The 116,526-nt window shown below is 40.7% G+C and overlaps 1 protein-coding gene across 1 annotated transcript; it reads right to left on the bottom strand.

The window, feature by feature from the left end:
* Positions 1–225: 225 nt before the first annotated feature.
* Positions 226–115,314, bottom strand: LOC129709447 (ABC transporter B family member 1-like). Its single transcript, XM_055655851.1, has 20 exons — positions 115,022–115,314; positions 113,396–113,543; positions 110,011–110,291; positions 106,355–106,437; positions 101,508–101,613; positions 100,044–100,155; positions 96,941–97,115; positions 89,397–89,457; positions 88,773–88,908; positions 88,060–88,248; positions 83,511–83,545; positions 70,192–70,282; positions 65,089–65,256; positions 64,296–64,357; positions 62,630–62,756; positions 57,543–57,676; positions 42,551–42,604; positions 31,201–31,317; positions 15,941–16,063; positions 226–3,477 (listed from the first exon to the last, which is right to left on the bottom strand). Exons 2-20 carry the CDS (start codon positions 113,505–113,507, stop codon positions 3,235–3,237), a joined length of 2,409 nt encoding a protein of 802 aa, XP_055511826.1. The 5' UTR covers positions 113,508–113,543; positions 115,022–115,314; the 3' UTR covers positions 226–3,234.
* Positions 115,315–116,526: the final 1,212 nt, after the last annotated feature.

Genomic DNA, 116,526 nt, shown 5'->3' with positions numbered 1-116,526 from the left:
TGACATATCTCAGGCAAACAGTAGTCACCTATCCAGTCTACTCATCAGACCTGAAACAGCATCTATTCATGTTCTCCAGAGATGCAGCCCAACCTGCTGAGTTACTCCAGCACTATATTTTTCTTGCTGTTAACATTCAAGCAGTTTCTTTGTGACTGACACCCATGGTAGCAGGAAATACTATTTCACAGATTGGTTGCACAAGTATAGTGCTTGCCGAAGATATGGTGTGAACAACTTTATTCTTCCAAAATCTTCGACTGACATACTGCACATATTGTAGTTGGCACATCTCATGTGACATTTAATTTGTAACAGAATACAGCTAACATTTTATCCATTGCACTTTCATTAATAATGGTACTGTCACATTATCTTAATTCTGAAAAATAAACTTTGATATGAATCTCAGTAGTTAGAAATATGGCTCAAAGTGCATCATACAAATTAAATAGTACATGTTTGTGAATACAAATACACCAAAGAACTGTTGACATTTATGGTATACAAAGCTATACAGTTGACTTGGCTTTAGAACATATAAGAGATCATTCAGGCTCATAGCCAAACTTTAATAATTCCAGCTTAGTAATTATTCAGCCACTTGGGTTGTTGAATTCACAAAAAGTGGATTTCTTCCTTGCAGTTGAAAATAATTATGAACAATCCACTAAAATGACTCGTGAAACATCCTCTAATAATTATTAATGCTACAACATTGTGTGTAATAGGCACTGTAAGCGTAAATAAATTTAAAATCTGCATAATGCAACACAGTAAAATGTTTACAGATGCAATTTTCTTGGAAAACAAATATAATTACTGGGTTCAGTTTGCAAGTGTAAAAGATCATTCAGCCTGCTAAATATATTCAATAATGCACCATTCCTGAATCTAAAGAAAGATTTATTGTGATCTGCACAAGAATAGATTGGTTTGCAAGCAATATTTTTTTTTTCAATTTGGTGCAAAAAGCCTGTAATTTATCTGTCCCTGTTTGTAAGGTCAGATAAATATAGTGGATATTTACTTAAGCAGGGCCTGGAAGTTTAAATAGAGGCAAACCTGCTGTATGTTAAAACGTTACTGGTTTTTATTATCTAACGAAGGGAAGGGAGAAGCCAGAATGAAGAACCTGCAGGACATTAGGTAACATTTCTCAAAATGCATCCTTCTAGTTTAATAGTATCTATAAATCACAGCAGTTAGACAGGATAAATTTGGCAGTCTTGTAATTTGTTACTAAACACTAACATCTGTAATTCCCATGACAAATGATGTTCCTTCCTATCGTCCTTCGATGCTTTGGAGAAAGATGGTCGGCTTTACGAGGGCAGTTAAGATGGGGATTACTCGAGCCATGGTGTGGCAAAGAATGTACATTTTTTCTGAGCTTGATAAACTGTGATAATATCCACATTAAAAGAGCCAGAAGAGGGCTTGAAAATTCTCAGACGCTGTGGAACGATGAACCTTGCATCATATATGCCACGAATGTATGTAAAAAGTGATACACATATTTACACAATTTCACAACTTTTTTTCAAAATAGATACTATATCATCACCACAGTTCCATAAAATTCCTATACAACAATTGATTTCCCTTAAATGTTGCACATTGACATTGTTTACTTATTTTTAATCGTATTAATTTAGTGATACACTCCTTTATAATTCTTGTGCCAATAAATTAAAACTTGTAATGCATTGTCAAAGAACTATGCAGCTATTTTATAAACTCAATTTGAACAAATTCTGTTTGCTCCTCGTTACTGAAGATCAATTTCAAATACTAACATTTAAAACTTGCACCTGACCAACTTAATTAACAGCAAGTACAATTCTGTATTATTTTTATAAAGTGCACATCCAATAATTCTACTCAATAGTCACCACAAAACTTTTAAAATTCTCTTGATGTAAACATAAATTAAGACAAAATAAATTATCAGTCATGATGAGACATATAATATTATTACTGAGAAAGCCAGGGTATCTAATCAGCATATAATCAGAAGAAAACGTCACTAAAACGGAGTGCAATCTGGCTAAGGAGCAAAATTAGCAAAGAGATGACAAATAAATATGAACATTCATTCAGATATCATTTATTCTGCAATTCCTTTTTACTGGTTTAAAAGGGACAATTTAATAAAATAAAAAGCAGTTGCTGCTATGTTCTTTTTAAATATATATTTTTCTAAATAATTATCGTCTTTAACTAGCCCAAACAACTTTTAATTGAGAAACTAAAAGTACGAGTAAAAAACGACAAAGTTATGATGAAAATGTGGCTGAGTTGTGCGGATCAGTTTGATCATGGAATGTTTCATGCTTGTATTGTGACTTGGTTGGTGTGTAGTGATTGCCTATCTCATTTGAAACAATGTGGGGGAAACTGTGATGGGTAAGGGGTGGGAAGGGAGGGCAGTTGGGAGTAGGAAAGCAAATCTATCCTCTCAATTCAGTGAAGCCGACAGGAACTGTGCATGTTTCCCGACGAGACCCTCCACAATTAGGTTGTTGACATTAATGGTAAAAGTTTCCTGTGTGTGTTAGTTTAGCCACTGTGGATTGTTGCCCAAGTCGGGGAGTCGGATGAGGAGGTTGGAGAAATAAGTCAAAACAAATGGGCAGAAAAATAAAGTGTGTTTTAAGACTAGTATTACCTTCTAGCCTGTAAATGTCCTGCTAAACAACAAGATGCAATTAAAAAACGTTTAGTAGAAGTGCTCGCAAGTTCGGTGGAGTCAATGTCAAGCATCGCAACAACAGTAGCGTAACTATTGTTGCTTCCCTTACTCTTGTACTCAAAATAAATATAATCATAAATATAACGATAGGTTATTTACACATGGTTAACACTTCTAAATTATCGCTGACGAAAGAACAAAACATGCTTTACATGAGGCAGTTTGATGTGAATTTGAGTTCCACAAGATTTCTATCTTGTTCTCTTGCTGCAATGTACCAGTGGAATTAAGTACGAGTGTCACATATACAAGACCTTACTGGAATATGATCTCAATGGGACAGTCATTTGCTTTTCACTTAATTTGCAAATCCAACAGTCAAGAGCATGTAACGACAAGCTTCTGGACTTTTGTTTTAAGATAAAGAACTGTAAGATTATACTTTTACAGACAAATGAGCTCCAAATGTTCAATAGCATTTGACACATACAAATGGTGATCATCACATCAATGCTTATAATTGATTAATGTAAAACAACTTAACCATTTTGCTGTTTTTCCGTATTAATATCTGCATTGCTCCAATATTCTCTCTCACAGTTTGAGGCCTCTTCCACATGTGTTCCATTTGATGAATCATCTTCTTGGAAATAATCTCCTCCAAGCGACACTGTGTTTGCAGTCAATTGGTGTATAACCAATCTCTTGTAGATCCCTCCCTTTACTAAAAGACTTTGATGGGTGCCAGATTCCACTATCCTTCCTTTATCAATAACAATCACCTGAAATGAAAGATCATGGCGTTACAGCAAGTGTAAATAGTGCCAAATATAAAATATTATGCATTATATTTTCCTGATTTGCCACAGCACAGACTGGATCTGCTGCCTCTCAGTTTCAATATCATGGGATTAATCCTGATCCTCGGTGCTGTCCGTGTTCAGCTTGTATGCTCTCTCTGCGACAGGGGTGCAACTGAAGAGCTGCTGCCTCACAGCGTTGAAGACCCAGGTTCGATCCTGACCTTGGGCACTGTCTGTAGTTTGCATGCTCTCCCTGCTACTGCATGGGTTTCCTCCGGGTGCTCCGGTTTTCTCTCACATCCCACAAGATGAATCGTAAATTGCCCATCGTGTATGTAGGATGTGAAAGTGGGATGACATAGAACTAGTGTACAGGTGATCACGGTGAAACTAAACTCTGAACGCTGGATTTGCAGGGTGCTTCTGTTTCTTCCCACATCACAAAGAAAGGTGGACTGGTAGGCCAATTGGCCTCCATATTTTCCTAAGGGTGTGTGTGTGTGTGTGTGTGTGTGTGTGTGTGTGTGTGTGTGTGTGTGTGTGTGTGTGTGTGTGTGTGTGTGTGTGTGTGTGTGTGTGTGTGTGTGTGTGTGTGTGTGTGTGTGTGTGTGTGTGTGTGTGTGAGAATGGTGGAATCTGGAAGGAAATGGAAATGTGGGAATGCTGTATGAGTGCTGTAAATAGTGCACAGCAGTTGGTGGGGAGTCCGTGGGCCACACAATAAGACTATATCCTGAGCACAGTTTTATAATTCCTCCAAAACATTTGTCTATTAATCATAGCTATTCAGGAATATCAAGTCAGCTGCTACTTAGTCCCTCAAATCTGCCTCATCATTCAATGAGATCTTGGTTAATCTCAGCCCTAAATCATCATAGATCTTGGGCGCTGCTTCAAGAGACCGGGTGCGCAGATCGGACGCAGCTTGCAGTGGTGGAGGACAGCAACAACTTTGTTTGCCCAGGCCGACCCTGCAACACCGCCAGGACAACCGGCCTTCATGGCAAAGTTAAGAACTCTACATTAATAAACAACTTGGGACTTCAATCATGAAAAATGGTGCCAAGGCAGAGCGACTCTTGTATACTGTCTCAGTGTACTATACTACACACTTGTACCTAACTAAGATTGTGCTTGTGATTATGATTCTCAGGTTCCTATTAAATCTTTCCCTTCTCACCTTATATTATGTCCTCTGGTCCTTGATTCTCCTACCCTGGGTAAAAGACTCTGCATTCATCCCATCTATTCCCCTCATGATTTTATATGCCTCTGTAAGATCACCCCTCAGCTTCCTGCGCCCCAAGAAATATATTCCACTTTTTCGAAGAGGAGGAGGAAGGTTTATTTCCCAATTTAATAATCTCCACTTTGAAGCACTTTAAAATGAATTAAATGTCAAGGATCAACATAAGGAGCTAAATTGTTGAAAGTTGATTTATAATATGTCTTTGGGGAAAGAACCCCACTGACCTGGAAAAGAAGGCCAACCACCTTGTACACAGAGATCAAGAGATTATATGTGTAGGATGGAACTGCAGATGCTGGTTTACACCGAAGATAGACACAAAATGCTGGAGTAACTTAGTGGGGCAGGCAGCATCTCTGGAGAATAGGAACAGGCGCCGTTTTGGTCGAGGCCCTTCTTCGGACTGAGAGTCGGCGAGAGAGAAACTAGAGATATTTAAAGGTACTGAGAACAAATGAATGAAACGTATGAAAAGAACAAATCAAAGCCAGCAACGATGATCGAGGAAATGTGGAGCCCACAATGGTCCATTGTTGGCTGTGGAAAAGGAAATAATGAGTGGATACAAGCAGTGTAACTCAGCAGGGTGAACAGGGAAACTGATAGAACGACTAGGGTGGGGGAAGAGACAGAGAAAGGGAATGCAAATGTTACTCGAACTTAGAGAAATCAACATTCATACCGCTGGGTTGTAAGCTGCCCAAGCCAAATGCGAGGTGCTGTTCCTCCAATTTGCATTTGGCCTCACTCTGGCAGTGGAGACGACCCAGGACAGCAAGGTCATTACGGGAATGGGAAGGAGAGGTACAGTGTTTGGCAACCAGGAGATTGCGTATGCCAATGCCTAAGATTATATGTAGAAAAACAGGTTGCAGAATGAGAGACCGTGGCACAAAGATGTGAATCTTTGATATTCTGGATGGCAATATACTCCTGCTACACCTCTGCAAGAGATGTTCTTGCCCCAACACAAGTATTATTGAACAAGCATACCAGATCTCAATACCTGAACATTTCAGGTGTCAAGATTTTGAGGAGTTACAAACAGAACAAGTCTATCTTCTGAAAATTAAGACCGAAGATCCAGGATATAACGCTGACATAGTTGCAAAAGCAATTTGCAGAATCCTGAAAAATCTATACTATATTTAAATAAAAACAAAAACAAAATGGGAAAAAAACATGGAAACAGGCTCTTTGGCCCACTGAATTTGGGCCAACATACTGTATATAACCTCTTCACACTAGTTCTATGTTATCCCATTTTCTCATTCAGTCCCGACAGACTAGGGGCAATTTCCAGTGGCCAATTAATCCACAAACCCTGACGTCTTTGGGAGGAACCCCATGTGGTCACAGGAACAACGTGCAAACTCCACACAGACAGTACATCGAACCTGGGTCTTCGGCACTGGAGGCAGCAGCTCTAACAGCTGCCCACTCTGCTGCCCCTAATGTTCTCTTTACGAACACAAGAAAGAAGGACTGCATAGCCCCTTAAGCTTACTCTGCCATTTAATAAGATCACAATTGATATGATCCAACCTCAAATTCACCTTCTTTGTACATATTTAATCTCCACAGATCTCACAGATCTTTGGAGTAAAATATTCTGAAGGTACACAATCCTTTGACAGAAGAAATGCCCCGAATTTGAGATTAATTGGATTTCGTATCTTGAGGCTATTTCACGACGATGACTAATCCACAAGAGAAAATATTTTTTGGAGTGTTGATGTAAGAAACAGCAGATGCTGGAATAACTCAGCAGGTCCGTCAGCATCAATGGAGAACATGGATAGGTGGCGTTTCAGGTCGGCATGAACTCCGGTGTGAAGCCTATACAATGCTCTACTCACCAGTCAGAAGAAGGGTTCCAACCTGAAACATCATCTATCCATGTTCTCCAGAGATGCTGCCTGACCCACTAAGTTACTCCAAGGATAGACATAAAGTGCTGGTGTATTTCATGTTTCTCAGGATCTTTTCTATTTCAATACAAACTCATTCTGATAAGTATAGTCCCAATCTATTTAATCTCTCCTTTGTTTACTCACTTCATTGCTGGGATCGATCTCATAAACAGGCCCTTCCAGTAACCCACAGCTGTTAATAACCTCACCCCCAGCGGTCTAGATGAGAGGTGACAAAAATAACCCAACAGCCAGACACATATTATCAGCCAAAACACTTACCAACTGCCAAGGCTCAAAGGCCTGGAATTCCTTCCCTAAATCTTATAACGTCTTCAGCTCCCTTTCTTTCTTCTTTTAAAACCTTTCTCTGATTAAGCTTTTGGTGATCTGCTTTACTTCTTGAAGCGCTATCTTGTCAAGTGCTATATGATGATGCTCCTTTGTACGTTTTGCCAGAGAAATAAATCTAGTTTTGTTATTACTCAGGGTGATGGGAAAGGAATAGCAAAGCTAGTTGCGGTAAAGCAATTAGTAAAAGCAGCTATATCTGCAGTTTGAGACTTCAATAGGTTTTGATTTCTTTTTTGGAAAAAAATGAATAACTTTTAATTAATAATTGTACCTAAAAAAGGTTTTAATGAACTTGCAATAGCATATTACCCAATGGTCGCTTAAAGCAAGAAATAGAAGTTGGAAAGTTGCAGGATAGGTTTACAAGAAAAGATACACGGTTTGGAATAACTCAGCTGGTGAGGCAGCATATCTGGAAAATGTGGATAGTTAACATTTCACGTCGTGACCCTTTGACCCAAAATGTTGCCTATCCATGTTTTCCAGAGATGATGCCTCACCCACTGAGTTACTCCAGCACAGTTTCTCTTTTTTTGGTAAACCAGCATCTGCAGTTCCATGTCTCCAGGTTTACGAGAATGCAGCCAGGATTAGAGGCAATTAGCTATAAGGAGAAATTGGACAAACATGGTTCATTTTCTCTGGAGCATCGTAGGTTATGAGATCTGATAGAGATATATAAAATGATGAGAGGCATAGATAGGGTAGACGATCAGAACCTTTTTCGGAGGGTGGAAATGCCGAAAAACAGAGGGCAAAGCTCTAAAGTGAGGGTGGCAACGTTTAAAGGAGATGTGCGGGCTATTTGTTTTTAATTCAGAGAGTGGTCGGTGCCTGGAACCCACTGCCGGGGATGATGGTGGAGGCAGATATGAAAGTTGCATTCAATGGAGGGATATGGATCAGGTCCAGGCGGAGGAGATTTGACATTATGCTCAGTATGGACATTGTTGGCCATGTGGACCGTTCTTGCGCTGCCCTGTCATATGCGTATAACAGTGAAAATCACTCGTTTCTGCACACAGCGAAAGAGAAATTCTCTGACACGGCCTTTATTTGCAGTCTCTATGATAGAGCTCGACTGCAAGATATCTTGTATACAACTAGAGATCGCCAGGATAAGTGGCGTTTGTTGCCTGCATCTTCTAAAACAACTCTACATTAACAGCTGTTAATTTTTGGAATGCTTACAGCAGCAAATAACACTTTACAAAATGGTGTAGGACAGTTCGTGCCTTTTGTGAACAATAGTCGCTTAACGCCATTTTGTTCACTACAAACTATAAGGTGTCAGATAAGATTAAAAAAGCCCCACATAGTTGCAAGAATTTATAAAACATACTGCTAGCTTGGAGACTCGTGTTAAATGCCAGCATCTGCTTCTATTAAACATATTTCAAATATTACCAGCAAAATGTCTAACTTTCATACCTTTCCTTTTGCGCACACACACAACAGCCATCCTTTATCATTTGCAGCAGCAGCTAAAACATTTCTGTAGAATGTGCTATACCTTGTTTGAGCAAATATTAATAGTTTTGCGCAGTTTGCTCTTTCTATCAATCACCCCTCCCCTCAGTCAGGCAGCTTAGAATTCTAAGACAAGGAAGCTCAGATACTGACCCACAATGCAAAACTGTTACAGCCATCCAATGGGAACAATAATTTGGATGAGATACTTGAGAACCATTAAGTTTAAGTTTATAGCTTTAGATTTACCAATGTTGGCTAGAACCATAATAGATCTACTGTTATGAGAACCCAGCACTTTGAACAAAATCATTGGCCAGAATATTTTTTCCACTTAAATATCCTGGGGCTTTTTTTTTTGGTCCTGCCATTAAATTTTACTTTGAAAAATTAGCAATTCTAAACAAGTAGTTAGCAGATAGCATTACGTGTTAAGTTTGATATAAAAATATATATTTTGTAGCCATAGCTCGACTGAGTTCTTTTAGCACACACATGGTTTTAATATATCCAAGATTTGGAAGAAAAAGGATAGTCAAATTATAAATTGTTTGACAAATATCTAAACAGTATAATTACAGCATGCATGTCAAGAAAGAACCATAATTCCATAACCCATGGGCATCCTAAAGTTCTTTAAAATCATGAAGGATTTTTCAAGTGTTACTGTTGTTAATCACTGATAGGTAGCAGCAACATGTGTATTGATTTTAGCAAGGCCTTGCAATCAAATGAATGCTTTATGGTTATGCTGTTTAATCAATGATTGTTCACCAGGATGCCAGGCAACCCCCTTCTCTCCTTTCTCAGCAGCACTTGATTTTTTTCGATCAAATCAAGAATATGTTCTGTCCACCTTACCGATCACAAAGGACTTTAGTTTGATGTCTCTTCGAAAGACAGATGATATGTTTTCTTAATATTCACATAGGGCAGTTCGGAGCTTGTTCATTTCTTAAAGCAACATGAGTAAAGAGAACATGTATTCAGTGATGTCCCAAATCTGCTAAAATATTTATGTTGAAGCAATTTTGCAATCCTAACATATTCTGGAGAAAAGTTAATATTGTTTACATGTCTACAAATCCTTGCTAACTCCCTCTCATACAAAAAGGGCAAGTTATGTTTACCAGCATAAGTAGCTTGGCATCATTTCTGGGCAGCTTTACTTTGAGGAAGTTTAATTAGGAGTTCAATGGTGCAGCTGTGAAAGTATAGTAAAGCAGGAAAAAGTACAACAGTAATCATTTCCAGCATTGTGGGCAGTGCTTTTTCTATATTTGGCTGTACACTCATTTTATCTTGGATTATTTTAACTGAAAAAGAATAGGCACTATAGTGGTTTTGATTCCCACTAGATTATAAATTGTCAAAATGGCAAATATCATCTTAATTCACTTTGTATTTCACTTAATCGTTCCAACAAGATCCATAATATTTGTACTTAAATATCATAGAACAATCAGAAAACACAAGTACAGCAGATAGGGTGGCACAGTGGTAGAGCTGCTGCCTCACAGTGACCCAGGATCAATTCTGACCCCAGTTGCAGACTTTGCACGTTCTCCCTGTGACCCGCGTGGGTTTCCTCTGGTTGCGTCTATTTCCTCCCAACTCCGAGAGACATGTGGGTCTTTAAGTTTATTGGCCTTTGTTAATATCCCCTTGTGTACGGAGTGGATGAGAAAGTTGGATAACATTGAACTAGTATGAAGGAATGATTGATGGCCACCATGGGCTCAGTGAGGCAAAGGGCTTGCATTTATGCTGCCTGCATCTTTCAATCAAATCAAAAAAGCATTTGAGTTTTTTTGCTAGATTTTAAAAGTAACTTAACATTGTTTCTATAAGAGGTACTTTATCCAATTTTTTTTACAGCAAATGTACATTCAAACAAGAATTTCTACAAAATCAATAGTTTCTAAATTGATGTTGTTGCTCAAGAAACAGAATGACAACAATATTATTGAAGTTGCAGTAGATGTAGATATTTGCCATAAATCACAAATGCACTAGTTCTTAATTGGTCGTGAGGTTTGATTTAATTAATACATTTAACCGTTTTCTAATTTCCATGTTACTATCTACTTTGAGATTTCCAATTTGTCTCTAGCCTTTGGTGAAACATTGGGAGCTCATTAAAATGATTTTCATCTGAGCCTTCAACCAGCCTAACTTAGCTCTGATTTAAGAAATAATACTTTTACAATATTGTTAAAAGGTTATTTTAAGTCTTTTATCTATTAGTGCAGTTTGGATATCCTAAGGGGCAGAGCTGGCTTTTATCAACAACTCAGGGACCATCTTAGGGGAAAACCATTAGCACATCAAATTCCCCTGGCCAGAGGGGAGGCAAGTCTGAGATGGGGGGGGAGAAGTTAAATCACAGCAATTCCACAGCAAAGCTATTGCGACAGAGGCCATTTCCTTGCAGCCTTGCTTTGTTTTCTTGTCTATGAATTTCAGCAAATCAGACCTTAAAATGGGCAACTGCATTCTCTTAAAATTTGTAGTCCCGACTGAAGAAACACCTTGTCTATTTGCTTGAGCCTTTTAGCACATCCCCTTTTTATTGTTTTCCCCACTAATAGCACCTGGCAATTTTCACATAGTAAAAAAGAGCCAAGTGAGTTGGTTTCAACTTTATTTTTGGCAATGTTCCAGGTGTTAGTTACTGTGTGAAATAATGTTTCCCAATATCAGGCCTGCATGTGTCTTTTAAAATTCATTCCGAGGCATCACCAGCACGGCGCAAGGCTACTGATAACTATATTGGCACATCTGCAAGAGGTGGTGGTGAGCCACTTTCTTCAGCTTATGTAACGGAGTTGTGAAGACGTGCCTATGATAACCCTATGTCTGGAGTTAGTATTTTGATGCAAAGATTAAGAAACAAGTATTCCCGCATAATGAACCTGATGACACTCCTTCGATTTAGATGGATAAGGGCCAATTGAGACTTGCTTAGATGGGGCATCTTGGTTGGCATGGACGTGTTGGGCTGAAGAGCCTGGTTTCAAGCTGTAGTCCCATGCAACTGCTGCTTGGATTATTCAACAACCTGCGTTTATATGGTGCTTTCAAAGTAAAGCATCCCAGGCACTTGTTGTTCATGCTGACCAAGTTGGCACACTGGGCTAATTCTATTTGGTCCAGAGTCTAAACCCTTCCAATCCATATATCTGTCCAAATGTATTTTAAAACTTATAATTGTATCTGCTTTATTAGCTTCTTCCAGGGGCTCATTCCAGATACTGACCATCCTCTAAATGAGAAAGTTGCCCTTGAGGTCCCTCCGAGATCCAATATGTTGGCATAGAAATTCTGCACAATCTTGCACAAACCATCATGCCTTAATCATACAGCCCCTACTAACAGGAAGCTATGGAAGTTGTTCTAGTGTCTTCCGCTGAATTCTCCTGTCATTTTTAGAACTAAAGTTTCCAGCAATAAAATAGAAAAAAAAAAGCTACTGACATCTATATGGCTATGGTTGCCAACTTTCTCAATCCCAAATAAGGGACAAAAGGTCAAAATAAGGGACAAATTCCCGATGGCACACAATACAGAAGACCTTCGTCGAGTCACCACGGATGGGCTTAAAGGTCCTGTCCCACTTGGGCGACCTAATCCGCGACTTCTGGCAAGATTGCCCTTGACTCATACTCCCAGCTTGGTCGACACAAGGTCGTTGAAGGTCTTCGTAACTCTCCTTCATGCTCGAGAGGGGTCACCGCATACCTGTGGTGACTTCAGCTAGGCCGCGGCGTATTTTTCAATATGTTAAATAATGCCCGCGAGTAAAAAATGGTCGCCATGGAAAAAAATTGACCTTTTTTACTCGTAGGTTTAGTTGTAGTAGGACGGCATGTTAGCTGTAGGTAATCGAGGGTAGTCGAAGGTAGTCGTCATCATAGTCGAATGGAGGTCGAAGGGGATCGAAGGAGGTCGTCTTCACTCTCCACAATTCGGTGTCCAATTTTCCCGAAGTTAGTCGTAGCTAGTCGAAGCTGGTCTTCAACATAGTCGAAGGAGGTCTTCAGCATGTCATTTTTTTAAACTCTTCTAAACTCGCCAATTAGGTCGCCCAAGTGGGACAGCCCTTTAACACACATCTTTTTTGCTTTCCATTACTTGTTACAGCTGCAGTTTTTTCTTTTTTGCAGGTTTATCCATATTTGCACATGCCAAACCGACCGAACAAAACCAGACGTTACTGAAACTTTTTGTTTTGGCAGGAATTGGCAAAATATAGTGTACAACAGATCAGCATAAGGTGGCCTGTGATTGGATGACAGGTGAATCACTCGTGTGCCAACAGCACATGCAACATGCACGCACGCTGTTGTTTCAGATCTAGGATCTGCCTGTAAGCGTACCCTCTGGTGATTACAGAGTACAGATGCTCCTCGACTTACGATGCTTCGCCTTACGATATTTCAACTATACGGTGCAAAAGCGATACACATTCAGTAGAAACCGTACTGCGAATTATGAATTTTGACCTTTTCGACGAACCAGGCGTGCAACTGATGCACGGAAAGTGACAGGACATCAACAATGTGACAGGACGTCAACCGAGTCACCAAGTCCGGGGCAATTCATTGACGGACTCGGCCGTGGCTGGCTGAATGATGAATTGGCCCGGGTGCTGGACTGCGCACAAAGCCCAGCTGGCGAGTCAGCTGAGGAGTTTTGACCCGGGCGCCAGACTTTGCACCTCCATAAAACACCTCAGCTGGCCCGCCAGTGGGGCTTTTTGTTTGCTGCATGAAGAGTCCAGCACCCCATCCAACTCATGAACCGATGATTGACCATGAGAAGGTGGTGTCGGCGGTAAGCGAAGGTCGGACAGCTGGCCGGGGGCTGCCGACCGACGGGGCCACGAGCGAGGCGCTGCTGCTGCTGCACTCCATGGACGGGTGAGGCAGGGCAGGACAGGACGTGGTGCTCTGACCCGACAGTCCCCTCAACCCGAGTAGCAGGAGTCCCATATGGGACAAACCAATTTAACGCATATATACGGAATGTCCCGGCTAGTACGGGACAGTTGGCAACCATATCTATGGCCCACAACATGGAACAGAAATGAACAAAGTTCTCCCCTTCTTTTAATACTATACACAATGTGGGGATTGCCTTCAGTAGAACAGACAGCACAATTAGTGGCCATGGGGTTCAAGAACAGCTTCTTCCCAACAAGAACACAACTCAATGCTCGACTATGACCTGCCTTTGGTTGCATTAAGGACTTGGGGGATTGTTTGCACTGGTATTGGGGATATTAATATATAATTTTAAAAACCCAATAAATTATCAATGCGTATTGTGTTTACAGGCCTGTTGTGTAGCTACAAGAAATTATTTCATTGTTCCACTGTTGGTACATATGACAATTAAACTCCCTTGATTCTTGACTCTTGAGTGATCCTTAACACTCTTGACTCTTGTATGATCCTACAAAGTGAAATGTGAGATGCTCACACTCGCTTTGATCCATTACCCCTTATGGAGATGATATTTTAAGTCAGTCTCTGACAGAAGTGTCTAGGTCTCAGGACATGGCACTGGCATAGTTGAAGCCCTGGTTTCAATATACAGAACAGACGGTTGCTGTTAGACTGTTCCTGCAAGGACCCTAGAGGCTGAATAACATCCACCAAGGGCTCAAGAACTAGTCTCCGAAAATACAGTAGAGAGTTCACAAAGTGACATCCATGTATGCTTTTATGCAGTTAAACAAATCTAGGTTTATAAAAATATGCATAAAATTTTGAAACTTCCCTATAAAAGAATTGAGAATGCATACATTTACCATGGTTATAAAGTAAAGCGACCATATCCAAGTGAATTAACCAAGAGAATCCCTGTGGAGTGCATATGCTTTCTATCATCAGCGTCAGTTTGTTTAGTCTGTTTTAAGATCAATTTTGTTTATTAAAAAAGAACCATCTCTGCCAAGTTTGTTGCATTCTACAAAAAGTAAAATATTAACATAAAAATATGTAGACAGGTAGCGGGAAAACATCTCTGCTGCACCAGGGTAAAATCCAGTGATTCTTCTGTTGGTTTAAATAGAACATAGAACAGTACAGCTCAAAAACAGGCTCTTCGGCCCACAATACCAGTGCCGAACATGATGCCAAGACCAGCACTAATAATTTACTCTAACGATCTTCCTCATATTCCCAAAATAATGTGGGATTCTCAGTTTCATATAGCCAGCTTAACCTGACCTCCATCCTGAAGATAATATTCAATAAAACCCAAACGGTAGTGAAGCTTTAACAAGTAATGAAAGAGCAGAACTTGGGCAGTCAGGGGCAATATATGTGCCCATGAAACTAAATGCCTCAAATTGCATTTTAAAAAGAGTCACAGATAAAGTTCATAGATATGATGAATACACCAAAACATTTCATCATTAGGTCAAACAAAACAAAATGGAGGGGGGGGGGGGGGGGGGGGGGGGAGAAAGGAACAAAGAAAATTAATGGAAAGGAGACTCAAGAAAATGTAGATGCTGGGATGGGAGTGTTGTCTGTCTTTTCCCTCCACAGATGCTGCCTGACCCACTGAGTTACTCCAGCACTGCGTTTTGCTCAAGTTTAATGGAAGATCTGATAGAGATGTTAAAAAATGATTACTATCAAGTCAGCACCCAGAGTGATGAATATAAAATCACTGAAAAGCAGAGATCAGAATTATTATCTCCGTAAACTCGTTGAAAAACTTCTCCACTGCTCTTTTTCCATAATTGTATATTTTTTCCCGTTTCAGTAACATGAGAAACAAAATTCCCTTTTGGAAGTTATTTCAGATCTATTTCTATTGCCTCCAGCAAAATGCTTCTTATCATAAGCTGACCATAAAAGGCTTTTCATTAATGTTTTGAAAAATGATAAATAGTGGGTTTTTTTGTATAAAGAACACTTAACTAAACCAAATAATGCTGCAAGAGAAATCCACTTGTTTAGAAAGAGAGCAAGTACATAAATATTTGAGGTTAAAAGGGAACAGGAAATAATATTCAGGGAGATATCAAAATGGAGAGACAAGGAACTGCCGATGCTGGCATCTCTCGCAAAACACAAAGTGCTGGAGGAACTCAGCTAGTAAGGCAGCATCCGAGGAGGAAAAGGACAAACAATGTTTCCATCTGAAGAAGCATCCCAATCCAAAACATATCCTGTCCATTCATTCCATAGATGCTGCTCGACCCACTCAGTTCCTTCAGCATCATGTTTTTGGCAAAATAACTCAAAAAGCTTTCTCACACGTTATCCAGCTTCACACATAATACAGGTCACATTTAATTTCTCATGTGGAGCCTCAGTTCGCAGCTGTTCGGAGGAACTGACAATGAATAGCAGTTTGACATGACTCGAGGATTTGTAACAAAAAATGTTATTTGACATGCAATTCTTCCCAAGACCAATGTTTCTTCCCTACTAACCTTGGAGGCATTTCGTACAGTTGAAAGCCTGTGTGCAATTACCAAAACCGTTCTTTCTTGCATAACCCGATCAATGGCCTCTTGTACTAAGTGTTCACTTTCAGCATCCAGAGCACTTGTAGCCTGTTAATCCAGACAAAAAAAAACATAGGAGAGAACTGGTATGTTTCAGTAAAGCATTAGACATTCAATCAAATTACTTCAATATCCTCCACAGTACCATGGGATTTGCTAAGTGCATAAGATTATCAGGGTTAATGTAAACCAGAGTTAAATGGAGCATTTGTGTGTCTGACTTGTATTATATCCATTATCTAGAGCAACAGGAAACAACTGTTATTTTACCGAGGGCAATAAATAATAATCAGTCTATTGTGCAGCTTTTCTCTGTCCAATAAACATTATCAAGATCACCAACACAATGTGTTCCTTACAAAAGTCCACAGAATTATTTGTCACCACATGGTGTCATCTTCAATGTATTTAAATGCATCTTTTTAGGCTATTACACGAGTGTAATTCTCCCAGCACCAACTTGCTCCTCTTTAAACAAAAATAATAACCATTGTGGTAATTCTAAATTTGTAGTGCAACATCATTCTTTACTTTAGACACAAAAGGTTGGAGTAACTCAGATCAGGCAGCACCTCCCCAGCATCTGCAGCTCCTTCCTACACATCATTCTTTACTTGATCTAGGTAAAGGAATTTAGGATCAAACATCCATCTTTGCTTGAAGACGAGGAAGAGGGATTTGGTTGAGATGACAGTGGTTCAACTATATTTGGGTATTCCATCTCATGGCAGGTCAGAGAATACCAGTAATTTATGGTTGCACAGATGACCATTTGCCCACTGCATCCAAAGCGGTCACTGACAACGTGGCACAGAGGTAGAGTAGTTGCCTTACAGCACCATAGACCCGGGTGCGATCCTGACTACGGGTGCTGTCTGTACAGAATTTGTACGTTCTCAGTGATCGTGTGCGTTTTCTCCAGGTGCTCTGGTTTCCTCCCACATTGCAAAGACGTGCGGGTTTGTAGGTTAATTGGCTTCTGTAAATTGTCCCTAGTGTTTAGGGTAAAACCAGCGTGCGGGTGATTGTTGGTTGGCGTGGCCTGTTTCCGCATTACATCTCTAAAAAAATTTAAAAGATCCATGCACCTCATCCCAATTCTAAGCTTTGTAGCTTATGGTACATTGAGTGTTCATTCAAGTTCTTGTAAAATGCATTATGACTTCTGCTTCTGCGATCAGTTTGTTGAGTGAGACGAGTAAGCTCCGGACTTCCACCCCTCATTAATTGAAGATTGTTTCACTCAACACACCTGTAATTCTTCCATCAATTCCCTTGGATTTATGTTACCGACTCACTCTGTGCTGAAGGTACAGCCCTTACATAGTCATATATTATACTCTCTCTCATCCTCCTTATTCCAAAGAAAATAACCCCATCGCTGACAAAATATTGCAGCTAACATTTTCCCGCTCTGGCAAGATCAGCATAAAAATCTTCCGTAGTTATTCAGATGCTATTAGAGTCTTCTTGAAGTGGGATTGTAGCCAAATGCAGTAGACCAGCTGCAGTCCAACCAACCAATTCCACAGTTCTAACCAGATATCCTTGTTCTATGCCCCGGTCATTCAGGAAAGTCATCTCAAGCTTTTATTACCATATTATCTATCTGTTCTAGAGATCAGTGATGTATACTCCAAGAAATGTGTTTCCTTATTCTTCTCAGTATTCCACCATTTATTGTGTACTTTGTTTGTTCTTGCCAATTGCATTGCCTCATAGTTCTCTGGATTGAATTCCATTTCTTACTTTCCTCCCATCCAACTTGTCCACTCATATCTTTTTGAAGTCAAAGAGTTCCTCCCTCACCATCAATCATATCACCTGCAATAATAATGTCTTCCAGGCATAGTATGGATGAATAGGAACTGGAAGTATCAACTGCGAATACACTACAAGATAAAAGTGACCAATCCAAAGCATCCGGTGGGAAGTCACATACAACAAATTGCAAGTTGGAGGGGTGTCTCAAGTCAAGTCAAGTCAAGTTTATTCGTCCCATACACATACGAGATGTGCAGTGAAATGAAAAGTGGCAATGCTTGCGGACTTTGTGCAAAAAGACAAACAAACAAACAAACTACAGACAGAATGTAACAGAATCACATATTCTTTTTCATATTAACTATTGTGGGCGGTTGGAAAAAGGGAAAAAAACAGCAATTAAAAAAAAAAGCAGTTGAGCAGTACAGTAAAGTTAGTCCCTGGTGAGATAGGAGTTTACAGTCCTAATGGCCTCTGGGAAGAAACTCCTTCTGCAACTAAGCCGGAGTGTAATGCAAGCTGCTCATCCCAACAACAAATTACATTGGAAACTCAAAATTTATTCCTGATCCAGCAACAAGGAAATTCAGATCGATTAGAGTTGGGGATGGTATTAGTCGAGTTTCCATGTGATGCAATATGGGAGCAAATTTCACGTAAAATGTTGCCAATCCTCCACAAATCATCAAAATGAAGCAGGGTTTTTGGAGACTTGGGCAAATATTAATTGCCGTAAATAATATTCCATGATTCCAATATTCATATTTTAGAATGTTAACCTAGTGCCAATTTATTAATGGATTTGAAACTGGTTATATCACAAAAAACGATAGTTTTCTATTTAAAGTAGACAAAAAAGCTGCAGAAACTCAGCAGGTGAGGCAGCATCTGTGGAGCGAAGGAATAGGTGATGTTTCGGGTCAAGACCCTTCTTCAGACTGATGTCCGGGGGGGGGGGGGGGGGGGGGGGGGGGGGGGGGAGGGGAAGGAGGAGGGAGAACGCAAGGACTACCTGAAATTGGAGAAGTCAATGTTCATACCACTGGAGTGTAATACTACCCAAGCTAAATATGAGGTGCTTCTCCTCCAATTTGCAGTGGTACTCACTCTGACCATGGAGGAGGCCCAGGACAGAGAGGTTGGATTCGGAATGGGAGGGGGAGTTGAAGTGCTGAGCCACCAGGAGATCAGGTTGGTTATTGCAAACTACGTGGAGGAAATTCACTTCATCACTTAAGATTTTAAATAATTAGATTGTAAAGTTACATGCAATTACTAATTTCATTGTCATTTTTTTATCAATAAGGTTTTGTTTTTACTGTTTTAAAAAGTTATAAAGGTGAATATTAATAGATGCTCATTAAAAAAAAATTAAGAGCCCACGAGGCATGCAAATTGGACTAATTAGCAGAAAAAAGTGATGACCAGTTTTGAAGCCCCAGTTAATTTTATAAAAACCTGCTTGAAAACTAGGATTGTAAATGATTGAGAAAATGTACTCAACATTTTGCATTGATTTAGTTGTTCGAGCACATTGCACAATAAAATCAGAGCCAAACCAGGCAGAAACCCAAAGCCGTTATCTTTTCTCCCCAACAACCATAAAGATCAAAGCCCACAGTCTATAATTCACGATTAAACTTTAAGCAGAAGATTAAATTGTGCTCCATACCTATCTTATGAACCAATTTAAACATTGACCACCAAGAGTGTTTATCTTGTGATGGGGGAGGGGGAGGGAGCTTTATGCATGTAATTGCTCGTAATCCAGTGAAATGTTCAGGGAAAACCTTCATTTGAATGATGCAACTTATTTATTTTTGCAATCGATTTCATTGAAGAATGACTGCAGGATGAAGAGGACAAGACAACTTACTTTTTACTTCTGGAACATGAACTCGAATTAGTTCACTGATCCAAACATCCCAAGGAAAATTCAATTTGAAACTAATCACATAGACTAATCTCACACTAATCTTTCCAATAATTAGAACCAGGACACTGGAAAAATGTCCCTTATGGAAGAAGAGTGACAGGCAATCCTGAATAGTGATCTAAATTAATACCCATTTGCTTTCATCTCTTGTCTAGCTCAAGGATTCAGATTGGTCTTGTTCCATGGACATCCAGACTGAAGTCGGCATTCATTACACACCTGCAAATTTCCAACTCAGTATCAGCTCATCTGAAAACCGTATCCATCAAACTTGCAGTGCAATTATTGCAAGCACCAGGTTATTACCTTTACAATAATTACACAGACAGATGCAGTAAATCATATCCTTTGACTATTTATTTGTACTGCACATTTGATGTATGTTGTGCTAGAGTTGGAAATCCACAGTCTGAAGAAGGGACCCGACCCGAAACATCACCCATCATTTTTCTCCAGTGATAATGCCTGACCCGCTGTGTTACTCCAGTACTTTGGCTTCTATCTTTGGAAATCCACCGGTTCATATTGAGATCACTTAACCTAAACAGTTAGAAAACATAGAAAATAGGTGCAGGTGTAGGCCATTCGGTATGATCATGGCTGATCATCCAACTCAGTATCCTGTACCTGCCTTCTCTCCATACCCCCTTGATCCCTTTAGCCACAAGGGCCACATCTAACTCCCTCTTAAATATAGCCAATGAACTGGCCTCAACTACCTTCTGTGGCAGAGAACTCCAGAGATTCACCATTCTCTGTGTAAAAAATGTTTTTCCTCATCTCAGTCCTAAAAGATTTCCCCCTTATCCTTAAACTGTGACCCCTTGTTCTGGACTTCCCCAACATCGGGAACAATCTTCCTGCATCTAGCCTGTCCAACCCCTTAAGAATTTTGTACATTTCTATAAGATCCCCCCTCAATCTTCTAAATTTTAGCGAGTACAAACCGAGTCTATCCAGTCTTTCTTCATATGAAAGTCCTGACATCCCAGGAATCAGTCTGGTGAACCTTCTCTGTACTCCCTCTGAGTTAACCGAGTAATCATGCCAACAGGAGTACAGCAATCTGGAGATGAATGTGGTGATATGGATAGAAGCTGAAATACTTTTGAATGTAGTTGCTTTTGAATCAGCCCTTATAGAACGCAACTGAAGGGTAGAAAATGGAAAAGGGAGAGCAAAAAGGGAGAGCTCTCTGCCCAATTGGTTTAACACCACAGCAACAGGAGGTGCGAGTTTAACTGGCATCTGGTCAAACTAATAAATTCAATTTATATTTAATCTCAACAAAGCTTTAAATAGCTGCATCAATAACAGCCCTTATCAAATTTATTTGGTCCATCATGTGTAATTTTAGAATCTTCTAATAGAAGACGTGTGTAATATGATATTTCCATTTTAATTACAAAGAATAATTAGTGTACTAACATTGTCATCTTAGTTGATTCAGAAGTAATACCAGTTTTTATTATGTTCTCACCTAACAAAGATCTGTTCAATTACTTTAAAGGAAGAAAATCAATTGTAAAATCCCCATTTCACATAGAAATGCATAATTTGAATTGATTTTAAATGCTTTGCAATTGGAAAGTTTCCATATCCGCCTCAGTGCAATTACAGTTCTCCAGAGTTCACCTTATTAATCTTGGACTGTATTTAATAAAAGACGGAGCACAATGATTATTTCCAGCCATTTACGTTCTTATATTGCAGAGAGTGCTTTATCAGGGTTTTAGAATCCCTATGATCTCAAATTGTTGAATCAATTTGCAAATCATCCTCAGGGAAGAGCACGACAGCACCTTGGCTTTAATCATTCAAGTAACGTTAAAAATGTTCATTCTTGATCATTCAAAGATGAGAATAAGTTTATCATTAAAGCTTTAATGACCAAAAAGAAATCAAGAGGTTGTGGATGTAGCACAGTCCAACACATAAACCAGCCTTCTCCTCCCCATCCCCCCAAATCAACTCAAGTGACACCATGCTATGTTTGGGAAAGTAGCCAATATTATCAAGAATCACTCACACCCTGGTCATTCCCTTTTCTCTTCTCTTCTGTCAGGCAGAAGATACAAAAGTTTGAAACCACCAGATTGAAGAACAGCTTCTTCCCTGTTACCAGACATCTTGATCGGACCTCTCATACTCCAAGCTGAATATCCAATCTTCCAATAGACCTCCTTGCACTTTAAAAAAAATTGCATTCTGCAGTTGTAACATTATATTTTGCAGTTTATTTTCTCTTTTGAACTACCTGATGTACACATGCATAGTAAGGTTTACTTGAATAGAATGCAAAACAAGGTTTTCCACTGTATCTTGGTACACGTGACAATAAAACGCCAGTATCAATATTAACTAATATAACGTAGAAACAAGGAACTGCAGAAGCTGGTTTATACCAAAGATAGACACAAAGTGCTGGAGTAACTCAGCGGGTCAGGCAGCACCTCTGGAGAGAAAGCACGGGTGACGTTTTGGGTCAGGACTTCCCCAGAGATGCAGCCTGACCCGCCTAGTTACTCCAGAACTTCGTGCCTATCTTTGACCCAATATAATGACCCAGTAAGAATACAGAACATTTCAGCTTGCTAACACAAAGGTGGCTGCTATTGTGAAAAAACACTCATTCTACCTTCTTGCGGCTGATGTTTTGAAGGAATTGCTGATTCAAGGCAACTGGTTTTCTTTCAGTCATGGGAAACATTGATTACACCTGTAACAGCTATTGTGAATCTTCCTCATTGATTGGGAGCCTTCCCCTACATTTCTAGAGTACTTTGCACCATTCAAAAAAAATCTATAGCACAGGGTGATCCAGTTTTTATTACTATGATTCAAGGCTTTCAATATCATTCGCCACAAATGTTTAATATATTACTAACCATTTATTCCTCAAATCCACAGCCATTTATACCACTTATTCTGCAATACATTGCATGGAAATAATTAATGTTTCAGTGCCATTATTTTAGGTTAAAGTTATATACTTTTGTACACATTGTAATAGTAGCTAAAGCAAAAAAGATGCAAACACATAATACAAGGCCACAAATCGGAAGGATGGACCAAGTAGCTTAAAGTAAAATCAAGGTCAGCTTTATTTGATTTTGGATGAGTTCATGGCTTTCAAAAATGTCATGTGTTGTCTGATGGTGATGAAATAATATCTATAATACAAATGACTGCAGATTCATTAAATAATACATCCAAGGTTCCGTGGTGAACGAGATGATTTATTTCAAAATTGACTCAGTGGCAGGAGGAAGAGGTAATCGTGGATAATTGTTTTTCACGTTGGAGGTCTGTGACTAGTTATCCACTGATGGGATCAGTGCTGGGTCGTCTGTTGTTTGTCACATATTAATTATTTGGATGAGAATGCCGATCGCATCTTTGCAGACGTCACCAAAATTGGAAGCATCTTGGACAGCCAAGGTAGTCGGCTCACTTACAACAAGATATTAAACAAGTGGGAAAGCGGGTAAAGAAATGTCAGCTGGAATCTAACTTCGACAGGTTTAAGCATTTTCTGAGATGAAATGAAAGCAGGACATACACAGTGAAAGGCAGTGCCCTGGGTAGTGTTGCTGAACAGAGACACCAAGGGATACATGAACATAAGATAGCCACAAAGTGCTGGAGTAACTCAGCAGGTCAAGCAGCATCGCCAGGGGAAAAGGGTGGGCGACGTTTTGGGTCGAAACCCTTCTTCAGATGACAGTCTGAAGATACCTCTACATAGAAACGTACATATTTGCCTAAAAGTGGCAACAAAGGTGGATGGGATGGTGAAGGTGTATGACATGCATACCTCTTTGGTACGAGGCACTGAGTATATGTTAGAGTTGCACAAAGCGTTGGTCAGTCCACACTTGGAGAATCCTACGATAGGATAAAGATAAAGAGGGTGCAGAAAAGATTTGTGATGTTGTTCCCTGGATTGGCTGGGTTTGCTTACCTTGGAGCGAAGGAGGCTGGGAAGTAACATGATTAAAGTATAAGAGGTAGAGATAGGGGTGATAGCCAGCGTCCATTTCAGTGGTCAAGTTGCTTAAAAACTAGGTGGTATATGATTAAGGTGAAAGGGAGGAGGTTTAAAAGAGATTTGCAGAAAAGATCTTTCACACAGAGTAATTGGTATCTGGAATGAGCTGCCAGAGGCAGTGATAGAGGCAGGAACAGCAACACTTACAAGATACTTTTATGAACAAGATGCAGGGGTATATGGAATTAAATAGAGGCAGGTGGGATCAGTATAGATAGGTCTGGCAGTTGATGTGGGCTGTTTCAATGCTCGGACTCTAAATGCATTTGAGTTGAAACAAAAGCAGCACACTTAGATTTCACACAATGCATCATTTAATGCTTGAAGCATGTAATTACCCAAATAATTAGTGAGAAAGGCGCCATAAGTTAGGATCTGATTAACATTTTTAATTGCAGCATTGCAAAATTACCTATGATATAGGAGGGGGAAAAGGAATGCTCTGTCACTGGACCCAGCACCTGGCCCCGTTTCCAGATCTCGTTTTTAAATACCTGTTATTTAAAACACATTTTAAATTCTAATGGCAAAAAATTGAATGGAGGGATATTATATCTGATGTTGACCAGACCCTCCAACACTGTGATTCTTGTTGCTATCTTGCAAGTATATCTACCATGTGATAAGAACTACATATGATAACAGACTGAGACCCAGGGAACCTCAGATGGTGGTTTACTAAAAAAAAGACAAACTCAGGGGGTCAGGTAGCATTTTTGGCGAACATGGATTGGTGATGTTTCAGGTAGAGACAGACTGAGGTCTGCCCCAGAATTGCATTAAGGCTCTGCTGTACTGGTAATCATTACTGCACAAGGGTGGCACAGCGATAGTGTTGCTGCCTTTTAGAGACCCGGGTTCGATCTTTTCTATGCGTGCTGTCTGTACAGAGTTTGTACATTCTCCCCATGACCGTGTGGGTTTTCTCCAGGTGCTCTGGTTTCCTCCCAGAAATCAAAGACATGCATGTTTGTAGGTTAAGTGGCCCCAGCCAATTGCCCCTCATGCATAGGATGCAAAAATGGGATAACAGAGAACTAGTGTACGGTGATTGTTGGTCTGTACGGACTCGGTGGGCCAAAGGGCCTGCTTCATCACTTTATCTACAAACAAAGCTAAATTAAATATAACTATTGCTAAGTTTGTTTTACTTTTGTCCTCTACTTAAGTGAAATATATGAAAAGGATATATCCTGGGCTGTTACAATACATGTTCTCAGATGAACTATAGCAGATTACAGATCTGTTTAATTGAAAGTTTTTTTAAACTGATAAATTTAAAAGCAATATTGAATTTCCCAGGCTGCAGAAAAATCTTACAAATAATAATAATGTAGTTTTATGCACAAGGGTTACAAAGCCATTAGATAAGAAATCTGGTAACATTATGACAATAGAGGAGATTTATGAAGTGTTTTAATTCCTGAGAGGGAGTTTGGGGGTATACTCCTTTTAGAGTTTCTCATGAGAATATTTTCAAGATTTCACCGAAAATAAGCACTTCTGAGAATTGCAAGATTGAAAAAGGAGTTAAACAAAGGTCAATTCAATAGTTGCAGAGGTACCTGGTTAAAGACAGAATATGGTCACCACCAACAGTATCTTGACAAACCTGTATGTACTTTTATCAATTATTGTAGACACACTTGCACGAGAGCAGCAGGAATCACAGAGTGGAAAAGTGTCAGAGGATTTGGTCAACATTAAACGTAATGACCTTGCATTCTTTTGTTTGTCATTCGAGCTTTAAAACACATGTTTTAAATAATAACAGGTATTTAAAAGTGAGGTCTGTAAACGGGACAGATGCTTGGTCAAGCGGCAGTGCATTGCTTTTCCCCATCACAATACATCCTAGGAAATTTCACAATGCTGCATTTAAAAATACCACTAACAGCAGCTTGAGTTACACCTGCAAACATTTATTTTGTTAAATTAACACATTGTTTAATGCTTAATTTGGTTTAGAGATTCAGCATAGAAACAGGCCCTTCAGCCCACTGAGTCCACACCGACCTTCGATCACTCGTTCACACTAGTTCTATGTAATCCCACTTTCTCATCCACTCCCTACATGAGGGGCAATTTGCAGAGGCAAACTGACAAACCTACATGTCTTGAGGATGTGGGAGGAAACCGGATCACCCGGAGGAAACCCTGTGGGGCAGTGGCTCTACCAGCTGCGCCATTGTACTCTATTGTACATTTTTCTCGGTGGTATATTCGAAGGCTGTAAATAGTTGGAGCAGGTTAAAATCCTTTCATGTGTTATATTGAAGAGTTCATGAACCAAACAACTAGGCCAAAAATACGACAAAATTAGTAAATATGATTTGTAAGGTGGAGGGGTGGGGGCTTGAGGTGGTGGTGAGGAATTGAGTAATATGAAATCCGGAAATGTAAACGTTTGGTCAAACCTTTCCTTGAACTGGTGTGTACAATTACAATAAACCCATACAATGGAGATGGGATATGTTGGTCAATGTGGAGAAGTTGAGCCAAAGGGCCTGGTTCCACACTGTAAGACTCTATGACTCCATGACTCTGTCATCATCTACATCCTTTAAAAGCCAATGCATAACTAAGTTATTACAGCCCACTACCAGCTACTGCATCTAACTGGACACATCATAATAACTTCCGTGCATGACAGATTATAATGGATGCCATGGCAGTGAAGAAATCCAGAGGAATTTTATTTTGATTGACAGCTTTCTCTTGCAGAAGCTGCAGGGCTAGATACATTTGCAGTAATAGACTGCGTTTCCTGTTATGCATCTATCCTGATCAGGGGGAGCCTTGATTAATGCCATACTGTTGCCAGTTTCAGCAAATGGTTACATTAGAGCAGCATTATGGCAATATCTTGAACAAGAACTTAATACTTCCATTAGTTTTTAAGCCCCAATGCTGGGTAGTTATTAAATTCCTAAGACACTAAAGTGGAAATACAAATAAGAAAATCACACGTGGTTAAAAGTGCACAGTCAGATTTTAATAAAGGCCATTTTTATACTTTGGTTTCACCATGTAGAAATTACTGCAGTGCTTACACATAGCTCCCTCATTTCAGGGCACCATAATGTTTGGGACACAACAATGTCATGTAAATGAAAGTAGTCATGTTCAGTATTTTGTTGCATATCCTTTGCATGCAATGACTGCTTGATGTCTGCGATTCATGGACATCACCAGTTGCTGGGTGTCTTCTCTGGTGATGCTCTGCCAGGCCTGTATTGCAACCATCTTTAGCTTGTTTTCGGGGCTAGTCCCCTTCAGTTTTCTCTTCAGTATTTAAAAGGCATGCTCAATTGGGTTCAGATCGGGTGATTGACTTGGCCACTCAAGAATTTATCATGTTTTAGCTATGAAAAGCTCCTTTGTTGCTTTGGCAGTATGTTTGGGATCATTGTCTTGCTGTAGAATGAACCGCCGGCCAATGAGTTTTGAGGCATTTGTTTAAACTTGAGCAGATAGGATGTGTCTGCACACTTCATAATGCATTATGCTACTATCATCAACAGTTGTATCATCAATGAAGATAAGTGAGCCAGTACCTTCAGCAGCCATACATGCCCAGGCCATGACACCCCCACCACCGTGTTTCATGACACCCCCACCATACTTTGCTCTTGCCATCACTCTGATATGTTAATCTCCATCTCATCTGTCCACACAACCTTTTTACACAACTGTGGTTGCTCTTTTAAGTACTTCTTGGCAAACTGTAATCTGGCCATCCTATTTTTGCAGCAAACCAATGGTTTGCATCTTGCAGTGTAGCCTCTGTATTTCTGTTCAAGAAGTCTTCTGCAGACAGTGGTCATTGAGATTTGAGATTTCCACATCTGACTCCTGAAGAGTGTTTCTGATCTACCGGACAGGTGTTTGTGGATTATTCTTTATTATAGAGATAATTCTTCTGTCATCAGCAGTGGAGGTATTCCTTGGCCTGCCAGTCCCTTTGCGATTAATAAGCTCACCAATGCTCCCTTTCTTCGTAATAATGTTCCAAACTGTTGATTTTGGTAAGCCTAAGGTTTCACTGATGTCTCTAACAGTTGTATTCTTGTTTCATAGTCTCATAATGGCTTCTTTGACTTTCATTGGCACAACTTTGGCCCTCATGTTGATAAACAGCAATAAAAGTTTCCAAAGGTGATGGAAAGACTGGAGGAAAGACTAGGTGCTGAGAACTCTCATACCTGCATAAGGAGGCATTTAAACACACCTGAGCAATTACAAACATCTGCAAAGCCATGAGTCAAACATTATGGTGCCCTGAAATAGGGGGACTATGTATAAACACAACTGAAATGTCTACATGGTGAATCCAAAATGTATAAAAATGGCCTTAATTAAAATATGACAATGTGCCCATGTGATTGTTTCTATTACAAATCTCAAATTGTGGAGTACAGAGGCAAATAAATAAATGATGGGTCATTGGCCCAAACATTATGGAGGGCACTGTAGGTGGACCGCAAAGAAAATAGTCTTTTAGTTCATTAAATATTACTTTGACATGAATGCTTTTCTTGAGAGCAATTCCTCCCGATTTTAATTTTATTTTTCTGATCTATAGCTTGATATTCAGTCTCTTGATAACTGTATCTTTATAATTTGGAAAATAGTTAATTACAACTATTTTATCTGGGATAAGTAACACAACCATCTTCACAATATATAATCAGTGTTTAGAGGGATGTGGACCAAATATGAACAAATGGGACTAGTTTAGACAGGCATCTTGGTGGCATGGACGACTTGCGCTGAAAGGCCTGTTTCTGCACTGCATGACTATGCTGTTAAAAAGTTGTTTGTTGCCTCTTCTCCCATTGAACTTTAGTCAACCTTTTGCACAGGATATCATTATCGTATCTCTAAACTTCTTCTCAAGATCGTCCAGCCTGTTCCCCATTACATTCACTCTTGATAATCCCCCTCCTTCTACAAAAGCTTTGCATTCTGCAGCCTTATCTGCACTTTCAAACAATATCACAGAAAGCTTATAGAACAGGAAGAGGACATTCAGTTCAGCAAGTCGGGCAGCAGCGTGGCGCAGTGGTAGAGTTGCTGTCTTACAGAGCCAGAGACCCAGGTTTGATCCTGGCTACGGGTGCTTGTCTCTACTGAGTTTATATGTTCTCCCTGTGGCCTGCGTGGATTTTCTACCCGTTTCCTCCCACACTCCAATGACGTGCAGGTTTGTAGGTTAATTGGCTTGGTATAAATGTAAAAATTGTCCATAGTATAGGATAGTGTTAATCTGCAGGGATCGCTGGTTGGTTCAGATTCTGTAGGCTGAAGGGCCTGTTTACGACCTGTATCTCAAAACTAAAAGTCCATGCCTGCCCTATGCACGAGCAACCCTGTCGCTCGCACTCCCTGCCCTTTTGTCATTTCAAGTGCTTATCCAGTTCTCTTTGAAACAGCCTTGAAAAATCAGTACATTCCAGATCCTAAACAGACACAAGTTCATAAGCCATAGGAGCAGATGGCCATCATGCCCACAAGTCTCCTCCACCATTCAATCATGGCTGATCTATTTTGCCCCCTCAGACTCACTCTCCTTCTCGCCATAATGATTGACGCACTTACCAATCAAGATCCTGTCACTCAGCTTTAAAAATACCCACTGACTTGGCCTCCACAGCTGTCTGACAATGAATTCCACAAATTCAACACTTAATCTATCCACATTGCTATTGTCTCTGAACGTTGAAATCATTCTGCTAAATATTTTCTGCATCTTATCTATGATCTACACGTTTTTTTGCAAAGCCATGCCCAGAACTGGACTCAATACTCCAATTGTGGATGAACCAATATTCACAAAGATTCATCATTACATTCTTGCCTTTGTTCTCGATGTCTTTACTTGTAATCCCTATGATCGTATATTAGTTTTCCCAATTACTTACCTTCTATGAACCTGGCACTGGGCTATCCAGATCCTTTGTAATCACTCACTACTTAAATGATTTTCTATATTTTCCTGCCAAAATGGACAGCTGCACATTTTGCATCATGATACTCCATTTCTTAGATTGTTCTATAACCTGTTACTTAATCTGCTTGCAACCCTCCAAAACACATTTACAAGACCTTTATATAACTGCCATTTCTTGTAAGTCACCAAAAAGGAATTTACTGCTGATGCCCATGGAAGAGGACAACATGCTACTTGCTGACAATGGCAGCACTGATGGTTGTGCATTGATCAGGTTTGACCATCATTCAGAAGTAATCTTTTGATTAGGTCTACCAATATTCTATCCCAAATTGAACCCAAGTTAGGGTAACGTCTGATGCACCCCGGCCCTATTGTGGACTTGGTACTTTGTATCTGTAACTTGTACAATGTTGTGAACTATATTCTGAACTCTGTATCTTCTCCTTTGCTTGAGCTATTAGATAGATAGATAGATAGCCTTTTATTGTCATTCAGACTTAGTCTGAACGAAATTGCGGCAGTCATACATATAATACAATACAATAAAACAACAATAAACACACATTAACATCCACCACAGTGAGTCCACCCAGCATCTCCTCACTGTGATGGAGGCAAAAGTCTTAGGTCGCAGTCTCTTCCCTCCTATTCTACTCGGATTTGTCTTGATTGCATGTATAGTATTATCTGATCTGATTGGATAACATGCACAACAAAGTTTGACTATAATTCGGTACACATGACAATAATAAATTTAAACCAACACCTTCGATCATCTTCTTCCCCTCTGTTACTTGAAAGGTCCTTCCATAAGCTAGGGTACAGTCCTATTCACCTCTACCCAAATGCAGACATTGTCTCTGTAATTGTTGTGCTACAATGCCGTGTACTAGTTATGACTAGTGAGAATCTATACTACACTATGATATTATTCCTTACTCTACCGAGTGTACTTGAGTTTGGCTTGATTGTATCTATGCATAGCATTATCTGATCTGATTGGATAGCATGCAAAATTAAGTGTTTCACTGTACCTTGTTACATGTGACAATGAACCAGAAACACCAAAAATTACACAAAAGTAAAAATTCCAACAGAATCAAAATCAAAAAGCAGCATGCAACTAATGCCATGGATTACTTGCCTGCAGAAATTGAATGGAAACTAAAGTGCCTAAATGTGTGAGAACTGTTCCTGTCAAATTCCTGTAAAAATTGACACAAATTTGACTGTCAAGTTGACACAAAATGTGTCAGGGGAACAGTTACTGTCAAATTCCACAACACAGCAGCCAAAACAGAATTGCGCAGTGATATTGCACACTGTTGCACATTATAATGCGACTGATGCAAAAAAGTATTACTACTGTGTAACGTTTAAAATATTGGAAAACCGGTTGCCTTACGGTTGAAATTAAAAACATCAACAGTTAAATGACTAAATCCAAGATTTTTCTTCGCTTTGATTACAATACTAACCTCATCCAGTAGCAGCAGCACAGGATCCATGATAAGAGCCCTGGCAATAGCGATCCTCTGCTTCTGGCCTCCCGAGAGACGGATTCCTCGCTCTCCTACGATAGTGTCATAACCATTCTAGGGGGAAAACAGATCGAAAATGATTAGAACACAAAATGCTAGAGTAACTCATCGCTGTAGAACATGGATAGGTGACGTTTCGGATCAGGACCCTTCTTCAGACTGATTGGAGTGGGAAGGGAGCTGGAAGAGAGAGGGAGGTGGGGGAGCTGGAAGAGAGAATGGTGCGAGACAAAGTTCAGTTTAGAGATACAGCGCAGAAACAGGCCATTCAGTTCGCAATGATCAGCAGTCAGCCGTATACTAGGATTATCCTACACCAGGAACAACTTATAAAGCCAATTAACCGATAAACCTGCACATCTTTGGAATGTGGGAGGAAACTGGAGCACCTGGAGGAAACCCACATGGTCAAGGGGAGAACGTACACATGCCGTACAGACAGCACCCGTAGTCAGAATCGAAGCCGGGTCTCTGACGCTGAAAGGCAGCAACTCTAATGCTGCATCAGTGTGCCATCCCTGGGAAGTGATAGGTGGATACAAGCGAGGGGTTGGACAAAGGCCAGAGATGAAAAGACAAAGTGTGGTCGAAGAGATCCTGGAGAAGAGGGGCAAAATGTGACTGCCCCGCGCGGAATATAGGTGGAGGGGAAAGAGAGGACTCCTGCGCACAGGGAAACAGGGGGGGAGGAAATGGGAGGGGGTGTGCGAAAGAGGTGGTGCTTGGAGGATGCTTTAACAAAATTGCGGGACAATTCCATGTTCAAGCTGTTAGGCCTTTGACTCTGACAAGCATATCCAATTGAAGATTCTATCCTCAAATTTTATTTGGCCTTCCATCACAGCGATGTGAGGGATGTTTATGTAAATTATGTTGTGTCTTGGGTCTATTTGTTTGTAATGTATGGCTGCATGGAAAGAAACGGCATTTCGTTTCGGGACCTCAAGGGGCAGAAAATGACGACCTAAACTGTTGCCTATCCATATTCTGTAAATGCTAGAGGAACTCATCGCTGTAGAACATGGATAGGTGACGTTTCGGATCGGGACCCTTCTTCAGACTGATTGGAGTGGGAAGGGAGCTGGAAGAGAGAGGGAGGTGGGGGAGCTGGAAGAGAGAATGGTGCGAGACAAAGTTCATTTTACTCCTACAGCTGGAGAACAGGCCATTGGCTAGAGTTCGCAATGATCCAGCAGTCAGCCGTATCCCTAGGATTATCCTACATTATTAACGAACTTGGCAGTAAAGCCAATATTCCTCATTAAAACCTGCACATCCTTGGAATGTGGTGACAGTCAACTGGATAACCTTAAGGAAATTTGACATGAGAGTTTCAACAGAACTTTACTAGGACCATGCTGTACAGACAGCACCCGTAGGCAGAATCGAAGCCGGGTCTCTGACGCTGAAAGGCAGCAACTCTAATGCTGCATCAGTGTGCCATCCCTGGGACAGTGCAGGCAGGTGGATACAAGCGAGGGGTTGGACTGGGCCCCAGATGATTTACAAAGTGTGAGAAATGATCTGGGGAGGGAATTGAGGGGCAAAATGTGAAGTTTGCAGAGGACACTAATATGGGGGGAGTGTTAGGGGGAAGAGGAGAAATCCAGGTGCAAGGTGACTTGTATAGGCAGGGGTGCGTGGGCAAATGGGAGGGGCAGTATAAGGTGGATAAATGTGAGGTTTCCATTTTGGTTACACAAAACGGGAAAGCAGATTATTCAATGTTCGATTGGGAAAGGGGAGCCGTGAGAGTGGGTGTCAAGTATATCCAGTCATTGAAGATTCTATCCTGCAGGTGCTATTCAAGATTAGACACAAGCAAACTGCAGGTGCTAGTTTAGCAAAAATTTGAGTGTAAAGTGCAGGGAGGTAACTACTGCAGTTGCATATCTGGTGAGACCACACCTGCAGTATTGAGAACAGTTTTGGTCTCCAAGTCTGGGGGGGATCCTTCTTCAGGAAGAAAAATGGTTCCGACCTGAAACTTTGCCTATCCATATTCTCTAGAGATGCTGTCTGACCGACTGAGGTACTCCAGCACTTAATGAGTTTTTCCCCTATTTAAGAGAAGGATATATACATTTAAAATGGCTTATTTTGTGCTTTAAGTTGACCGAGTCTACTCCATTGTCCCACACAAAGGTATTCCTACTCCTTACTGGAGATCCTCCTATTGGCTAGAGCACAAGGCTGATCCAGTGAACCATCATCCCTTGAGCTGGATAGACACAATTATTAACAACCTTTGGCAGTATATTGTATTCCTCATTAAATTACCACACTCCTTCAGTTGGTGACAGTCAGCTGACATAACATTAATGAATTGGACTATGAGAGTTTCAACAGCAGCTTTACTAGGACCGACTGTCCCCCCCCCCTACATGTTTCTATGTTTCTATTGCCATGCTGCTTTTGTAGGCCTCAAGACATTGCTCCACTTGGCATATTTTATAGTTTAGATCAGGAAACTCGTAATGGAATCCAATTTGCTATTGGTTCTGCTAGATCATCCAGCCATGTCAACAACGTGATTGAAATTACTAGGCAGAACTTTCATTACTGCAATAAGGATGTTTTAATCCTACAAAAAAAATCCTGTGGTTACTTGGACATCAATTTACTTGGTTTTCTTTTTCAATTAGTTAGAGCATTGATCAAGTGGGCAATCTACTGAAATCAGATAGCACAGAAGATTGCAGAAGTCTTGGTTATTCAACAGTGAATGCAGATCTGAGACTGTACCACTCTTTCATGATAGGCAGCAACAACGTACATAATGAGACAGGCAAAGTGCAAACATGTGCCAGCGTCCTCTGTGATATAGGAAAAAACTGGCATTAAAGGGCTCCAACGTGTTTAGGAGTCAGAGGGCCAAGTTAGAGTCAAGCGTGTTTAAATATCATACGTCTGAAAATGGAACAATGAAATTCTTTCTCGGAGCAGCATAATAGATCTCTAAACACAGTACTCATAAATAACATATTAAAAAAGTTTAATAAAATAAATAAAACCTAATATCAGTGCAAAAAGGCTCTAGCGCAACAAAGACAGTTTGTAGTTCATAGCTTTCTTGGTGTTTGCAAAGTTCAGGATCTGCTGGGAAGAAGTCGATCGTGAACCTGGTGGTCACGGTTTTCAGGCTCCTGCATCTTCTTCCCAATGGCAGGAGTGAAATGAGAGCACTGCCTAGGTGGTGTGAATCCTTGATGATGCTGGCTGTCTTTTTGAGGTGGTATTTCCTCTAGATCCCATCGATGGTGGGGAGATCAGTAATTTAATTTAGTTTAGAGATACAGCACAGAAACAGGCCCTTCGGTCCACCAAGTCCTTGCCCACCACCATACACTAGCACTATGCTACATACTGGGGACAACTTAAGATCCTTTATTTTACCAAAGACAAGTAACCTACAAACCTGTACGTCTTTGGAGTGAGTGTAGGAGGAACCCGGAACACCATGGGACAACACATGCGTTCATGAGGAGAACGCATGATGGACTGTTTTGGCTATTGAATTAAATGTTCATCATGTTATTGGCACAGCAGACAACTGAGCCCCAGTGTTAAGTGTATGACAAGAGAAAAAGCATCATTTATACGAGGATGTGGGCAGGGAAGGGTGTGTAGAAAGCAGTAAGGCATGTGATTACTAAACAAGATAACAAAAGGGTCAGGTTTAAATCTGAAAAGGCATTACACATATATTTTAAAATATGGTGAGAAAAGCACAAACATTTTGCTACTATCATAATCAAACAGCATGGGTGAATGACAAAACAGATTGACTGAATAACTACAAAAATCCACCTATAGTGCCAAGGATAGGCATGATGGCAACGTTCATCACAGGTGGTTGCAGACTTTGCAGTGAAACCCTTATACCCCATTCTGAATTTAATATTAGAAAATCATTCTGACCAAGGAATATTGCCTCAAAAAAAAATGGATAGCATTCCCTAATGATTACAATAAACTTAGCTCAATTGGCAATGATTAATGTTCATAAGCTATCGGAGTAGAATTAGGCTATTTGACCCATCAAGTCCACTCCGCCATTCAATCGTGGCTGATCTATCTTTCATTCTCAACCCCCAACTTCTGCCTTCTCCTTGTAACCTTTGACCCCTTGCTATTCAAGAATCTGTCAATCTCGGCCTTAAAAATACCCAGTGTCTTGGCTCCACAGATTCACCATCCTTTGACTGAAGAAATTCCACCTCATCTCCTTTCTGAAGCCATGTCCTTTTATGCTGATATTGTTCGAATTACTAGTATTAATAAATCCCTGTTTTGTAGATTCCTATTGATGAAGACAACCATGGTTTACAACATTGATGTAATCACTTTAAGCATTTCCATTGCCTTGATTGGCTGCGTAGATGATTCACACAAATTAGGAAGGACTTAGATTCAATTCAAATCCAAGACGTTTCAACGTGGAAATTTATCCCAACCTTTATGCTGTGGATAATGTAATTGTGTTTGTTAAGACTGGTTTATTGGACTTTCAATTTGTTTTCATTAATGCCAAAAAATAACAGCAGCAAATACTCATGCATCATGATCAAATTGCAGAGTGAACCAACATGCGATTTGATGTTAGTAATTGAGATTTTACTTTACTGCAGAGTAGATGGGAATAGCATATGTTGAACATATTGCAAATTACATTTATGCTTCAGAAGCATGTCATTTGTTAAAGGAGTGATGTACCATCACTTTCTATTTCGTGAATAGAAAGATAAGTCGGGATAATTATGCCACATTGCAGATTTGGCAATAAAAAGACTTGTACAACTTACAAACTATATTTAATTTTCTTTGTTACATTTAGCCTGATCAGCATTTCGAATGCTCAATGTGGTTTGATTCAGCCTGTCTGGTATTCATTTAATAACAATGGACATGTTTTCCTTTTAACTAGTAGGTACTTAAAAACAACAGATGGTTTCCATTTACTATTCAGTTTGTCTGGAATTTAAAGGAAAAATAGATGATCAGAAGGATAAACACTGTACATGGCATTACCGCGACAAAAAGTAGATTTTTAAGGTTGCTTTCCAAATTAAATGGATTTACAAAAATAAATGCTGTGCTGCTTCATAGTACAGCAAGATAATTATAGATTATTCTCCCCTCAAATAGTCTGCCCTGCATAAAAAGTTGAACACCACGTTTTCGTAAAGGTGCTTAAAACAAAGTAAAACAAAAGTGGGTTTCAAACAGGCCGTTTCCCATGGTTAGGAAGTCTAGCATAATGGAATACAGATCCAATAATAAATGCAAAAGACTTGGGGGACAGAACAAAAACAATTTAAAGAAAGAAAATACTTTTGTGAACTTGTGGACTGGGGTAGAGTTGCTGCCTTACAATGCCAGGCACCCAGATTCAATCCTGACCATGGGTGCTTTCTGTACGGAGTGTGTACTGTGTGGGTTTTCTCTGGGCGCTCGTTTCCTCCCACACTCCAAGGATGTGCAGGTTTGTAGGTTAATCGGCTTTGGAAAAATTGTAAATCGTCCCTAGTGTGTAGCTATATTTAAGAGGGAGTTAGATGTGGCCCTTGTGGCTAAGGGGATCAGGGGGTATGGAGAGAAGGCAGCTACGGGATACTGAGTTGGATGATCAGCCATGATCATATTGAATGGCGGTGCTGGCTCGAAGGGCCGAATGGCCTACTCCTGCACCTAATTTCTATGTTTCTATGATAGCGTTAGTGTACAAGGTGATCGCTGGTCGGCACGTACTTGGTGGGTCGAAGGGCCTGTTTTCGCACTTTGTCTCTAAATCACTCTGCAATTTGATCATGAGGCATATTTGAGGCTGTTAGTTGTTGGCATCTATAAATGCTCTGCTTTTTAGGCTACAGCCCCTAGTTCTAGACTTCTCAACCATCGTAAGTAAATATCATCTTTCAACTCTTGTCAGTTTCCTTTAAGATCTTGAAAAACTAGCCCCATATTCAAATTCCAAGATATTCAACCCTAGTTTGTGTAATCCCCCGACAACGTTTACCTCTTGGCATCCAGATTTCATTAGTACAACCACTTATATCCAACAATCATTATCAATGGTTCTTTATTATTATCACATGAGCAGAGGTAGAGAGAAATTCATTTTTGGATAGAGTTCAGTAAAGTATTACCGTACACAAGCACAATCCCCAATCAAGTACAAAGTGTATAGAAATAGTCCACTGAGACTATATACAAGAGTTGCCAGGTTTTGGCACCATTTAAGACCAAGATGCTTTAAGCGCATAAGAAGGAACGACAGACAGATGCTGGTTTACACTAAACACAAAATGCTTGAGTAACTCGGCGGGTCAAGCAACATCTCTCGAGAAAAGGAATAGGTGACGTTTCAGATCGAGGCCCCTCTTCAGACGCCCCCCCCCCCCCCCCCCACTTAACTGCATCCACCAATCACTTGCCAGGCTTTGTCCCACATCTTTCCAGCTTTCTCCCCCCCAATGACAATTAGCAGTAGGGTCTAAAGCTGGAACATTACCTACCCATGGCCTCCTGAGATGCTGCCTAACCTGTTGAGTTACTGCAGCACTGTGCAGTAATTTTTTTTTTACATTAAACTTCTCATCTACTTCCTCTTAAAGTCCTGCTCCATAATGTTGTAGTTACTCTTCTGCCTGTCTTATTAATTTTGTTTAAAGCAGGTATGAAATCCATTTCATCTTTTACACAGGATTGGTTTCAGTGGATTCTTCATCTCTACCTTGTGGAGAGAATGACATGGGATCAGAGCCGACCCATGGGATAGAGTAGAATTGAACTCTCTAATTTTAGTCAACTAATTCAAACAAAACCTTTTTTCCCCCTTCTCTCCTCCTCCCCTCCCCCCCCCCCGCCCCTTTTTCTTTGCCCCACCTGAACACATACCCATTTCTCAATAATCAAAGCAGACTATTGTCTAAATGGTGGCCGATTGGGAAAGGGGGAGATGCAGCGAGACCTGGGTGTCATGGTACACCAGTCATTGAAGGTAGGCATGCAGGTGCAGCAGGCAGTAAAGAAAGCGAATGGTATGTTAGCTTTCATTGCAAAAGGATTTGAGTATAGGAGCAGAGAGGTTCTACTGCAGTTGTACAGGGTCTTGGTGAGACCACACCTGGAGTATTGCGTACAGTTTTGGTCTCCAAATCTGAGGAAGGACATTATTGCCATAGAGGGAGTGCAGAGACGGTTCTCCAGACTGATTCCTGGGATGTCAGGACTGTCTTATGAAGAAAGACTGGATAGACTTGGTTTATACTCTCTAGAATTTAGAAGATTGAGAGGGGATCTTATAGAAACTTACAAAATTCTTAAGGGGTTGGACACGCTAGATGCAGGAAGATTGTTCCCGATGTTAGGGAAGTCCAGGACAAGGGGTCACAGCTTAAGGATAAAGGGGAAATCCTTTAAAACCGAGATGAGAAGAACTTTTTTCACGCAGAGAGTGGTGAATCTCTGGAACTCTCTGCCACAGAGGGTAGTTGAGGCCACTTCATTGGCTATATTTAAGAGGGAGTTAGATGTGGCCCTTGTGGCTAAGGGGATCAGGGGGTATGGAGAGAAGGCAGGTACGGGATACTGAGTTGGATGATCAGCCATGATCATATTGAATGGCGGTGCAGGCTCGAAAGGCCGAATGGCCTACTCCTGCACCTAATTTCTATGTTTCTATGTTTCTCAACTTCCATCCATATTCCTTCCTTTGGCTCCACAATTTGCACCTCTTCTATTCCTATCTCACTTTTTGTTGTTTCATCTCTTTGTCCAACTGTTCGGCTATCACCCCCTCCTAATATTTACCGACCATCACCTGCTAGCCTTTGTCCTGCACCCCTTCATTTCCAGCTTTCTTCATTCCCTCGTCCACCACAATCAGTCTGAAGGAGGGTCCTGACCCGAAAGACCCATGTTCTCCAGTGATGCTGCCTAACCCACTGAGTGTCCTTTTATATTGGACAAAGACCTTCACTTGTGTGGAGGACAAAAAACATGTATTTGTTAATCCTAACATCTTGTTTATGTTGCACCATCATCAATGCAATTAATCTATGACAAAGATTCATTGAAAACAAACTCAATCTCGGAATTACTATTTTTCTCAGCAATAATTCAGCCATGATTAGTGTCAAGGGTAATGGTAATGCATGAAATAAATCATTTTATACGATATTTTCAAAGTTACTGAATATATACAAAATTCCTCTAAATGAAACACTTTAAATAGGTCCTTTCAGGCACAAAATTACTTTAAAAAATTGACGATCAAGTTATTTTTTTAATAAAATAATCAACAATACCATTTTTGCTTATATATCCCATTGAAAATTAGAGTGGGAGTTATAGTAAAGTCTTTTCAAGGAAGGCAATGCCTTTTTTATGTGAAAAGAATTACTGTTCTGAGCAATGGGTGACTTGGCAATAATCTCCAATTTTTCTAACAGTTTCTTTTACAACAAAAATCAAACCCATTATTTGTAATTGAAATGATGAATATTTATTTTATACCATTGGCAATTTGTTCACATTTTATCTTTAACCACAAAACCCATGCTAAGTTCTTCAAAGGAGAACTGCATGTGCTTCCAGTCTTACCAGCAGGTCCTAACTTGAAATTATTAACCCTTCTTTAATTATTCTAGACGTCAATAGCTCCCTTTTAATCATGACCATGGTTTTGTTCTTTCAAAGCACCATGTCTTATACATATCAAGCACTTCTATCCTTCAATTGACTAAAATGTTCACAGTGTTCCAAGACTTCATTGGAAGATTCTTCTATAACCATTCATAACCCAGCATAAAAGGAAATGCTTGTTCCTTCTCTCATATTGAGCTTCCCAGATCCATCCCAACCCAAATATATATATTTGTATTCTGGCAACATTTCTTTAAACTGTTCTTTGCTCTTTAAACATCCTCACAAACCAATCTACATTAGTCTAACATCATTACTGTACTGCATTAGATCAGCAACTAGTTTCAATCTTCCTTTTGCAGGATTCCAAACCTGTAATACTCATACACTTCCTTTAATTTTCCTAATTTCTGCAATATTCATTAATCCCATCTCCATGCACCTCCCTATTACCTCACATTCTATGTTATTTATAAATTCTAAATGCCTGGTCAGCCTTTCTGAAGAAGGGTCTCAACCCAAAACGTCACCTATTTCTTTCCTCCAGAGATGCTGCCAGACCCGCTGAGTTACTCCAGCTTTTTGTGTCCGTCTTCGGTTTAAACCAGCATCTGCATTTCGTCCCTGCACAGCCTCTCCAACTGATGTACTAGCAATAGCAATTAAAATTCCTGGGCATTAACATCTTGGATATGTGATCGGGGGACCAATCACACATTGGTGGGTCATCAGTGGAGAGAGTTGGAAGCTTTGAATTCCTAGGCGCTTACATCTTGGATGACCTGTACTGGACTCAGCACTTTGATGCAAACATGCACACCACTGCATCTACTTACTTAGAGATACTTAAGCATCAAACTAAAACAGATGATCATCAATATGACCAATATAACTCTCACGTTAAAGTGCACATCAATTGCAATTTTTCTGGTGGGACAAGATGGGTCATGATGGTTGGCATTGGCAAGTTGGGCTGAAGAGCCTGTTTTCACACTGTATGACGTTATAACTCCTTGCGTCAATGACTCTATAAAGACTTTGGAAAACACATAACATGTTACATTTGATATGCAATGAACACTCCTCAGGAAAGTTTGATCCTCAATTAACGAACCAAATGGAGAAATTACACAGAGCAAAAACTCCAAAGTGTGGTAAAAGTAATACAAAGGATGTCAGGAAAAGGCTGCTAGCTGCATTTCAATTTATCTTTCTAATAATGGTAGACAACCAGGATTACTAATTTGTTTTTAAACTTGCTGCATTTTCCAAAGCACTCTGAAAATACAGCACATCTTTCAACAATAACCATTAACATTTGAAAATGACTTGACAAATGTACTGCTTGAAAAGAATTGTATTAATAGATATAATCCATCGAAACTTAACTCTCATCCTTCACTTTCCCAGCTCATGCCCTGCACGTACATTTCCAGGTCATTAAATTTAGTTGAAAGTTGTGACCCAGACGCTGGTATTTTCTAGCAATTCCCACAGTAATTCCAGGTCACAAAGAAGAATGCAATGATGACTTGTGCATTAAAAGAGAATAGATCAGGTCTCAAATAACTGAAAATGGTCATAGCCAAACTTTTTATCAGCTATTAAATCCCCAAATGTCATCTACATTTCTTCATTCATTCACTCAGACTTCGTTTAATTCTGGACTTCTTTTCTAATTTATTTACTGTCGCAAAAGATTGAACATTTAACCTCCCAAATTCAATATGCTTTCTAATTTCATGAAGGGCTATGAACCCTAAAGGTTCACTCTGTTTTTCATTCCCCACATGCTGTATAACCAAAGTCAAAGTCAATTTTATTCATCACATGCACCCAAAGGTGCAGTGAAATGAATTTGCCAGCAGCGATACACTTGAACCTGCAGAGGATTCTCCAGACTGTCGTTATTTCTTCTTAATATCATTCCATTAAAAAAAAGATAAAAAATATGCATGACTATATGAAATCACTATTTATAACATTATAGCTGCATACATATTTAATGTAACCTCAACATGTTACAACCACAAACTAGAACTTTAAAACATGGTTAAAAACACCCATTTATGCCCAAAACATGAAATGCTAACTTCTACAATACAATTAACTTTATTCATCCCCGGAGCAGACAGTCATAACACACAAGGTACACAAAAACTTGAAATTAGCTGCGCCACCACAGAGGTCCCCGCTGCCCCCTTTGCCACCGACCCTGAGGCCTCTTTGGCCCAGACAGACGTCGCCGCCCGGCTTGACCGCAGTCCCCTGGGAGGCCTGTGGGGCGGGTCTAGTCTACCGGGGTGTGTTCTGGTCGTTGGGCTTCGTGGATCGGGCCCACGTGGCTCCCTGGAACACTATCTTTGGCAACATTCTTTGGTGCATGTTTATAGCTCATTTTAAAGGAAATATACACTACGCCTACTAATTTTTGCAATGATTTAATCTCATTGAAAAATGCACGTTAATTATTAGAAAATAATCCTCTCCATGAAAACTTAAAAACAAAAATCACACAAAAACAATGAGTGATGCAAAATACTGTCTAACAATATTTCAACGAGCCCTTATTGATTTACATGCAAAAACTGGATTTGGACTTAGTAACTGATATTATTTCATGCATCCATAACCTTACCTCAAAGGCCAGAATGAAATCGTGAGCATTTGCCTTCTTGGCTGCATCAATCACCTGGGAAAAAGGAAAGAAGAATTACATTCAGCCAAAGTTTGACCATCACAGCTTTAAGCTTTGCTTTCTTAAAGCTTAATTTAGCAAAGAGGATAAGATGTAGTGGTCTTAAGATTTAAAGGCAGCCAAGTGGACAATTCCTTATAATATTTAGAAGTTAAAAGGTAATTGAGTAATATTCTAAACTAGTGCCCCCCCCTCCCCCCAACCAGGTCCCCCTTTGTTCAAAGCAGAATCAAAACTGTACTCGAGCATCAGCAAGTTAAAATTTAAACAAGATGCAAAAATGATTTGAACTTTGGCAGTTGCAGTTAAAAAAGAATGTAATTACAATAGAAGACACATTTTTCTTGAATGTTGTGGTCCTTGCAAAAAAAGGCAATTCTACAATTTGTTTTAATGCTCTTCGTACTTCACATGGTATTCCGGATCATTGTGTAATTTAGAACAATTTTTACCTTACACTACAATAATTGCCACTGAGATATAATACTTGGTTTCCTCAGATCCAAAATAACTGAGACAAATATATCTGTCACACTAATACCAACCACACTTTTATGGAGGATCTAATTAAGGCGTAAATTGTAAAACTTTTAATTTTTTTATTTTTTAAATGCAAAGGTCAGTCAATCTTATCAATATGAAGATGTCTAGAATTTGAACATTTAATCCTTTAAAAGCAAGCAGAAAAACAATGCCCATTGTCTGATTAATAATCAGAAACTGACGGACAAACTGGCTTTAAGTGTGATTTCTTGGTTCTCCAGCCATTCATTAATTTCTTCTTAAGCATATATTCCAACACAATTAGATGCTTATAACCAACAATGAGATTACCAGTATTACAAATACAGTGAGGTATATACGACTTGTCAAGCCTTTCAAATACATGCACTTATCTTTTAAGTTATACCACAAAAACTTCCAGTTGACATATTAAAAAGAAAGGTTGACACAAAATGCTGGAGTGATTTAGCAGCACAAGCAGCATCTCTGGAGAGAAGGAATGGGTGATGTTTCGGGTCGAGACCCTTCTTACTAAAAATAAAAATCGAAACACCTTGAGATACTAGGGTGGCCCAGCAAGATTTCTATTTTGTTTGTACCGTTTGATATTCCTTCAGAAACTTTTGTACCATTGGTCCCAAAGTATTTCCTGCTGCTTTATCAGCTCAATGATCACCATTCCCCAGTCTAAATATAAATAAAAGCTACTCATTTACAATCTTTTATTCCTTTGCTGTGCCCATTCAGTATGAAAAGCTATGGTGTACATAATTATCATTACTAATGTTGAAATACAGGATTAAACTATTATCTGGTTTTCCCGCTGCAATATAGATCAGGTTTTTTGATTAGTACATTTTTAAAGAATAAAATTATTCTGTTCGTATCAGTTCCTCAAGATTTTCCTCTGGAAGCATATGGTTATTCTTGGCTAATAAGGAGTCTCTTAGCAGCTTGCAGAAATCAAGAATTCCAGACTGTTGGTAGCCGATAACAGCTGTATTTTAATGTTTTGCTTATGTCTTTCTGTTATATCAGATAATAATGTGAATTTTATCAATAGTAAAATATGGGAGCAATTTTAATGTCTAGTTGCTAGCAATTGCATTGCATGAAGCTTATTGGGCTGCAAACCCTTAAGAAATAGACAATTGAGCCAACAGGTCAAATTAAGGAGTTAATGGTTCTTCACCATGATTATAGATCTTTTTTTTTACCCGTTCTTAAATCTTGCAGTGGCAATGGTCCATGAAATGATAACATACAAACAAGAATGGTCAATGCAATAAACTAATATGGTAACCTTTAAAAATGACAATTGATCTCTTTCTAGTCATCTACCAGTAAATTGTGCATGACATCAACAAGAACATATCTTGGAGACACAATGATCTGTAGATGCTGAAATCTTGAGCAAAACACAAAGGGAGGAACTCGGCAGATCAAGCAGCATCTGTGGAGGGAATGAATAGACGGCATTGAGTCGGTAACTTTCTTCAGACTCCGAGAAGGATTCCGACCCAAAACATCGCCAATCCAGTCCCTCCACAGATGCTGCCTAACCCTTCAGTTCCTCCAGCACTGTGTTTTGAAGATGATATATTTTCTCTGCTATCTCCTAAACCAGTGAGTACATTCTACAATGGATACTCATACAATTTCCAGAAACAGAGGAGAGTTTTACAAGTGGATTAATAACTATTAACCACTCTGCACCTTGAAAGTGCAAAGTGATTATTTGGTACATGGTTGTAGCCGTACATTTACATGCACCTATTACATTCTCAGGAGCAATATTTTGAGATGGAAAGATAAAAAAATGACAGTTTGTGGCATTTGATATTCTTGGAGACACTTTTATGCCATTGTCAAAGCCAAACATTTAAACATTTTCTGTTGAAAGACACAGATAGCTGGAGTAACTCAGGAGAGAAGGAATGGGTGACATTTCGGTCTTCCGAAACGTCACCCATTCTTTCTCTCCAGGGATGATGCCTGTCACGTTGAGTTACTCCAGCTTTGTGTCTATCTTCGGTTAAAACCAGCATCTGCAGTTCCTTCTTAAACATTTTAAGTTGCCTTTCCACCAACCCCACGACCAATATTCTCCAGCCTAAATATAAATATGTTTAAGATATTACCAAAGATTGGAAAGTTTGTGGACAGGAAGGAAAGAAAAGAATGAGTTATAACACAAGCAGGAACAAGGATAAGCTCTCAGTAACAACAAAAAACATCAGTCAGCCCGTCTGGTTCAGGAAGACATTCATTCAAGTTACAATTTTAAGGAAATGGACTCCGAAAATGCAATACCTCAGGGGGTCCAAATGTCAAGGTCAGTTACCATTTATTTTTGGGCTCCGAATTGACACTGTTCTCACGCTGACAGACAGAACATATGCTGCTGGCTTTTTCATTCAGTGGTAGAAGACCTTCAATTTATTTTTTGAAGTGAATTCCTTGTTGAGGAATAAATAAACGTAATTTCCCATTATAATACACCCAGAGGGGCTAAAGAGACGCATTGTCAATGTTTTGACTGAGATAAGAACATAATTAGATGATCAAAAGCTTGGTCACTGAGATAGGCTTTAAGAAACCTCTTAAAAGGTGACGTTAGGTACACAAAGATAAGTGAGAAGATGAAGTCCATTAGCTCCAAGGCTGCTCTGCCATTTAATAAGAATATAGCAGATCCGATTGTGAACTCAACTTCATTTCTACTTGCCCTCAGTAACCTTTACTCCTTGCAAATTAAAATTTCCTTTACCTTAAAAAGTCACAAACTCTCATCAACATCCTTTGGGAAAAAGTTCCAAACACTCAACACTTAAAGAAAAAGAATGCCTGATCATGAGCAAGTTCGTATTTTTAAATGGGGACCCTCTCCTTCTAGATTGTCAAACATCCACATCCATCCTGCCAAACCTCTTCAGGATCCGATATGTTCCAATCATATTGTTCCTCATTCTTCTAAACACCAACACACATGCCTAACCTGTCAAACCTCTCTCCAAACAACCCGCCCATCCGGGTTACAAAAATCCGGAACTTACAAAATTCTTAAGGGGTTGGACAGGCTAGATGCAGGAAGATTGTTCCCGATGTTGGGGAAGTCCAGGACAAGGGGTCACACCTTAAGGATAAGGGGGAAATCCTTTAAAACCGAGATGAGAAGAACTTTTTTCACACAGAGAGTGGTGAATCTCTGGAACTCTCTGCCCCAGAGGGTAGTCGAGGCCAGTTCATTGGCTATATTTAAGAGGGAGTTAGATGTGGCCCTTGTGGCTAAGGGGATCATCAGGGGGTATGGAGAGAAGGCAGGTACGGGATACTGAGTTGGATGATCAGCCATGATCATATTGAATGGCGGTGCAGGCTCGAAGGGCCGAATGGCCTACTCCTGCACCTAATTTCTATGTTTCTGTTTCTATCCCAGTATTGTACAATATTATTTTCATATTGTACGTTAGCCTTGCAATTTATACCAGTGTAAATCTTTGGGGGGGGGGGGGGGGGGGGGGGAAATAGATCTGAGGAAATAAAGAATATAAATCATTTTCTATAGAGACACGAGACTGCAGATGCTGTAATTAGGAGTAACAAACTGTCAGAGGAACAGTCTGTACAGAGATAGTACATTCTCCCTGTGACTGCGTGGGTTATCTCTGGGTGCTCTGGTTTCCTCCCACACTCCAAAGACATACAGGTTGGTACGTTAATTGGCTTCGGTAAAATAGTAAATTATCCCTAGTGCGTAGGATGGGGTGGGAAATTGCAACCTTCACGTGGTCCACCTTGTTTCGACTAATGCAATCAACCCGACGTGCACAAACAAATAGATCAACTAAAACAAGTTGACCTACAACTTTATGCTCTGCACACCAAACACAAGAAGACACGTGTAGGATAGTGCTTGTGTACTGGATGATCGCTGGTCAGCGTAGACTCTGCGGATCGAAGGGCCTGTTTTTATGTGTTTCTCCAAAGTCTAAAGTTACTGGTATTGACTGCCCTACAATTGAAGGGATCGACAGGAAGCTGTGCTCAAGGCAGCAGAAAGTATAAATAATTCGCTTCCGCCGTCATGGTCTGGTTTACCGAGAGTAATTAATAATTTATTGTATATTTATTTGCTGTTGTGTTTAATGTGCCTGTAAAGCTGCAGCTCTGGCAGAATTCTATTATACCAAACAATTGAACTCTCTTGACCTTAGCTGCCTCTCCTTTAATGCCTTCAAATAACACCAATTATAAGTTTCAAACACCAGCCTTGGTCCCATTTTTCTCTTCTTTAAAGTGAATGTCAAACTCACTTATCCTGATGGCTGCTACCTTGGGATGCCTTCACTATGAAATTGTGAATTCAATCTCATGCACATTGCCAAATCTAGTGTAACCTACTTTGTTTGGTCCGAGAACATGCTGCCTTTGGAAATTGTCCTGAATAACTATGGACTCATCTAGTCCACTTTTCCACAACTGATTCTCCCGATTCATAGGTAGATTATAATGCCCCACAATTGCCTCTATCCTTCTGACAGGCTCCCATTACTTCTCCCTTTATACTTCACATTTGAGGGGGTTAGACACAAAGTTCCTCTCTCGGGGCCCAAGCAGCTGATTATTGGCTGTGAAAATCATGGATCAATAAATGGTCAGAATTAGAGGACAACTGAGATCAGGATAGCAGGAACTTGCAAAGATAGGAACAGCAAGTAATTAAATGCATCGCAAGGTGAAATGCCAAGTAATTTTCCACAAGAAATGGAAGTGAGTCAACTTATTTATTAACTTCAATATTCCATTGACTATTCTGCCATTTGCTTCCCATCTTTTGTGGGCAGGCAAATATGTTAAAGTTTTGCAGGCAACAATAAGCGGAAATTTCTGTAATGAAGCCCTTCACGTGTAAGAAACCAATTCTATAAAACACAAAAAGAATTATCTAGCTGAAACTACAGCAGTGCTATGTAACAGACAGAGAATCTGTACTCATTACACCCCAGTTGACAAGTTCCTCAGTGTCAAGTAGCGTTTGTAAGTAAAATCACATGAAATTTAAAAGCATGAAGTAGAATAGAATTGGTAGACAAAGATAAGGAACGGTCTTGATCCGAAACGTCACCCATTCCTTCCCTCCAGAGAACCTGCCTGTCCCGTTGAGTTACTCCAGCTTTGTGTCCATCTTTAGTGTCCATAGTTTAAACCAACATCTGCAGTTCCTTCTTACACATTTCGTAAGGAAATAGTGTGCTGTTTTGTCACAGGGTTGCTATTGTTGGAGCTTCGTGTGTGCAAATTAAATGCTAGGCTGCAGGAACTTGTGTGCCGTTCCCACTAGGTCACTGTACGTTGCGAGGGATGCAACTTACAAATGTTTACTCCCTGACCTCCTCCCAGAATGATGCCTGGGTTAGGTGTATGAGCTACAGGGAGAGGTTGGACTGACTTGGATTGATTTCTCTGGAACACCGGAGGATGCGGGGACACCCGATAGACGTATATTCTTCTTGCTATTGAGGGAGTGCAGCGTAGGTTTACGAGGTTATTTCCCAGGATGGTGGGATTGTCATATGCTGAGAGAATGGAACGGCTGGGATTATATACTCTGGAATTTAGGATGAGAGGGGATCTTATTGAAACAGATAAGATTATTAAGGGTTCGGGCACACTAGAGGCAGGAAACATGTTCCCGATGTAAGGGGGAGTCCAGAACCAGGGGCCACAGTTTAAGAATATGGGGTAAGTTATTTAGAACAGAGATGAGGAAACATTTTTTCACACAGAGAGTTGTGAGTCTGTGGAATTCTCTGCCTCGGAGGGCGGTGGAGGCCGGTTCTCTGGATACTTTCAAGAGAGCTAGATAGGGCTCTTAAAGATAGCGGAGTCAGGGGATATGGGGAGAAGGCAGGAACGTGGTACTGATTGGGGATGATCAGCCATGATCACATTGCATGGCAGTGCTGGTTCGAAGGGCCGAATGGCCTACTCCTGCACCTACTGCCTATTGTCCATATACAATTATGAGTGGCATGGATAAGTTAGACAGTTGGACTATTTTCCCCAGGATAGAAAAAGTAAAAACTGGAGGCATTACGTTATTAGAAAGGCATAGTTTAAAAGAGATGTGCGGGCCAAGTGTTTTTATTGAGGGTGGGTGACAAATGCCTGCAATGCACTCACAGCGGTAGTGTTTGAAGCAGATACATTAGTGGCATTCAATAGACTTTTGAATAGGCATGTGGATTTGCAGGGAATGGAGGGGTAATGTGTGGGTTGCTAGGTGATGGTCTTGGCATTATGTTTTAGAATATACATTGTGTGCTGAAGGGTCTAGTCTTGTGCTGTACTGTTTTATGTTCAATGTACAAGCACCCAAACAGCACCTTGCCAATATCGCAAAGGGGTTGGTCGACGTTTCAGGCCAAACCCTGCCTCAGAACGGAGATCTCCTCTCCACACTCTTTCATGATGCAAGATCTCGACCCGAAACGTCAACCATTCGTCATCCACCACAGACACTGCCTGACCCCATAAGTTCCTCCAATAGTTTGTTACTCCAAATTATAGCACCTGCAGTCTTGTGCATCTATAGAAAAGGATTTGTACTCTTCAGTCTCCAAGATCTATCTACCTCCCTACACAGATTTACACTGGTATAAATTGCAAGTCTTACATACAGTATAATAATAATAATAATAATAACTTTATTTGTTAAGCACCTTAAAAACAACCAAAGCTGACCAAAGTGCTGTACAGAAAAAAGAAAACAAGCAAGACATCATAAAACAGGCAGAACAACAGAACATACAACTAACACGAGGCGCATAAATTACATACAAAAATCCAAACAATAAATTAAAAAACATAAAACACAAGTACAAACAACGCAGCAAAACCAAGCAAATAAAGTTAATAAACAATTCAACACCTCACTGGTCTACAAAGGCCATGGAGAATAGATACGTCTTCAGGAGTGATTTAAAAACAGCTAGAGAAGGGGCCTGTTTAACGTATGTATATAATATTTACAATTATATATCCATGTTCCCCAATGCATGTTCTCCAGAGATGCTGCCTAAACCACTGAGTTCCACCAGGGCTTTGTGTTTTTTTTTATTAACCAGCATTTGCAGTTGTGACTATACAATAATTTCAATAGCATTGGAAAAGATAAATGACGTTCATTCCAAATCAAAGGACATTTCATCTGGACCAGAGGCCTCATTAGACATGCAAGATTTGTTTTTCTTTATAATTCAAGATTGCTTTCTTTAGACGTTTAGACTTGAGATGCAGCGCAGAAATAGGGTCTTCTGCCCACCGAACCGGCGCTGACCAGTGATCACCCCGTACACCAGCACTATCCTACACACCAGGGGCAATTTACAATTTTACACAAGCCAATTAGCTTACAAACCTATACATCTTTGGAGTACGAGAGAAAACTGGAGCTCCCCCGGGAAAACCAAGGCAGTCACAGGGAGAAAGTACAAACTCTGTACAGAGAGCACACCTAGTCAGGATTGAAGCTGGTTGTCTAGCACTGTAAGGCAACAACTGTACTTGTTAAACCACTGTGCCCACTGCCACCACTAAACATTTATACTACAGAAGTCAATTTCTGCATGCAAACCTATCCACTGAAAGTCGTAACTGGATAGATAATTTCAAAAATTCAGAATCGGAGCTTTCAAGCAAATAACTGTAAAAGATAAGGTATGCATGTTATCCTGTAATTCGTTTATGCATGAAAATGTTAATGCACTCCACTGTTTGGTGAGGTTCCTATACATATTTACTTTGCGCGTGGCTTTTTTCTAGTCAGTTTATGTGCAAAATAAAAGAGGTGCTTGCCCGATTTAATGGAAGGCTCTTTGCCGTCTATGATCTACATTTAAGTTACTCATTAGCCAAGAAAAAAAATAAGTTCTTTGCTCCTTAGCTCCCTTTGTTAATTTAAAACAGTTACTACATGAATTCATGCAGCTGACTCCAATTATACTTACAATTGAAAAAAATCCATGCACATTTATTAAAAGAATTGGTTTCACAATCTGCATTCTATCCATTATAATTTGCCGTTGATTTATTAATGACTAGTTAATGTATTGTAACTAAGTTCAGATGCAATCTTTAAAGTGGCTCATTTTTGCACTGTAGCATACTTTACACCTAGTTCTCTCAAGTGCACACTCCTGACAAACATGTAATTGAAAACACGAGGGCTGTTCACAAAAATATCCAACTGCAAAAAGGTGTTGATGGAGCAGGTCGAGAAGCGTTCAAACCGCAAGTTAATGTTGTAAAAGAAGAAAACACTGCAGTAAAATATTAATCCAGTTTAGTTTAGAGATACAATGTGGATACAGGCCCTTCAGCTAAACAGTCTGCACTGGCTTGGTCCCTGTACATTACACTATTCTACACACATTTGGGACAATTTTTTGAATTTTACCAAGCCAATTAGCCTACAAACCTGTACGTTTTTGGAGTGTGGGAGAAAACTGGAACTCCCGGAGAAAACCCATGCAGGTCACGGGGAGAACGTACAAACTCCAAGCAGACAGCACCCGTGATCAAGATCAAATCTGGATCTCTGGCTCTGAAAGGCAACAACTCTACCACTGCGCCATTGTGCTGCCCATTCTACCACATTTTTTTATTCCGAGGGAAGAGATTTTTTTTATCCATCATTGGTTTTCCCTGCACTATAAAATCTCTCAGTTAAAATATTAGGCAAATGATATGGTGTTATTTCAACCAACATTGCTGTTATGTCAGCTGGCCACACACACAGCAATGAATCTCTTCCTTTTGCACATGAAATTGCTCACTGCCAGTAGTAGATGTCCCGATGAAAACTGGGAGCTCACAATATTGGAAACACCAAAGAGCATCTTCACCACATCTTCACCACAAGTAAAGCAGAGGTGACCTAGAAAGCTTATTTTATAAAGGGAAAATACATGTTACGAGGTAGGGCAAAATTTGACTGAAACTGTTGTTGTGACAGTCAGTAGGCACATGCATACATTCAAGTTACATCAGAAAAGTAGCAATATACGGTACACGGCTCATGAGATAGAAAAATCGTGACTTGAAAGAAAAAATGCAAGATATGGCCCCATCTAAAGCCCAAATGTAAAGAATTTTCTATTGGTTGTAAAATCTGCAGATCTTAATTAAGTTGCTTTGAAAATGCTGAATGGTAACAATTGGGCAAGGACAAAGGAATTAGAAAACAATATAATTTCATAAAAGGAAGCATTGAAGTAAAAACAGCAATGAAAATTAGCAACCGATTGAAAAGGGAGACATTAGCAAAGGTTACATAATCAAATTAACACAAGCAGTCATCTGTCTGAAGAAAGATCCCAATCTGAATTGTCAATGGTCCATTTCCCTCCACAGATGCTTAAGCAGAAGCAAGAGTTAGTTATCCAGTCTCTTGCACCCACTCTGCCACTTATTATTATGGCTGTTCTTCTATTTCAGCACTATTCTTCTGCACAATTACATATCCCTATTCCATTAATAGCCAAGAATCGCGCCATCTGTCTTAAATCTGCCTGTTCACATATCTGTGTAAATGTCTCTTAAATGTTGCTATCTTATCTGCCTTGCACCACTTCTCCTGGCAGCACTTTTCAGGAAACTGACACTCTCGTTGTAAAAACACTTGTCTCGTAAATCTCTTTCCACTCTTCTCCCCCATCCTCCTCACTGATCCTGGGAATGGATTGACTATCTACCCTGTCTATGCCTCTTATAACTTTATATACTTCTATCAGGTCACCCCTCGACTTCAATGCTGCAGAGAAAATAATCCTAGTTTGTCCAGCCTCTCCTATAGTTAATACTCTCTGAACCAGCCAACTTCTGTACCCTTTCTAAACCCTCCTCATCTTTCCCGCCTTTTCCTTTTTCCACTTTTCCTTGCTCCTATTCTTATTGCAAGGCTTTTCTTACCTTTGTGTGCTTTGGCCTTGAAAGACTCTGTCCATCACTGTTTTGTTACCCAGCACGATCAACAGGTTCCCTCTCCTTAATTTAAAATTAATTCTTTGGATTCTGGGCAGTGTACACAAGAGGCCAGTATCTATGCCCATCAACAGCTTATCATGCGATGGCGGGGACAGAGAGATCTCTAGAATTATAAACCAGCATCAACGGCAGAACAATGTTATTTACCCAAGTCAGGATGTTATAATTTTTGGAGAACAATTAAAGTGGAGGAAGTGTGGCCTATACTCCTGTGATGTCAGTCCACAGCCCAGAAACGCCCTTTGGCCCACCAGCAATCACCCCGTACACTAGCACTATCCTACACACCAGGGATAATTTACAATTGTTTTTACTGAAGCCAATTAACCTACAAACCTGTACGTCTTTGGAGTGTGGGAGGAAACCAGACCACCTGGTGGGGAAAGCCCACATGGTCACAGGGAGAACATACAAACATACATACATACATACATACAGACAGCACCCATGGTCAGGATTGTAACCGGGTCTCTGGCGCAGTAAGGCAGCAACTCTACTGCTGCACCACCATGCTCACCCAAACATTGATGCACAATTTCACCCTTCAGTCAATTCGCCAGTCTAGTGCTGATGAGCTAACACATTTCACTTTTTGGATCAGTTAACATAATCCTTTGAGTGGTGAGAACCTTTTAACAGTATTAGGCACTGTAGCAACATTATAAATGCTATTGTGATCGTTTTTGCACATGCAGACTATTATTTTGAGAAACATGCACCGACTTGAATTACAATTTAGGAAGTGAACTACATTATACATTTCCCCTTTGATTGTCTATAGTTTAGTTGAATATTTGATTATTTGTATCTGTGATTAAGGGGAATAAGTGATGAATCTTGTGGTAGTACATTGGGTTGCGTTTTTTTTTTAAGTACCTGTACCCCAAAACAACACAGAATAGGTAATGCAAAACACAAAGTGTTAGAATAACTCAGCCGGTCAGGCAGCATTTGTGGAGGGAAAGGAAAGTCAACATTTTGGGTTGGGACCTTTTTTTCCAGCCGGAAGAAAGGTCCCAACACGAAACGTCACCTATCCATCTTCTGCAGACAAGTTGCTTGGTATGCTGAATTGCCCCAGCATTGTGTGAAAACTCAATAATCCAATATTTGCAGTTTCCTGTGTCTCTGAAATAATAATGTATTTGTAACTGATGATAAGTGGTAACTTGCAACTTAAATCTGCACCTCACTTAGTCTTTTGTGGAATGACCTGGTTTGGATAAGAACCATCATCATTTAGTTACAAATAAAATTCAAATCAAACTGGTTGAGGCATTGTGTCTAAAAATCGTGGAAACTGAAATCTGAACCCAATTTTCTACAACAAAAATGGGGGCAACACGGTGGCATAGTGGTAGAGATGCAGCCTTACAGCACCAGAGACACTGGTTCGATGCCGATTACGAGTGCTGTCTGTACGGAGTTTGTACGTTCTCCCCGTGACCTGTGTGGGTTTTTCCACAGGTGCCCCAATTTCCTCCCACACTCCAGAGACGTACAGGTTTGTAGATTAATTGGTTTGGTAAAATTGTAAATTGCCCCTAGTGTGTGTAGGATAGTGTTAGTGTGTGGGAATCGCTGGTCGGCGCAGACTCAGGTGGCCAAAGGGTCTGTTTCTGGGCTCTAAATTAAACTAAAAATAAACGCGAGGTAAATGAAAAAACAAAAAAAAAAAAAAAAAAGATTTTTAACTGGGCAAGGCTCTTTCCCCTGAAAAAGTAAACGTTACTGCTGGCCAGAGTGGTGAATGCTGAGCCATTGAATTCTTTCAGATAAAAACAACGATTTTGGCTGGACTCGAGATCTCCCACACAGTTGCTGTATTCCATTAATAAAGGTCAAAGTCATCGCGCGGTCTAGTTTTGATAGCTCAGGGGGAATGGTTTGGAATTTTCCAAATTAACTTGCCTTTCTTCATCTGACCTGGGATTTAATCGATTTTTTTCCCCCCCATCGCTCATGGGAGATTACATGGCTTTTGGGTGGAGTGGTTAATGTCCAGATTGTGGTGCAGAAGGCACTGCAGTCATGTGGGTGGGTGGATCGTTCAATGTTTTTCCTCACCATTATGCTTCATGTTGAAATACTGCAACAATCACAAGCCCCCAATGATTAAACACGCTCGAGCTTGCCTGTGTTTATAATTCTTCTTTCACAACCAACAGCTGTTCCAAGTATTCAGATCTCTACAGATATTATCATCCAGAGCCCACAAATTATTCAAAGTGATATGAGCTGAGAACCAAACATTGCGTTAGCACTAATCCAATTCCTTCAGTAGAATGTACTGCGGTATTCCTGGTAGGTAATCCTTTTTTTATTACAAATACTTCCAAGTGCGATTGGAAACAAAAAGGAATGCGAAAAACCAATAAAGAATTCTTTTGATCCATTTGATCATAATTGAGTTATAGCTGCTCTGAATTTATATTCTCACCAAGAGGTTATATGCTCTGTCCACTCTTCTGTTCTTTAGAGCCTCAACCCAAGCTTTTTTGGCACATTTCCTGCATTTATCGTAAGCATTTAACGCGCTGATACTCTCAGGATGTTAAATACTTCATAAGTCTCTCTATTTCTCCAGTCTAAACAAGCTCCACTTCCCATAACTCTTTGATGCAGCTTTAATAGTTATATTTAAAATTTGTATTAATCAATTTCATTAAAATCCATATTTCATTTTTACCGCTTCCTTTCTACTCCCTTATAAACTTACTAATGGAGTTGAACATTTCGTGTCAAAGCAAATTCACAGCTTATGGCTGGTCGAGCCAAAAGAAGAATTCATGTCAGTGTTAGGAGTTCACTACGAACACAATTATAAAGTCTTTTTAACCCGAAAGAAAATAATGTGAAATAAATGAAGAATTGGAGTCTTGAACTTCCAGTTACAACAAAGGTTAAAACAGAAATTCCCAATTTAAATCTGAGGTAAGATTAATGGCTTTGATTGCCTTTCGCATACTACCATTAAGGACTATTAATATGCATTGGTTGTATCTGCTCGAGACAATCCGAGGCTGTAAAAGTAATATGCAAATAGAAGCAGGGATGGAGACACAAGAGACTGCAAACTTGAGCAAAAAACTAAATGCTGGACGAATTCAGCGAGTCAGACAAATAGAAGCATTTCTGATCACTTTTGTGATGGTTTTCATCTTGGAAAATCAAAACAGATACCAAGTGCAGATACAAGGAACTGCAGGTGCACGGGTGATTGAGTTTCCTCAATTAGATTTATGGCATTAGGTTCCAGAGAAAGATGGTAGGGGCATGGACTATAACAACATTTAAAAGACGTTTGGCCAAGTACGTGGATAGGAAAGGTTTAGAGGGATATGGGCCAAATGCAGGAAAACGGGACCAGCTTAGATAGGGCATTTTGGTCAGCATGGATGAGTTGGCCAGTTGGAAGAGTGGGCTGAAAGATGGCAGATGGAGTTTAATGCTGATAAGTTTGAGGTGCTACATCTTGGCAGGACAAATCAAAATATGACGTACATGGTAAATGGTAGGGAATTGAAGAATGTAGGTGAACAGAGGGATCTGGGAATAACTGTGCACAGTTCCCTGAAAGTGGAATCTCATGTAGATAGGGTGGTAAAGAAAAAGCTTTTGGTGTGCTGGCCTTTATAAATCAGAGCATTGAGTATAGAAGTTGGGATGTAATGTTAAAATTGTACAAGGCATTGGTGAGGCCAATTCTGGAGTATGGTGTACAATTTTGGTCGCCTAATTATAGGAAGGATGTCAACAAAATAGAGAGAGTACAGAGGAGATTTACTAGAATGTTGCCTGGGTTTCAGCAACTAAGTTACAGAGAAAGGTTGAACAAGTTAGAGCTTTATTCTTTGGAGCGCAGAAGGTTAAGGGGGGACTTGATAGAGGTTTTTAAAATGATGAGAGGGATAGACAGAGTTGACGTGGAAAAGCTTTTCCCACTGAGAGTAGGGAAGATTCAAACAAGGGGACATGACATGAGAATTAAGGGACTGAAGTTTAGGGGTAACATGAGGGGGAACTTCTTTACTCAGAGAGTGGCAGCTGTGTGGAATGAGCTTCCAGTGAAGGTGGTGGAGGCAGGTTCGTTTTTATCATTTAAAAATAAATTGGTTAGTTATATGGATGGGAAGGGAATGGAGGGTTATGGTCTGAGCGCAGGTATATGGGACTAGGGGAGATTATGTGTTCGGCACGGACTAGAAGGGTCGAGATGGCCCGTTTCCGTGCTGTAATTGGTTATATGGTTATATGGCCCTGAAGGCCTGCTTCTATGCTTTATATTTTGAAATGGTTTATACAAGCATTTTATTTACCAAAACTCCGCATGTTGCCGCTGCACAATCAAGCTGCAGCACAGTTTGTAATATCCTACCTCCTCCATGTTCGCATCTCTTCCATATGTTATGTTTTTCTTAATAGTTGTTGCAAACAACGTAGGCTCCTGACTAACGATCGATATCTTCTGCCGGAACCACTGAGGATCCAAGTTTTGTAGATTGAATCTTCCTAATTAAAAAACACATGAAATTATTTTAAAGTTTATCAATGTAAACCTCCAAAAACAACAAACTTTACTACTAACATATCACACAGATACCAAATGCATACACATAGAACGCCAGATGCACATTCCCTCCACTGGTGCTGCCTGACCTGCTGAGTACTCTTGCACTTTGAATATGGGGACCAGTGGTATTATTTTCAAACTCCAATTTATGACCAAAGATGCTGAAACCCTGTAATTTCCTTCTACCACCATAAATATATATTTTTAATGTCTGAATCTCAGTTGAGCCTGATATTGTGGAGGAAAGAACTGCAGATGGTGGTTTACACCAAAGATAGGCACAAAAGGCAGGACTAGCTCAAGTCACGCAGCATCTCTGGAGAAAAGGAACAGGTGATGCTTCGGGTCGAGACCCTTCTTCAGACAGAGAGTCAGGGTAGAGAGAAACTAGAGGTATGAAAAGTTTGAGAACAAAACAGAGCCGGTGCCGACGACTCGGGAATGGCAGAGATCACAATGGTCCATTGTTGGCTGTGGACAAGGCGAGGGATCCGAACAGTGAAAATCACAAGACGACTAGGGTGGGGGATGGACGGAGAGAGAGGAAATGCAATGGTTACTTGTAATTGGATAAATGAATATTCATACCGCTAGGTTGTAAGCTGCCCAAGCAGAATATGAGCTGCCAGTCCTCAAATCTGCAGTGGGCCTGATATTGTGCTCACCTGGTGATTGCTGCTTTCAAAAACTGTTTCACAACGCAGAAATAAGGATGGAAATTTAGCCAATGTTACAATCCCTTTCAGTAGAAGGATCCAATTGTAGTCCATTGGCTGCCAGCCCTATTGACATCCACTAACTTATTACAACACTGAACCTGAGGTGAGCACTTCTACATGCCAAAAACTGTGCTATTTATTTTGAAATATTCAAGTTCTATCAAAATATCATTAACATAATTTACCCTGTTTGTTTTCTTCATAAATGCTGTTAATCAGTTGAACCTTTTTGCAATTTTCTGCTTTTACTCAAGTAAATTGCATCCAAAACTATGCTTGTTGAAAGGTTTCTTCAAGTTGTTGCCGAAATTCCTGACCAGAGCAGCAAATGCAAAAAACTGGCTTTGAACCAGCACAATCGTGCAAAGTAACTTTCAATGTTAACCTTGTAAATGTTCCTTGAAACAATGAGATGGTAACTTGAAGTAGATTGAATCAACATACGTGCCACAAAGGATCAACATTTTTAATCAATGACAATCTACTATCCCCGAGTAAAAAATAATGTAAAACAAAAGTATTCACATTGTTTTGGGGGACAGAAATTACTTGGTAAACTGAAAAGCTTTACAATGTCTTGGGTCCCGAAACAATGAGCTTAATATTCAAAGGTTCTTCCAAGAAGAGAGCAAATGGCTGAATCTCCAATTGGTGAGCAATACATCCTGTGGCGTGGCTTGTTTTCTGGGTAGAGCCAGCCTTCAGCCTTAGGCCTTTTAAACTGGTGCAAAATATTATACAAACGCAATCTAGACTGAAAAGAATTTCTGCTTAAAAATGCGAGACCTTTGAGGAGATTACGCCAAGTTCGGGGACAAATTGTGGTGAAATGGATCAATATAGTCAAACAAACCACCTATTTATATCTACAGTGAAACAATGATTATCAGGCATAACAAGGGGAAGCCCACTACAGGTAACTGAAATTGATGGATAATATTCCGTTCAGTGCCAAAGACCCCAATTGGAAACAGACTAACTGTTGAAAGACGCACATCAAAAATGAAAAACATATCCCAAGTCCCTAGCTTAAGCCAAAATACACATGAGACCTTCACTGATTTAAGCATTTGACCCAGTGCGCAAGTGGAATTCCAAAGATCCAATTTGATTTGTAAATGATTGCAAATGAGAAATAAAAATCTAAAAGACTGCTTTGTTGTAATTTTCATTTACAGAAAAATGTACTTTATGGTTAAATAACAGCAAAGTTACGAAAATAGGAATGTGTTCAGAATTAAATCACAAAGAATAATTTGAAAGAAAAAAATGGCTCAAACTCTTCCCCAAAGCAAATAGTTTACATATTCTCAAGAATACATTGATAACACAAGGTTTGTTCACATCCTCCAAACAGATCACACTCTGATGACCTGGAGGAAATATAAGATGCAATTAAATCTGGCACCCAAATTGCAGCAAATTGTCAAGCTTCTATCTTTCTTCCCACCCTCCTCAACATTTGAACGTCATATGTGCAGGGTACAAGTTCAAGTTGGAAACTACGCAATAACAGAATAGTCCCAGTAATGTGTTGAAATCTAAGTGACTTTTATAAATGAATGCTTTTACACAAGGCGCAGCAATGTTTTCATTATTTTTAATAGAAATTTCATTGCTATAAAACACCGCTGGAAAAAGCAGAATGTGCAGATTGTTTTAATAATCATACCAGAATGTGAAAAATTTTACATTTTCCAACTTGAAACAAAACTGCCATGGAACTGGTGAACCTTAAATAAATAGCACCTTATATGTTGGGTTAGACCAAGAAAAAATAAGGTTATATGCAAGATTGGAAGAGGCTCTGGAACATATTTGTCAATAACTTCAAGTTTTCAATTTAGTCAATATTTTGTTAGTTTTACATTCTCAGCACCTCTTGATTCTTTAAATGTAAGAAATGTCATATCTGAGTGGATAGAAGAGAGAAATCAGTGAATGCAATCTCTGGTTCTGCATCATACAGAGAAAGATAGCGACTACATCGATCAATGCAAAGTTTACAATAAAATGGTTTGGATATCTCCTAGTTTAATTGTGCTGCTATAGTTCCCCAGTAATCCTGCCAAATACACTTAGTTGGTCCAGCAACTCACTTGGGGTAAATTAACCTGTTTTGAAAGAGGATCCATTACAAAGGACATGTGCACAATATTCTTAAAATAAAGAATGTAAATAACTGCATAAAATAAACTATTGGATATATCTTAAATAACTAAACCTGAACCAGCTAAACTTAAAAAGCCTGTAATTACTAACTTACATTGATCTAAATCTATCGCTCATTAAATTAATGCACAACGTACGAATGTCAGAGCAGTATCAGACACTTAAGCCTGTCAACCATGTCCCGGCATTGTGAGATTGTGATTACAGTCTGACACAACACATACACCTGTTGTGTTTCACCCCATATCCTGAACAGCATTTGGTTCTTAAAATTAGTTTTTAATTTAATATTTAACTCAGCATCTATAGCCCTTTGCAAAAAAGTATTTTGAGATTTCTGCAGACTCTAAATTATTCATAGACTTCCTCATCAGCCAAATGACTATATTTTGTGTCTTCCACCACAGTGAAGAATGCGGTCGGTGCTGGATGTTTGTGTTAAATTTTTATTGTGTATTGTGTGTTCTTTTTTATTGTACTGTTGCTGGCAAGTTCATTTCACTGCACTTTATTGTGTAAGTGATGAATAAATCTGATTGATTGATGTTTTTCACTTATCCTAACGATTGAGAATCTGAATCGCATCATCCTTCAACCTTTTCAGTCCATAACATACAATTCTAATTTCTATCCCTTTCCCAGAATTCAGATATCTCTCGAGTAAATCTGAGTTTACTTGTTCCAAGGTTAACATCTCTTTCCTCATGTGTGATAGTCAGAATGTGTTCCACAGCTGCATCATTGCTTTAAACCCCTGCATTCCACTTCTCATGATGGAAAAGCCAGCATCCCATTCACTTTAAAAATAAATCATTGCAATATGCCCAGGACATTTATCATCTCTGTACAGGGGTCTCAATGACAACCCGGACCTCCCCCGCTGCCAGTTTTTCAACATTTTTAATCCACAAGTGATGGAACAAAGTATTTTCCAAGTTCATGACCTTACATTTAAAATTAATAAAGACCAGCTCCAAATAGATGTGGACCTCTGACAACAAGCTGCATGTGGTTTGGAATGCTGGTCTCCATTTTATCATTGAAAGCAGTCTTTGGTCTTTCAACTTTAGAGAAGCATCATGGAAACAGGTCCTTCAGCCCACCGAGTCCGTGCCGACCAACAATCCCCTCGTACACTAGCACTAACCTACACACCAAGGACAAATTACAATTTTACAGATGCCAATTAACCTACAAAACCTGTACGTCTTGAGTGTGGGAGGAAACTGGAGCACGTCACAGGGAAAACGTACAAACTCGGTAAAGAAAGCAGCCATAGTCGGGATTAAACCCGTGTCTCTGATGCTGTAAGGCAGCAATCCTACCGCTGCGCAACTGTGCCACCCCGGCCATACATAGTTTGATTGCTGCAAAATTTTCAGATCAGGTTTTGGAAGAATGGTCCAACTTAGAGCCTCTGTTGATGATTTCATTGTTGTAGAAAATCCTGGACCATTATCTTTACTTTTTGTTTGTTGTTCATTGCAGTATTTTTATGATTGAAGTACAAATCTTCATTGTACGCCAAGCAGGATGTTCGTGAAAACAAAAAAATGCTGAAAATGCTCAGATGGTCCGCCAGCACTGGCAAAAAGAGAAACATTAATTCTGCAGGATTTACTTTTTACCATAAGCAACGACTGTTCCCCACATTACTTCTCCTTATTTCTCCAATTTACAATCTTTACCAAAGCTAATTAACCTAAAACTCGTACATCTTTGGAGTGTGGGTGGAAACGGGAGCATCCGGAGATAACCCATGTGGTCACAGGGAGAACGTACAAACTTCGTACAGACAGCACGCTTAGTCAGGATCGAACCCGGGTCTCTGGTGCTGTAAGACAACAACTCTATGGTGCACCACCGTGCTGCCATGTTCTTAGACTGTTTCATATTTTTCACCATAAAAATGCTAATTAGATTCAGCCTGTTGTTGGCAGCATGTAGGACTTAAAGATATGTATAACTGAATAACAATTAATTTTTTGAGAAATATCATACCGAGTAATATTCTTCCAGAGTCTGGGTCGTAGAATCTCTCTATCAGATTGACTATAGTTGACTTCCCTCCACCAGATGGACCAACCAGTGCGACCACGTTACCCGGTTCGATTTCAAAAGTCAATTCCTACAAAGTGAACGTTTCCATTGATCACAGAGACATCGTACTATGCTCTAAAATTATTCCTGCAAGCACGACAAGAGAAAATATATCATATTTTAGATGCTCATGTAGTATCACTTTTTGATGCAGAAGAGCCTCACATCTGCACAAAAAATAATTCAGTTTAGTTCAGTTTAGAGATACAGGGCAGAAACAGGCCCTTCAGCCCACCGAGTCCACGCCGACTAGCGATCCCCGTACACTAGTACTATCCCACACAATAGGGACAACTTACAATTTTTACCGAAGCCAATTAACCTACAAACCTGTACGTCTTTGGAGTGGGAGGAAACGGAGCACTGGAGAAAACCCACGCGGTCACAGGGAGAACGGACAAACTCCGTACAGACAGCACCCATAGTCAGGGACAAACCCAGGTCTCTAACGTTGCTAGGCAGCAACTCTACCGCTGCGCCACCATGCCGCCCCTAATTAATAATTCGTTAAAAATTCTTCATTACAGGTTTTTCACTGTAACACCTTTAAGCAAATCACCTGTAAATGCTGTGTTATTTGGATGGGGTGGGAGAAGTGCACTTACAGAATTGGCAATCATTTCTTTTGCTTATGCAGTGCAGCTGCCTTGCACAAGTTACACAGGAGTTTTCTAACAGAATTTTAAGTTGAAATGATCAAATAATCCAATAGTGGCCTAGGACCAAAAAGTTATTATAAAAACTGCTGAACTGTTGCAAAAACTCAATTTCTACCTTAATGAATTGAAGTCGGTGTGCCTGTCCTGACTGGGTGAGATGTGGCTCAAGTCCAACACTGCCAATCTTCAACTCCAATGTCCTGGACTAGAACTGATTTCACCCCAACAAAATGGCACTGGTACAATTGAGCATGTGTATGGTGGTGGTCCATTGGCTTTGCACTACCACTTTAAAGCTAACAGCACTGCGATCATTCCACCATGCATGTTTTCCTATTGAAGATAGACACAAAATGCTGGAGTAACAATAGACAATAGGTGCAGGAGTAGGCTATTCGATCCCTCGAGCCAGCAATGCCATTCAATGTGATCATGACTGATCATCCACATCCAATCCTGCCTTCTCCCCATATCCCTCGACTCTGCTATCGTTAAGAGCTCTGTCTAGCTCTCTTGAAAGCATCCAGAGAACCAGCATCCACCGCCCTCTGAGGCAAAGAATTCTGCCTCAGCGGGTCAGGCCACATCTCAGAAGAAAAGGAATAGGTGACGTTTTGGGTAGAGACCCTTCATCAGTCTAAAGTTTTAAATACTGCAGCATTTTGTGTCTATCTTTGGTGTAAACCAGCATCTGCAGTACCATCATACATATGTTTTCCTATTAATAATTTCTCCATTATTGCCTCACTCCCTTAAACCAAGTCCAGTAATTTAACAAGATGAAATCATGCAGTCTCTTCGAGATCTGAGTGATCACCTGGTTCCTGAAAGAGGATTGATGGGCAATCTTGAACAGCCTCCTTTAAAAGAGATTGGGAGTTTGAGAATTTGAGGTAAAAAATACTGACCTTCAAAACCCGGGACGCCTGTCTGGTTGGATACGTAAAACTGACGCTCTGGAATTCGAGTCCTGTTTTTTTTGTGCACAAATATGGCAACGTTTTTATTATGACTTGGAGAACAAATTAAAGCACAATTCCAATATTCAATCATTATACATTTTGGGTGTCAGATTGAGAAACACGTAAAAAATAAATCTGCCTATACGTCATTCTCAGATGTAACTTAGAGTACATTTTTCTTGATTCAATGACATGACGGAGCTCCAGGAGCACTGATTTACAATGAGTGAGCAAGTCAAATTATACTTAACAAAATAGTATAACACACAATATGTCTGTGCTGACCATGATGCAAGGTTAAAATAATCTTCTCTGTCTGCACATGATCCATATCCCTCCATTCCCTGTTTATACACCTACCTCTAAATTACTCTTAAATGCCTCTCTTGCAAATGGCTCTTGCAAAGTGGAATACTTTGAAAGTCCGCAAACTACTGATTCAATGTTTTATTTCCAGTCTGGTTACTACATTTTGAAGGGATACAATACGGCAGGGTGATAAAGTACAGGAACAACATTAACCCATGGTTATATTTTGCTTTGGTCAAGACTTTGGTCAAGACTATAGGTCAAGACTTCTTACATACTGCTCCTATAAGACATAATATGGTCTTATTAACTGGTCGAAAACAGTGATTTGCAGATGAAACTTTCTCAACAAAATAAGTATTTTTTGAGCAATTAAATCTACAAGAGAGCAGCTCGGCTAACTTAATTAGAAATTTAAAAATCCACTTACGGCCTTCCAGGGAATCAAGGCGATTTCCACCCACACAGGGGATTTTTGGCTTGCGATCCAACAGTTCAAAGATACGAATAGAGGCACCAACAGCTTGCATGAAGTCACCGTAGAGAGATGCCAACATTCCAAATGCCATAGCAACATTCATCGAATAAACCATAAAAGCTAATTCAAAAGCAGAAAGCATGCAAAATTAAAATAGATTAGTTATGGAAATGATCTTTTGAATGCAAAGCCACCCTATATTTATATTTCTTTTAATATCAAACTCAACGTTTTACTTAATTTGTGGAGTATTATTAGACATTACACACCGACAGAAATATTTCCATATTTTGAGCAAGGTAAGAACTGGAGCTCACAAATCAACATTAGGAAATGAAGTCATTACTAAATAGTATATCACAAGTTTTCAAACAGATATTCAAACTGAGAAAAAAACCCCATTCAAATTAAACCTGGAAAAGGACCAAAAAAATGATTTAAACCTTTTCCCAAATCTGTTCTATGTCTGTCAACACTAAAAAATCCTGCACATCTTCAGCAAGCAGTAATGCAGCTGTCATATTCTGATTTTAACCAAAACTCCAAAAAGTATACAATATAATGATCAGAAGCTGAAGTTTATTGTGTCTGCACCCAGCAAGTTCCATCATTGAACGAGGAACTAGCAGGAAACAACTTCAACCACCTACTTCTTTATTTACTTTAACTGTTCCACCTGTGATAAGCGAAAAGGCCATTTATCTTAACTTTTGCAGTGGAACTACCAAACTAAATATCTAAACCTACACTGCCTGGTTCTATCAATGTGTACGCCAGTGAACAGAATGGAGTTCTACATTCTATTCAATGCAGAACAAAGACACTTTGAACAGATACATTTGTATTATGGATTTAGTGATCATAGAATTTGTTGTCAGTGTGCTCTCTGAACATTAGACTAACAGTTAAAAATTGCACAACATTTGCATAAAAATCGCATAAAAATCCCATTCTCGTGTGCTCTCCAAGTGTTTCAGAAGTAAGCTTTATCGTTCCATTAACAAACTTCATGAGGCTAATAAATCTAAAGGCAATTCCCCAAATTCAATATTGTTCTAGGTCAAGAAAATATGCAACAGAAACAAACATTTCTGACCGTTGTTGCAATTAGTTCCCATGTATTACAACGGATGTGGTTTATACCTGCAAAGTGTGATTTCAAGTCTATATATGTCATCAAATTGAATAAAAAGGGTGCAGAAAAATCAAAGAACCCGAGCTAAAGGTGATTATTTTTTACTCTCTAGTCTTAAGACCACGAAACATATGAGTAGAGTTAGGCCATTTGGCCTATCGAGTTTGCTCCGCCATTCGATCATGGCTGATCTATTTTTTTCCCTCTCAATCCCATTCTTGTGCCCTCTCCCCATAACCTTTGACACACTTCCTAATCAAGAACTTATCAATCTCTGCTTTAAAAACACCCAATCGCTTGGCCTCCACCACCATTTGTGGCAATGAATTCCAAAGATTCACCACCTCTGACTAAAGAAATTCCTCCTCATCTCCATTTTAAATAGTAATGAAATGTTGCCAAGATGTGTCCTAGTTGCAAAATGCATGACAAACCAAATCTAGCTAAGTCATGCTTCATTAGGACAGTGACATTTATCACAGCAATGGAAGGTGTTATTGTAAGGGGTACTTGCTCACCAATAACTTACTCAGTAAAGTACAAACAGGTGGAGGAACTTGGCGGGTATCATAGCTTGGTTGTTAAGAGTTTAGTTTGAGTTGTGACAGGATAACAAGGCTCCAGGTCTCAGCACAATTGTGATCTAAACATTCTAAACTTGGTATAGGGTAGACAGTCAGTTCTTTCCCCCAGAGTGGAAATGTCAAGCTGAAGTAGCTTTCAGGTGAGTGGACCAAAGTTTAAAAAGATGTGCAGAGCTAGCATGTTTTTATTTATTTATTTATTTTTTAATAAACAGAGTGGTGGGTGCCTGGAACACAATGCCAGGTGGTGGAGGCAAATACAATAATAACATTTAAGAGACTTTCTGATGGATACATGGATTTGCCGAGAATGGAGGGATTTGGATCACATGAGGCTGAGATTAGTTTAACCTGGCATCATGTTTGGCATTGGCACGGGGTGGTCAAAGGGCCTGTTCCTGTGCTCTACTGTTCTATGTTATGTTAAACATGGAGTTGAATTCCAGAAGATAAGTGAGAGGGAATGGCCTTGACATCAAGGCAGCATCTGATTATGGGTCGGGAAGAGTGAAGCCAATGAGAATCTTCTCTAGTTGGAATCACACCTTGCCCAAAGGATGAAAGTTGTGATTTCCCAAAGGTTAATCACGTCAGCCCATGGCTCTCAGGGTACTTCGAGGCAGTGACCTGCCCAACCTTCTTCAACTACTTCCTCAATTACTTTTCTTCCAGAATTCAGATAAAGTCCATGTGAATGTGAATGGCAGGGCCAGTCGTCCCATTTCCATATTGCAACAGCGATGTGCAAGGTTTGACGAGCAGTAGACAAATCTGAGTAAAGCCAAGTTTTGCAGTGATAGAACATTTTGTTATTCCCATTATTAGCTGTTTTATTCCTTGGCAAATAGACCGAAGGCAAAAACATGAACATGTCAATTTTTGCAATTGTTCCACACTATATAAAACTCTGCTGACACAGGACATAAAATGCTGCCTTAGACAAAATGATTAATAAAACCTGCAGTTTTCCCCCCCAAAGACATAGACATATTTGAACAATCAGTGGATAATTATGAAATTTAACATTTATAGCTTCAAGATTTATCAATCTGCTTTGAGGTTTAAGTTTAATTAAAATCACTCATCCTTAATCTTCATTATCCAAAGCCTGTGGCTAATACCATAATGCACAAGAGTATGGTTAGTTTGAAAGGTTTTCAATACTTGTAAAAGATCATGAAGAAAGCTATTCATTCTGAAATAATCACACACCCAGGAAATCAAATTTTAATTCTTATCTAACGAGTTTTAAAGTCATGACTAAATATAGAACTGTTGACTTGCAAAACAACATACATACATTTTCAGAAAGTGTTGAACTTCACGTTTCATGACTGTTTATTAACAATCCAATTGAGGGGGAAATTTTAACGAAAACAATATAGCAAAAAAAATCCTTATTTTGTGTGCCTGTTCCCGACAATTTCAGTTAATGATCAATGTAATCCAAAAGATTTCCACTTTATTTACAAAGTTATCATGATGGATCAATAAAATCGACAGGCCACTAAATTCTATTAAAGCACAAATCAGAACCTGAATACAGCCATACAAGACTAAACAACAAGGGCTATTTTTAACACGTGTTAAACACAAAAACTAAAGATTACTCAATAAAATACTGCGTCTTTAATTTATAGATATATTAACCAATTAACGATAACATAATATCTCAACTTGTAAGAATCTATTGTTATCCGAAATGCTCCCATCACCTGTCAATGTATTTTTTAAGTCTTGCAGTATGAAACTTCTGTCCAACCAAAATACCCCATATAAAACCATTCTTATTTGTCAGTGTTTGGCCCTTATCCATTAACCTTTCCTATCCATGTATCTGTACACCAAATAAATAAGCACCTGGGTTTGAACAGGGACCTCCGAATCTTCAGTCATATGCTATACCACTGAGTTATACTCCCAGAGTGTTCAGTGTAACACGTTTACAACACAGCCTTCACAGTGATAACACTCTGATCAACATGAGCTCTGAAGGGCTTCCATGTTAGAGGCATTAGTGGTGAAGGAGGAGATGGAGGGGAAAGAGAGTGGGGTTGAGGAGAAATGTTGGTAGTAATTGCGATTTTACAAGTTTACATTGAAGGGAAAGGGTGGGGAAGTAATTGCTGTTTTACAAGTTTATATCGTCAGTTTTCATTATATTCATGGACAATGAATTTGATAATTCAATGTTTGAAAAGTTAGGATAGAATGTATATCTTGAGAGTCAGAATTGAATTACAGCAGTGCACCATTGTACAGTTACATAGTGACCCCTTTAAACTGATTAATCTGAAGTCTGCAGATTAAAAAAAAAATCTGCAGGCAAAGCTAAGAGGGATTGACTAATTTTGAATACTCGTTAAATTCTGGAAAGTGAAGGAATGTATAGTGGGTAAAGCTTTCTATATATCATTACAGTGGTGCCTTCATTATCAGCTTTCGTGTTCGACATTCAAATCAGACATATGATACAGCAACATTCGAAATAAAATTGATTTATTTCACACAGATGATTGACAATAATGCACAGCATAGTGAGATGCAATCCTGCGAAAGGGTTTAGAGAGATAAATTTTGATGAATAAAGGGGGTGTTAATATTGAGGAGTTGTACATGGCTGGGCAGTCCACAGTAAACACCATTAAAATACATCACTCTCTAATTAACAGTTATTTTTATAAATCACCCATGATAGTATCATTTACATAAAACTACTTATTCTGTGATTATTAATATGGTTTAGAGAGTCAGTTTCCCACTATTTTTTCCTGAGGTATCATCTTTAATAGCAATATCAATTAAAATGTACAGACTTAGTTCAGGCAAGTGGTGGTGAGGTAACAAATCATCCATCTTATTATAAGGGGTGGCACACTGGTGCAGCAGTAGAGTTGCTGCCTTACAGCGCCAGAGACTCGGGTTCAATCCTGACTACGGGTGCTGTCTGTACGGAGTTTGTTCGTTCTCCCTGTGTCCGCTGGGATTGTACTGGTGTACGGGGGGGGGGATTGCTGGCCGCCGTGATCTCAGTGGGCTGAAGAGCCTGTTTACGCACTGTATCTCTTAACTCTGATATCTAAAAATCATTGAATGGCAGAGCATAGGATCAAAGATTTTCTATTTATTTTCTTGTGTAAAATACATCTAACAAAATACACATCTTGATCCCACTGAAGATTAGTTCAAAATTCCAAAAGCCAATCTAAATTTCTAGCTAAGATTGCAAAGGGGCAGAAATCTGTTGAGTGAATTATTGCAGAACCAATGATATACAGGTACAACTATTTTGAATCGCCTATATTCTTTGCCAGGAGCAAAGTTTCAATCACTTACATGCCAAAGTACCAAAGGAAATCCCAGGTTTTCCATGTCTTTCATCAAACACAAGCTTCGAACCGTACCACAACACAAGCACGATAGCACCCTGCGAATATTAAAATAATCCTTGTTATAGCCTAATGGGATGTTACATCAAACTCAAGGCATTCTTCCTGTCTTACATTTAAATAGTTACAAATTGTATGCATTTTTTTTTAAATTCCAAAATCTTGTTTTAATTGTAGTTTAATTGTGGACATTTCTAGCAGCTATTAAAGCTAAAAACAATATCTACTACTATTGGCACAATAGAAGAAAACCTGCTCACCGACTTTTATTTTAAAAGTGTACACGTTAAAAGTGCAACATAAGCGCAAAACCACAAAAGACAAATGAAACTTGCAGTGGGAGTGATGTGGAGACAGATCCTCAGCCTGAAGACCAGAGTGTACTTGGCCTAATTACACCATTCCATTATGATTTGCATCATTCACTGGTGAAGAATAGCTGATGATGTGTTCAATAACACACTGATGTCATGCCAACTGTACAATAGCCCAGTTTTTAAAATCAAGAAAATTGGAAACGTCCACTTTGTGTGAGCCTCTATAATTGCTTTGTTGATGTCATGAGGATTAGGAATCAGCTCAAGAGAACCTCAGTTTAACTGAAATTGGGATGTCACCTATATTAGGTATTATTAGATCAAGGATTATATTTTTGACAGTATAGGTGTACACACGCATGGGCAACATGGAAATTTGCTGAATATTTTGGGAATAGAGTTTAATAAAAAGGGCCTTTGCAATTTTTGTTATGAATTGCTGAATATTGTGTTAATTTACATTTTCAGAAGCATTGTTTCCAGCCTCCCCCTGCAAAATCACCCTCTTGTTTACGATTATCACGCCATAACTCCACATTCACTTCCATTTAATGGCCCCATATTAGTTTATGCGCAATGCAATCCATCTGCCACTCGCTGCACTTTGAAATATATTTCCATTCCCTTGTCACTCAAATATATTTCTTCCTGCTCAGTTCTATAGAACTAGAATGAATGCCAGTGCTATGTTTTCACTCTATAATTTGCTATTAAGGGCATGGGCCAAGTTAAGGATCTGTTGGTCTTTTCCTTACCAAAATACCTGTGATGTGCATTATACTCACAGCATTGCCTTGTCTACTCTAATTTAAATTAATTTAAGGTCTCTTTTCCCTGTCTGGATTACATGCCATTTTAGGAAATGTTCCTGCCCACGATTCATGCTAGCTGGTTTATATTTACATGAATTAGTTGTAGTTCCCATTTTACAAATATGAGCTGCATTTCGAGATTGACAAGTCCTCTGGCTTTTCTCATTTTCCCTTGCAATTGTTCAAGCAGACACTACACTGTGGACCAGGTGTGCAATACGTCTAGCAGATGACTTACACAACTGCAACTAGCGTTGTTTGTCTTTCCAGAGAAACATGCAGTGAACGATATACTCAGTTTCTGTGCCATTTCAATAACACAAGTTTATGCTGCTTATTCCTCAGTGATCTTATGCTTACAGTAATTTGCCTTGTTTTACGGTTAAGAGAAAAGGATAACATGCCACCTTGGCAAGGCCACCAACATAATCAAGGATGAGTCTGACCCTTGATCACTCCCTATTCTTCCCCCTCCCATCAGTCACAGAGGTACAGAAGTGTGAAAACAGATTCAGGTACAGTTTCTTCCCAGCTGTTATCAGGCAACTGAATCATCAAACTAGAGAGCAGTCCTGAGTTAAGGGCCTGTCCCACTTTCACGACCTAGTTCACAACCTTTTTTACTCGTGGCCATTTTTCATCATGCTAAAACGTTCAAAACGCCCCGACCTACTTGATGCCATGAGTCCCTACGACTAGCATCACAGCCTGCTACAACCTACCTACGACCTCGTGAAGACCATGCTGTGAGTACGAGCCAAGCAAACTCGGCAGAGGTAATGAATTAGGTCGTGAAAGTGGGACAGGCCCTTTGCCATCTGTCTCATTGGAAACATTTGGACTTTATTTAATCGGACTTTATCATGCACTAAACGCTATTCCCTTTATCATGTATCTGTACACTGTGGATGGCTTAATTATTTAATGTGGATATGCAATTATGTACAGTCTTTCCGCTGACTGGTTTTACACTGTACTTCTGTGACAATAAACTAAACTAAAACAAAACTTATATTACAACTTAATATTGTTGTAATGTACTGTACAGTAACAACTTACTGTAGCTGATAAAGACAAAAAGTAGATTTACATCTGCGTCTACGTTAAAAAAGATTAGATGCATTATCAATGCATTTGCATTATTACCTTCAAATGATGTAATGGTGTTCACTATTATCTTATGGTCAGCTGTGAACTGTGCCAATATTGCTAACGCCCAGAACAACATACCACTGCTCAACAAAGACTCATGTTAAAGACAACAGTTTGAAAATGATTACAACCAGTTTTCAAATATCATTCCACATGTGCTTAATTATTTCCCCAGACTTAGTCCTTAATATTCCAACGACACTCCTCTTCCGTTTCGTTTTTGTTTAAAGCAGTGGTTCCCAACGTGGGGCGTACAGGGGGGCAATTTGATTTTTAAGGGGGGCAATTGAGCGCGACTGAGGTCTGGGTCCAAATTTTCGATTTTTATTTTTTAGGATTTTCCATCAGGTAAACATATGTAGTTTATGTTTCAGATGTTATTTTGAGTAAATAATTGTTTGGGGGTAAAAAAGGTCTTTATTGTGTAGTTATTACAACCAAGGTATTGGCGTTTTAAGCTTCTTCAGCTGAAACGGAGTTCACTTTTTAAATGATAAGAATTATATATCACCACATGGGGGGGGCATCAGGATTTTAGAGGTGATTAGGTGGGGCATGGCCAAAAAAAGGTTGGGAACCACTGGTTTAAAGCTAGAGCATGGAAACAGGCCCTTTGGCCCACCGAGCTGACAGCAACCATCAATCACCCTTTCACACTGGTTCCACATTATCCCACTTTCTCATCGACCCCTCAAACACACTAGGGGCAATTTACCGAGGTCAAATAATGTACAAACTCGCACATCTTTGGGATGTGGGAGGAAACCAGAGCACCTTGAGCACCTTGAGGAAACCCATGCTGTCACAGACTTCACACAGACAGAGCCCAAGGTCAGAATTGACCTAAAGTCCCAAGCCCTGTGAGACAGCAGCTCTACCAGCTGCACCACAGTAATTGATAGTGGCAAACATACAAAATGGAGTGGAGATCCAACAAAGGAATAGAATATTGTAGTAGATGAAACAACAATGGAAGGAAAATGGAAATGAGGTGCAAAAACCTTTTAAAGTGTTTTACTCCACTTTTACTCTGAAAGTTTGTCTGAAAGAAAGTGTTTAGTTGCATTGTTAAAAAATGAATACTGCTTTTGCTTCTAAATTCCACTTTAATCTGTGTCAGAATTTATATATCGACAAAGTTGAATTTGTAGGAATAGAAATGACTATTCTAAATATACCAATGCGGAAAAATAAAAGACAAAAATAAAAAAGACAAATTTGCCGAAACCCTTTACATTCTCCACAATATTTCTTCTTCACATCATACCCCACACTCCCATGAATAAAGGGATTTTGATAAAATCAGTAGGGATACCAAATCATTTTTTCCTTTCCTTCCCACACTAGAACAAACCAGTCGCTCTGCTGCCTCCTTGGTGCATTTCGACTAATTCAGCAGTGACCAGGGATCGAACTTGTGCTCTTCCTGGTCTGCAATAGCTCAGCAGCACACACTACATTTATTCGACAAGCCATTTGGTAAATGACAAAACCATTTTAAATTTACCATCATGATAGTTTGGGTCTTCTGGACATTGTCAAGTCATAAATACCAAGTTGTCTAATGCAACAAAGGTTAAAAAGTGAAATTTAAGAATTAAATATTTCAAATGATCACAGGACTATTCCTCGTTTTTTTTTTAATGTGGCAGCAACTTAACTCCATTTCTTTTGCTTTTAAAGAATCATACTTTATTGAACATATTGCTAAAATGAAGCAGCGACACATAACCTTCGAGAACCGGGCCCCGTCTGCATCTAATCTGGGTCATTTAGAACTATTTTTCCAATACATTCACAGCTTAAGAATCTCTCTTTTATAATGTTCTATTCATCAAAGAGAACTTTCAACAGCTTTGAATAGACATCACCACAACAAAAATCAACACATACATTAGTTCTGATAAAGGGGCTTCGACTTGAAACGTTAACACTGCTTCTCTTCCCACAGATGGGTCAAAGTACATCCTGCATTTTCCATTTTTATTCCATGTATATTTACCCACAATTATTTACCGGCCTGCAATGGCATTAAGTATTAAGTATACTAAATTATAGATGTGTTGAAAGAAAACAGTATTTCCCATAATAGAGCATTCAAGATATCCATTCTTTTCAATGATGCTTGAAACCTTACAAGCTCAAACTCAGAGAGACGTCTCTTTCAGCGGCCTAGACAACCATTTTATCAAGATATTTTTAATGAGATGGAGAACACAGTACAATTTCCCTCTATAATGCCTCACAGCGTCGGAGACCCAGTTTTGATCCTGACTTCGGGTGGCGTTTGTGTGGAGTCTGCACGTTCTCCCTGTGACCACGTTTCCTCCCACATCCCAAAGATGTGTTGGTTTGTAGATTGATTAGTCTCTGTAAATTGCCCCGGTGTATGCAGTGGATGAGAAAGTGAGATAACATAGAACTAGTGTGACCATGTTGGTTGGATTAGACTCTGTGGCCGAAGAGCCTGTCTCCATGATGCATCTCTAAACTAAAACTAATAATTAAACATAATGCATTTTAAACACACAAATAAATTAACTTGAGATGAAGCTCTGTCTAATCGACAATAAATTAAAACTACTTGCACAAGAAATGGATGAGTCCCAAGCTGATAATCTTATCTCTGCCGCTCATCAACATCCAAAAAAAGCCAGATTTAACCCACATCTGAAAACTTCACTGATAATCTTGCTATACAATCTATCCTCGTTATTACAGACCTCTTTATAACAGACTTTGATTATAACAGATGGAACATCCCCACAGTAATCAGGCACCATTGTCTCTTTGAGAACAGAGGATGCTAGTTAAGGGCCTGTCTCACCAGCAAGCGACTGCATGCGGCAAGCACGACCTAACGTGGTCGCTTGAGCCGTACGGCCTCACGGGGCCGGTCCCACTTCGATCGCCGGAGCCGTATGGAGTTGTGCGGGGCTGGTCTCGACATCGCGCGGGGCTCCGAAAAACTGACACTGTCCAAAAATACCGTGCGGCAACGGCCTGTCGGCCCGCAGCAGCATTGAGGCCATACGCAGCGCCTCGATGGGCATACGCAGCGCCTCGACGCCGTACGCAGCATCTCGATGGCGAACGCCTAGCGCGTGGCGTTGCGCGATGATGTCACCGCCCGGCGTGCCGTTGCGTGATGACGTAACCGTCCGATGCCGTGCGACGTCCAAATTCAGTCCGCCCGCCTCCTGCCCAGCTGATTGGTGAGTATGATGTCGGGACCAGCTCCATGCGGCTCCGCGGTTGGAAGTGGGACCGGCCCCGCGAGGCCGTACGACTCAAGCCACCATGTTTGGTCGCGCTCGCCGTCGCATGCTGGTGGGACAGGCCTAACACTCTGAAGTCACTGAAATTGACAAGCAATTGCTTTGATCAACACCTAACTCAATTAAACAACGTAACAATCAGCCTTTGGAATTTATTAGCTTGCAGTAACAGAAATACATTTTTAGCTGTAAAAAGTGCTTTCAACACTCCTTTTTTGGAAGGAGAAATGGAGTTACATTTAAGATCTATGTCCTTTCACCCCTATATAGAAGATATAAGATATAGAAATGATCCCGGAATAATAGGAAAGAAATGCAAAGAAAAGCAACGGTTATACGGCATCATGTTTAAACGATGCATTCAATTTTAGTTGTCACAAGTGAGACCCGTTGGGTTCCTGTAACATGGGTGGCCTGGTCCCCCAACGCAATATTCCACCACTCACCCATAGCCCCAACTGTGCAGGGGTGGCTCATTTTCCCTTGTTCACCCTCCCTCATTTTAAACAAAATGCAATTACACTTGCTAGGGCTGGCAGGACTCAGTGTCCTGGGATTGCAACATTGTAGCAGGCAGGGCTACAATCCCATTGTGACGTCATAGATGTAACTGCCAGTACAGATGGAACAAATCTTTTCTCACAGTGGGATTTTGTAAAGTTAAAAATGTGAACTTGATACACCACACCACAGGACAATTGTGAGTAAGGTGGTCCAAAAGTTGAAGCGCTATCGTGTACCATTTTGGCGTAGTTCCGGAAGCACATAGGCAGACAGGCATACACACACACACACACACACACACACACACACGCATATAAACAAACAAGATGAGAGTTTTAGTAATATTAAATAGATATTGTAGGTTAATTGGCTTGGTGAAAATGTAAAATTGTTCCTAGTGTATGTAGGATAATGTTGGTGTGCAGGGATCGCTGGTCGGTGCGGACTCGGTGGGCCAAAGGGCCCTTATCTGCGCTGCATCTCTAAACTAAACTAATTTTATTGACCAATGGAACAGTTACAGGAAAAAGTAGAATGAGTAGATACATTTTCAGGATAACACAAAGAAATTTGATAATTCAATCAGAGAAAGTTAGCATTAGAACTTGTAGAGGTATTACAAATTACCAAAGGGATAAAGATGAAGTATTATTATTTGTGTAATGAGTTGTCAACTAAAGATGATTAATTAAAAACCCATCACTAATAAGAAAGTTAAGATCACAACACGATTTCCAGACATACAAGACAGGGGCACAGATCTAATGCAGTTGGATGCAATGTATTGAAAAACTTTTACTTTGACTAAATGATTGATGTCAAGTTTAAGGATCTTTTGCCACAGCAATGATGCACTGTGGAGTCATTGTAAGAGAGAGTCATACAGCATAGGAACAGGCCCTTCGGCCCAACTTGACCATGCCAACCAACATGCCCATCCACGATGGTAAATGTTTCTTAAACATTGTAATAGTACCTGCCTCAACTAGCTCCTCTGGCAGCTTGCTCAATATACCTAGCACCCTTTATGTAAAAATTAATCTTTTGCCCTTGGGTTCCTATTAAATCTTTCTCACCATAAACCTCAGTCCTCTGGACCTCAAATCTCCTACTCTGGATAAAAGACTGTGCATTTACTATTATCAATTTTTGACCTCTATAAGATTGTCCCTCATCCTCATGCACTCCACTCCACCAGGTGGCACCGTGTGGCAACCTCGCCAACTTCCTATCTCGTTCCTTTCTTCTTTTTTTGTTTTTGTATGTTTTAGTGTATGTTTAGTTTTGTATTATGTGGGGGTTGGGGGAAACTTTTTTTATCTCTTCCCTCGACAGAGATGCAACTTTTTCCGTATCGTATCTCCGTCCGCACTGCGGCCAAACATCGTGGATCTGTCGGTCCCTTCGTTAGGGATCGACTTCGGGAGCTCCAATCGCAGGAGCTTTGACCATCCCGATTGCGGGAGCCTCGATTGCCCCAATGCGGGTGCTTCGATTGCCGACTGCGGGAGCTTTGATCACCCCGACTGCGGATGGTTCGATCACGCCGACCGCGGGAGAAAAGGAGGAAGGTAAAAGTTATTCGCCTTCCATCACAGTGGGGAATGTGAAATCAAATTTCACTGTACCTCAGTACATGTGATTATAAGGGACCATTGAATACAGTCATAGCCTGCTCAACCTCTCCCAAAAGCTCCAGCCCATGAGTCCTGACAACATCCTTGTAAATCTTTTCAGCCCCTTTCCAGCTTAACATCTTTTCGATAAAAGGGTGACCAAAACTGAACTCAATACGCTACATGTGGTCTCACCAATGTCTGTAACATGAACCTCACAACTTCTATACCCAATACTCTGATGAAGGCCAATGTGGCATAAGCCTTTCACACTATCTACCTGTAATAGTTCCTTGCCAGGTTCAAGGAACTCTGCATCTGCACTCCAAGATCCCACTGCTCTGCAACACTCCCCAGAGTCCGGATATTCACTGTGAAAAGTCCTGCCCTGGCTTGACTTCCCAAAATGCAACACCTTGCACATCTCTCTATTAAATTCCAATGGACATACTACACCACCTTGTCAAGACTAACATTTGCATTCGCCAGGGGCGGAAAACCAGGGGGGGGGGGACAGAGGGGACACTTGGCCCCTCCATGTTTTGAGAGGTGGGGGACATCCCCCCCCCCCCAAGTTCTTAAATCCGGTGAAATCTCCGCTTTCCACGAGTGGGAGTGGGACTGAAGATCGAGGGCGCCGATTGGACGAGAGACGTCGGTCAGCAGGTAATGGGGGCAGGACATGATTCAGTGCGATGATTGGAGGAGGGAGGAGGGGAGTGGGGGGGTGGGACTGAGGATAGAGCGCAGTGATTGGAGGAGGAATCCGCTAGAGGATCTTTGGTCAGGAATCAGAAGGGCCAGCGCAGAGAAACACCACTAAACCCAGCTAACTCTGCCATTCCCGCCAGGTGTATCTACAGCCTTCCTGGACTTGCGGGAAATATGGCCAGCGCGGAGAAGCAGTGCTGGTATCCCGTCAGTCCAGACAGGGCTGTAGTTAACCAGGCGAGACAGGCAGCGTTGAGCTGCATTTAGCGCTGGATTGAGCCTCCGAAGCCTCGCGCGCGCGTATGTGAGTGTGCGCATGCGCGCGTGGCCGTCAAAAAAAAGTGTCCCCAGTCCCCTCCATGTTTTGATAGCGAGTTCCGCTCTTGGCATTCGCTATAATTTTCTTCAATGTAACTCTGGATACAAGTAGCACAATTTATTGATAGATCCTTGCAGTCAGCAATAAGACAAAGGCGCTGTCTGTTGACCTCAAACATTGTCCAAAAAGATCTATTGCCCAGTTGCAAGGACTTTCTTCTTTCTGACTTAAGCTGCTGTCAGGCATCTGTTCAACAAAATCCCTACAGGTCACCAGTCGTGATGTTATCCATGCTGCCTGTGCATGAGATTAAGATCCATTGGGAGAAAGCATGGAATGGTGAGAGAGTCAGGGGGGGGAGGTGAGATGGGGAGAAGGAGTAGACTGCCACTCTTTTTAAAGAAACATGTTTTAGACTCTCAATAAAGATTGGAAATTACAGATAAAACTATGGCTGGGCTTATGCACAATAAATAAATTACAATCTACTGACAAAGTAAATTATAATTTTGGGTTAGAGCGGGGCTAAATAGTAATCAAACATTCACTCATGATTTAATGTACAAAGAATAATATTTTTAGGATATTTCACAGCAAGACCAGATCGTAAATACCATTAAAATTATCATCAAATCACCTCAGATTCTGGCAAAGTCTGCAAAAGAAAGTCAAAAGATGGAGGAGGGTGAATCACTGACAGCAACATTGGAATTTCTGCTTTAAAAATGTTATACATAAATCCCAGTGACTGCCATTTTCACAATGCATCACCAAAACATAAAATATGTTTGTAAAATATGGACTTTAAGATGTTTTGTCTGATGAACGCACAAAACGAGTACATTCTCGTCTCCACCTTGTCTATTTAATATTTACTTTGTGACCGAAACAGACAATCTCTGGTGGCTCATCAACATAGACATCATTCATCTGCCAGCCTCGACACTTATATCAGCCAGCTCTGTAATAATGGGCACCATGGAGAGCAAGAATAGGGTGGGGTGGCTATACATTGAAGGGGAGGAGAATCAAGGACTGGGAAGAGAATCAAGAAATAGGAGCATTGGATGGGAAATGTTGAAAGGAGAAGCCAGAGGGCATAGGTGCCCTATCGAGCCTACTTGCATGTGCAGGAGAGAGCTTGCATGCCAGTATGTGTCATCACATGCCCACTTATGTTCACAGAGCAGAGTTAGTTTCGAGTCGTCTATGGTAGTTAATGTCAGAGGTTCATGACCCTCAGAGTGAAGGGATTTCTCTTCATCTCAGTCCTAAATGTCTTATGTTGATCTCATGAGTCTGTGACCCTTCTTTTAGACTACAACCATATGCCATCCTTAATCTCTTGAGCCAAGATGAACATTCTCACAGCTGTCATCCTAAAGTCTGTCAAGCCCTGTCAGAATTTTACATTTTTCAATGAGATCTTTAATTCATCTACATCCCGATGGATACAGGCCTCATTGACCAAATCTCTCCCATGTGACTCCAGGATCAGTCTGGTGAACCTTTGTGGCATTCCTTATACATGAAGTAAACCTTAGGTAAGGAGACACAATAGTGCAGTGGTAGAGTCGCTGTCTTATAGCGCAGGAAACCCGGATTTGATCCTGACTACAGGTGCCGTCTGTACAGAGTTTGTACGTTCTCCCTGTGTGGGTTTTATCCAGGTGCTCCACATTCCAAGGGCATACAGGTTTGTAGGATAATTGGCTTCAGTAAAATTGTAAATTGTCCATAGTGTGTTGGATAGTGCTACTGTACAGGTTGATCATTGGTCGGCGTGGATGAGGTGGGCCAAAAGGCCTGTTTCCACACTATCACTAAACTAAACTATGAAGAGACTAAAACTGGACACAATATTCCAGACAGTGTCTCACCAAGGTCCTATCACCTTCATCACCTCCAGTCCAGAAGCAGGATCACTTCAAATTTAGTTTGCTCTCATCACTTATGACTTGTAGTGCTCCAAGCCCCCGTCTCATTATGCAGTTATGAGTGGAAGGGAATGGGCTTCACACTAAACATTTGTAACATTAGCGTCCTATATCAATCTGCCATTTCAGCATGACAAGGGCCCATGACAAGAAATGCGAAAATATTGTCCACGTTACTGCAGATATCAAAGAAATTCATCTTTAGTGTGCCGGTACAATTTTTTGCTATCTGAGGAAAATCAAATGTGGCAAAGCCCATGGTCTATTCAGCAGCAGTAATAGCTGCTCTTCTCTATTGTTCCGAGTCATGGAGACCCCACAGCAGGAATCTCCTTGTCATCTCAGGCCTTTGTGACCAACTCCACCCAAGTGCCAATCACCTCCCTTCACCTGTGTCCATCCATTAGTTGCCAGGCTTTGTCCGACCTGGACCAGTGCCACAAATGAACATATGAATGAGAAACAGGTGGGGGTCATTTAGGCCCTCAAGACAGTTCTGTCGTTTAATCATATCACTGCTGATGCAGTGCGTTCAAGTTGGTGTTGGCACCCACCCATTTTTTGGGGGCACACAGAAGTAAAAGTAGTGAAGGAGAACAAAAGCTCCCCTAGCACCTTATTCCTTCTGCTCGTCAAGTACCAGCTAATCCTTCTGTGTCAGAGTCTAGGCATCCTCCATCTTAAGGGATGGCCAAAAAAAAGAGTCATGCGAAGCATCACTATGAAGTCCAAACATGCCCTTAGTTGACAGGCTTCCAGTCATGGATACTAGATTCCTTCAGAAATAGGAATCTTGAGCTGCTAATTCTGTCATCAGAATGCTCCACCCGTTCAATCTGGATTAAATTCACTCATTTTAAATCCTGGCTTAAATTTAGGATGCATTTGGTTGTTGAATACCTTTGAACATTCAAGGCAAAGAGGCACTACACTGGTAGAATCAAGGTAATTAAAATCATATCCGACTAAGGCATGGAATTAATATCTCAGACCAGAAGTGTAAACCTCAAAAAATAGTAGCGAGAAATAAAATATAAGAGAATGAAAATAGTTAGAATGTTTGGAAAACCTATCTTTGGCAATGCAGAGTAGGAAGATAGAAACAAAATATGAACACATCAAATATATTAAACTTCTACATGTACATGAAGAAGATTGAAGGCAGATGATCGTACAAAAAAGGAAACGGGTTCCTAATAAAACTTTTCAGTTATAATTGATTCAAAACCATTCAGCGTTCTCATTTACTTCAAATACGTACTTAAGGGGTTACAACAGTGGCAACTAACACAGAAAATAAACTTTCAGTGAAGACAGCACATCTGTGTATGAGCATCCAGTCACATACAATGGAGAAGTGTTGATTGAAATACTGACAACTAGCTACAGTTCTTTAGTCTAAGAACAGATGCAACATATGGAATTAATCAACATAAGCCAGCCTGCCACAAGCTCAGAAGAAATGTGGCTGGGAGCATAAGAAAATACTTAGATAAGGAGAAATAATATACACCAGGATGCCTTAAAGAACACTACTTCTACTGATAATTACCTTCAAAGTTAATTAAAAGGTTAATATTTCCGATTCCCCTGCTCGTGGGATAGTTTTCTTTCTCTATATGCATTGTGATGTTTCCATGACTCCCATTACTTGTTGCCGTTAAAGAGAAAATTATTCCAATTTTAGATCGGTTTAATTGTTTTTTTGGGTTTTTTTTTTATAGAGTTTTGTAAGTGCAGTAAAGTAAATGTAAGGGAAAAACACATAAAATCTGTTGAATATATGCCTGATCTAGGCAAAAGAAGGTGTTAGAGCATGCCAGAACTCTTGAAACTGTGCATTCCGTAACCATTTAAAAAAAATAACAAAAATAATGAATTTAGTACACTTTCACAGTCATCAAGATTTAAATTCATATTCAATGGTTAACAAGTGAATAAATCCAAAATTCAAATTTTGGTCATTCAAAAATCTATGAAATTTTTTGAATGGCCTCTCAATGCTCAATAGCTTTGCAGACAATAGCAACTGAATGATTCCTTCTGCAACACAATCTATAGGCAGTTCATGTGCTTCGAGATCAATATCCCCACAGGGCAGTTATCTTATGGCTTCAGTCCAAAGTCTGACAAATTCTCATACTGCTTTATGAATCACTATTTCATTCCGTTTTGTATGCCTTCATTAATTGGAACCCTTACACAACAGACACACCATCATGGGAACCTGGATACAAGCTATTCAACACCAATAAGGTTCAGGGTTTAACGTGGTCTTTTTGACTGCTTGATAAATAAATCAGTGAAGCATAATTTATCATTTGAAGGTCTGGCTACTGGCAACATCAGACTTGCTTTTGAAAAATGTGTCTCACATTAGGTTGTACGTATTTGTTCCCGTTCCCCTCCATCAACAGAATGATATACATTCACACCATTACTCCAAGGTGACCTAATAAATCAAATGCATTTCTACTGTGTTTGGTAGACACAAATTGTGACTGGGTAAAAAAAAAAAGTAGAAACATGGAACTTTGTAGCAATCGACAATCTTTTGGAAATGGATTTGTGTTATAAATTCCCAATCAAGTTTTCACAAGGGGAGCAAGTTATCTCTTACCTGTGAGATTGTCAGCACCAGCCCATTGAAGGACCCTAGAAACAGACAACAAATGAGCAATATAATTAATTATATCTGGACTTCAGGAAACTGTATTAAGCAGTCATTTGAATTAAAATAAAGGAGAACAATGTGAATTTGCTCCTGAAAATTAACTGTGGGCTAAATCCCTCAAGAATACATCAATTAATCAAAAAGTGGTTTGGTATCACAATAAAACCATGACCTTCAAGGGCACAAGTAATAAGAATAATTGTACTGTCTGAAACAAAAACCTTATCCTGTAATGCAAAGAGGGATTGATTTGGCTACATATTAGTATTGGTGTCATATTTTAAAATGCCCCTTTGTATCATTCAATGGCTTCACTCAATGAATACACTGTATAACGAGCAAAAAGACATTCCAATTAACTTAATTCTTCTGTAACTGAAATTTAATTTTTACTTTTAAAATCAAAAGCCGATCAAGCTTGGTTTTAGGCAGGCTCTTCTCTGTACATCTGCTTCAGAAACCTTGGAACAGAGTGTATTTATAGACAAATAGAGTATTTATAGACAAAAAACAAATGATTGGAATTAATTTTATGTTGGGATTTTGAACTGACGACTCATCGTTTAACGATGCAACGTCCCAATAACGCCAAAGTACTGTTCTTGACCTTTGTTTATAATGCACGACTGATTATAAAGTGTGATTTGTTTCCAGAGGTCACAAATTTAAACTTCACATCAACATTGCAATTTCATGACCATTTGAGTTGTTTAAAAGGCAGACAGAGACATCTCCAATTTTGTGTTTTTAGTTAGTGACCTTCCACAGCTGAAGCATGGAGTGAAAAAGTTATCCCTTTCCTGACATTGTTACTTCATCCTGGTGAGCATGATTTGTTTGACTTTTCTTCTCATCACAAAGGTAATGGTTGCCAACCTCTTTTTATCGTGAAGATAGTGCACCATCATATCTTGCTGCTTGTTGTACAAAACTCATGCACGCAAAGGTAAAACTCATGCATGCATCATTGGGCTACAAGCATCAAAGTACAAGTTGTTACAGCTAGAATCCATGAAGCAGATAACACATTTGCAAATCAGGGCCAGCAAGAGCATCTCAAATATGACGCAAACTATTAAAACATCAACTTGCAAAAAATAATAAAACTGCCTGCCATGCAGTCAGTGATCCAACAGGAAAGATATGTGGCACATATTTCTGGAATAATATCCATCAAAAGTCTCTTCACACAGTTTGCAGAATTCCTGATTACTATGGCCAATAGTACTGTTCATTTTGGAAACATTATTTTTGTCCAAAGCTTAAGCTTTCACCTTTTGACACATTTTTGTTTTAGCACCATAAACATGAATTCATTTATACAATATAGCGGTTAACAATTTCATGGATCTTCACACCATTTAAGGGCCACACCTAACAATATTTGACACTAAATCACACAAATACAGATGGCCCAGATTCAATGAGAGAATGAGGTTCTAAAGAGTATCCCATCAAGGGAGGGGATTCCAGAGCTGAATGCCCAGAACACTGAACGATTGTGTGGAAATCTCAGAGATAAGCAAGTTGCCAGCTTTGGGGGCTTGCTGTGATTTCAGGTAGCTGTAGAACTGGAGCAGGCTACATATGAAAATAAGCGAGGTCATGCAGTTAAAACAAGGATGTGAATTTCTAAAATTGAATTAATTTGTTAATGCTGTGAAACACACATTCAGCATCCTATGAGCAGCACGGTGGAGCAGCGGTAGAGTTGCTGCCTTACAGCGCCAAAGACCCAGATTTGATCCTGACTACGAGTGCTATCTGTATGGAGTTTGTACATTCTCCCCCTGACCTGCGTGGGGTAAATTGTCTCCAGTTTGTGCAGGATAGTGTTAATATGTAGGGATCGTTGGTTGGTGTGGACACAGTGGGCCGAAGGGACTGTTTCCAGTGCAGACTATCTCTACACTAAACTAAACCCAATCTATACAAATGCAGTCAGCAAAGTGGTCCTATCCAATTTTGTTAATTAGTCCTATTCATCAGTAATCTTGTGTTTAATAGAACACTGCAGATTGCAATTGCATAAGGACATGGAAGACAGCCTATAAATATTCCAAAGAAAGCCCACATCTCAAAATGTGTATGTACAAAGTTGTCACATATTATGACTGCTATACAAGATGGGTTTGAGGGGTAGTTTTTTTTTACGCTGGGAGGGGGAGGTGATAGAAACCACGCTCTTTTTCCAGATGCAGACATCTGCTAGGAAATCCAGCTGTCAGCACATCTGCGTGGGCTAGCCTAACACGGTTCAGCGTAGAGCTGAACCAGTGCAGCTGTGCTGGCACAATGGATAAAACAGCTGGAGGAACCCTGCCCTCAAATTCACCAGCAAAATTGTAGAATATTTATAAATAACTTTCAAGCATTCAAAATTACTCAGCCCGTTTTAAAACGTTTAAAAAGTCACAAAACCCCCTCCTACTGAAAAAGCATAATACTTAAATTGCTTTTTAAAAATCAAAAGTACCAACATTGGTACAAAGATTGATTGATTCTCATGAATGTTAAATCTATGAAAAACCAAATTACCAAACTGTCACATAAAAAGCAATACATTTGACCAGAAGTGCCTCCTTGCAATAAGTGACTCGTGTTTGTTAGAAGTGCTGCAAAGTTGTAGTAAAAATTGGATCCCGGCAACTAAGTTCGCTTGTGTAGGAAGGAACTGTAGATGATGGCTTACAAGATAAGATACAAAATGCTGGAGTAACTTAGCAGGTCAGGCAGCATCTCGAGGGGGTGGGGGGTGGGGGGGAAAGAACAGGTGATGTTTTGGGTCGAGAGACCAGTCTGAAGAAGAGTTTCAACCCAAAATGTCACCTATTGCTTTTCTCCAGAAATGTTCCCGACATGCTGAGTTACTCCAGCTTTGTGTCTAGCTAAGTTATCTTGTTTATTTTGCTGACACCTTTGTTCTTGCTCCAGATCCACCCAAACACAAGCTTTGCAAGCAGTTTCAAAGGATTAGAGGTAAGAGATCTACAGAAGTTGGCAGCATTGAGATGTCCCCAGGCCAGTGCTCTGCTGGATGGAATGCTACACTTCTGTCTCCACTCAGGAACAGTATGATCTGACACCAGACCCAGGTAGATGCCAGCAGATTCCCCCCCCCCCCCCCCCACATCATGTACTGCTTCTTCTTTCAAATACAAACTTAATAGGAATGTTGGCCATTTTGATGATGAACCATTTTCCATGATTCAATGCAAAAACAAAACGAAAAAAACACAATGGTCAAAGACAGACAAATTGGTTACATTTACATAGCAGATACAAGGAACTCCAGATATTGGTTTGCCAAAAAAGATTTTAAAAAGCGCTGGGATAACATCAGCACGCCAGACATCTCTGGAAAACATGGATAGGTGGCGTTTTGCGTTTGTCTGCAGAAGGGTTCCGACCTGACCTGCTGAGTTACTCTGTATCTTTTACATTTACAGAGTGCTTTTCATGATGCCACAAATCATTGTGCTGCGGAACTGATGCTTGAAGTATAATCTACTAGTATAAAGCAGGTTCCGAAACACTGTGATAATGACAAGGCAATGTGTGACATTTGAAAACATTGAGCAAGGAACACAGTAAACAGGAGGCTAGCGACAGCTCCCCTGCTCATTTCCAGATTGATGCCAGTGGAGCAGTGGGGACTCCAGTGTAAAACTTCAGCCAAAATGCCGTGTCTCCAACAGTGTAGTGTTCCCTCAGTACTGCACTGATGAATCAGCCTCAAGGTCCACAGGAATAATGAAAGTTGCTTCCAGCTTTCCAACAAAGAAATTAGGAAATGTTCTCATAACGCATGAATAACAGTCAAAAAATGGTGAGACTGAAACACTTTCTAATTCATACAATTCCCAAAATAAAATATCAAGTGGAAACATAAACCTAATTTTCCAAAAGGTCTGACTTTTAATCGCTAAAAAAAAGTTTTTGAACAATCCTTTCATCAGCTAAACCAAATAAGGTGTCTTAGTACACAACTTCACCAATCACTTCTCTTAAAAATACAATTTCTTCCCTCCCACCTACCAAATGGGATAAATGAATTAAAAAGTTAATGGAATATTAAAAAAAAAAACCACTGGAGTAAAACAGGGAAACTTAATATGTAAAACCATGGTTGGAATAAATAGTGTTTATTACAACCCAAGTATTTATAGCAGCATAGTGGTGCAGCAGTAGAGTTGCTGCCTAACAGCGCCAGAAACCAGTGTTTGATCCTGACTATGGGTGATATTTGCATGGAGTTTGTACATTCTCCGTGACTGCGTGGGTTTTCTCCAGGTGCTCCAATTTTTTCCTACATTTCAAAGACGTACACCTTTGTAGGTTAATTGGCTTCGGTCAAATTGTAAATTGTCCCTAGTGTGCAAAGATAGTGCTAGCATACGGGGTGATCATTGGTCGGTGTGGACTCAGTGGGCCGAAGGACCCGTTTCCGTAAACTTTAAACACTATTTAAAAATCATTAAACACAGAACATTACCTTCTGCCAGAGCTAACTTTTTTCCAATCTGATAACTCTTATCTATTCCTTTGCTGTACAGTTCCTCAGATTTCTTTTCACTACAGAAAGTTCTCACAGTACGTATGTTGGAAATGGTCTCTTCTGCCGTCGAGCCAACAGCTGCAAGCTCATCCTGGAACCTTTTGCGTAATCTCTTCACAGATTCACCTAGACAATCAACATAAACTCATGTTATTACCATCTAGGGGAATGGGCATTTACTGAACAGACTATATACTTGTCAGCCAATTATTAAAACTCTGCTTTTGCAAAATACATTAAAATCTGCAACTGAATTTCAGTCTTTTGTTTGGTTGATTGCCTAAATTCACCATTGGCAAATATTGTTCAGAAAACAGCATGGAACAGCATATGGAGACACAACAAACTGCAGATGCTGGAATCTTGAGCAAAAATACAAAGTAATGCAGCAGGTCAGGCAGCATCTGGGGAGGGATTGGACAAGCATTGTTCCTGGTCAGAACCCTTATTTATACCAATGGAGTATGGGGGGGAAGAAGCTGTAAAGGAGAGGTGGGAGTAACACAAATCATGGCAAGTGATAGGTGGATACAGGTGAGGGGAGCGTGATCGGCAGATGGATAGACTGTTGGTTTCATGTGCGAACATGGGCCAAAGCACTTTCTCCCTCCTGGAAATATTCTGCACGTTGAGACCAAAATTGAACTTACCATAAAGCACTCCTCCAATGGCTACAACTGGGACAGAGGCAAGGAGAACACCAGTCAAAGCCGGACTTACAACAAACATGAGAACGATCGATCCAATTATCTGTAATGTATATCGCAGTAACATGGACAGGTTTACCTGCAGCAACAACAATGCATAATTATAACTAGCCATGACAACTAATTATCTGTATTTACATTGGCACATAATCTTCATATTTTCAGTTGCAATTATAATATTATTGGTAATAAAACACCCTTCACTACACGGAAGCTTCATCACTACACCAAGAATCAAAATTGTAACTGCATTGTGTCTCTAAGTATTTAGAACAATACATTTTGGGGATCGTGTGTTGTAGTAATCTGCATTTCAACTATTAGTTTGTATGAATCAGCATCACACAAAGATCTATTTCCCTTGTATTTGTACCAACAAATATATACATACAAAGTTAGTAATGGGTAGATCATTCAAATTCCTTCATATGGCATCTAAACTTTAAGAGTCCACACTCCATTAAAAAAAATTGTTATATTTTCCATATGTTTAAATACTTGTTTTTCTACAAGTACCAAATAGTATGAACTTTATACCAAAGGTGCAATCTTACTGTAAGTACTCACTGTTAAGGTATTCTGAATGATCTGAGTATCAGCCGACAAGCGGTTTGTTAATTCACCAGTTCTGTTGGAAGAGGATGTTCAAGCATTTGAATATAAAGGTTACTTGCACATCTATGTTAATCAAATTGACGTAATAAATGAGAATGGAATGGACTGGAAACATAAGCTATGAATCACAAATACAAATGCCTGTAAAATAAATCTCAGCACTTTGCCTTTCATTGCAAAGAACCAACAGTCAAGAGTAGACACAAAATGGCGGAAATGACAGACGGCGGAAAGGGATGGAGATGGGATTTTCGTCTTCTGTCTATATCGCTCGTTTCCCTTTCCCCTGACTCTAGTCTGAAGGTCTCGACCTGAAACACTGCCCATTCCTTCTCTCCAGAGATGTTGCCTCTGAGTTACTCCAGCATTTTGTGTCTTTCTCCTGCATAAATCAGCATCTGCAGTTCCTTCCTACACAACAGTCAAGAGTATTTGATTGTCATTTGTACCTACAATGGAACAATTACATTCTTACTTGCAAGTCAACTCTAAATAATTTATGATGTTTTATAACATAAATATAAATAATTATTTTGTACAGCTTGGAACTGCTACAATTTCAAGGTGTACCTGAAATTTGCTTTTGGAATAGAAGTGGCAGTGATGGAAAATAACTGGAAAAAACATTAGAACTCAACAACATAAAGCGATTTCTCTGGCTTGTTCTCTAGACTTGGTTACACCGAACAGACTATGTTGTAGGAGCACATAATATTCATCATTTTAAGAATAATTATAGACAGCTTGTGATGCTGAATGCTTTGAAATTTTAATTACGCTGCTGCATGGGAATAAAAATCAAATTTACTAAGATCATTATCAAATTAGAATATTGAAAATAAATGTCTCTCGTATTGATTGAGACTTAAAAGATATTGCAAATACATAACCTTACCAACATTAACATTATAATTGTCAGTAAGTTATTAAAATAAGTGATTACAAGTAAATCGTTAATAAGTTTACTAGCTTAATAATGCGCATTGACTGCATTATTATTAGCTTGTATGCAAAGCCAGACTTTGGATGAATAGGAACAAAGTAATGGAAGAGAATACAAAGAACAGGAGGCACCTTGTCATTGACACCAAGTAATATGACTGCTAAATTCCCATCTCTAACAAAGTAGAGTAGAAATATTATAGATTTTATAAAATAAAAACTCACATTTGTTTTATTTTATACATTACAAGATTTTAATCAAGACTTTATTGGCAGGTTTTCAGGACGTTTTCATTAACACCAGCCATGGCTTTTAAGTGTACTAAATCAGAAAATAAATTTAGCACCATTAATATTCACCTAAATTTAAACAAAAACTGCTTTAAACTGAAGCAGTGTACATTATAAAGTCAGAGCTATAGCTTCAAAATAAAACTGCACATTTGGCATTTGCAGATTAACTTCTTTCTCCCCCCCCCAAACAAAGTTCCAGTATGATTAAGGAATAGTGGTGTTGAAAGCTTCTTTCGACTTAGATTATTTGAACAGGTCTGCTCAGACTATTAGCTGGACCTGAAATTAAAAAGGCAGCCTTCCATTTACATTGCATTTTTCTCATATCTTTGAGATCCTAAAACACTTTGTACGCATTGTAGGAAATGTGACAAATAAACATTTACAATGCAAACACTCAGAAATGGAGATGCGAGTATGAACACATAATATCTACCAACTTTGGGCAAGGTACAAATTGGGCAAGGTGCAAATCTTGGCTCGAAGGAGAAAATCTCCCTTCTTTACATTGGCATCTCTTACACCCATCTGAGGGACCAGACGAGGCCTTGCTGAATGTCATATCTGAAAGACGGTACAACACACATACTTTCAGAGATGCACTAGGGTCTCACTCTATATTTAGTGCTTTAAGGGCCTGTCCCACTTACGTGTCCTTGGCACGCAAATTACGCGACCTCATCGTCGCGTTGAGGCGCACGGGCATCGGTCCCACTGAGAAGCGCGGAGCGGTATGTAGTTGTGCGCGACTTCTCGCGGGACACCGAAATGTTTGTAGCGAAAGAAATCTTCGCACACCAACAGCCTGTCGCGTAACTGACGGCCAAAGTGGGACAGGCCCAAGTCCCTGGTGCGACGCATCGTCTCACCTCCAACAGCAGCAGAAGCAGGTAAACGATCGCCGAACTCGGACTGGGGCTCACGGCCGTTGCGGTCCGGATTGAAGATAGACACAAAATGCTGGTGTGACTCAGCGGGACCGGCAGCATCTCTGGAGAGAAGGAATCGATGACGTTTCAGACTGAAGAAGTCTCGACACGAAACGTTACCCATTCCTTCTCTCCAGAGATGCTGCCGGTCCCGCTGAGTTACTCCTGCATTTTGTGTCCATCTTCAAATGACATCACGCGCTCCAAACGACTGTGCGGACGAATGAAGTCCCGCGCGACCTTCGGGGGACCGTCGCGCCTCAACGCGACCACGAGGTCCCGTAATTAGCGTGCCAAGGACACGCAAGTGGGACAGGGGCTTAAGTTCGAAAAACGAACATTTACAGAATATATCCATTTTACGAGGTGCATACATGGTTTCCTTCTTGTCGAGGCCAGACCTCATTATTCAGAAGCCTGCGACTCCATTCATTATGTGTAGGAAGCAACTGCAGATGCTGGTTTAAACCAAAGATAGACACAAAAAGCTGGATTAACTCAGTGGGACATGCAGCATCTCTGGAGAGAAGGAATTCAGATGAAGGGTCTCGACCCAAACCGTCACCCATTCATTCTCTCCGGAGATGCTCCCTGTCCCGCTGACTTATTCCAGCTTTTTGTGTCTATCTTGTGCCAGCTGACTTTTTTTCTTAATTTTTTAGCAAATGTCTTGCATCAGACACCAATATAAGAGAAGATTCAAGGTAGCCAAGCCTGATGAAGTTTAACGAAGATGAATTGTCACTAAGTTTCATGTACATGGTTATCAATTACAAAACAAAGCAGTATTGAATAAAATGTTCAAAAGACATCTGGATTATATCTTTGCATAAAAAGGGATCTACTGGCTTAAAGCTACTGTCAAATACAGCACTTTTCTCTACTAGAAAAAGAAAGCATGCTACCATATCAAAATAAATGGTTTAATAATTACAAGGATTCAAATTTAAGATCATTCCTTCAATGTTCTTCAGATTCAAAACTAAGATATGTTTTTCAGTTTTAATGCAGTAGTTCAGAAGTTGACTTGGATCTTCTGAACCAAAAAGGTATGAGGTTATACTTAATAAAAACATTCATGTTTTCCCTTAAATTTGATACTGTAAAATGTTACTGGTCTGAAATATTTCCAAAATCACAGTCAAAATGTACACATTTAATGCAAGTGATCAGGTAAATATTACAATTGTACAAATAATCCGAATTTATATCTCCACCCATCCATGATTTAAATTAACCAATGATTAAAGTATAATTACAGATTGTATAGCACAACACAGTTACATTACAGCACAAATGTTTTTCCGCTCATCTGGGTATTCTTGATATTTATAGTTTTGTTTTTAGTTTACCTTATGGCATGTGTACCGAGATAAAGTAAAAAGCTTTGGTTGCGTGCTAACCAGTCAGTGGATAGACAACATGATTACAATCAGGCCATCCACAGTGTACAGACACATGATAAAGAGAATAATGCGAATACCATTTAGTGCAAGATACAGTCCAGTAAAATCCGATCAAAGATAGTTTGAGGGTCTCGAATGAGATAGATAGTCATTCATTGTCAGGTTTAGTTTAGTTTAGAGAAAACAGCGCGGAAACAGGCCCTTCGGCCCACCGGGTCCGCACCGACCAGCGATCCCCGCACATTAACTCCATCCTACACCCACTAGGGACAATTTTTACATTTTTTTACTGAGCCAATTAACCTACAAAACTGGACATCTTTGGAGTGTGGGAGGAAACCGAAGATCTCGGAGAAAATCCACGCAGGTCGGGGAGAACGTACAAACTCCGTACAGGCAGCACCCATAGTCGGGATGGAACCTGGGTCTCCGCCGCTGCATTCACTGTAAGGCAGCAAGTCTACCGCTGCACCAAGGTTCTTTGAATTGTCATCATAATATATTTTATAATTTACAAAGTAGATCTAGGAACTATTCATTGAGCTTTCAAACTATTTGGAGGATTTGATTTCCTGACTAGACCAGTAGAATAACAGGTAAACAATCCTCCTTTCACCAGGGTGTCTGCTCAGTAAATCAACACTTCAATTTCATAATATTTTCAATGATAAAGTATGTGGAAAACGTTTCAGCACTTCTTAATTTCTTGCTAAATGGCAGATTAATACCACGAAAAAAAGATTGGAAAAAAAAGTTAATATATCACAGACCTTTTACTTTGATTTTATACATTTTAAACCTTTAAAACATTTTTTTGTTTAAATTCCAAACAAAGCTTGTAACTCATTTTCCAGAATGCATGTTAGATCATTTCTAAAACAACTGCAACAACAATTAGCTCACTCAGACTTCATAGACTACAACTGATTCTTTTTTTCAGCATTTCATCACACTGTTGGCATGACCAACATGATTGTAGTTTTACATCTGCTCCATTTTATTTGGCAAAGAAACAAATAAAATGTATGGCAGCAAGCAAATTCATAGCAGCAACTCTGATGCTTACATATTTGGGGGATTCCACAATGCTAAAATTTTTTGACATGCTTCATTCCAAAAAGTTTATCTTGGTTAATAACATGCAAACCTCTACATTCACTGCAATAAATTAAATAGATTAAGCCTTTAGTTTTAGTTTTGGTTTTTTTAGTCTTTCGAGATACAGAGTGGAAACAGGCCCTTCAGCCCAGAATCCATGCCGGGCAGCGATCACCCCATACACCAGCACTATCCTACACACTGGGGACAATTTACAATCTCACAAAAGCCACTTAAACTACAAACCTGTACGTCTTTGGAGTGTGGGAGGAAACTGGAACACTCGGAGAAAACCCATGCAGACACAGGGAGAACATACAAACTCCATACAGACAACACCCATAGTCAGGAATGAAACCAGGTCTCTAGCATTGCAAGGCAGCAACTCTACCGCTGCGCCACCGTGCCCTACTTTGTTCCCCTAGCATCATTTCTGTGTTCCCCAGCCATCATTCCAGCTCCAATCAGTCCTTCCAAAAACCTCCTCACCTGTATCCACCTATCACTTGCCAGGCTTTGTCCTGCCCCCACTGCCCTTTTAGTTTTCTCCTGCCACCTCAACCACAATCAGTCTGAAGAAAGGTCCTGACCCGAAATGTCATTATCCATGTTTTCTGGAGACGCTGCCTAACCTGCTGAGTTACTCCAGCACTTTGTGTCTTTTTAAAAATTCAATTTCAAATACTGTTATAGTTCACATACTCCTTCATGTAACCAGTTAATAATCTAGTTATGAGTATGTAGGCAGGTGTAGCAGAGCATTTAGTTCATAAAGGGCTATTGTTTTGTACACTTTAAGTAAATCACTTTGTGGTGGACTTCAATGTAAGGGTGTGGGTAGGCCATGAGGTGTGGCCCATTTACCTTGGGCATCGTGACACAGGAAGTACAATGAAAATGGAGCTACGCTGTTGTTATGACCTCTTGTGTAAATAATACATTATTTCAAACCCCTTTAAATCATTACATGCTGTGGTGTCATCTAATGTCCCAGCATTGACATCAGCTGGATCTGATCATTAACAACATCCTTAAACATACAGCTACAACAGCATGGACAGTGACATGGATTATTCTCTGCTCTGTGCCACGGTAAGACAACTACTTTGCTCAAAGCCGAAAAGCTATCCCAGTAACAATATCAGTCTAATTTACTACTCACATAAGATCCTCAATTCCAAAGCACTATCCAACACTTGTGAACCGACTTTAACTCCCTTAACCAGGGGAACAGATTGTGGCTATTCAACCTATCTATGCCCCATGATTTTAGAACCTCTATGAGATCACCACTCAGCTTCCTATGCCACAGGGGAAAAAAGACCTTGCCTATCTGGCCTCTCCTTGTAATTCAAACCTTCCAGACACAGTAGCATCCTCATATTTTTGTGCACTCTCCGGTTTAATTACATAATTACTGCAGCAGGCTGATAAAAAAAATTAACACACTACACCAAATGTGGCTTTACCAACATCTTGCACAGTTGGAACATGACATCCCAGTTCGTGTTAATGGCCTGTGAAGGAAAGCACACTAAATGTCTTCTTCATCACCCCGCCTTCCTTCAAGGAACTACGTACCTGCAACTCTTGAGTTCTGTTCTGCAACACTCGCCAGGGCTCTACCATTTATTATTTAAGTTCTGCCCTGGTTTGTCTGAACAAGAAATATGGCAGATTAAATTTAATTTGGATAAATGCGACACATTGCATTTATCCAAATTAAATTTCATCTGCAATACTTCTGATCAGCAAACATGCAAGCAGGTATGTTTAAAAATTCTCACACTTGATACTAAAAAATTGAGTTGATTTAAAAAAAAAAAATAAACAAACGTCAAAATATTTGATTAATCCATTACCTGCATAATCAAAACAATAATTAACATACAAGGACATCATCGATTAAAACCATTATTTAATATTTAGAGAATATTGTTTTCCAACTAATAGATGCATGATTTGAAATAGTGATGTATCAAAGCTGCTATAAACTCTGTGAAATATTCACATGAGAAAACTGAATGAATAATAGTTCATTGCTATCTTCACAAACCTGCATAATATTTCACCCCATTCAATCCATGTCCTTATCATTGCTATTGAATGCAGAATATTTAAATGATAGTACAGCTCTATTTATTATTAAGATCAGATGACACGTTAGAAATTGAAAACAAATACACAATTGATCTTTAGCAAAGCACAAAGTGCAGGAAGAACGCAGCAGGTCAGACAGCATCTGTGGAGGTGATGGATAGGTGACGTTTCAGGTCGGGACCCTGCATCAGTCTGTAGAAGTGTCTTGGTCTTAAACGTCGTCGATCCATTCCTTTTGCAGATGCTATCTGAACTGTTGAGTTCCGCCAGCACTCTGTTTTGTTCAAGATTTTAGCATCTGCAATTCCTTGTATCATGACTGATCTTTAACCGTTGAGAGGGGTTCTATCTGGTGTGCCTATCTCCAGCAACAACGTTAACATCAGCTGGGGAGAAAGCTCAAGCCCAATCCATCACACTTCTCATTCTGAAAAGTCTTACAGGAGGTAGCCAAGCTTAATTACAACCGATTATTTCCATGCTTGCATTTTCATTCAAGACAACACTGCATTCTGAAATTATATTCAGCAACCAATTTGCAAGTTAAGGAACAACTTAAAGAATTCAAAAGAGAAAAAAAAAATACCATAAAAAAAAATCTGTCATCACATTTCAATGATTACAGCTTAAATTCTGATTAGTTAATCTTCACAAGTCTCTGCATTTATAAGCTTAGATTTATATCACAGTTAAAAGACTTGTCATTCTCCAAGTCTATGGCACCCACCTGCTCTCATCAAAAAATGCAATCTCTTGCTGTATTATGCTCCCAAAAAGTTTCTTACGCAGCCTGGCCACCAGCCTGTGACCGGCAAGGACAAAGAAATAGGCACGGACAAACGAACAAACAGCACCACCAACGTATATGCCAAAGAGGATAAGGATCATTCTGTCAAGCTCCTCTGAAAGAAAGAACAGCGAGCATTCAGAGTGAATTTTTAAAACCCATTGACTTCAAATAACTAAAGAGTTTTAATATAACTTTTAATAATCTTCCCTCATTTTCAGCTCTCATTTACTGTACAAAAAATGAGAAGGGAACAATAATATTCACCGGATTAAGCAAAACATCTACTAACGTGTTTGCCCCGACAGACATTCATTACCACTTTAATGCATAATGCTTAACCACAAATAATACAATGGGGCAGCTTCAAATCCAGTCAATATCATTTCTCTGCAGGACATTTTAAATTTACATACCATTGTCACATATTTTCTCTATGGGTCAGGTAGCATCTGTGGAGGGAATGGACGAACAATGTTTCCGTTCGGCATCCTTATTCAGTCTGAAGAAGCGCCCGTCCCAAAACATTGTTTGTCCGTTCCCTCCACAGATGCTGCGTGACCCGCTGAGTTCTTCCAGCACTACGATTTTTGCTCAAGATTCCAGAATCTGCAGTTTGTGTCCCAATTTTTTTGGGGCATTCAAATTCATCCTTATCAAAATAAGGAACCTTAATTAGGTCATGAAAACATAAATGACCCATACAGTTCTATAAATAGGCAGATTTTGTTCACTGCCTTCTATTTATACCTCCGCACAATTCATTTTTTAAATTATTCACAAGCCTTTACCACTTTCCCCATCAAGCCACTACCACCACTTATGTAATTGAAAAATGTCCCGACTCTATCTACTGGAGATTTCCCTTTGGTTTCATATCCCTTCCTCCCACTCTCTTTCCTGAGTCATCGATGCAGGCTCTGCTTTGTTCTGTACCTTCCCATACCTCCAGTGTCCCCCTTGCTCCCAATCGTGAGGGTCTCATCCCGAATCATCACCTATTCCTTTTCTCCAGAGATGCTGTCTGATATACTCAGTTACTCCAGCATGTGTGTCTGTAGTCAGTGTAAACCAGCATCTGCAGTCACTTTTTTACAAAATTCCAGTTACATTGGACACAATTTGGTTGCATATTTTCTTCTGAAAACAGTATCAATGCACCCTCTGGTGGATAGCTGTGAATTGTTCACCAGATTGGAAGGAGGAGGATTTACTGATTGGGTCTTGCTCCCTGCACCCAACCATCATCCACAACAAAATCACTGCACACAGTCCACTCACACCTGGTTCAGATGCAGAGAGCCTACCGTCCTGCCCAGAGGCATCCTGGCCTCTAGTATTTTGGTCTAGGCAAGCAGTGGGGCATCTCGTAGTGCAGTGAGGGGCACCCATCCCCAAAGCCCCACACAAAGCTTTTACAGCTGACAAAACCTGTTTGTAGGCCGAGGAGCCTGTGTCCATGCTGTATCTCAAAAACAGAACATTGAAATGAGTAGAAAGGAACTGATGTTGGTTTACATTGAGGACAAATGCTGGAGTAATTGCGGGACAGGCTGCAACACAGGATAGAAGGAATAGGTGACATTTCGGATCGAGAGCGAAGAAGGGTCTCGACCCGAAACGTCACCAATTCCTTCTATCCAGAGATGCTGCCAGTCCTGCTGAGTTAATCCAGCATTTTGGGTCTATCTTCAGAACAATGAAATTCTTACTTGCAGCAGCATGGCAGGTATGTAAATTTGCAACTTAAAAAAATTCACAAAAAATACATGAAATCAATCAAAATAATTTTTAAAACTTATCATCTGATTTGCCTCCTGATCCACAGTTCCACAATCTCCACTAAAGCATCTCAGATCCTGCACTACATCAAACCTGGTAAAAGATCCAAGAGGCAATTTCCCAGCATGATCTTGGGGGAATCCATATGCTGCTGGGCTCCATGAATTCCACATATGATAGTGTATTCATGGAAGGACTGGGTCTACTGCCATTTAAAAATGGTTCTGCTTGGAACCGCAGGCAACAAGATCTAGCCGATTTACATTTATGTCTGAAGAATGAGCTGTTTAATATAAATAATATTAGTATAATTGATTAAGATCAAAACTATGCAGTTGTTGGAATCTTGAGCAGAGTACCAAAGCCTAGTCCATCCACCGCTATTAGCAAGTTCTCCCTCCATGCACTACTTCAAAACTCCCTGCCAAGCGCCGGTACATGCTGGCCATCTCTCTGTCTCTCCCTGAGCTCCAGGCCTCATTCCCCCAGACCTGCCATTGACCTCAACTTCACTTTATCCTCTGCCTGATCCACGCCTTTGTTTAGTTTATTGTCATGGGTATCGAGGCACAGTGAAGAGTTTTTGTTGTGTGCTAACCAGTCAGCGGAAGACAATACATGATTACAACCGAGCCATTCACAGCGTACAGATACACGATAAAGGGAATAACATGAATAATGTTTAGTGCAAGATAAAAGTCCAGTAAAGTCTGACCAAAGATAGACCGAGCAGTCTCCAATGAGTTAGACAGTAGCTCAGAACCGCTCTCTAGTTGTTAGTAGGATAGTTTAGCTGCCTGCTAACAGCTGGTAAGAAACTGCCCGTAAATCTGGATATGTGCGTTTTCATAATTCTATGACTTTTGCCCAATGGGAGGGGGGAGAAGAGGGAGTGGCTGGGTGCGACTCATCCATGATTTCTGGTGGCCTTGCCGAGGCAGCACGAGGTGCAAATGGAGTCAATGGAAGGGAGATTGGTTTGTGCGATTGTCTGGACTGCGTTCACAATTCCCTGCAATTTCTGCGGTTTTGGATGGAGCTGTTTGATCTGTGCAAGATTCCCAATATCTGCTGTTCCTGGTGCCCACCCATCTCAGATGAGCCCTGACCCGCTGAATCCCTCCAGCATATTGTGTTATCCTTCATCGTAAGCAGGTTTTCAATCATTATTTTAAACAAATTTCTCCAAATTCATTCATTTGATTCATTTATTGTCATTTCTATATCAAGGATTTCACTGCAAAATAAAGTAATCACATACCCATCGAATCCATGGCGGAATCAATGACCTTGCCAAAGAAAAGTGGAGCCACGATCTGAGAGAGACTGGAGACAAGAAGTGCCAGCATTCCACCAACACAAATCAACAGCTCCTGTGGTAGCAGAAAATGTTGTTTAGTTTATTGTCATGTGTACCAAGGTACAATGAATAGCTTTTTTGTTGCATGTTAACCAGTCAGCAGACTGTACATGATTACAATCAATCGGTTCACAGTGTACAGATACAGGATAATGGAAATAATGTTTAGTTGAAGATAAAGTCCAGTAAAGTCTGCTGTTGTAGTGGAGGTATAATAGAATGGAGCGATTGTAATGAATGATTGCAGATCCACTTCTGCGACCAGAAATCAGAGAGTCACCTGGCTTGGGCTCCATCTTGTTTAAGAAGGAACTGCAGATGCTGGAAAATCGAAGGTAATCAAACATGCTAGAGAAACTCAGCGGGTGCAGCAGCATCTATGGAGCGAAGGAGATAGGCAACGTTTCAAGCCGAAACCCTTCAGGGTTTCGGCCCGAAACATTGCCTATCTCCTTCGCTCCGTAGATGCTGCTGCACCCGCTGAGTTTCTCCAGCATTTTTGATTACCTTGGGCTCCATCTTGACTCTTATACCCTTCACTCTTGTAGAAATACATTCTGGTTACTTAACTTGTAAATATGATAAACATGTGGCAATCTCCAACAAATAATTTTTCAAAAAGCAAACATTTACATAAACGGAGAATAACTATTCTCATTCGGATACAGGGCAATGATACAGAAGATCCGTTGCTTATTTGGTTCTTGAATTGCTTCAGTTCTAAATTTACGAAATAGTGCAATACATAATACAATCCCTTCCTTAGCAATTTTAGATAAGATGGAAAGAGTGCAGAGATGAATGAGCATGTTGCCAGGACTCTAGGACCCGATCAGTAGAGGGAGGTTGGGCAATCTAGGACTTTATTCCTTGAAGCACAGGAGATTGAGGGGTGATCTTTTCGAGGTGTTTAAAATCATGAGGGGAATTGATAGACTGAATGCACCGAGCCTTTTACCCAGGGCAGAACCAGGGGACATGGGTTTAAGGTGAGAAGGGAAAGATTTAATAGGATCCTGAGGGGGCAACATTTTCCCTCAGTGGGTAGGGAGTACATGGAATCAGCTGCCAGTGGAGGCAGTTGAGGCAGGCACAATAACAACAAAAAGATACTTGAACAGGTACATGCATAGGATTAGCTTAGATGGAGTAACCTGGTCGGTACGGACGTGTTGGGACGAAGGACCTGTATCTTCTGCTGTATGTCCCTATGACTATTAAAATTCAATCTTCACTAATGGTGATCAATCTCGAGAGACTTGATCCTCTATTTCTGTTCGCAATCAGTTATTTATATTTATTGCATGACATTCACCACTTACTTCCAATAAATTGACATTCGAGAAGATGGTAAAGAATACTCACATCCTTGGCCAGTGAGAATAGACGCCCAAGATCAGCTTTACTTTCTTGGTCCCTTACTTCTTCCATGTTTTGCACTATACGGAAGATCTGCAACCTTCTCAGGAACCTGAGACATGAAGCAGCAATGAAAGTCAATGAGAACCAATTCATGCAACTAGTAACTTCCAGTTCATCATATATCCCTGATATACTGAAAATATGGAGTAAATACATTCCAAATAATCATTAATGAAAGTTAGGAGACCATTTGGTCCATGCATACCACCTTTTTTGCAAGACAACTCAGTATCATTCACCCGTGTCTATTTTTATATTTATATATTTATCCCGTTATATTTATGTATTTATCCTGTAAATATTTATCCCGTTCACTTTTGGAAACACTGATTTAATGTGCTCCCAACATCCCTACAGGCTGTGTATTCCAGATCATGGCCACTCCACAGTAAGGACTATGCTACCACCTTTTCATAATCCGATGCAGCCCAGTGTTGTTCACTATACTTTGTGCATTCACATATACGCAGTAAAGTGATCTTTTCACTGTCCCTCCAGCCCCATAGCAGAAGTGTCCACGTCATGGGGCTGGAAACTGGAAGTATCCCGAGCTAATTCTGCTACTCCCATCATCTACTGCGACAAGTGATGGCTTCCACTGATTGTCGCCAGAAGCTTGCATCCTTTTCAGGACAGATGACAGCGAGGCCAACATTTGTAACAAGATGGACACGAAAAGAAGACTGTCCCTCCAATCAAAACCAATGATAAATATTAAACGATATAATTTGTCTACATTGTGAGAAAAAGCAATTATAGTTATTACTTGTGCAACATTCTCAAAATAGTCAGTCATACAGCATGAAAGCAGGCCCTTCAGCCCAACTTACCCATGCCGACCAACATGTCCCATCTAAACTAGGCCCACTTGCCTGATTTTAGCCCATACCCCTCTACACCTGTCCTATCCATGTACCTGTCTAAATGGTTCTTAAACGTTGCGATAGTACCTGCCTCAACAACCTCTTCCAGAACCAGTTAGCCTTGCTAACCTCAGTGGCTGTTCCACTGACTCTCCCCCATCCCCCTCCAACTATGTCACCCCCGCTCTTCCCCACCCACATTACAGTCCTCTCACCCCCCACCCCCTGACCACCACCCACCCCTCCTCCAACACCCACCCCCCCCCCCCCCCCCCCCCCCCCACACATCGCCCCGTCCCCAGTCCACCCCCCTGCCTGCCTCTGGCCCCAACTCCCATCCCTGCCGGGTGTTCACCATCCCCCCCCCGACCTTCCCCTCTCCCACACCCAACGGTCTGTCCTCAGCAGAGTTCTTACCTTTGTCCCCCTCCGTCCCCATCTCAATGAGTTCCGCGCCCACCATGACTTGGAGCGCTTCTACCGTCGCCTCCGCCTCACAGCGCCCTTCCATGGGAAGGAGTACTCGCCCCCCCAATGATGACTCCTTTTCCCGTCTCCAACGCACCCCCTCCTCGTGTAACCCCCCCTTCGTAACGTCCCGGCTCTGGAACTCTTTATCCAGACTGCCACCGCGACGTCAACAGCCTCAACTTCTCCACTCCCGTCTCACTCCAATCTCTCCCCCACTGAACGCACTGCCATTGAATCACTCCGCAAAAAGCCAGATTGGGTTATCAAACCAGCCGACAAGGGAGGTGCCGTGGTAGTCTGGTGCGGCGATCTCTACAAAGCTGAGGCCACGCGCCAACTCTCGGACACCTCCTCCTACTTACCCTTGGACCATGACCCCACTGATGAGCACCAGGCCACCATATCTAGCACCATCACCGACTCCATCAATTCCCACGCCCTGCCCGACCAAGCTTCCAACCTCATCGTTCCCCAGCCCCACACGACCCGTTTTTACCTTCTCCCCAAAATCCACAAACCCGGCTCTCTCGGCAGACCCATTGTCTCTGCCTGTTCGTGCCCCACCAAACTCATCTCCACATACCTTGACTCCATACTATCCCCCTTGGTCAAATCCCTTCCCACCTATGTTCTAGACACCTCAGACACTCTCCATCACCTCCGCGCATTCCACTCTCTAGGCCCTCACCCCCTCATCTTCACCATGGACGTCCAGTCACTCTACACCTCCATCCCCCACCAGGATGGCCTCAAAGCCCTCCGGTTCTTCCTCGACCAGAGGAGCAACCTATACCCAGCCACTGACACTCTCCTCCGCCTAGCGGAGTTGGTCCTCACCCTCAACAACTTTACGTTTGACTCCTCCCATTTCCTCCAAACACAAGGCGTAGCTATGAGCACACGCATGGGCCCCAGCTACGCCTGCCTCTTTGTCGGGTACGTTGAACAATCCTTGTTCAATACATACCAGGGCCCCATCCCCGACCTCTACCTCCGTTACATTGACGACTGCTTTGGGGCCACCTCCTGCACACAACTGACTGACTTCATCCACTTCACCACCAACTTCCATCCGGCACTCCAATACACCTGGACCATTTCCAACACTTCCCTACCATTCCTTGACCTCACCATCTCCATCGCAGGGGACAGACTTCTGACCGACATACACTACAAACCCACTGACTCACATGGCTATCTGGACTACACGTCTTCCCACCCTGCCCCCTGTAAAGACTCCATCCCCTACTCCCAATTCCTCCGCCTACGCCGCATCTGTTCCCAGGATGAGACGTTCCACACCAGGGCATCGGAAATGTCCTCGCTCTTCAGGCACGGGGATTCCCCTCCTCCACCATAGATGAGGCTCGCACCAGGGTCTCTTCCATACCCCACAACACTGCTCTCTCTCCCCATCCCCGCACTCGCAGCAAGGGCAGAGTCCCCCTAGTCCTCACCTTTCACCCCACCAGCCGGCAAATACAACAAATAATCCTCAGCCATTTCCGCCACCTCCAACGTGACCCCACCACTCGCCATACCTTCCCATCTCCCCCCATGTCTGCCTTCCGCAAAGACCGCTCTCTCCGCAACTCCCTTGTCAATTCTTCCCTTCCCTCCCGTACCACCCCCTCCCCGGGCACTCTCCGTTGCAACCGCAAGAAATGCAACACCTGTCCCTTCACCTCCCCCCTCGACTCCATTCAAGGACCCAAGCAGTCGTTCCAGGTGCGACAAAGGTTCACCTGTATCTCCTCCAACCTCATCTACTGCATCCGCTGCTCTTGATGTCAGCTGATTTACATCGGGGAGACTAAGCGGAGGTTGGGCGATCGTTTCGCCGAACACCTCCGCTCAGTCCGCAATAACCTACCTGAACTCCCGGTGGCTCAGCACTTCAACTCCCCCTCCCATTCCCAATCCGACCTCTCTGTCCTGGGTCTCCTCCATTGCCAGAGTGAGCAACACCGGAAATTGGAGGAACAGCACCTCATATTCCGCCTGGGTTGCTTGCGTCCGGATGGCATGAACATTGAATTCTCCCAATTTTGCTAGCCCTTGCTGTCTCCTCCCCTTCCTTAACCCTTGAGCTGTCTCCTCCCATCCCCCCCGCCCTCGGGCTCCTCCTCCTCCCTTTTTCCTTCCTTCTCCCCCCCATCAGTCTGAAGAAGGGTTTCTGCCCGAAACGTCGCCTATTTCCTTCGCTCCATAGATGCTGCTGCACCCGCTGAGTTTCTCCAGCATTTTTGTGTACCTTCTTCCAGAAGCTTGTTCCATACACCCACCATCCGTTGTGTAAAAACTTTGCCCCTCATGTTCCCATTACATTTTTCCTCCCTCATGTTAAACTGATGTTCTCTAGTTCTCAATTCCCCTACTCATGATTCTGTATACCTCTACAAGATCCCCCTTGTTGTTCAAAACGTTTTGAATCTGTTCTAATACATACAATTAATGTTAACGTGTAATCACCTTACTGTACTTAATTGGCACAACGGTTGTTTCAATCGCAGGAAAAGTGCCCAGTTAATACACTTCCAGTGGTGTCAATGAGGGATGTTTGGAGGCAACGACATCAATAAATTTATTTGCTTTTCTTGGAAATGACCACAGATTTCCTACGTCTGGCAATGGATAAATATGTAGCACCCTTTCAATTCAGAATTGCATGCCAATCTAGAATGTAAGCTGGAACGAGGTATTAATAACAGGATCAACTTCATACTTAAATAATTCCTGGGTGTTTTCACAGATATAGATTTAAGGTAAGAGGGGAAAAATTTAATAGGAGCCGGAGGAACATATTTTTCACATAAAAGGTATACGGAACAAGCTGCCAGAGGAGGTATTTGAGGCAGGATACGGTCATAACATTTGAGACATTTGGACAGGTACATGGATAGGAAAGGTTTGGAGGGATATGGGTCAAACACCAGCAGGTGGGACTAACGTAGAGACAGTCTGAAGAAGGGTCTTGAGTCGAAACATCACCAATCCACGTTCTCCAGAGATACTGCTTGATCTGCTGAGTTACTCAGTCTTCTATGAACCAATACTTTTACTTCAATTTTCAGAGTTAATCTTGCTTTTACATAGACGATAGGTGCAGGAGTAGGCCATTCAGCCCTTCGACCATTCAATGTGATCCTGGCTGATCATCCACAATCAGTACCCCGTTCCTGCCATCTCCCTATATCCCTCGATTCCGCTAGCCCTAAGAGCTCTATCCAACTCTCTTTTGAATGCTTCCAATGAATTGGCCTCCACTGCCTTCTGATGCAGAGAATTCACAACTCTTTGCCGTTTTATCTGATCACCGTGGAAGATATGCCCAGAATGTGAACAAAGGCCAGAAAAAAAAATAATCAAAAATTAAACTGCAGTAGAACATAGGAGAAACATTTATTTAAAAAGGTGCACTTTACAGATTTGTTCAACCATTTCAGTGTCAATTACCTGTTACTTAAAACACAAAAGGGGAATTCAATGAGGCTGAAGACCAAGGTAGATATACAGACAATCTTGAACGTTAGGTGCATCTGTCAAAAGGAAAGAAAGTCTTAATTTAAATAATTCAGTTTGTATAATCAGACATTAAAAAGTGTTTAAATCTCATTCACAAGAACATGATTTATTTAATATGGGATACCAATATTAGAACATAGAACAGGACAGCACAAGAACAGGCCCTTTAATCCACAATGTCCGTGCTAGACATGATGCTAAACCCAACTCTCGTCTGCCTGCACATAACCTATATCCCTCTATATCCCTTTCTAAAAATCTCTTAAATGCCTCTATGTATTTGCCTCAACCACCACCCCCGGCAGCAGTTTCCAGGTACTCATCACGCTTCATTTAAAAACTTGCCCACACACCGCCTTTAAACTTTGCTCCTCTCACCTTAAACCTATGGCCTCCAGTATTTGTTTTTTTTTTCCCCATCCTGGGAGACAGGTTATGAATGTCTACCCTATCTATGCTTCTCATAATTTTAGATACTTCCGTCAGGTCTCCCCCACAACCTCTGCCATTCAAGAAAAAGAATCCAATATTGTCCAGTGATTATTATGACTGTCAGAGATGTCTGAATGACATGCTGCTCATCTGGACTTCAAATAATTCAATTTTTAATTTGGAAATATAAAGATCGGCATCTATTTTTCAAAAGCTTAGGCTAAAAGAAATCACAGGTCTCTCGAATGACATGATTACTTTCTGAAGGAACATGGTATGAAGCAAAAGACCAAGCAGCCCAATCCCTAGGGTTTCTTCTGACAGCTAATTATTTGTCACAAACCCCATAATTAGTCAAGTCAAGTCAAGTCACATTTATTTATATAGCACATTTAAAAAACAACTCTTGTTGGCCAAAGTGCTTTACATTTGTTATAAGAATAGTATAAACAAACAAACTACATACATATATACATATAGCCCGCGCTCAGTGGATGTCAGGAAAGGCTTGGGAGTATAGATAGGTTTTTAGTCTTGATTTAAAGGAGTCGATGGAGGGGGCAGTTCTGATGGTAAACGGGGATGCTGTTCCAAGTCAGCCCCATATTAGTCATTACCTAATATGTAAAGCAACATTTAAAACTGTTTCTATATGAGAAACTTCTTTTGTCAGGAAACGTGAAGATGATTGCACATATATACAGGTTTAAATAATTAAAAAGCATTCTTCAAATCAAATAGGTCTTTTTTTGAGCCCAAAAATGTCTGTCCATTTCCTACACAGACGCTGCTTGACCTACCGAGTTCCTCAAGCACTGCGCATTTTGCTTTGAGTTTTGCTCCTTACCTTGCAGGGAAACGGTAAATATTTCCAAGATCATACATGGCTATAAAACAAGCAAAAAATAATTGTTGCACAATTTTGGATGGGGTATGGGGGTACAACTTATTTTACTCCTTGAGGGGTTTATAGGATAAATTAACAGCTAACACAAATGTTTACTGAGGATAATTCTTGTGTGATAAAGGAAGATCGATGGGATATGTGCTCGATTCAGTCGAGCACAATGATCAAATTGATGCATCAAACAAACAATACTTTTCATTCCAACACAGGTGACCTTTGTGTTACGAGGGAGGTGCTGCATTGCCACAAAACAGTTCGTACTGTGAATTTCCACAAAGCAAAGACACTTGTCTGGGGCGGCATAATGGCGTAGCGTTAGAGCTGCTGTCTCACAATGCCAGAGATCCGGGTTTGTTCCTGACTATGGATACTGTCTGTACGGAGTTTGTATGTTCTCCCTGTGACCACATGGATTTTCTCTGGTTTCTTCCCACACTCCAAAGGCGTACAGGTTTGTTGGTTAATTGGCTTCGGTAAAATTGTCTGTAATGTGTAGGATAGCATTAATGTTCAGGGTGATCACTGGTTGGCATGGATTCGGTAGGCCGATGGGCTAGTTTCCATACTGTAAGCTAATGATATGAAGAGGTGGAGTGGCAAGTCGTGTTGAGACTCGTGAGGGACTCTGCACAAGGACTTGGACAGGTGGGAGAATAGGCAAAGAAATGGTAGATAGAATACAGCATACCAAAGTGTGGATTTATACATTCTGGTAGTAGGAATAAAAGTGTACACAATTTTCTAAATGGGGAAAGAATTCAGAAATCGGAGATGCAAAGGGACCTGGAAGTGTTGGTGCAGGATTCCCAAAAAGTCAATTTGTAAGTCGAATCGGTAGTAAGGAACGCAAATGCAATGCCAGCATTTATTTCAAGAGGACTAGAATATAAAAACAGGGATGTAATGCTGAGGCTTTACATGGCGCTGGTCAGACCGCATTTGGATTATTGAGCGCAATTTTGGGCCCCATATCCGAGGAAGGATGTGTCAGCATTGAAGAGTCCAGACGAGGTTTACAAGAATTATCAAATGAATGAGTGGGTGAGCGTTTGACGGCACTGGACCTCAACTTGCTGGAGTTTAGAAGAATGAGTGAGACCTCATTGTAACTTGCCGAATAGTGAAAGGCCTGGATTGAGTGGATGTGGAGAATATGTTCCCATTAGTGGGAGTCTAGGACTAGAGGTCATACTCAGAATTAAAGGACATTACATTAGGAAGGAGATGAGGATGAATTTCTTTAATCAGAGAGTGGTGAATCTGTGTAATTATTTGCCACAGAAGACTGTGGAGGCCAAGTCAATGGATATTTTTAAGGCAGAGATAGATAGATTCTTGAATTAGTACATGTGTCAGGGATTATGGGGAGAAGGCAGGAGAATGGAGATATGAAGGGAAGGTTGATCAGCTATGATTGAATGGCAGAGTAGACTTGCTGGGCCAAATGGACAAATTCTGACCCTCTCTCTGATGAACCCTGGAGTTAGGCATCAATACCTGGAACGCGACAGAAGGCAATACTGGAGGAAGAGCTTTGATTTTTGCAGTAAAACAGTTAATAGTTCTAAATAACTTCAACCTTGAGGCATTTAAAAACTATTAAAATTAAACATTTACAAAATAAAGCTCACATTCGCTTTAATGACAGGTAGGTACTTTAAGGAGGAATGAAACATAACATATCTTCCCTAATCCACAGGCCATGAATCTCCCTTGGAACACGTGGGATCTCTGAATCGCGCACGTGCACGCTCACTCCCTCCCCCGGTTCTCCAAGGTGTTACTCACCCCTCCTTCTCACCCACCCCCTGCCCCATATCCCAAAGCTGTTGATTGATAGATTAGTCATCTATTTTTAATTACTCTCATGTGGATGGGTAGTATGGGAATCAGGATGGAGTTCACAGGCATGCAGGAGAAACTAGGTAACTAGGAAATAAATCGGGAATGCAATGGTTCTCAGAGCTAGCATAAACAAAGGGCCAAAAGGCCTCCTTTTATGTCGCTAGGAAATATGAAGTAGTATACGAAAAATGCAGTAACATCAGTAACTCAGCAAGTAAGACTCAGGCATATGGCACAGAGTATTTACTTCCAAAACCTGGTGCTTCCATAACACGGATGGTTCACCTCATTCTTGTTTCCAATTGTCTAAAATATATGGCACTGAATGCCTTAATAAAGCAGACCTTGGCAACTCTCAATCCAAGTTGACCAGAATTAACATTGTTCAAAAGTAGTAGTATACCTCTTTGTAGCTCTGCGTTACAAGAACGGTAATTCCTTTGGCCATCGTATATGCAACCCAGAGGCCTGAGATGGTGAAGCTAATCAGGTGCAGGAGGCCCCTTTTCCTTTTAAGATTGGGATTGTTTAGATCATCAATCTGCTTCAGTGCAACCGACTCCATCGTCAAGTAAATCACAATAAGAATACACGTTTTCATCGTACAAAATGCTGCAAGATCAAAAGTTGACTTCCAGAAGCACCACCTAATCACATCATTTTCCAAATAGTGAGAGCGGCCACCTGAAAAACATTAATTGAAAAGTTAAAATTAAAAGCTGTCTGTGAAAATGAATGAAAGGTTATGCCACAGAACTGCCAATTAAAATAAATATCATTATTTTTGTGAAGGATGTTGCACTTAAAGTCATAAATTGAATACCCTTTCATAAAACGCTTGCCTTTTTCGGTTAGGGCACTAAGTCAGGGGTTGGGATGTTATGCCCGATGTTGTTAAGCCACATTTGGAGTACCATGTACCGTTCTGGTCAGCCTGCTATTGGAAGGATTCATTGAACAGGAAAGGGCACTAAAATAATTACAAAGATATTATCAGGTCTGGAAGGCTCCAGTTATAAGGAGAGGCTGGATAGGATGGGGCTTTTTTTCTTGGAATGTAGGAGACAGAGGGATGTGCTTAAAAAGTTATATAAAATAATGCGGGGCATAGGTAAGGCGAATTGACAGTCTTTTCCCCCCTAGCAAGGGAGCCTAAAACTGGAGGCCATTGATTTAATGCAAGAGGGGGAAGATTTAAAAACGGACCCGAGGGGCAACATTTTTCACAAAGCGGGTGGTGAGGGTGCGACGTGCTGCCAGAGGTCGTGGCAGAGGTGGGTACAATTACAACAATTCTAGATAGTAAAGATAGAAAGGAAATGTTTCGATGGATATTAGCCAGGCACAGGCATATGGGGTCAGCACATTGGGCAACTTGTGTTGGGATGAAGGCTTGTTTCCTTGTTGTATAGCTCCATTACTTTATGTCTCAATAGTTAAGAAAAATTCTAATTAATTATTGAGACCATATGGATGCAATAAAGCAATATCCGACAGCCATCAGTATATCTAATTTTGTGAGATTCTGCTTTGTGTCCTAGGATTTTTATCCACTCAAGTCTAACGTTTTCTAGTTTTGGTGAAAGGTCATTGCACTGAAACCTTAACCATGCTTCTCTCGCAACAGATGCTGGTGATCTGCTGTGTCTTCTGTTTTCATGTTAGCCTCATCACAACTGGGAATGATACATTAACCCGAGGAATCTGCATCCGCTTTGGAAGCTTATTTAGTTAGTCTGCACCGATTAAGATTGAAAGTTAAGTTAAAGAACATTAAACATTTTGTTACATTACAACAACAGGGCCGAAAGTTCTTTTGTCCTGCCACATCCAGTTATGAAGAGTGATTAATAATTAAGCAACTCAGGAAGAATAATCCCATGAATGGCCCCTTATCGTCACCTATGAGAGCCAAAATACATGTCTAAAGGCTGTGGAGGCCAAGTCAATGGATATTTAAGGTGGAGATTGACAGATTCTTGAATAGTAGGATGTCAGGGGTTAAGAGAAGGCAGGAGAGTGATGTTGAGAGGGATAGATCAGCTATGATTGAATAGCGGAGTAGACTTGATGGGCCAATTGGCCTAATTCTACTCCTATAACCTACGAACTTATGATTAAGACACAGCCGAGGCATTTGTAATCATCTTCATCCGGAAGGGCAAGGTGGTTGATCATCTGAGGTTTTTTTTATACACACCAGTCTGTCTTTTGCCAATTTGATTAAAAGAAAATCTTGATGTAGTGTATACAAAACAAGCCAACAGGCTTCAATATAGTGTAGACACAAGAAACGGCAGATGTTGGAATGCTGAGCAAAACATAAACTGCTGGAGGCACTCAGCAGGTCAGGCAGCATCTGTAGGGAGAATGGACAGCTGATTTTTGCCTGTCCATTTCCTCTACAGATGCTGCCTAGCCTTCATCATAATTCAGATCCAGCCAATACTGACTGACCTTTCTGTCCTGGGCCTCCTCCACCGTCAGAGCGAGGGCACATGCAAATTGGAGGGACAGCGCCTCATATTTCACTTAAGCAGCTTACAACCCAACAGTATGAACGTTGATTTCCCCAATTTCAAGTAACTCCTGCGAAAATTTCCTCTCTTCCTCCTCCCTTTCCCCACCCCAGTCTTCCCACCTGTTCCACTGTTTATATCCCCAAATATCTCTTGTTATCACACCTTCGGCAATCAACAATGGGCCATTAGGTGCTCCACCCTTCCTGAGGTTGTCTGTTTCCAGCCCTAATTTGTTCTGCCTTTCCATGCACCCAGTTTTTTCCCTACCCCCACCCCCAAACTTCCAGTCTAAAGAAGGGTTTATTTTCTCCAGAGATGCTGCCTAAAACCCACTGAGCTACTCCAACATTTTGTGTTTATCCAGATCCAGCCTCACCTGGTTAACAACAGCAAACCTGCTACCATCAACACGCTGGGGTCACTACTGACTAGAAACTTAACTGGACCAGATATACACAGTAACTACGGCAAGAGTGAGCTTATGTCTTGACTCAAATCTCTACACTGGCAACATACAAGTTAGAGTATAATACTCACATTCACAACTTACATGAAAATAATTCCTAAAATAGCCAAGAGGTATCGCCTAATCAAGGTCAAAGCAGCTCAGTGGATTGTCACACAATTGACCTACTGAAACATTCATTGCAGGAACCGTAACACACTGTGACCACAAATCGTAGCACCCATAAAGTACATTGTCAATATTTTCCAAAACTTTCTTGACACCATCTCACAAACCAGTGATCTCTGTCTACTGAAAGGACAGGGTGGCAAGCACATTGGAAAAATCACAATTTTCTCAACAGCACACACCTTGGAATCTTATTTATTCATAGGCACAGTGCAGACATCTAACAATGAGGAGAATGCAATAATAAATTTCAGTACCAATAACTTCAAAGAATCAAAGTGCTGGAGTAACTCAGCAGTCAAGCATCCTAATGCTGCCTGACCTGCTGAATTACTCCAGCACTTTGTGCTTTTCTTTGTCAACCCAGCATCTGTGGTTCCTTGTGTTCGCAGTGGCTCAAAGTAGTTCACCACCACCTTATAAAAATAAGCCTTGCTCACAACACCTACATCTCAGATGTATGAACACTGATGCAGTACTTAATAACACATTGTTTATCATGGTATCGAAAGTCACAATTGTATTAATACAAACTAATACGAACATTTTAATTGCCTGCATTATGCAGCAATACAAAACATCCCAAAAACAATTAGTTCCTGCTGTCAACATAAGAGGAAAAACTGCATTACCTAAAATCCAGAGTACAATGGTAGATATGCCATCCACAAACAGAATAATATTAATAAGGGGGATGAATCTGACAGCTGGCAATCTGTAATGATATATACCATCTTGTGCCATTTTTCCTGCCGTCGCTTCTGTTCTTATTGTACCAGTCTGGGAAATAATAACAAGAATATAAAACTCAACATCACATGATTCAACAAAAGTTTCCCAATTAAAAAGGATGTGCAGATACACACAAAAACATTTCAGGGTCAAAACTATAAATCAAGGAAACTTATCTTTTGTTATTTCACAAATCAACCAGTCACATGCAGCAAGATTTGTCCTTATATTAAACATGGGCTTTCTCAGACGCAACTTTTAACATCACAGCAAACATGGTACAGTGATAATGCAATTTCTGCTTCTGGTTAAATGTTTACTGTATTGCCAGAACTCCAACAAATAAGTCATGATCTGCAGAAGAAGTGATTTGACAGAAACATTTAAGAGTTCATTCCCATCCTCATGTTAATTTGATGAGTTACACGCCATTACCATAACAAATATTAGTGGCTTAATAATGAAAAGAAACAAGTTCTAAAGATGAATCTGCTGCAACTCCAAATGCTGCTTCTTAGGCAAATTTTCTCATTGTATTCTCACTGGACAGAACAAGACAAATATATTCCTAATCAAATCTATTTGGAAAGGGACCAAAAATAACCTGATTGCATTCTGTAGGTGATGCAGTGGACTTGATGCTAGACTATGAGACAAAGCAAAAAATACCACTATAAGGGGCAAGAGACTTGTCATAGATGGCAGTTTCTGAAATAGCACATTGATAAAAATAGTCTTACTTTACTTAGACTAGCAAATATTAATTATTAAAACTATTGTACCCAGGCAAAAAAAAATCAATTAATTTAGCACCATTCACAACCGTAAGACACTGCAGACAAATTAGCTTTTGAAGAGCAGTCAGTTGTCAAAAAAGAAAATCAATGATTATTTCTACTGATCTCCCTTCTGGACAACAGCCCACTATTCCTCAGAAGCTGGAGACCCATCGATCTCACATTGAGGCCAGGAATCAGTGATGTAGAGGCAGGGGCACCATGTTGGTGGGCAAGGAAACGACAGGAGCAGGGTGGTGGAGGGCGCAGGGTGGTGGACAGGGTAAGGTCAGGGGCACAACTGGGGGAGAGGTGGGGCAGGGGCAAGACCAGAGGAGGAGCGAGGGGGGGGCAACAGACAGACAACCAAGGGAGAGATGGGATGGTGGGCAGCAGGACGACACGGGGGTGTGTGTGGGGGGGGGGGGGGGGGGTGTGCAACAAGGTAGCATTGGTTGGGGGTGAAGGTGGGACCAGCATGGCAGCATTGGGGGTGAAGGTGGGGGGGGGGGGGGGCAACAAAGGACAAAAAGGAGAATTGTGGGGGGGGCAAGGGAAGGGGATGGTAAAGCGTAAGGGGGCAACAAGAGGGCACAGGGGGGGAACAAGAGGGCACAGGGGGCGACAAGAGGGCACAGGGGGCGACAAGAGGGCACAGGGGGCGGAGGAAGGAGGCGGAGGGAGAGAGTAGGGCGGTAGCGCCTGCCTGTAGAGGGTGCGACAAGGGGGCGGGTTGCCGGCTCTCCTCACCTCTCTTCCCCACGGTCGGATGCGGCTCTCCCAGGGGGGGTGCTGTCGACGGCCGCCCTTCAGTCGACCCCAGGCCCCGGCCCCGCTGCCTCTGTCACTGTCTCTGCTCCCTCACACACACACACACGGGCTCCAGCGCCAGCTCCCGGTCCGCATCCGTCCGTCAGCACCCTGGGCCGAATGCAAGCAAGATTATGGAGACGGTAAAGATAGATATTGGAGCAACCGCAGACACCACTCCGTGTCCGCCTCTCTCACCGCGGCTCCTGGGACTCAAACCGCCCGCGGGCTGGGGGAGGGCTTCACGTGTGGGGGGGAGGGGCTTCATGTGTGTGGGGAGGGGCTTCACGTGTGGGGAGGGGCTTGTGTGGGGAGGGGCTTCATGTGTGTAGGGGAGGGGCTCCGTGTGGGGAGGAGGGGCTTTTTGTAAGGAGGGGGGCTTCACGTGTGGGGAGGGGCTTCATGTGTGTAGGGGAGGGGCTTCACGTGTGGGGAGGGGCTTCATGTGTGTAGGGGAGGGGCTTCACGTGTGGGGAGGGGCTTCACGTGTGGGGAGGGGCTTCGGGTGTGTAGGGGCTTGGGGCGGGGTTGTGTGTGTGTGTGGGGAGGGGCTTCATGTGTAGGGGAGGGGCTTTGTGTGTGGGGGGGGCTTCATGGGTGGGTGGGGCTTCACGGTGTGTGGGAAGGGGCTTCGGGTGTGTGGAGTGTGCGTGGGGTCTCGGGGACAGGGGACGGGGCCCAGGGACCAGAGGGAGGGGCCTTTTGTGCTGGGGGCGGGTCTCCAAGTGCAGGGGTGGGGCCCAGGAGTAGGGGTGCCAGGAGTAGGGGTCGGGGTGCCAGGAGTAGGGGTCGGGCTCCAGTAAGGGCCTAGCATCCGGTTCAGGGATGGGGCTTTGAGTTTATTTTAATTTAGAGATACAGCAGGGAAACAAACCCTGCTTTCCACCGAGCCCACACCAACCAGTGACCCCCTTGCACAAGTACAATCCTACACACACTAGAGACCATTTACAATTTTACAATTTCACAGAAGCCAATGAACCTAAAAACTTGTTTGTCTTTGGAGTGTGGCAGGAAACCTGACGCCCCAGAGAAAACCCACACGATCACAGTGAGAACGTACAAACTCTGTACAGACAGCACCCGTAGTCTGAGCTTGCACAGGGTACAGAAGGAGCTCCATCTTGGTGCCAGGTGTGGAAGTAGGTGTAATTTTACATCAGTTATCCCTTTTTTAATAATTGTAACTCGGCCGTTAGAACTAAAGGCCGTCTCGATAAACCCATTATTTGAGATCAGGGCAGCAAATGTAAGCATCTGAGCTCTGTCCCAATCCAGCAGCAAGATAACTTATGTGGCAAGTTGTGCTTTTCTGCGGTGGCCTTGTCTGGAAGATTGCCCAAGCGCAAGCCTCTGCTACCAGCCAGCTTTAAGAAAACCTTATTTCCAGAGCACCTGAAAGTCTGCACCAGGGACTCTGAGCGCCCAGATTCCTATCACTTTGT

This window comes from Leucoraja erinacea, chromosome 25 (genome assembly GCF_028641065.1).
Source record: "Leucoraja erinacea ecotype New England chromosome 25, Leri_hhj_1, whole genome shotgun sequence".
In the NCBI taxonomy this organism is placed as follows: domain Eukaryota; kingdom Metazoa; phylum Chordata; class Chondrichthyes; order Rajiformes; family Rajidae; genus Leucoraja; species Leucoraja erinaceus.
This window is presented reverse-complemented; position numbering and strand designations above follow the sequence as displayed.

What these genes read in the sequence shown, in the direction of transcription:
- LOC129709447 (XM_055655851.1), bottom strand. Translation starts at nt 113,507, where the DNA reads ATGGCACAAGATGGTATATATCATTACAGATTGCCAGCTGTCAGATTC. An exon ending in TAACGCAGAGCTACAAAGAG is followed by an intron (nt 106,438 to 110,010) that starts GTATACTACTAC and finishes TCCTTTTGACAG; the next exon opens with ATGCACCTAACGTTCAAGAT. An exon ending in AGGCGTCCCGGGTTTTGAAG is followed by an intron (nt 62,757 to 64,295) that starts GTCAGTATTTTT and finishes TTCACTTTGTAG; the next exon opens with GAATTGACTTTTGAAATCGA.